Source organism: Nomascus leucogenys, chromosome 12 (assembly GCF_006542625.1).
Source record: "Nomascus leucogenys isolate Asia chromosome 12, Asia_NLE_v1, whole genome shotgun sequence".
Taxonomy (NCBI): Eukaryota; Metazoa; Chordata; class Mammalia; order Primates; family Hylobatidae; genus Nomascus; species Nomascus leucogenys.
Window position 1 is genome coordinate 35,404,297 of NC_044392.1, and position 144,179 is coordinate 35,548,475.

The 144,179-nt window shown below is 45.1% G+C and overlaps 1 protein-coding gene across 3 annotated transcripts; it reads left to right on the forward strand.

Annotated features, from left to right (window-relative positions):
• The first annotated feature begins 8,766 nt into the window (after positions 1-8,766).
• FAM78B (family with sequence similarity 78 member B) lies at positions 8,767-119,659 on the forward strand. 3 transcript variants are annotated; one of them, XR_004032617.1, is made up of 3 exons: positions 8,767-9,774; positions 106,318-107,247; positions 116,415-119,659. XR_004032617.1 is itself a non-coding variant. In XM_003258806.3 (2 exons), the coding sequence occupies exons 1-2, from the start codon at positions 9,512-9,514 to the stop codon at positions 106,838-106,840; spliced, it is 786 nt and encodes a 261-aa protein (XP_003258854.1). In that variant the 5' UTR covers positions 8,767-9,511; the 3' UTR covers positions 106,841-107,778. The 3 variants fall into 3 exon arrangements, 1 of the variants encoding a protein (XP_003258854.1); XR_004032618.1 differs by having other exon boundaries at positions 106,318-107,244; XM_003258806.3 differs by lacking the exon at positions 116,415-119,659 and having other exon boundaries at positions 106,318-107,778.
• Positions 119,660-144,179: the final 24,520 nt, after the last annotated feature.

Below are 144,179 nucleotides of genomic sequence, written 5' to 3' on the forward strand. Positions count from 1 at the left end.
CAATACTTTACAGGAGGGTGATTGAAGGGAAGACCACCAGGGCCTGACCTAGCCCTTTACACATCACAGTTTCTCTGCCCAGCAAGATCTACAAGGACATCAGCTTTCACTTCTTCCATCCCCCTTTCCTTTCTGAAACTATTATTAAATATTTAGTCTGAGATAGGCACCAGGATATAAAAATGAAAAACATATAGTGACAACCCCAAAAGGAGCATATACACTAGCGGAAGACACTGACACATAAACAAGCAGTTGCAGGACATCCTGGCAATTGCTAACGTGGAGGAATATTCACCACAGCAGCCAGGAAAAAGAGCTCACTGTGCATGGGAGGGTATGTATGTGGGGGCCAGGGAGCAGGGAGGCTTCAAGGCTTCACAGAGGAAGTGACTTTTAAAGGGCGGACAGACACTCATCAGATAGAAAGACCTCAAAGAAGAGGAATCAACATATGCAAGGCATTCGTGCATTCAATAAATATTTGTTTAAGTGCCCACTCTATGTTGGGTGCTATACTAAGCTTTTGGGATTGATTAGTGAACAAAAAGGCAAGGACCCCTGCCCTCACAGAGTGTACATGCTTGTGGGATGTAAAAATAAAAAGCACATGGCAAACTGTTTGGGCAACACTAAGAACCTCGATGTGGCTAAATGTGAGTGGAGGGGTGAGAATTTAGGCTGTAGGAAGGGGCCAGATTACAAAGTCTTTTTCACCACACAGGGGAGCAGCAGGTCACAAGGAGCCCTGAATTCTGTAAGGACAAGGGCAGTATCTTGTTCATCTTCATCTGTCCAGCACCTCATTCAATGGCTGACAGATGGCAGCTGCTCAGCAAGTGAATGAATGAATGCATGCATGCATGAATAAGTGAATGAATGGCTTTAGATAAGCTAGTGAACAATAAGAAGTGTGATTTTGAAAGATAATTCAGAGTGTAATATAAAAAAAAGGATTGAGATAAGGAGATCAGCTAGAAGGAATTGCAGTTGTCTAGATCAGTGGTTGCCATTTAGGTTTGTTTTTTATAAATATGTCAGTAGCACAACATTGATAAATAAAACATACATAAAATATAAATTTTAACATAAAATGTTTAAAATAATGGAAAATAGAAATTCTCTTATATCCTTCTTCTCCTCCAGTGTAGACCCTTTGGAGACCAGTGGATCTCCTAGTGAATGAGGATTGAATAGTGGCAATGGCAAGGGAGTTGGAGAGGACAAGGGGTGGCTCTGCCTTCCACACAGCAGCAAGCTGGACAGCCGCCAACCCTTCTGATGAGGAATGCCTGCAGACATGCACCAGCACTGAGCTGCTGCTCTAATATGATGCTGGATAAATCCTCAGACTAAATCCCAGTCTCTGACCCATGCAGAGGGATCACGGTAAAACACACCTTATCCAAGATCAGCCAGTGTTTGGTAGGGAAACCCATGGGTGAAGTAAGAAGAGAGAAAAGAGGAAAAGTGACTAGAAGAAATGTGAATAAGTCCAAAGCAAATCCAGAGAAGGTAATTAGCTTCTGCTGACGGTTTTAGGGACCTGGGTTTCTCTGCAAGTGGTAATCCCACCAAGGGCCTCAAGCTGTGCAACCAATTGACTATTTACCCGCGTCAGTCATGAAACTGAAACAGGAAAAATGGAGGGGCCATAGCCAGGAGGCTCATTTTGGAAACTGACCACTTTGGAAATTCCTATAGGCAGGGATTATGTTTTCTCTATCACATTGTCCATCACATGTAATGGTGACAATGCTCACTACCATTTATTGAGTACCTACCACAGGCCAGGCATTGCACTAGGAGATTTACATTCAGTTCATGCTCATGACAATCTCATAAAAAAGACATTGTGTTCTCCTTATTCCCATTTTATAGACAAAGAACATGAGGCCTAGGGATACGGAAAGTATACAGCTATTACTTGTCCAAGGTGAGATTAGAACTCATGTATGTCTGAGTCCAGTTGCATTAGCTTTTCACTATACCTCCCACTGCCTCATGTAGACATTTGGATCTGCAGGCTCTGGTCCTTCTCTCCCTTTTTGACCTTACCTGTCCCCATCCCTGCACCCCATGTGCTATGCTTGCCATACTAAACTTCCTGCTTCTCCCTAGAACATTACCCCTTCTATCGAGCTTCTTGAACTTGAATGCCAACACTGCTGGTCCCCAAACTACATTTTGAGTAACAAAGATCTAGAGGCTCATTTGAAATGCAGAATCTCAGGCCCCACCTGAGACCTACTGAATCAGAATCTGCATTTTAACAAGATTCCCAGGTGATGTGTACGTGCATAATAATTTGGAAAGCACTGGTCTTAACCTGTAATACCCATTCCCCTACTCCTCACCTCTTACTCATCATCATTTGAGCATACACAAAGTGCCAGGCACTGTGCTTAGAACTGAGGGCACAAAATCAAATTAAATACAACACACAAACCCAAGACATTGATAATGTATTCACGAGACAGACACGTAAATAAATTGTATTTTTAAAAGTGTGAGTGCTATTAATAAGGTAAGAACTACATGTAGTATATTATATGTCTCAGAATCTCTAAGCACCATCATAATAACAGGCACTAAGAAAAGGCTTATTGATATTTCTGGAAGAAAGTAAAGAAGGGAAAGAAAGGGATACAAAGGAAAGGAGGGAGAAACAGAAGAAGGAAGGAAGGAGTTGTACTAAGCTATAATTTCTAAAATGACCACTCAAACAAGATGTGTTCATTAGTGACTTACCCCACAGGGTATCTTCACTTGAACACTTGGATACTTTAACATCAAGATCATTGTAGTTCTCAACTCACTAAACTCTCCTCATCTCACGTGATTCATTTTGACAATGGTATTACTATCCTTTAATCTATTAGCCTCTTGGATTTATCCTTGATTCTTCCTTCTCCTTTGATCTTTCTACAAATCTATTACAAAACCTTGTTATTTTATTCTTTCAGGCATCAGTTACTCAGTGTCTACAGGCATCACTCATGTTCTGAGCAGGACTCTAGGGTGGGAAAGATCACATATAGCTGAAGTGCTCCCAGAAGTTCTTATAGGAGCCAGAGGGTCATTAGGGTGCGGTCGGATGGAGGTCTGAGTCCTAGCCTGGCCACTTGCCAGTTGTGAGCTTGGGGAAGTTCCTTACTCTCTTTTCCACTGTACCTTTATATGTAAAAGAGGATAATGATATAGACTTATGCCAGGAATAAATGAGATACACATGGTTATTATAATTGTCATGGAACAGGGTGGGGCTTGAACATACAGTCAGAGGACATGGCCTAACCAAAACAGAGAATAGGAAACTGCTGAAGGACTGGTGAGTCATCTGCTTGACCTGAGGCCCAGGGTGTGTAGGAAATAGAGGGAAAGAAGGCTAGAAACGCAGGTTGGTTGGGGTCCCATCATGGTGCAGCATTTCAATACCAACCTGAGGGATTTGTGATGAATTTAATAGTAATAAGAAAACACAGAAGGTTTCCATAGTAGAGAAATACATGACCAAAATGTGCTCTGACTTGATATGTTAGATTGAGAGTGGCAAAGATGGAGAGGGAGGAGCCCAAGATGGTTCTGGACTTTAAGAGTAGGAAGACACTGGCACCTTCAGCCAGGAACAGGGTAGTCAGGAAGAGACAATGTCTCACAGAAAGAGAGGTATCAAAACTCATTGCGATGGAGGAGGATACAGCAGTACATCCAAATGAAAACATCTAGCAGGCAGATGGGCCTGCTGACCTTGAGTTCAGGAGAAATGCTGGGCTGGCAAGACAAACTTGGAAGACATCCATGAAAAATACCAGTTAAAACATGGATAAATACCCTGAGGGAGTTCAGGAAGAAGAGAGGAGACCCTTAGGAAGTACGACCCTGGAAAATGAGGAAAGCAAGAGGAGTCACAGAAGCTAAGAGGAGAATCAGGATTTGCACAATCACGGGATTAAAAGTAGTTTTCTTTTAAGAGTGCCAAATCTGACAGATCAGGACAGAGAAAAGGACTTTGAAAGCGGCAGAGACAGGCCGGGCGCGGTGGCTCACGCTTGTAATCCCAGCACTTTGGGAGGCCGAGGCGGGTGGATCACGAGGTCAGGAGATCGAGACCACGGTGAAACCCCGTCTCTATTAAAAATACAAAAAAAATTAGCCGGGCGTGGTGGCGGGCGCCTGTAGTCCCAGCTACTCGGAGAGGCTGAGGCAGGAGAATGGCGTGAGCCCGGGAGGCGGAGCTTGCAGTGAGCCGAGATCGCGCCACTGCACTCCAGCCTGGGCGACAGAGCGAGACTCCGTCTCAAAAAAAAGAAAGCGGCAGAGATAGGCACAGCAGACCTACAACAGAATAGCTGAGGAACCAAGGTATCCTTCTTCATAGTTTCTGTGGCCTAATCTAACGCAAGGCTAGTGGAAAAAGCTTGATAAATATTGACTACTTGAACCACACAATAGCTGCCACATCTTGGGCTGAATGACTTCTGCAAAGTGCCTGAGTCCCTTGCCATATTCCACTCCATGTTGAGTTTCTTAGCCCGTTCTAGAAGAGAAATTAGTAACCCTGGCTCTGAAGTAGTGGTAGGAAGAGTTCACAACCAAGAAGGAGCTGTGTCCTTAATCCTGCAGTCTTGGGCCTGAGGCTAACCTCTTGCCTGTCTTTGGGCCATCTAAGTGAGACAGAAATCCATCTCTGTTTTTAACAGCTCCAGAGGCAATTCCTCAACATCTCTTGGTAGTCTGTTCTATAGTTTCTGAAAACCCTTGCCAAGGTCAACTAGAAAATAGGCCCTTGTGACCCAGAGTTTCTAAAAAGCTCACTCGACAAATTGAGCAATGAGTCAATCAAGAGGAAAAATAAAGTCAGAGATCACCCTGTTTCTGGAAGGACCGAGTCATCTACAGCTAAAGGACTGGATTGTAAAGGGGACACAGAGGCCAGCATCCTGGAGAGTGTACAGCACAGCTCTAACTCGGGGAACTGAGGAGTTCTGTCAGGCCCAAGAACATCAGAAGCTTGAAGTACAAAGGATCATTTGTTCTGTGCCCTGAGAATGAACTCCAATGAAGTTATTCACAAGGAATGATTGTTGTCAAGCTCTTGTCATTGGAGTTTTCCCATTTTCGTGGTGTCTAGAACTGATAACCCTTGAGATCATGTATAGTGCTCGAAGACAAAGGGCATCATTTAACATCAAGGAGCCACATTAAGAAAAGAGTGGGGGGACAAAGGTACAGTGCAGAAAGAATTAGAATAAAAACATGCGCTTGCTGCAGGTATTGAGACAGAGCTTATAGGGAAGCTTATGGGGAATGTCAAGGGTCCATGTCTGTGAATCACGTTAAATTTTATTGGCACTCTACTAAATATGATGTATGGGAAATAATGTTTTATTGGATTTTTAAGAATACTTTTAGTCATTCAAATGTTTATTGAGCAGCACCTAGGTGCCACGCACTGGGCTGGGCAACAGGGCATGATGGTGCATTCTCTTGAGGAGTGAACAGCTTATTGGGAGAGACAAGTGTGAGTGAGGAACTGTGAAATAGTTTTAAAGGTGTTAATAGAAGCAAGGGACTTACCACGAGGAGACAGAAAGAGAAACTTAGAAGAACAGCACAGAGAAACTGTTGCAAATTCTGGGGATTTCATTTGAGCTACAGAGAGCCCTGCATTGGCATTTGCAGATTGAATATGCATGAATGATAAAACCCCCCAGTGAGTAATCCAAAAGGTCCCTGTCATGAGGTAATTTGCTAAGACACAAATTTGAATGGGGCTGCCAGGAGGCCAGAGTGTACTTGCCAGCCACTCAGCTAGTGAATGACCACTCCTAACACTGGCATTTGTGTCCTAGTACCACTTAGCTCTCCTTCCTTTCTCATCGACATCCGCACAATAATTCTCATACTGTGATCAATTTTTTTCTTCACAGAGTCAGGGAAATAGGGTGTTAATAAGGTAAAGATATAAGGTAATGAAGTAAGAAGTTTATTTTAATGGCAAAATTTATTTAAGTAGCTTTAGAAATTACTTTGGCCTCATATTCATAGAACCATTAAGAGTCTAAAAAGATTCTTTACATTTTTCAGCTACACTTTACTGTACTTTATGGTGGAAATCATATGCCATGATGACATTCATGATTTTGGAGACTCACCAAGGTCATGGATGAACCCTCTGAGAATGTCAAGGGTCCGAGTCCATGAATAATGTTACATTTTATTGGCCGTATTAAATATAACAAAATCTTATTTTAAGTTTGAAAAATAAGATATTCTTCCTTATGTAATTTCCCTATATTTTGGGAAAGGCTGCCATTCCCCTTCCTGTTTATGAAGGTTTAACATGTGTCACCAGAAGACAAAGGAGTTATCCACAAAACTGCAGCCTGACAAGCAACTCAAATTAAGAAACATAACTACATTCCCCAATGAAATGCTTTCCTTTTGGTCTATTGCCTGGAACCTAATAACCACTGAAACCCAAACTCTGACCCCACCCTGCCCCTCAAATACCTGCAAGAACCTCGAACTTAACATGACATCACCCACAGTCCCAAGCTGCTTCCCCTTCTATCTCCTTTTTCAGTTACCAAGTAAATGCATTCACCTCCTAAGTGATTCTCAAATGCAAATGCAGCCAGGCCTCTCCAGCCCCACAGCACTGCCCCAAGCTAGCCGAGGGTCAAAGTATCTGTCATCACAATATTCTGAAACTCTGCCTCCTCTATTCTCTATATGGATGCAGAGTAATTTTTCTCAAAATGCATGGCTTGCCTTCATTGGCTTCCACTGAAGTTTAAGATAAGGTCCTATCAAGAGAAAAGGCACTGGGCCCTACTAGAGGGTGAAGGGTAGGAGGAGGCAGAGGATAAAAAAATACCTATTGGGTACTATGCTCATTACCAGGGTGATAAAATAATCTGACCAACAAACCCCTATGACATGCAATTTACCTATATAACAAACCTACACATGTACCTCTGAACCTAAAAGTTAAAAAAATTATTCACCAAACCCAGTGATCAAGGTTAATAACACCAGTAATAAGTCATATTGCTATCATGTACCCCTGACATAATGCAATGAGAAGGCACTTCATCTTCATGGTATTCAACTCCCAAATCCAAAACCCTGGTCTAATCATGAGGAAACATCAGATAAATGCAAATGAGGAATAATTCTACAGAATATCTGACCAGTCCTCTTTAAAAATGTCAAGGTCATGAAAAACAGAGAAAGACTGAGAAGCTGTCACAGATTGAGAAGAATAAGGAGACGTAATGACTAAATGCAACATCATATCTTGGATTAGATTCTAGAGAAAAAAAGACATTAGTGGAAAAACTAGTAAAATAAAAATAAAGTCTGTAGTCTTAATTTTAAAAAGAAAAAAGATATGGTCTATCAACAACCCCCAACTGATTCTTGGACAGTGATTCTGATGCCCATGGTCGACACATAACACTTTGAGAAACGCCTTCACTGTGAGTTGTTTCTCCCCCTCAGTACAGGATGAGTTCTTTCATATCTCTATGCATTTTGCATTTGCCAAATGCTGGTCCTGTGGCTCTCTGGCCACTGAGAGATTGACATGTGGCCAGAGATTTACATGTCTGGCCTTCCACGGCACTGGATACACATCCCCACTAAAGCAGGTGTCACAGTTTACTATAATAACTTGTTAACAGGTTTATTTTCTCCAGCGATCCATGTGCTCTTGTTCAACTTTGAATCCCTAGTACCTAGCACTATGTTTGGCTCCTGCCAGGCAGGCAGTCAGCCTTTGCTGAATGAAAGGACCAGTGATTGAGGTCTGTGGCTACATGGTAAAATGAGAGAGACAAGTCATCAAAGGGAAAAACTGCTTTTTTGTTAACTATAAAGTGAACTAAGGTGTCAGAACAGTTAAAACAAGGATGAAGAGTGCTTTTAGACCTCAATCAATTTTTAAATTACTCGTCACATCTGTTCTAGCTAAAGACTAACTCTAGCACCTCCTGCGGCCTGTTAGTCAGTATTTCACACTTGGGCAGCAGATCCAGCAAATGTTCGATGATCGGAGAAGAAATACTTCGAAAGAAGCTATTGGCTTTGAAAATAAAAATGTAAGAAGATGCCTAGTAAAAGCATCTGCTAAATATTTTTCCTGTTTGGCACATTAGACTGCAGTATCAGACACATGACCGTGGTCATACTGTACACAATGCCCAATGTCTGCCAAAACTCTGGCATATGAGAGACTTAGTGTTGGAGTACGGAGGGATTCTTCCGGTATCCCCACTACACACAGTGGTGGAAAGAAGAGCTTCCAGAACAAACCCAGTCAGGCAAACAGGCAAATACACTGCATTTAGTAACGCTGCTGGAGCCCGCCCTTCGCCCTTCCTGAAGGTAGGATACTAAAAAGGCTCAAGCCTAAATCTAATCCAACAAGCTATATTCTGAATAACGACCAATCTCTGATAAAGCTGTTGCCCTAACCCTTCTGCTGCCCGAAACACTCACTCTACAGCCCCTACTGGGCCACTGGGTTCCCCACTGGACTCTGGACAGCGCCGCGCCCTGCTCGGCCTCACCCACCCGGTGGCGCTTGGGCCCGCCCTATTCCCCCACCCCCACCCCACGGCGCCACCTACCAGGGCCCCGCCCCGCCTCAGCCCCACGTGCGGGGCCCCACCCCGGCGCTAGCGGCCCTTTAAACACCCCCACCCTTACACATTACCCCCCCTACCCGGACGGCAGCCGGATAGGGACAAAACTCATGGCGTACAGCCAGTTTCCTCCGCGGAGCGCGTCCTGTGCTGCCCCAGCCGTTGGGGCTCTCCACCCCGGGCCACAGCCTTCTGGCGCCCCCGGGGCCGGGGCAGCCGGGCCGAGGAGTGTCGGTGTGGTCAGGCTACGGGGCGGGGCCGGCGGGAGCTCCGGTCGCCGCCGCCGCTGCCTCCGCCTGCCTCTCGGGCTGCCCGCTCGCCCGCCGCTGGGTGCGCTGCACGCGGGGGGCAGCCGCGGTGCAGAGGTTCATGCAGCGGCGGCTGCGGCGGCGGCTGCTGCTGCTGCCGCCGCGGAGGCAGACAGACCGGGCGCTACCACCGCCGCCCTCCCCCGGCTCCATGCCGCCGCCGCTGCCGCCTCCTCCTCTCCAGCGAGGGGCGGGGGGCTCCGGCCCGGGGTGGGCACCACTCCTCGCAGCGCCGCTCCCCTCCCTGCCCTCCGCCCGGGCGCTGGAGCCGGCGAGGGCACCCGCCGACTCCTAGGAGTGCACCCTCCGCGCGCCCTGCCGGAGCGAGGGGGCGGGCGTGGGCGGGCGTCGGGGCAGCGGGGACCCCGCGCGGCTGCAAGAGGAGGGGGCTTCCCCAAGGATGCCCGGCGGCTCCCCGCTCCTAGGTGCGAGCTGAGTCTGACCGGGAGCGAGCGGCGCGTCGCCATGCCGGCGTGACGGGCGCCCCAGGCTGCCCGCGCGGGCCCCCGCGCTGCCCCACGCAGCGCCGTGCCGGCACCGTGCTGCAGGATGGGCTGTATCCAAAGCATCACCTGCAAGGCGCGGATCCGGCGCGAGAACATCGTGGTGTACGATGTGTGCGCCACCATCGACCAGTGCCCCACGCGCATCGAGGAGACCTCGCCCATCGTCCTGCGCTACAAGACCCCCTACTTCAAAGCCTCCGCCCGTGTGGTCATGCCCCCCATCCCCCGCCACGAGACCTGGGTGGTAGGCTGGATTCAGGCGTGCAACCAGATGGAGTTCTTCAACACCTACAGCGACCTGGGCATGTAAGCGACCCGCCGCGCGGCACGGGAGCGGACTCTGGGCCCCCAGCTCTGCTTGCCACCTTGACCCCCCTCACCAGCTCCTTCCTACTGCTGTCCCCATCGTCTTTCTAAACCTTCCTCCAGCCTCCTCTCCCACCTCCCTCCTCCCTACGCTTTTGTTTCAGTCACAGGGCGGGTGTAGGGAGGCTCCTTGCGAAGGCATTTTCTCGTGGTTTGCTTCTGACTTCCCAGAAACGCGAGGAGAACGGTGCGGGGCGGGAAGAACGCGACAAGGAGGGTTGGAGAGGCGGAGGTGGGGATGGCTGGCGAATGCCTGGCGAGTTTCAGGGCGCCGTCTGTGCTTTGTGGGGCTCCCCGGGAAGAGTTTGGGGGAAACCATAGAGGAGTGGAGTGGAGTGCCGGGGGCGCATGGGCTGTGTCGCGCGTCCTTTGGAGAAACCGGAGCGGGCTTGGAAGAGCAGGTCCCGGGCATCGGAGCGGGAGTTGGTAGTTCTGTCCTTGCCCTCGCGACTGTTGAATTCGAACCCTTGTCCCCCCGGCCAGGGATCCCGGAGGCGTTTCCGTCTGGAACCACAAGCCGGACATAGTTGCCTCTGTCTCCGCGCCCCCTGGACCAGTTCTGGTGGGGAGCTGGAAGGCACCGGGTGCGTCCCGGCCAAGCAGGGCGGATAGCCTTGTGCGAGCAGCGTTCGGCTGGCGCGGCGCGGGGTGTTTCCTATGCTAAAGGAAAGGATGGGTCTCTTGTCTGCCTAGGGTCCTTACTTGTTAAAACTTTCCTAATTGCGGCACTGGAAGGGATTCCCCTGGCGCCCACCGCCGAATTCTATCGGCGAGCTGGGAGCTCTCCAACTTTCAGCAGCGCCGGTTGGTGCGCGCCGGGCTTGGCTGCTGCGGTGAAGACCAAGAATCGCCGCGGCTCCTCAACCGCCAGGGGCCGCAGGCTACGGGCGGTCGCGTCCAGGACTTTTATATTTACCAAATTTTCATAACTCCGCACCCGCCTCCTTTCAGAACTAGACTCTGAGCAGATGGCAACGACAATAGCTAAAAGGTTAGGGCCTGCCTTCTACCTGCTGTTAAAATGTAGGTCTAGAACACCCTAATTAGCCAGTCTGCAGCCTACAGGGAAACCCTTTTTCTGGAAATTCAACCTCATTTCACTTATTAATCTAAAACTCTAGAGCTCCCAAGGTTCGCCTATTTAATATGGATATGGGGTGGGGGAGTTCCCATTTTAAAAGGTCAAACCATCTTTTTAGCAGCAGTTTGCAGGCTTTTTATTGCACTCTGAGAGCATGTCAGTTAACACTAGTCATAGGCGCTAAAAGAAATTTTGACAGGTCGTTGTTTCCTTTTTTCCTCCCAAAGATTTTGCACTTTTCTCTTTAAGCACAAAAGCTTAATGCTAGAGAAAACTCAATTTCTAGTGAAGAAATGTGAGGCCCAGTTTCCAATATGTCTCAGCACACTATTCTTCTTTCTGGAAGACAGCTAGATATGAGAAATGGGGGATATTTTATTTGGGGTGAATCATGCCATTTAAAAACCGACATACCCGCAAAAGAATGATTGTATGTGAGCACGTGTGTCTCTTAAAACTGCTTTTAAAAATAAATCCATTGTTTCCAGCCAAGTCAGAGAAAGCCACAGGCAGGGCAAGAGCCCTCCCTCTCATTTCCCTGGCCTCGCCCTGATGGCAGTAGGTTGCTGGAGGACAGCAACTGCTCCCAACAGCCTGGGGCCCCTGGTAGAGGAGGCCAGGAGTGACTGTGCAGAAGCAGCCTCACTTTTCCCAAGACTGCACAGCGGAGCTCTCTGTTGCCTCAAATCTCTTATGAATAAATAAAAGCAAATATATAAATACAGAATTATTTCCGTAAAACTTACTTTACCTTAGGAGAAGTCAAGTTGAGATACAAACAGACATGGTAGTTGAACTTCCTGGAATCTATAGGGAAGGTATGTCCTCACTGGAACCAACTGTAATGGATATGAATCAGTGACAGGATTCCTGACCCTTCCCCACTGAATCCTTGCATGTGGGATTTGGAAAGAAGTTTTGTTTTTAAACTGCCGCTTTTGATATTTTAAGATTATTGGTTTTCATGTAGATATAGGAGAGCAAAAATAGACCCCCAATAAATCATAAAGCATATTATTATAGATTTGTGTCCACAGTCTACCTGTTTCTTCATGGTTGTAATAATTGCTATGTGTTTAAGGCCACTTTGGAGCCCAGATTTGAATGAACCAATTTCCACAAGATATTTATGCCCAGAAAATTTTGCTAGTGTAAACTTTTTAATGGGAACTCATATTGCGTTAAAGTTGCTGCAGTCTATTAATTATTATGTCTACTTTAGCCAGTATCTGGATTGTAAAAAATAACATGGAGTGATTTTTCACCCCTGTGCAGTGTTCTGTAACATGAACCTCAATATGGTGAAAGGGTTTGGATTAGAAAACTGCCTTTTCAATATTTTGAAAAGGATTGTGCCAGAGGAAATCCACAACATAAAATGGCAAGAAACTTCTGTTTACAGGATTGAAAGAAAGCCTGAGGTTTTGTGGTTTAAATTGTAAACTTTTCCAAGAAGGGGTAGGCTTCTAAAAGAACATTTGAAATAGTTGATGGCCATGATGGCCAGAGTTTAATTTGAACTTGAACTCATTGCCATGGCACTTTCTCGAATGATTCTATAGAAACCATGCTGGTGAATAGTTGTGGCACGTATTTTTTCTCATTTGGCCCTGGTAAATCTTGCTAGTGCAGCCTCGAACAGACTGCTGCAAGTCATCGTCCCTTGAGGAGGAAGGGCTCCTGACTTTCTCAATCAGCCTGTCAATATACAAACATTTACCAAATGCTTCTGCTGTGCAGGCAGCAGCACCACAGAAAAAGGAATATGCAGGCAGTTTTCACTGCTTCTCATTATAAGACGACACATGCAGAGAAAAGCAGTGCTCTTTGGTGGTGTGGAAGAAATGCCTGAGAGAGAGCTGGAGGGCCAAGCAGGGTGTTCTAGGGGTGAATGGACTCAAGGTGAACTCTGAGGTATGGGTAATATTCAGGTAGGCAAGGAGGAGGGACTAATTCCAAAGGGGAAAACCAGCAAAGATATGGAGGTAGGAAAATAGAAGGTGTTTTAAGGGGGCATAAGTTGGCTAGAGTGGAGTGTTCAAGAAGAAGAACAGTAGGAGATGAGGTTTGAAAGGTAGCTTGGGGTCTGTTGGGTGGGCCCAGAATAACACAGTCTGGAAAAGGAAAAGATTAAAGTCAGATCTTGACCAGACAGAGGATGTCAGGAAGCTCTTCCTATCTTCTTTATACCTGTTGAGTATGCAGAAGCTTTCCAACAGAGGTGGAAGATGTTTATAATGGAACAGTTTTGAATGCTGGAGTACAGTGCTGAAGAGGTTTCCTGAGTAAGATTTGAACAAGGAATGGGGCTCTTGTGCCAGGGTTGAATGAGATGAAGACAAGGTCAGGGAAAACCAGCAATAGCTAAAGGCCCTTCTCATTCTCTTTGAGTCTTCTGGGGCTATAAGGGAACTCGCCATGGTCAGGCTAGGGCTGATAGTATGGAAACCATCTCCTCTGCCAATTTGGAAAACTTTGGCCTGTGTGAAACTTCAGGAAGTCATAGCTTCAAGAGACAGCTCCTGCCTGTCCCTCTACTCCTCCTCCAGAGCCAAGATGATTGAGGATTTGGCTGTACCTACTCACCTCTGTTGCCTGTTCAGTTTAGTCCAAGCTGATTTCTATCCATTCTGAAACTGCTCTTGCTAAGTTCGTCTGTGATTTCCATGTTGCCGAATCCTTCAGACACTTTTGAGAGACTCACCGTTTCAGCAGCATTCCTTGTAGACAGGCTTCTCTGTGTGGAACTACTCCCGTCTTTTAGCTTCTGTGCTATTTTTCTGCTGTTCCTCTAACTCCATCTTACCTCAAAATACAGTTAATGGGACTTTTTTCTTCTGCTTCTCTGCTTTCCCTGGGTATTTTCATCCATCCTAATGGTGAGAGAGAACCTCTATGATATACAGTCACCTCCAGTCCAGATGTGTGTGTGTCTTCACACAGTGATGACATGACACAATGAAAGACATCTCAAGCTTAGGGCATCCAGACCCGAACTCTCTATTCCCACTATAGCTCCCACCCTAAATCTGCACCTTTGCAGTTCTTCATCTTAGTAAACAACACCTCCACTCTTGGAGTTGCTCAAGCGAAACCATCTGTATGTCACCCTAGATATTTCCCCACACATCCAGCCCATCATTAAATCCTACTGATCCCATCTCCAGAATATCTGTGTAATCCAGCCACCACTGTCTGTCTACTGCTACCATCTCAGGACATGTCACCATCAACTGTCACCTGTTCCTGTAGAGACTTTCTAACTGAACCTGTCACCACCATTCTTGTCCCCCTCCAGTCTGCCTCCCACATAGCAGCCAGAGTGATATATTAAAAATGTAGATGTTATAACTTTCTTGCTTAAACCTTTTAATAACTTACCATTGCAATTGGAATAAAATGGGAAAATCTCTTGCATGGGAGGCTGAGGCAGGTGGATCACTTGAGCCCAGGAGTTCAAGACCAGCCTGACCAAGATGGTGAAACTCCATCTCTACTAAAAATTCCAAAAATTAGCTGGGCATGGTGGCGCACGCCTGTAAACCCATTTACTCCGGTGGCTGAGGCACGAGAATCGCTTGAACCTGAGAGGTGGAGGTTGCAGTGAACCAAGATCCGCACACTCCAGCCTGGGTGACAGAGTGAGACTGTTTCAAAAAAAAAAGAAAAGAAAAAAAGAAAATCTCTTGCTGTTCTCTGAATTTCTGTTCTTTTTTTTTAAATTTTATTATTATTATACTTTAAGTTTTAGGGTACATGTGCACGATGTGCACGTTTGTTACATACGTATACATGTGCCATGTTGGTGTGCTGCACCCATTAACTTGTCATTTAGCATTAGGTATATCTCTTAATGCTGTCCCTCCCCCCTTCCCCCACCCCACAACAGTCCCCAGAGTGTGATGTTCCCCTTCCTGTGTCCACGTGTTCTCATTGTTCAATTCCCACCTATGAGTGAGAACATGCGGTGTTTGGTTTTTTGTCCTTGCGATAGTTTACTGAGAATGATGATTTCCAGTTTCATCCACGTCCCTACAAAGGACATGAACTCATCATTTTCTATGGCTGCATAGTATTCCATGTGTATATGTGCCACTTTTCTTAATCCAGTCTATCGTTATTGGACATTTGGGTTGGTTCCAAGTCTTTGCTATTGTGAATAGTGCCACAGTAAACATATGTGTGCATGTGTCTTTATAGCAGCATGATTTATAGTCCTTTGGGTATATACCCAGTAATGGGATGGCTGGGTCAAGTGGTATTTCTAGTTCTAGATCCCTGAGGAATCGCCACACTGACTTCCACAATGGTTGAACTAGTTTACAGTCCCACCAACAGTGTAAAAGTGTTCCTATTTCTCCACATCCTCTCCAGCACCTGTTGTTTCCTGACTTTTTAATGATCACCATTCTAACTGAATGTTAATGGTCGCCATTCTAACTGAATCGCCATTCTAACTGAAACGTTCTTAAGCCATGTCAGCCTTCTTCCAGTCTTTCAAAAGAACCAACTTTATCCCAACTCAGAACGTTTCCATATGCCGCCCTCCATCTGAAATGTGCTTCCTCCCTGCACTGCTCTAGCTACTTCCTGCTCCTCATTCCGGTCTCAGCCGCTATCTCCTCTGAGAGCCTGTCCCTGATCTCACAGCTGAAATTAGGATCCTCCTGTTCTTTTCCTTCAAGATGCCCTGTTCTTATACTGGTTACCATTACTAAGAATATAATTAGTGAGAATGTAATTGTTTACTTAATTTCTGACTTGTCCACTACAGTGTAAATTTCATGAAAGCAGATGTCATGTCCATCTTGTTTATGAACAGTTCATGGCCCATAGCAGATGTTCAAGAAACATTTGATACAAAATAAACGAATGAACTATTTTTCTGACCTCAAATAGTCTATGTCCTCTTCAACAAGTAATGTGTCTTCAAAGTTAGCTTTTCATGTTAAACCTAAGCCAGAACCCACAAAGATCTTGAACCCAAGACACTCCAACAGTTACTTAGCACTAATATATAGTTTAACTCCACTGTGCTTTTGCGTTATTTGTCCTGTGTTACCCCACCAGATGGTTTGTTTCTCAGCACAGGGCTTACTTCTGTCACTTCCTCTGTCTCCCTGAGGTGTTCTGTACACTGGGAGTGGTGTTCAGCAAACACTGAAGCCTTGCTCTGATATCACCTACCTGCTGTAAAGTGGCATTCAGTGTCTACCCAAGGAGACCTTGTTATGGCACTGTTCCACCTGCATCACTAACTCATTAATCCCGGACTTGTGGAGGAGAAGGCTAAAGGCCTTGTCTGGTACAGTTATGTCCCCCAAGCTAGAGCTCCCCTTCTTGTTACCAGTTACATGCTGCTACATATCCAGTGTGGCTTTAAGTGTGGCCCTCATTGGTGACCATAGAGATGGTCACACAGTTGGGCATTTTGCTCTCGAGGACCAGATCAGCCCATCTGTCCAGGGAGCCTGATGAGTCTCCAGGCCACTTGACCAATACCCATTCTCCCCCCACCATTTCCATTTCATTCCAATCAGGAGGCTCACCGTCTGGAAATAACCAGAACTGCTTCTCAGCAGAAACACTAGGGATGCCAATCTAGAGCATCAGCTGGGAAAACAGGATCCAGTTCCTTTATTAAAGTCCTGAGTGCCCTTGGAGGGGAGATGACCCTTTGCCTCTAATCTCCTCCATCTCTGCAAAAGAGGAGCAGCAGAGGATTAACTGGTCTTATCAGGGAAGCATTAAGCTCACTGGAGATAAAGCACAACTCTGGAGTCAAAGGAGGAGTTGGAGAGATAGGGGAGGAAACAAATGATTAGGGGAAAATGTAGAGGGGGAGAAACAAATGGGAAGTTAACAAAATGTGGCTTGTGTAGCCTGGGATATTAATCTGCATTCGAGGGCACTGGATGGGTTGGGGAAAGCAAGGACAGGAGATGGACTGTGAGGGCATCAGACTGCAAGGTATCAGTGACCTTCCACAGGCAGCAGGGGCAAATCCTGTTCTAGGGGCAGGTCTGCAGAGGCATCATGTTCCAGGTTAAGGATGCAGACTGGCAAGTGAAAGGGAAATGCAAAGTCTGGTGTGGGGTGTGCAGTCGCAAATATCCCCTTTCCTTCTAATTTGTACTGCATTCTGATCTCATCTGACCCCTTCATCTGACCCTCTCATCTGACTCCCCTGGTTCCTGGGAACTAGGTACTATTATCATGCTGCTCTTACTGACGAGGAAACTGAGTCTCAGGGGTTCAGGTAACCTGCCTGAGGCCATACGTCAAGTAAGTGGCTGAGCTGAGACTGCAAGCCATGTCTTCTGACCCTGTGTCCTGGCTTTCTATATACTGCCACAGTTTGGCCTGTGAGGGGACAGGTCAGCCCTCCATTCGTATCAGCACTAGAAAAGTTAGTAGTTATGGCCGCTGTTATTGTCATCATGCACCTAGCTCTTTTCCTCAAAGCTTCTTCTAAGGAAGCCTAGGGTTGCCCAAAGGCTCCAAGTAGTTGATAGCATGGCTTTCTTCTTATCCAGCTTCCTTCCCTGGACCACTTTGGTCTACTGATAAGAAAAAGTTGTCACAGATAACAGAGGGGCCACAACTTCTGTTGTGTTAACACCAAACAGGCCACAAAAAGTGGCTGTCATTTATAAGTTGGTTATTGTGGACTCCTTTGAGAAGAGAAATAACAGGAAATTAGCAGTAGCAGAGCATCCTGGTGAATACTTACAAAGAAACAGAGTCCTCGTGGTGCTGAGGGTCCCTGGAAGGGGTTGGTGCCTGCCTGCACACCAACAGCAGAGCTGCCCACAGAGTGGGATATTCCCCCACAGAGGCAGAGTCATCAGGCAAGTTGCCTCTATTCTCACCAATCCAAATCAGTGTGGTATTTAAGGATGGTTCCAGAGTTGTTTTTGTTTTGGGTTTTAGTAAAGAAGGTGTGAGTGTGCCTGTGCCGGGAGAGTTGTCCAGATCGAGGAACATCTGGAGATGCTGTTTGGGAAGGAAAAGGGAAAGAGAAGGGAAATAACACACATGAAAAGTCTACGTGCCCGGCACTGTGCGGGGTGCTTTCCATGCATGGCCTCATTGAAATCTTACCCAGTGAGGGAAGTTATCCTATTGTGAGGTCCAGGGATGCTCAGTAGCTAGCTCAAGGCCTCATGGCCAGCAAGGAGCCTTGCCAGGAGTCTAGCTCATGTGCTCTGACTACTCTGTTTCTTTTTAAAAATTATTTATTTATTTATCTATCCGTCTATCTGAGATAAGGTCTTGCTGTGTTACCCAGGCTGGAGTGCAGTGGCACAATCACAGCTCACTGCAGCCTGGATCCCCTGGGTCCAAGCGATTCTCTGACCTCAGCCTCCCGAGTAATTGGGACCACAGGCATGTACCACCACACCTGACTAGTATTCTGTTTCTAATAGATGATGGCCTTATCTCCCAGGAAGGGAGTTCTCTGAACTTGCTTTGCAAAATAGTGATAATGGACCTAGCTTTATTGGTTTTCTCCGATTTCTGTATTTCCTCACTCCTTTGGAAACAGAGTAAGTTACTCTGAGATCATGTGTGTGAACCTCCTTGCATTCCCCCTGAGAATGGCATTGGTGGTTAGCTGTAAGAGCCATATCTTTGTGAGGGGCCAGGAGTAAAGACAGCAGGGAATAAGCTCCTTTCATGCTGAGGAGCACATTCCTTGGGAGCAGGGGGACGACACCCCCAGTTTTCAGGCTGCAAGCTGGTTGGTTTGGGCTGTAGCTTTTAGCCATGTGCCTACACCTTCAGGCCCTAATGGGCAGCCCTGGGCCCCAGCAGACAGTCACCCAGACTACCCAGGTACTGGATATGGAGATCTGTTCATCTCTCAAACTCTCCAGGCAGTTGCTGTTCGGGTGGATAATTAGGAAGAGAAGGAGAACAAGGATTCCCTTCTGGTGGTGGAAGGGACCCCTGGCTCTGTCATCAGCCCATTGGACATACCTCTGGCTCCCAAGAATTCCTGCATTATTCCTTTTCTCGAGGCCCATGTGGACCCTGCTCCCTCATTAGGTTCTGGGGTACATGCCAGTTGGAACTGTTCACTGTGCCAGTGGAAGATTTAGCTGCTGGTTCGCCAGCACAGGGTTCCAGTCAGAAGATCTGGGTCCCAGTGCCAGCTGCATGACCTTTGGCAGGTCCCTTAACAAACCAGCGTCTAGTTTGCCTGTACATAAATGGACAGTAATAAGATCTCCCCTATCCTAATGCCATAGGGATTAGGAATCAACACTTGTGATTTTTGTTATTACAGAGCATGCTCGTTATTATTGCTAGAGGATGACTGTGGATCAGCCTTAAGGAACAGGGAGGTTGTGGCTGTGGCCCTGCCTCTTCCCTGGACAGAGAAGCATTCAGACTCTGGAGAGGGGTCTCTGGCATGTCAGCTATACAAACCTCCCCTACAAACCCACTCAAAGATAGAGGGGAGGAGAAAGGCTTGCTCTGTACCTCCGGAGCCAGGGCTGTTTTCTGTTCAAACTCAGAGGAAGGCATTGGAGCCCCCCCTCCCCTTGATGTCATGTCACTCAGAAGTCACCCTCCTTGTTCTCCTCTAAGCTGTAGACTTTGGGAAGCCTCCAGGACCCTGGCTGCTCCTAATCCCTAGGCATGATGCCTGCAGCCTAGCCACATCCTTGTGGGGACTTCCTGTCCCATCCCTGAGCCCTTCTTTGGTAACAGTATCACTCAGGCTGGGGGAAGGAGTTACAGTTTGTCCAAGCCAAGGACTTGAGGGTGGGGTGATGCTGGAGCATATGAGCCATGCTGTTCATGCTCAGGAAGGTCGTGCGGTTTCCGGCTTAGGCGGACGGTGAGACCAACACCTGAAATCATTTGTGTCCAAAGCTATTTTTAAGGTACTTTATTCTTCGCAGGTCCCTTTCATGATTTTTGTCTTCTTTATAAGGGGACTTCTCATAATTAACCTCACAATAATCATGAAACATTTAGGGCAACAGTTATTCCTATTTCAGATAAGCAAGCTGAGGCCTAAGGAGATTAAATTATGTGCCCAAGGTCATCCTGGCAAGCACTGGTAGACTCAGGCCTGATGCTCAGGTGTCCCACCTCCTCTCCCAGTGCCCTCCATACTGAGTCCATGCTCAGCCAACCAAGAATGGGAGTCGGGGTTGGGAGAGGTCATCCTCAGAGCCATGTGCATTGGGCACCTCTGGCTCAGCCAGCATGTGGACACTTTTAGGGGCATCATTTATGACATCTGAAGACAAGAGAGGGTAAACAGGACCACCTAAATGTCTTCAACAAGCGCTAAGAGAAATTTTTCAGGCTGTCAGATTAAAACAAAATAAATAAGGCCATTTTGTTATTAAAACAAAATAAAGGATGACACATCAACATCGCAAAGCCTCTGGCTGGCTCCTGCTCCTGGGGCCTGACCTTTCAGAGCTGGCTGGTGGGCCTGTGTCCGGCACAGGCTCTCAGAGGCTGTCAGAGGCCTGGCTAATGGGAAACAGTAAATCGGCATCTGCAGTCAGCACTTTCTGCAGCATCCTGAAGGAGCAGGCAGAGGCTTCTGGGGCATGCATGGCGGCAGGTACAGGCTTTGGCAAGTCCAAGAGCTGCCAGAAACAGGCAAATTAGATGTTGCTTTGCCCTCAGCATGGGGGGTCAGGCTGGGATATGTAGGGGAAGAGAGGTGTGAAGGGAATCAGACATGCCCGTTCTGTGAGAGCGGGATCTTACTTACCTTCTATTCCTCTGCCGAGACCACACACGCTGAGCCTCCATTCTAAAATGGCAGTCCCCACACCTGAGCTGGGCAAATCAATTCAAGAACAGATTTTTTGTTATGACTTAATGATTTGAGAATCTGTTTCAAGCTTCCACGAACCATCTTCACTTTCTTTAGGAAGGATGAGTGATTTGTGCCACAAACTAACCCCCAAACTCCTGTTGAAGTTATTTTCTTGGCTTTCAGAACCAAGGAGCCTGTCTTTTGCTAAGAAACCTGCACACACTGAGTGATGGGCAGCTATGTGCTCATCGTCTGTCTCCCCATGAAACCATGAACAACTTACTCAACTTGATGATAACAACAACTAGTGTGTGCCAGATGCTTTAGATGCGTTGTCTGTGAAGTAGGTAGCACCACTATTTTCCTCATATTAGAGATGAAACGGAGACCCACAGCAGCTGGATAACATGCCCAGCATTACTCAGCTAAGTAGTGCCAGAGCCAGATTTAGAAAGCAGGTCAAACTAATTCCTGTGACTCCTTATGATGTTGTACTGCCTCATAAGGATTGAACGAATCAATGTCCAAATGAATGAATGATCAGGAAGTATTCAGGATATTGCCTGAGTGTTTGCTTTTGTCCTTGCTGAGGAGACTTGGGAAACAAAAGGTTTCAATCAAATTGGAAATGACTAGCCTCCTCGCCTCCCAGCGGCCTGGTTCACTCAGCTGCTCAGGATGTGATAGTAATGAAACCAGGGTCTTGGGATCAGACCCAGGGGACCATCCCAGCACCAGAGGCAGTCCTCTGTCCTTTCAGCTACCTCACAGGTGACTGTTACCAGCTACCAGTCACAGCAGGGTCTTGATTAAAGAGTAGAGAAATGGCCAGAAGAATGCAAGTGGTAGATCAGCAGAATCATCCTTAACTTACAGGGTGTTAGGATGGTGCGGGAAATAATCTAGCTCATTTGCTTCTTTTACAGATGGGGACGCTGAAGCCCAGAAAAGGGCAGTGCCACAACTAGTGAGGGACAGAACCAGGACTCAGACCCAGGTCCATGGGCCTGGATCGCTGGCTAACTCTGTGGGTCAGGGCTAGAGGCACCCGGCACACCTAGTCTTCAAAGCAGCAGTTAGTGGTCACCACCCCCTGTTTTTTCATCACTGCCTGCCCCCGCCCCCCAACCAGGTTTGCTGAGGGTCCAGGTCTTCAGGCAGAGATGGCTACCTGCCCAGGAAAGGAAAGTGCACAGGGTGCAGGAAGAACCTATCCCTTGGCAGCACAGAGAGGAGCTCACATCAGCCCAAGGGATGTCTACACAGTTGCCAGGAGCAGAGAGTCCAGCCTATTTTCAGTGTCTATATGCAGTGATTAGCAAGCAAGAAAGAAGAGGGTCTCCCCAGAGACACTTATCAGAGATGGCAGGAGATGGGAGGGCTTGGCAGCCCAAGGGAAGGGGAAAGTATGGAGAAATTGAGATTTAGCCAGGATTCCCAACAACCCAGAATCCCTTCCTTCCACCCCTCAATACCCCCCTCACCCCAGCCCCGGTGCTGATGGCCCTCCTGGCCCCCTACCCACACCCAGGCAAGGTATCTTCCTAGCCCCTGGCAGCTCTAGAAGAAATAAGATCCAAGTAGCGTCAAAGATGACAGATTGTGAGGGGGCCAGGGGCCCTCCCCTGACAGCAGGGCTCAGCTGGGAGGCCTCTGTGGAGCAGAACAGATGGGAGAAGTCTGAGAGGGATATCCTAGCAGCCTGGAGACCCTGTCTCTGTTGTGGCTTTTAGTTGGTTTCAGTCAATTCTTTTGTCGTCGTTGTTTTGTTTTATTGAGGCATTTCAGCTTAGGGGCATGATCAAATGGTGCTGTGTCTGCTTACCCTAAAGGAGGTGGGGTTGGGGAAGAATGGGAGGGAACAGGTCTAGGCAACACCCCATTTTGCTTTGCCCTTTTTGGGATCTAAGGGGGATATAGAGGGAGGACTGCAGAGGGAGACGAGTATATACCTCCGAGCATCCTGCCATCACTGCCTGGCTGGCTTACTCTAAAGCTGTAGTTTCTGTACCACTCCACACTGCCTGTCATGAGGACTCTGGGAATCCAGGGCGATGTCATGTGGTCCACCTCCCCCTTACATAGGCCTGTTGCAGCCTGGCCCTCCTTCTCTACGCTTGCACTAGGACCTGGCTTCTGCCCTCCCTGGAGGCCTCTGTAGAGGAGGAGGCATCCTCATGTTTCCTGGGCTATGTGGACCCTTCCCTGTTGTCCTGCCTGCCTGGCATGGCCTGTTCCAAGTCCTGTAACTCGCAGGGCTCCTGCCTGTCTGATCAATTGGCCCTGCTGCCTGATTCTCAGTATTTGTTGCCAGGTTCCTGCTTGCCTTTGAACTACTTGTTCATCTTTGTGTCCATCCCAAGTTCTACCGGCTTGGTTTCTGACCCTCTGCTTGTCTTGAGATAGTCACTCTTTCAAGCTGCAGGGCTTTAGCCAGATGCCCTTCCCCAGACCCCTGGATCCCCCCACTTCTCGTTGACTCCCTGACTTGTGCTCCTCCTCTCCCTCTGGAGAGATAAATATGGAAGGAGCCACAGCTGGAAGAGCAAAGCTGTTCTCCACCCTTGGAGCAGAACCATTCACCCTTCTCCTGGGAGCCCATGAATCACTCTGTCTTCCACGTTGCCTCCAAGCCTGGCTGGGCGTCTACTTTCATCTCATGAGTGGGTTTCCAAAAACCATGGATGATCTTTATAAAGAAAATTACTTGTGATCTAAAGGGGCAACTCAGCTAGCGTTCTGGATGTCTGGTGAGGAAGCTGGGAACAGTTAAAACCAGACTACCGGCTGGGCGTGTTCACGCCTGTAATCCCAGCACTTTGGGAGGCCAAGGCAGGCAGATCATGAGGTCAAGAAATCGAGACCATCCTGGCCAACATGGTGAAACCTCGTCTGTACTAAAAATACAAAAATTAGCTGGGCATGGTGGCGCGCACCTGTAGTTCCAGCTACTTGGGAGGCTGAGGCAGGAGAATCTCTTGAACCCAGGAGATGGAGGTTGCAGTGAGCAGAGATCACGCCACTGCACTCCAGCCTGGTGACAGAGCGAGATTCCATCTAAAAAATAATAATAATAAATAAATAAATCCAGAGTACCAAGAACTTCCCCCTGAGCATGTGGGGTTTGGAATCCAGGGAGAGGGCACAGGTTAAAGGCAGATTGATTCAACAAGTGTCCGGGGCCAGTTCATCCACAGCAAGTCTGCAGCAGAGAAGGGAGTATGAAAGAAGCTTAAGAGCATGGTTGTCCTCTGGGAAAGCATCTTAAAGGCCTGGATATCAAGAGTAGATCCTAAAATATGGAAAAGAGAACAATTAATGGGGTGCAGACAGGGCCAAGGGAAGCTATGGTGGGCCTAGTTCCTCACGACAAGACCAGACAAATTCTTGACCTTTGGTCCTGCTGTGTCCTGACAGCATGGAACTGAAAGGCCCGGGCAAGGTTAGCAGCTGCTCCCATCCCTATCCCTGACACCTGAGAACAACAACCACCATGGGCTTCTCTGCTGCAAAGCTCCCTGGGGTAACATCTCCAGTTGGATGGCTGAGCAGATGGCTTTAGCTAGAAGATTCCAGAGGGGAGGAGCTAGGAAAACTGAAGGGCCCTTTACAGCCGTGGTGGACATCCTCCTCCCTGGCCAGTGCCTGGGCTGCTGGGATTCTCAAATGTCTTTGAGAAAATTTGTCTTTTCAGAACCTGTATCTGACAGAGACTCTAGATAATCTGGGTACCTGTGGGGTTGCGTAATCACAATTGAAAAGTCTTTCAGAGATGGGACTGTTGTATAATTAGGCTGAGAGTTGGGCCCGGGGTAAAGTTACTAATGGGCTCATTCCTCCTACCAGGCCCTCAAAGTTGAACAGAAGGGGAGAGGTAGCATTTGTCTACATGATAAAGTTTTCGCAGAAACCCTATCTGTTGACCTTTAACCTTGGGATCTGTACATAGTTACTTTTTCATGAAGCAGCTAATTCTCTTTAGCCAAATGGTTGAACAGTTGAGGAGGTCTGGCACTTGAAGCAGAGACACTTGGGTACAGCCCCTACTGAGGAGTGTTTGTGAACACCTAGAAGCTAAGATGGTTTCTTGTCCACTTACATCCGGCCATGGTTTCTGTGGCTGTATGAATTACTTCAGATTGAGGGATCCTAGGCCAACAATTGGACAAACTCACTGCTGAGCCAAGAAAAGCAGGATGCTTCTGGATCAGAACCCAGGAATGTTTAGGGCTTTATTCTAAGAGGGAGAGTCTTCCTTGGATGCTGGGAGGGTTTTTTTCAAGATTTACCTTCAACATCTGATGCTTCCTGAAATGTCTGGTCATCAGAATTAGAATCTAGAATTATACCCTAGTACTTACGACTTTCCATTAAAAAGAAAATCTTGGGATGTTTTCATGCCGTCTTCAAAAAGCAAAAACATTGAAAAAATGTTCTATCAGAAATGCCCTTGGTTAAACTGAAGCAGAGTAACCAGAGAGAAAGAAGTGGACGAGACAGTCAGATTGTCCTCACTGAGACATTTCAAAAGCACGGGCCAATTTACAGGGTAGCATTGAACTCTTGAGCTATTACAAGTCCACATGCATTTGTTTCCAGTCTCAAGTGTTCAGATTCTCTGATGCCATCCTCTATAACCCAGCACAGAACTGAGGTGAATCTCCCTGCAAACTCCTTGGCAAAAATCAACTTCTATACCAGATTAAAACCCCAGTTCTGGGTCATACCATCCAACTTCTAAACATTTCTGATTTACCTCTGTTATACATTTTATTTTTTTTTTATTTTTTAAATATAGGTAGAGACAAGGTCTCACTGTGTTGCTCAGGCTAATCTCAAACTCCTGGGCTCAAGTAATCCTGCCTCAGCCTCCCAAAGTGCTGGCATTAAAGGCATGAGCCCCTGCACCCAGCCTGCTTCTATGTATACTTTAAAAGAATGTGTATTTCCTGTTGTCCTTAAGATCCCACTTGCTAGTTGTATTGTACAAATGTTCTATATTCTTGGTAATTTTTATGTTTGATCTATCATTTGAGAAGATCTGTTGAAATTTGTGTATGCTAGTGTGGTCATAACTCTTTTTGCAGTTTTTTCACATTTTGCTTTGTACATTTTGAGGCTGTTTACCTCTTGAGTTGTGGGCTTCCTCTTCATTTTTGACCCCTAGGAATTTATTTTTGCAAATTCAACTGTGTATTCAAGAAGAAACTTGGAATGTAGGAGTTTTTCAGGAGATTTAGTCTATTATGATTTACTTACTATATTCTTCTGTTCCTCAATTATAGACAAAAGTAAGCTTTTCATGTTTCCTTTTTCTGGTTTGAATGACTGTCTTTCAAAGCAAGCTGCCTATCTAGGCAAGGCTCTTTGATAAAAAGAACTGAGGTTTCTTTTTACTTAGCACTGTGTTAGGGGTGAAGGGGGAGCCAAGGCACTGGGAGGGTTTGGGTCTAAGGCCAAGGACAAGAGAGTCCAGCACGTTGTCCCACTGCGCACTAGGCACAACCACCTGGGGTATACTGCTGCCTCAACAGACCCAGTTTCTCTGAGATGCATTCCTCAGACATCTCAAATCCCCCTGAGGCACAGCCATCCTCATTGTCCCTATGCAGTATCAGAGTCCGAAGTAGCTAGTTCCAGGTTTCTCTGCACCTGTTCCCTGACCTTACCCCCAAGGCTCACTTTGCACTGGCATTTGGCTTCTGGCAGGCAGGAAGCTTATTGCTTTCTTCTCTTCCAGGTGGCTCTAGGAAGGACCAGCAGAGGGAAGGGAGGTGGGAGAGGAGACCAAGAGGCAAAGCAATGTCATTTGAAAGGTGCAGCCAGCAACCCCCAAGAAGGCACACATGCCTAGTATCACCCTGCACTCAGCAGGCTGACATTCCCCAGAGGTGGGGATGGAGCATGGGGATTCCCTGTGTGGAGGTATTCTACGATATGGAGCTCAAGGTGGCTGGGGCCATATAAACCTTGAATGTAAAGAAAAAGGCTAGGCTTGAACTTTAATGTTTACAAAAATGCTTCCATGTATGTTACTCCTATTGAGCCTCACACTCACTTTTAGAGATGGTATTATTGTTCTCCATGTAATGAGAGAAAACCAAGGCTCTGCATGCTGAACTGGTTCAGCAGGTTTACATGGTTAGGAGGTGGCCACACTTGCCATCCAATTCCAAATTGATTACTCCTTTTAAGTAGCTGATGCTGGAAAAGGGGAAAGTGATAGAACTTCTGAAGCTGAAAAGACCTTGGAGATCCCAGTCTTCTTCCTTGACCTTACAGGTGAGAAGACGTGTAAAAAGAGGTAAAAAGGAATTGCCCAAGCTCATACAAAAAGCTAAGAGATCCTCAAAGGATGGAGTTTATTTAAAATGTCTGTTTTTTATAACAGTTCAATTCAGTGAATGTAATTTTTATGAATGCTTATCGCTTATGTGAGAAACCCACTCTGTAGTGGGATGACAGTCTACAGGAATAATCTAGCTGAATGGACAACTGCATTGGGAGGAAAGGATATGAGCTCCCTTTGTCACCTGATCTTCCTGGCTCAAAGTGACAGCAAAGGTTGTCTCCTCTCTCATTTCCGTTGAGTTCCCATTAGAAGTCTGAGCTGCATCCCAGCTGCCCGCCTGCCATTGGGCAGATCCTTTTCTAATGCAGATTTTCATCATTGATTCATCACCTAATGGGCACAGATGAACATGAGGTGCTAGGCGTTTACACAAATGATATCTCATTTAACACTTACTCACATTACCTCTGTTTCACATATAATGAAACTATGGCTCATGAAAGACCATGTAAGTTGCTCAAACTTTCAGTACCAGAATCAGAATATAACACCAGGTTAGAAGAATTCCAAAGCTGTGCCTCTGCCTACCATCATGCTTATGTAGATGCTTCACCTAAAAGAGAAAAAGGAACCTCAGATTCTGAGCAGGGCTTGGGAAAGCTGGGCACAGCAAATAATTTGAACATATCATGGCAAAACTATTGCAATCACTCTTGCCAAATTACTATACTGAAAGTATTTCAAGATTTATCTTTTAGCCATAAGACACTCCTTAAAACATCTGATTAGAGTTGAATTATTTGTGTTACCAGCTCTCTAGACCCCTCATATCTTACTTTGCATTGATCTGTTTCTACATGGGTTTCTACAAAAAGTGAGAGATTCACTGTTGTTAAAGTTGAAGTGTTAGATTAACAGGAAGAGTGTACCACAGTGGAGAGGAGCATGAGATTCAGAAGCCACCCATCACCAAGAATTAATTTCCTTTAACCCCTCTTTGATTGCAGGCAACATTAAAAAGCACAGACTTCCAGCCAAGGAAGTGGCTCATGCCTGTAATCCCAGCACTTTGGGAGGCTGAAGTGGGAGGATCACTTGAGCCCAGGAGTTCGACCCCAGCCCACGCAACAAAGCACAAGACCCCATCTCTACAAAAAATACAAAAATTAGCCTGGGGTATGGTGGTGTGCAGCTGAAGTCCCAGCCACTGGGGAGGCTGAGGTGGGAGGATTGCTTGAGCCCTGGAGGTCAAGGCTGCAGTGAGCTATGATTGCACTGCTCCACTCCAGCATGGGTGACAGATTGAGATCCTGTCTTAAAAAAAAAGCATGGTCTCTGGAACCCTAGTATGTGAGTTCAAATCCTGCTCGCACCATTTACTAGCTGTGTGATTTCAGGCACATTAACTGTCTGAGCAGGGGGAACGCAGTAGACCCATAAAAACACCTTGACAATACCGTAATTTCCCATCCAGCCTTCCCCAGGCAGACTTGTGCCAGTTCTCTAAAGTATCCTTATGGGTTCTAACTTATTCATCCTTTGGACTCAGTTCCCTAAGAAGGTCTGGCCTGAGCTGGCTGCAGCCATGAGAGGACATCCCTGGGCCTCCTACCCACTGATGCTCATTTAGGCGTTATCATCCTGGTATTGCCTGCTTTCTGTCTCTGAAACCACAGCAGGCCAGTAAGAGAGGCTGTTACCTTCAACAACCCCTAGGACTTTTCTGACTGTGCTCACCACACACACAACCAGCGTTTCCTGTCCTGGTGTTGAGCAAGTTTCCCCTCCCTGTGTCCACTGCTGCACTTACTAAGCTGAACTTTGTTCTTTCCTGACCACCTCTCCTAGGGTAAGGCTCTTTCTGATTATCTCCTTCTAGATCAAGTCTCTCCTGAACTCCAGTCAAGCGAGTACCAGACCCAGAACTCAAAGCTCTGGGATGAGGTTATGAGCTTAGAATGTCTAGGAACCTTACAGCTTTGTGTGTGTGCTTGGTGATGTGAGGATCAGACCTGCAAGGAGAGATTGTAGGTTAGTCTCACAAAGTGGTGAACCAAGCCTGCACATTCAATACGGAGGGAGGTGAATGACCTGAAGCTTGCAAAGAGGAAGCTCAGGATAATTCCTGCCAGCACAAATGAAATGAATGCCGATGCTCAGAAGGCCATTTCTACTATTGTTGAGAGGTTGACTGAGATGTTCCCTAAGACTCATTATCTATGATTTGTCTACTTTTAACATCCCACTTCCCCTCTGCCTTCTGAATTTTAGCATCAGCTTAATGTGCCGCCCTTGACCCACTGTATATTCGCAACTTCTCACCCTCCTTTTTCTGAATGTGGGGAGACTATCATAAGCAGCCTCAGACCCCCCTTGCCCTTGGCCTAGTAGAGCTCTGACCTTGGAGTGCTTTTAGCCCAGTTAGGTTGTAGAAATCTCCTCCTAAAACTGGTAAACAAGAGCAAGTTTCTGTCCATCTTCATTTCCGTAGGACTGCATCATCCTACCTGTCCAGTCAACAGCCCTTATTTATTATCAAGTACCAGCTTTATAGCAAGCACTATACTAGGCATGAGAGGACTATGAAAATCAATCAGTTTGATTCAACATAGAAGAAATGTCTCAGACAGTATCCTAAATAAACATAATGCCTTGTGATCCCAGATGCCGTAAAACCCTGAGTGAAGAAAATAGAAATTGGTCATTGGGTCAGAAGTCTTTTCAACAGAATGGCAGTGGCACTGTGAGACATGAGTCCATTGAACTAATGTTTTAAAGCATCCCCCTAAATTGTCCTCAGGGAAGATTCTGGACCTTTCAAGCAATGTTAATAATAACCATCCTTCATCCTTCATACAGGTAGTAGAAGCTTATGAAGTACTCTCATTCACATTTCTTTTGCTCCTCACAGTAGCTGTGAGAGGAAGCAGAGAAGCCATCATCTCTCCTTCGTAAATGAAAAGAACTAAGACTGAGACTTGAGCGAAGCCTGGCAGAGACACAACAAAAAAGGGGAATTTTAGACCAATAACTTACCCCGTAATATATTTATTGTCCAAAGCCAGAAGAAGGAGACAAAAGACTAAAACAGTATCTTCTGACTCATTATCCAGTATTTGTTTACTTTACCACCCTACTAGCCTTCAGGTTGTGAATTTAGCATCAGTTCAATGTGCAGCCAACCAAGAAAAAGTGTTAGTCACTTTTCATTTGAAAAGCTTGCATGGATGGGCTTCATTTGGTGCCAAAAATGTGTCTGACGAGATTGTCTTTGATAAGTTACAGATCCAAGACTAGATGTTTTGCTGGAATTTTGCTAAGATAATGCATTGTGGCCTGTCTTAGAGTCCTAAAGCAGCTGGAAGAGAATTTTGGAAAACATCTGACTCATCCCTTCCCCTCCTCCATGCAACTGAGAGGCAGGCAAATATCCTGTACCATGCAGGCCCTTCCATCCTCCTCTTTGCCCATCAAAAAGCCCTCTTTCCCTTTGAAAGCATGGGCAAAGTGCTGCTGCCATGATGGCACCTGGTACCAACCTACAGGATGCCCTAATGCACCCTGGGAAGGTAGGCTTCAGGCAGGGAAGTGAGACAGGTGGAAGCACACCCAACATGTAAAATCTTGCTTTGGTACCATGTTTAGGAGGCATCTTTGACTTCCAAAGATAAACTTGATGGAAGCAGCTTTGATAGAAGAGGTGGAAGTCTGAGGCAGGGATGGTGATTCCTGCAGTGCTTGGCCTCCTTAGTTTGTGGATATCAGAAGCTGAGAGGGGTTCAGCTTTTTTGTCCCAGGGCTAACCAGTTGGTACAATCTTCACCATGACTGGAATAGACCTGAACCAAGTTGAAGGCATTTCCCCCATCCTCCCACCTGTCTTCTTTGGTGTGGGTTGAGATTGAAGGAACTGGGGACTGATGTATCCTTTAAAATGATAGTCAAGTCTGATAGGTGGTGTTGAGTCCTCCCAACCCCCACCCCATCTCTGTCTTTTCCAAAGAAACCCCAAACTTCTCCCTTCCATGGACAGGAAATCAGAGGAGTGGGTTGCCTTTTTATGGAAAGATTGATGGGTTCACAGCAAAACCCCTGGGTGAGGTGCCATGGTAAAGAACAGAAAGGGGGGTTCTCCTGTGAAGAAGTGGCAGGTCTCTCCTTCTTTTGTGGGCTCTATACCTTTGATGTGCTTTTCCGCTCTTGCAGCTGAAGATTTTGCCTTGAGGAAAGTTAGTTTACACCTTGTTGCTGGAGAAAATAGCTGAGGTTTGAGAGATAAACAGCCACCCACTCCCTGTCTGTCAAGAGCCAGTACAGTTTAAGATGAATGGGGACCTCACTCTGCCCCCCTTTCCGCCCACCCTGTTACTCTCTGATCCCTCCTGCTCCATCGTGAGGACAACAGCCAACCTCTTTCTCCCCATCCCTGTCTCCTACCTTTGGACAGAGACAGATCAGAGTTGAGCTAATCCTTTCAAAAATATTTAATGTTCATATGCCTTCCTCGCATAGAAGCAGTTTAAGGGTTCCTGTGATTCTGGATTTAAATCTGTCTCTTTCATTTCCTACAAATGTATTGCCATCTGTTGATTTCATTCCTGTGACACCCACATCAAGATCATTCATAAGGAAAATCAGGCCCATTTCTAGACCCCCCCCCCCCCACTCCCCAGCCTTACTCATAGCTCTCCCCAGTCCAAATGCCTAAGCAGGGATCTGTGAAAACGCTAACACACACACAACAGACTGGCAGGAAATTTAGAGTTTGGTGTTCATCCCCTAAATAATTGGAAGTGGGCACCCACCAAGCCCTTCATCCCTGGGAACCCTAGTTATTGGACCCCCATTAATTTGGGCCCAGGAGTTCTCTGGTGCCTTTTGTCAGCTATTTTGGATGCGTCATCGTTACTTACGCCTTAATAAAATCACCCTCCTTTTTTATTGTCATCAGATGTGAGTTAGCAGTTTGTATCTCATCTGTCCTTCAGCTCCTAAGAACATTCTGGAGGAGGGACATTCCCTCCCCATCCTGCCCCCAACCCTCACACACACTGTGGTTCATAGGGTTTGGGTAAGGACTAAAAGAGATGCTTCATGCGAAGTGTTTGGCACAGGGGCCGACATGTGGTCAAGGGCTCAATGCATTGTCAGTGATGGTGTTTTAGTATATGCAGTTCTGTTGTTTAACCTCTTGATCTTTCTCAGATCTCTGCTTGCCTCTCCACCCCACTTCCTTAGAGCAACCCTCACTGCCTCTCACCTTCATTACTGCCATGGCCTCCCATCAGGCCCCTCTTCCTCCTGGCTCCACATGCTTCCCCTCCACCACCTGTCCTCTGCACCACAGCCCGAGTAGGAAACTCAGAATAGAAAGCTGATAATATCACCCTATCCTATTTAAAAGCCTCCTAAGGTTCCCCATTCCCTTCAAGATAAAATTTACACGCCTTAGCAAGTAATGCCAAGCCTCTGTTGGCCTGACCTTTCCTAGATAGGGAACCAGAAACATCTCTGGCCTGTCTTCATCTGCCAGTCTCTCCTTGGCACTAGGGCAGAGCTACACCACATGGCATGTAGCTCCCAGCCGTGATACCTCTAGACCTTTGCATATGCTGTTCCGCAGCCAGGCTTACCCTCTCCCCTCCTAGAAGACACCTGTGCATCTCCCCAGAGCCCTCCCTGGCACCCTTCCCCCAGTCTGAATTAGGCATCTTCCCTGCCACTGTCCCGGCCTCTACTATATATTAATAGTTAATACGTTTGCAAATATTTTATGTTTTAACTCATTTAATCCTCACAACAACCCTATATTGGGTACTGTCATTATTATGGCTACTTAAAGATGAGGAAATTGAGACATAGAGAAATTACCTAATTTGCCCAACATCTCACAGCTCCTAAGAGCTGAGATTTGAACCCAAATGATCTGGCTCCAGAGTCTACACTCATAACCACTGGGCTCTATGGCCTCTTACACTGCTGTAGCATTGACCAAACCATGGCCCTCTCTGGACTGAGCTCCTTGAACCAAGAAACCATGTGCTGCTCATGTTTGCACCCTGTGCCCTGACACAGGGCAAGAGCACAATTCCTTCTTAATTAACCCTTCAACCCATTCATCCTTCGAGGCCTGTTATATTCAGTAGATTTAAGACTAGCCCACCTTTTACAACCCATTACCCGTACATCATTTCATTTAAAAAGTGCCTAGAGGGCCTTTTGTGTGCTACAGTGGTAAGGGTAAGAGACAGAAGACAAGGTTCCACCCTTGAGGAACTTATAATTTGGTTGAAGAGATAAAGATTATACCTAAACCTGAAGTAATGAAAATGATTCCTCAAATCACAAACAAAACCAGTTTCTTTGTTTTGTGGTCGATCCTCAAATAAAAATAGTCTCCCTCTTTTCCCACCTAGACCTCAAGATCCTTGAGGGGAGGAACCCCATTGTGTACCATAGATATGTCAATGCCCAGTGCTCAGTAAGTGCTGGTGCTAATACACCACTGACTCTGTCTGTGGACTTCCGGCTTCTGCTGCTGCCCCATGTCCTAGCCTCAGCTATGAAGTCTTCCCAGGCCTGAGTGGTAGCAGTCACCCAGAAGACTTAGGGCACAGGGAGAGTCTGGGAGAGTCTAGGTTGGAAGTAGATTTTTGGGTGCAGAGTCTCAAGCTGCAATAGACCCTAGTGGTTCAAGACACTAGAACCTCCTTTAAGTGCAGCCTAACCCTCCACTCCCCAATAATGGTTTTCCATTGCATAATGTCCCCTAGTGACCTGCCTGGGTATAGCTCTCCGCAAGGCAGCTGTCCCTTCCATGCAGACTGCCCCAAGTCAGAGCAGGGCTGGTCACCATGCCACTCACCTTCACAGCCCGTCTGATCATTGAGGAGCTGTGCTCAGGGCAAGGACACCTGGGACCTCTCCCAGGTGGCATGCCCTTCCAAGACCAGGAGAGAACACCACAACTTTGCAGGACCAGCATCTGTCAGCCTGCCTCCTCCCTTTGTCCGTATCAATATGATATGGATGAGTACTCATCCAGCATTGGATGATATGGATGAATGGTCATCCATCCCAGAGCACTGTCCCTCCTCCAGTTCCAGGGCACACTCTTAGTCTGTTCTTGGCATGTGCAACTTTACATTTGTCAGTGTCCATGCAAAAGCCAATGCAAGCTGTGATGGACTGTGCATTGGGTAGCCACCAGAGGTAGCTGCCACTTACCTATCAGTCAGCCTTTGACAGGCCTCACATAGGTATGTACCTCCCATCACCTCCAAGCTGGAATACACTTTGCTCATCTGTAAAATGGGTATGAACATGCCTACTTTGCAGAGCTTTTTTGAAGATTCTGCGTTTACTAGTTTAACAACTCTTCAGTACCTATTATGGGCCTAGCTACCAGCACATAATAAATGCTCAGGTACAATAACTTTAAGAAAATCTGTCTTAGACAAAGGAGTTTCAAAACTATGTGAAGAATATACAAAAAGTAGTAGTCCATGCTGTTTTTTCAGTTGTTTAATGATCTCTATGACAAGGATGTTCAGGGAGAGGAATATCTTGCTTGATAACTGGAGTAAAACCCACTTAGATTTCTATGTCCCCAGACCTCTGGTGTGGTCAGTGTTGACACATGCCCTCTCAACCATTTGTCTCACTGTACATGCATCTTGTCTGTGTCTTCCACTAGAGACCATGAGGGCAGAGATCAGACCTATGTACATTGCACATTGCTGTCCCCAGTACCTAGAACAGCACCTTGCCCCAGTAGGCACTTCATACATATTTCCTGGACTCCGGCAGGTGAGCCCTTTGTGAGGGTTCCACCTGCCCACTGGCCTGGCCTTTAATGTCAGGGGAGCATTTCTGATATATTAACGCCCCTCTAATTGTGCTGCATTCATTTATATAGGCAGTGCAGCAGCCTGGCTTTGGTGTTTAAAGACCAGATTGTAGTCAGAGCTCTGCTGTTGGCTGGCTATGAACTCCAAGTAAGTTGCCTGGTTCCTCTGAGCACTAATGGTAATATTACCTGCCTCACAGGGTTGTTTTGAGAGCAGCTTCTACTGCTGCCCCATGCCCCAGAATTATGGAAAACCATTTTGTAAACTTCAAGTCACTTCCTCTCCATAGTACAGATCAATGGTGGACCAGTGATCAGGGAGGATACAAATCATACCCCCAAAAAAGTCTTCTTTGTTGTATTTTACCTCAAGTGTTTTCTTAGGGAACCTCAATAAACCACACTATTTTCTAGTAATCAGCCACTTATCCCACCATTTGCAATAAGGAAAACTGAGGCATGCCTTGATGGCTTATTCAGCATCAGCAGCCTCACAAAAGACAGAAGTCTCCTTTGGATTAGCTTTATCATCTTTCCCTTAAGCAGAGATGATGGTGCCTCTCTCACTGCTCTGGCTCAGTTAAGAAGTCAAGTCTCAGATTTATTGGTCATCCTAACTGTCATTTCCTGGAGTCCCGAAGCCCTGTAATGCTGTTGTCTGGCTTCCCAGATTTATGACCATAGTTTCTAGCCCCTAACAATATCTTGAGTTCGGTTTACATATTCACTTCCACCATCCAATCCAAATCCTCCCAGGCAGCAACCAAGCTAGGGCTGGTTCCTCATCCATTTGTGGGCTCACTTTTTCCTGGCAAGTCAGCCTTCATTCTCCAGGACGCTTCGAAGCCACATGTTGGCAGTGGATTGTGCTATGGGAAAGAGTGAATGTGTAGCCTGCACATTTGAAGACTTGCTGGGGTAGAGAGCAATGCTACTGCTCCTGGAATGTCTAGGCCACTGTTAGAAAGGCCATCTTATTCCTTAGAAGAGTCTAGCCCTGCTGCAGGCTTCAGAAGCATGTGTGCTCTGAGTTCTTTCCTGCTCATTTAAAGCAGTCTCCTGAAAAGTCTGCAGAAACCTGCCTTTACCCTCTCCCTCATCCTGAGTGGCCTTTGTCACATCCTTCCTCCAAGGTTCCTCTGGTGGTAGTAGTAGGGAAGCTGCCACCTGGCTTTGCATGTGGGAAAGCCCAGCCTCTTCCCTCCACCCTCAAAGCAGGACAGCCAAACTTGGATTTTCATGAAGCAACAGCAACAGGGAGACTCTCATGAGGCTGTTCAGCTCTCTGGTTGAAAGACCATACTGTGCTATTTCTGGGGCAGCAGAGACCTGGTTGATCGTGTCCACAGGAAGAACAGCCTTTGGGATTCATTAGTCTGGTTAAGACCAGCCCTGCAGCCTCCTCTGCCAGCTATAGAACCAATATGTGCTAGAGTTGGTTCTGAAGCCAGTCGCAAACCCATCCCAGATGCGTGTGGTCTTGTTGATGTTCAAATGCCACCTCCTCCTCCAGGAAGACTTCCCTGCCTCCCCAAGGCTGCCTTATGGGCTCCTTCTCTGTTCCGTCTCAACTCTGCCCCTCTGTCACTGTGGCCATTTTATAGAATTTTAATTATTGGCTTGGGTGTCTCCACTAGACTATTAAGTATCAAGTGTGTAGAGACTTTTGTTTCAACTCTGTATCCCCAAAATTCAGCATAGTTCATAGCACATACAGTACTCTCGATGCCTATTGAATGAATAAAGAGTCTGCTTGCATGTAAAACTACAGTGGTTTGGTCTTGGAGACACTTGTTTTGGAATTCTTCTACTGATATGGACAGCATCAAGATGATGGGAAATGTATTGGTCTGGGATTTGTTTTGCCTACAAAGTTTCTTATGTTGGCTCATCTCCAACCAGATAAAACTCTTGAGTCTAGGCTTCCCCTTCTAACAAAGCTACTATACCTTTATGGACCTCCATTTTCCTGTCTGTAAAATGAGAGTGTGGGCTAGCTAGAAAAATTTCTGGTGTCCCCCTTGCTGCTTTGTAATTCTGGAGTACGTTCGGAGAACACCCCAACATGACAAAGGGTCTGGAAATTCTTCATAAAATATTCAGGGAGGGAGGCAACTCAGGGAACATGACAGCTGTCTGGAATTATTTGAGGGGTTGTCATGTAGAAGATGAAAAGGATTAGATTATCTTGAAGGGCCCCACAGGTTATAAATAAGACCAATTATTAATTCATTCAACAAATATTTGAGTACCTGCCATGTGCAAGGCACTATTCTCAGAAATAATGATGCAGTAATGAATACAACAGACAAAAATCTTGTTGCCTTTATGGAGTTGACATTCTAGTGAACAGAAACAATTCAAAAACAAACACAATGGAGAGGAGCTTTCTTGGACCCTCAAAACGAGCTGCCTGTGAACTATTGAGCTCTTTGTGTTCAGGAATACGTTTAGTACTTAGAAATCTGCTTCCAGCGGCTGCTTAGACTAAATGACCTTGTTAGTTTTTTTTAGCCCAGCAATCCCATGAATCTAAGGCTAGCGAAGATGTGTGATCTCTCTATTCTAACACCACTAAGCCAAATCATGACCTCCACTCAATGGTAACTGTCACTCTAAAAAGAGAGATAAGGTAGATGCAGCGGGCTGTTCTTATGAAAAGGCACCTAAAAAATAGTACTTTAGAAACGTGCATTGTGGTCGGGGTCTGGGTAGAGGGGTTGCTTTTTCTTGAGATCCCTGTGATATTGAGGATGAAGAAAGAGAAACACAGGAGGTGGGCAACTTCATTGAAGGACCAGAGACAGTGAGTCATGAGGAAGAGAAGGAGGAGACAGAGAGCAGGAGAGTTGGGGATGAAGCCTTTGATGAGGGCAGTGAGGAGGGGCAGAAGTAGGAGAAAGACATGAGGAAACCACCAACTCAAGTCCCAGAAACGCAGCCTCCCTCCCCTCTAGGTCCTACTGCCGTCGTCCTCTTTCCGTAAAGGTGAGAGTCTAGGTGCAGTGTCCCAGGTTCCAAACACAAGTTCATACTCATTGACTAGTGGGACGCCCACTGTGAGAGCAAGAAGGAGGGGTAGAGAGATCTAAGAGGGCAGAAGCCCTGCCCTGCCAGGAGTTTTTGCCTCCAGCCACCCACTCTGTTCTGAGACATACCTGAGACCAGCTGCCTGCAGGGGGACCAGGGTCTGTTTCTGCTGTTAGCCTTGGTTCCCTCCTGCATTCCTGCATGTGAGGATGTAGACAGGAAGCCTGCAGGTATGGAGCAATTGAAGCAGAGTCTAGAGCCCAGACTCCTTACTTTCCATAGTACTACTCTGCATTTTGTAGTGCTGCTTAGGCGTTTCAGTGTTTCCACATCTATTTACTAATAACGTCATGGTACAACAGCAAGAACATGGCCTCAGAACTCAAAGTTCTGGAATTCTAATATTTTATTTGATTGTCAGTATTTCTGTGAGATAGATAAAATAGGAATTATTTCCTCTGATCTGCAGGTGAGGAAACTCAGTCACAGGGAGCACATTTATCCATACTTGTGGAGCTATAGTAAAACTAGTATTAGGACAAGGGTAGCCAACATAGTTAAAAAAAAAAAAAGTACTGGACTTATAGTCAAGAATCCTGGGTTCACATATCAGCTACTGTCCAGCTATGTAACTTAGAATACATCTGTTTTCTGATGCTTAATTTTATTATAAAATAAATAGGTTGGACTAGAAAAAGAAAATATGGCAGATGGTGGACATCTTTAGTCCTTTCAGTCCTTTGCATGCCTGTGGCAGACATGGCTAATTGATCATAGCTCACTGTCCTGCTGAGCCAGAAGCAGCCCAGAGTCCTCAGTACAGGGCTCCTGGGAGCCAGCAACCACTGCTGAAAATCAGGGTTAGCACATAAAAGGAAATTGCTTGCCATTCCTCAACTAGCTCTCCAAGTTTTTTTCCAGTCTAGCATTCTGGGCATAGAAAACTGGTCTCCTCCCTTCCAACCTCGTGCTCTCTTCATCACGTCATCCTGGAACACTCCTTTTCTATAGATCTGTAGGAAAAGTAAAGGACTAAAATAAGATCTAGGTTCAGGCCCCTTCTCTTTCCATTAGGAGCTTAGTATCCTCACAGAATGTAATAACACCTACCTCACATGATAGTTATGAGCCATACAAGTACATTCAGTTAGCAGACATCAGTGCTTGACAACTGTGTGCCAGGCAGTATGCTAACACACAGCAACTTGAGCTCCCCATCAGGCATCTAGACCCTCTTCCCTCTCAGGAACTGAGCAGGAGCCTAGACTATTGACCATCCAGGCAAGCTGTATTGCTGCAACTGCTCTAAATCAGAGTCACCGGCCCAGTTAGGGGCAAGGTAGCCTGGGGCCTCAGGTAGAGGTGGATTTTTTCATCTCATAACGTTACCTTCCAGGAGTTCATTGCTTTTTCTTTTTGGTAGATCTTCCTGTTTCCATTTACTTGTTTATCTGCTCTTTGGTACCGTTGTTTTTTGCCATTACTTATCGATAAACTTATGCTGTTGTAAAGAGGGGAAGAAGAAGGGATCCTGGTTCATAATAACACTGGAGTGAGAGTTGGCAGAGACAGCAGCAGCTGCGAGGGCAGAGAGATAAGGCATCTGGAGATGGCTGCTCTGTTACCTACGTCACTGATCCGTTCACAGGGGCCAGCACACAGCTAGAAGTCAGCTTCCCCACCCCTCACACCCTGTCCCTGCGGGCTCAGGCTTTCCATTACCCAGGCTCTGTGAAGACTAGTGTGTCATCTTTAAAGCACTTGGCACTTCTTGGAAAAAGCCATGCTGTGAATTCAGGCATGGCTAAAAGATTGAACTCTTATTAAATCTCTGACACCCTCCATGCATGAGAATTCTTACAGCCTTGTTCTGTTACATCCTCAGTGTCCTTTGCTAGTTCCCAGCTGGTCCCACAGACAAGCAGATTACTGGCAGGGTTTGTTTAAGACACCGTACTTAGCCCACCTAACATACTCATGAGTGACAAGTCCCCTTTAAAATAACTGTTTGAAAAAAGCTAGCATTGAGGCTTGCAATGTTCCTTCTGCTCCATCTTGAGAATGCAGGAACCCCTGGGGATATTCTAGGTCTTAGGAGACTAGATCTCTTGTTAATATGTCAAAAACCAACTTCTGGAAAATAAGTCTGGTCTGTACTGATTCTAAAATACCTTGGATTGGTTAACCTTTGCACCATCTTTGCAGAACACACCCACAATGTGACTATTCAGAGGAAAAAAAATTCTTTGGGCGTAGACCTCCCCTCTGCAGTTGACAAAGTCATGGTGTTGAGTTAAAAGTGCTATGGCTGCTCCTGTGTTGTTTGGGGCAGGTAGTCCAGAACCCTGAGACCATGGTGGAAACAGCTCCATTTGGAATTCTCTCTAGTTTGGTTCTTTCTCCTTTTCCCCACCTGGCTGCAAAAGAATACTCAGAGGGTGCTGTCTATCTATGTCCTTTCTTTGAATCTTCAAGGAGAATATCTTCACCCAACATGTCTCATGCTACTGGACTGAGTAGAAGAGCAATGGAATCTTATTACTTATTGCTAGTGAAACAGACAAGGAGCAATACAGGATATATGCTTTTGTTATAAATCCTGATGTGGAAGGATTCAGGTAGTGCCATGTGAGTCATCATCAGGATGATGCTTCCTGCTATGCCATCTCCCAGCTTTAGCTTTAGATGCTGGAGTTGGTTAACCATTACCAGTGTACCCTTTGTCCAGAGAGGAATTGTTTTCAGAGTTTTGGACTTTGAAAACAAAAGAATGTGTTTTCAAGATGTCATTGCTGTTATACTTTATAGTTTATACATTCCTGCCCACTGGTCTTGCTTTTTTTCACTTTTTCTTTTGAGGCAGTTATAAGCCGTGTTGATACAGCTGTTTAGAGAAAATTCCTATGGAAGTAGTTCTAACTGGAAGTCATCTAGAGAAAATTAACCTCTGTAGGTGGACTGAACTTTTTCAGGGAACGTGTAGGGACCTCACAATTGACCTAATTAATGTGTTTGCATAGTAACATACCTGCTTTCATTGTACATTTAATTAGCTTCTTTAAAAATAATTCTTCAGGTGAAAGATGTTAATGGCTTCTCATCCTGCCCTGCTGAGCAGAGCCAAAGAGCTTGATAGTTTTAGAACAAATAAAAGGAAGTAGTACTTTACGCTGTAGGTAATAAATGTGTGAAAATCATTACTCCCAGAAACAGTATGTGTTGAAATTATAAATAGATTCTAGACACGAACTTCTAGAGAGCGTCATGGATGACATATATAAATTGAGTTATTAAAGGGACATTAGGGAGCATTTTCTAATCGTTTTAAGTTATCGTTACGAATGGATCCCCCATATTCTCCAATGAGCCTTGTGACACCACAATCAGGAACAGAATGTTAGGTGGATGAATGCTGGTCTGACCTACTGAGGTATTATTAAATTCGTATGCTCCAGTCAAAATTTTTAAGCCAGTTTAACCTCTTTACCTATTTATGCTCCAGTGTTTTTAGGTCAGTTTAACCTTTATACCTTTTATTATTATTATTATTATTACTTTAATGTTCTGGTGTCTTTCAAGTGGCCACTTCTTCAGAACTCTCTCAAATGATTTGGAAAAGCTAGGGGGTACTCAGCCCAACCGTAAGATGGGAAACCTGAGCTGCAGTCCTGCCTCTGCCACTAGTTAGTTGCTTGACTAGGGGCAACACTGCACTTCTGCTTCATTTTTCTGCAAAGAAAGGGAGTTGGATTAAATGCCCTCCAAGGCCTCATGGGCAGCAAAGTACTGTGGATCAGTAAATAAATATTATATGCACACTTATTCAGGGAGTCCCTAGAATATAAGAATAGTGGGGTTGGGGGTGGGGTGGGGGATTGCTTTGCCTTATTTTCCAAAAAGGATAAAGTAGGGCATTTCTCCCCTCTGACAGGAGAAAATGAATGTTGTAGGGACAGTGCAGGGAAACCCCTGACAGCATGGGGAACCCCCCCCAAACTTTCTTTTCTCTGAACCTGAGGAGGTGGATAGTGGGGAGAACATAGGGTGGGAGTTAGGCAGGTCTGGGCTCAGTCACCCACTGACTCAGTCTCCCGTTGGTAAAATGGAGGTAAGTACATGTAACCTTTGGGGTGGTGAGGATGAAATGAGACAAGTGGCATGAAGTTATCTCACTTAGTTCCTCGTATAAAGTAAGGGCTCAATAAATAATAATGTTTAGAGAAAGGAGATGGGAGTTCCAAAACAGGGCAATTACAATGGTAAGCACTTCATAAGTGGCCATCAGAGAAGGAGAAGCCAGTGCAGTTGAAGCAGACAGCCTGAGAAAGGCCATAGCCTGAAGCCCACAGCTGTGCAAAGGCCTGCTCTAATTAATTAGGCATAAGATTAGCACTGGAATACATTTCTAACCACCAAAAATCAGATTCACTATTTCACATTATATTTACGCTTCTTTTTTTTTTAAGATTGCTCAACTTTACAGATTAATATTATTTGAAAGTTGCATGTATTTTAATAAATCATTGAAATTAACAGTTACACATTTGTAGGATTTGCAGAAAGATCCCACATGAAGCAAAGACATCTTGTGTTTTGGTTCATATCGCTGTCACCTGCTGGCAGAATATGCAAATTGCAGGTTTGGTTTTGTCTAAGAAATTCTACCTCTAACGTACATCTGTCTTTAGGAAAATGTAACTCTAAACCTAAAGTTACACAGTAACAAGTATCCTCTCTTCTCCTGAGAATTCCCATAACCAGCTCTTGAGGAAGATCAGAGTGGACCTTGTGAGGAGTTTCCGGTACTACCATGAAGCTGCTAGGTCAGGATATGCAGCTGTGCACAGCTCAGCGCTTATTCCTTCTCCAGGAAGCCAATAGAAAAACACTGGGTTCTAACCGCTAGCAGAAATAATGTGCTCAAAGAGAAAAGCAGGGCCACTCTGCTATTCTCAGAGTCGGCAATCTCCTTGCCCTGCCAAGATCCTACCAGTTTAATGAACAACTCATACCTTTCCTCATTGTTGGAAGCTCCAATTCCTCAACAAAGTCTCAGTGCTGCTGATAACCTTAGACCAGCCCCGGAGATTGTTCTCATATCCCAGAGGGCATAAATATGGCAGTCACACCCCTACAAACTGTTCTTATCATTTTAATCATGGTTCATCTTGAGAAACCAGCAGATACTATGAAGCAGTTTCATCACACTGATAAGCTGGTACTGTAACTCAAGTCACTGTTTATCTAACAATATGGGGCATAAAATAGCAAAGCTGGCCTTTCTGGTACACTTAGCTGATGTAGTATTATCTTTATAGTGGTTTCTTCACAGAAAACAACTAGAGGCAAGTGGCTTTTGAACTTGGTGACTTCATCCTAACATGAAAATTTTTGTCTAATTAGGTGGAATGATTTGGCAAAAGAGAGCAATACTTAGGTGGAGATTCATTCATTGGGAGGATGGAGGGAATCTCCCACTGCTGTACAAGAAGGGAGATGGCCATTCTAACTGGTGTGAGATGGTATCTCACTGTGGTTTTGATTTGCATTTCTCTGATGGCCAGTGATGATGAGCATTTTTTCATGTGTTTTTTGGCTGCATAAATGTCTTCTTTTGAGAAGTGTCTGTTCGTGTCCTTCGCCCACTTTTTGATGGGGTTGTTTGTTTTTTTCTTGTAAATTTGTTTGAGTTCATTGTAGATTCTGGATATTAGCCCTTTGTCAGATGAGTAGGTTGCAAAAATTTTCTCCCATTCTATAGGTTGCCTGTTCACTCTGATGGTAGTTTCTTTTGCTGTGCAGAAGCTCTTTAGTTTAATTAGATCCCATTTAATGGGTGCAGCAAAACAACATGGCACATGGATACATATGTAACAAACCTGCACATTGTGCACATGTACCCTAAAACCTAAAGTATATTAATAAAATAAAATAAAATAAAATAAAAAATTAAAAAAAGAAGGGAGATGGCATATGGTAAAGCCCTTTGTCATAATGGTTGACATTCACAAGCCACTTACTTTGCACACACCTGTGTTTTTTTGCACTTCACAAACATCTCACTTAATCCTCAACAATTACCCAATAAAGGTAAGCAGTAGTATTATCCCCATTTTGCAGATAAAGAAACTGCAAAATAAAAATTACATGACTTGCCCAGGATCACACTGTTAAATTGCAAACTAGATTTTGCTAGTCAAGTCCAGTGTGTCATGTTCTTCACACCGCGAGTGTTAGGGGAGAGGGGAGGTTTGGGACCACTCTTCTAGGTAGCAAAGAGAGGACAGAAAAACCAAAACATATCCTTTCAGCTATTATGTGAACTGCTTAATTCTGGTGTTACACAATAGTAATGATAAGACATCACTAAACATGTCATATTTACTTTATTTTATGATGACAGCTAATATGTTTCCAGTCTTCATAGCCTGTTGCTCTTACTATAGAGATATCTGCTGACAAGTTTATAAAATTGGAGAAAATTGTGCTTAGGCCTTGCCTTTTATATGGCCTTCCTGACATTCAGCCTCAGATTGAAGCAGAAGTCTCTCTCAACTGAAGTCAACAGCTTTCATCAGAGGGAGAGCAATGCATGTACATCACTGTCACTGCAATTTAAGACCTGGGTCTTCTGCCCCCAGCTGACTATTTTCTGCCATGTGAGGGCAGGATTTTTTCAGGTTCCATCTCCCACCCATAGACAGCCCTGCCGCTGGGGTCTTCAGTTCAGGCCCTCCAACTAGTGCATAGCCACGTAACCTTACTTTTTTTTCATAAAACATAGTAAAAATATGTTTACTATTTTCTTCTAAGGGACACTCAGTGTCTTGAACCCCAATGACATGGAACTTTGTGCCATTTTAGATAGTTCTCCCCAGTCTTCTTCATACTGAGCCCAAATCGGTCAAATTTTATTCTTCATGCAGCCCAGTTCTGCCCAGCAGAGCCCCCCAAGATAGGTCTTCTCACAGACACACATAGCCACCTTGCAGACTTCAGGAAGTGCTCGTGCCCACCCCGCCAAGTTCTCCTGTCCACATCAGTCCTCCCCAGCCCTCCAACCCACCACTCTCATGCAGGTGATAGGTTTTAGGACACGGGCCCAAATGCTCAGGAAAAATGGCATCTGTGATCTGTGTCTATTAAGCTCCTCCTCCTCCGTGCCAGTGTGCTACCTCTCTGCTCTCTTGAGTCAAGGAACTCAGTAACCAAGGAAGGGGTGGTGTTAGATTTCCCAGCATGTTATTCCCATCACAAAGATACCTACTGTCCTTGGGCTGCTTCCCAGACTTCACCGCAGCTCTTTGAACCAGGAAAACTAACGCTGCTGTTGCTTGGTCTCAGTAAAGTCACTGTCTGTTGGAGGGTTCAGCTGCCCACTACTGTGAGGTAGTTTGATCTCCTTTAACCCCCTCTGTAACATGGAACAGTGGAGTTGCTTTAACTCTGGAGCAGTTTTGCCTGGTGTACTGGGATGGGCCTTAGCTGCCTGCTGGGCTTCTGACATTGCCTCTCACTGTCTTACATAATTTGGAGACACTATTAAAAAGCACCTAGGGGGCTGGGCACTGTGGCTCACTCCTGTAATCCCAGCACTTTGGGAGGCTGAGGCGGGAAGATCACTTGGGGTCAGGAGTTCCAGACCAGCCTGGCCAACGTGGTGAAACCCCATCTCTACTAAAAATACAAAAATCAGCCGGGTGTGGTGGCACACACCTGTAGTCCCAGCTACTCGGGAGGCTGAGGCAGGAGAATTGCTTAAACCTGGGAAGTGGAGGTTGCAGTGAGCCAAGATTGCATCACTGCACTCTAGCCTGGGCAACAGTTGAACGAGACTCCTGTATTAAAAAAAAAAAAAAAAAAAAAAAAAAAAACACCTGGGGAGATGCAGATACACCAAGTTATTCTACCTCCTGGGCCCACAGCCTTGTGACATGGGCCAAGCTTAGTAATGACAGCATTCTTTGTTGGTTCTGTTTCTTCTCAGTTCTGCCACAGTGTCTGGCTGTGCAGATGTACACACAATGCAGGAGAAAGTGCACAGGTCTGGGAGTCAGGGAACTGGGGCTTAGGCCTGTATCTCCCACTTAAATAGTTGTTCTATCTTGGGCAAGCCACCTCACTTGTTTGTGTGTCAGTTTTTTCAACTTGATTAATAATACTTATTTTAATTAGTAAGTATTCAGGGTTTCTCAATAGCAGTACTATTGACATTTTGTCCTGGTTAGTTCTTTGTTGGAGTGGCAGCAGAGGGCTGTCCTGTGTATTTTAGGATGTTAGCAGCATACCTAGCCTTTACCCACTAAATGCCAGTAGTACCTTCCAACTGTGACAACCAAAAGTGTTCCCAGACATAGCCAGGTGTCCTCTGAAGGGCAGAATTGTCTCCAGTTGAGAACCACTGCATTAACTCATAGGATTAGCAGGATACATTAAATAACTGTGTGAAAATACAAGACATCATGGTTGTCTTCCTCCTCCTCTGGCATTCCAGTCTTCTCTGATTGTCTATACTTACGTAGAAACAGAAAGAAGAAACAGCATATTCTATCCACATCCCTACGTGGTCCAGCAAATGACTTGTTATGTCCATGCTTTCACATCATGCGATTCAGTAGGTTTCTCCTTTTCTAATGGGCTTGATATTTACTGTGTGTGAAGAGCTACAGAGGTGAGTGGCAGTGCCTGTTTTCATGGATGACACATTCTCATGGGAGGAATATTTAGGCACAGAAATGACTAAGACCGGAAAGGCATGCTCTGGTGTCAGAGAGGAAGCACTTCACAGAGGAGGTGATGTTTGGGTTTCAGTAGACAGAGATAGGCTGGTATAGCCTGAAGGGGCTTGAATCAGAGGGAGCAGTGACCCAGGATAGAAAGCACGTAGGATTAGATGAGAAGGTAGCAGGAGATAAGACCTTGTGGTCAGTCTAGGAAGGCTTGGAATGCCAAATGTGTTCATTGTCCCTAGTTTAGCAGTGACATGGCATGGCCATAGCTGTGTTGAAGGGGGTCATGTGGCAATGGATTAGAGTAAGGAGAGGCCAGCACAAGGTGGCTGGGGGACCTGAATAGAGTGATTGTGGTAGGAGAAGGGAGGATGAGGTTAATGGAAGAGAAAGTGCAGGAGAAGAAGCAGCAGGGTCTGTGAAGGTGAAGAAAGGGAAGAGGAGGAGAGGACTACAATTTTGACTCTGGAGCTCAGAGAAAAGGGTTTCCCAGAATAGAACAGGAGAAGACAAGAGGAGGAACCAGGAATCAGGAAGTTCGAGCACTGGAGAAGGGCCAAGGTAAAACACTAAAATTGAGGGTTTCCTAAATTCATCCACATCCATGCCTGAAAAGGTCTCACACACTTCCTGGGAGAAAAGGCACATGAGTGTTTGCTTGATGCCTTGTTCATTGCAGAGATGGGCTTCTTGAATCCATTTATCATTTAAGGACTATTTATGTGGCCCTCAACAAATAACATTAAGAAAAAAAGAAAAGAAAAGCAACTCAGCCTGGGGCTTTCGTTCCTGTGCTGTGCAAAGCACCTTTTTATAAGCAGAAAGAATCAGACTTTGGATTTAACTAAGTTAACAGCAGGAGCAGAATTGCATGCGGAGCACATGCCATATGCTGCTTTTTCCTAATATTCTAACAATACACTGGGATGCTCTAAATCTGTATACACAGGAGTGCACCCACAGCAGGGGCTCTGGGCACTGAATTGGCACAGCTGGGCCTTCTGCCACTGCTCACACACCCAGACAGAGAAGCATAGCCTGGACTTTTGAGGATGTGAGCAGGATCTCCACATTTGTGTTCTCAGGGACAACTCAATCACGTTCGCGTCTTGGCCCCCCAGCAGGTGACCCGACTTTGGTCTGTTTTTCCTCCCATGAACCTTGCTTCACCTCTTCCCATGCTTTGTATTATTTCATTCCAACACTCTATGCAGTTAAGATACTGAGATCCTTAAATGCATCTAAGAAGGGACAATCAAAGTGATGGCTCCCAGGACACCCATCCGTCTTCTACCCTGCATACATATTTAGTCATTAATATTTATCTACTAACCAGCCAAAGAGATGCTCCATGTGTCAGTGGGTCTGTCATAGGGAACCAAGTCATCCTGCCTCACCCACTGTCTCTCACAGACTCAATGCCATGTTCTCTCCCAGTGGGAAAGTGGAAAGAGATGCCCGAAGACCAGACCTCCCTTGGCTCCAGCTTGTGAATGTTAGCAGTGGTATCCAGCTGTGAAATCTTCTCTATTCTCTGACTTATAACCAAAGAACAGTGATTTACGTGGGGATAGCCTTTCATAATTAGGCATTTTCACCAACATTAGCGCATTCAGTTGTCACAGTGAAAACTAGTGCAGATGTTAACTGCCTACTTTATAAGGGACAGAGTGCAGAGAGGGAGGGATGTGATTCAGTGCCAGTGCAAGGACCAGACCCCAGGCATCTGACTGCCAGCCCAGGCTCTGTCCGCCTGCTGACTTCTGCCGTGGCCCTTTGCATCTCTTCTTTCTCTTGCTGCAGGCTTTCTCCAGTCCATTCAGTGCTCATTATGGCCTTCGTGGAGTGAGGAATAAATAAAGGAGGAATGAAATAAATGTGTAAAATTAATGAGGAAAGTATAAAATGAATGAATAAATAAATAAAAGAGAAATAAAAGGAGATGAACTGCAAAGGAGAGAAGTTTAGCTCCTGTAGGTAATAGGGTGTCAGAATTACTTTTGTTGGCTTAGCTCTCCTATTTCTCAGTTTCCACATTTCCTTTACTTCTTATGTTTTAGGCTTTTATTTACTACAAGTTTTCCATTGCTCCTACAATAAAGCTTATACTACTGAGGCCAATTTCATAGGTGGTTTTTATCAAGTAGCAAAATATCTTGTCTGACGTGGTGGCTCTGTATTTTATACTGGCTACTTCTAAAATAATCGTAAGTGCGTGCCAAGTAATTATGTGTGGATCCATTTGCCACCTAATGGACCAGGGCTATCTCAGGTGAGTATGATCTTGGTACCATCCTTAGCCTTTGGGTTAACCTCAGCAGTGGTCTGTGTGCTCTCTGACCTTGGTGTGTTTGTTTCACTGCACCCACCCCCTCCGCCTGCTACAGACACACAGTAGCAGTCAGACACATTTTTGAACTAAATTTGTCTTTCTCTTTTCATCACCAAGCTTTTCTTTACCAACATCTGTTCAAACTGGCAATACATTTTTGGTAGCAACGAATTCCATTTCTACTAGTGCTATTATCAATAACAGCTGTTTACTGAGCACCTAATATGTGTCTAACACTTTAAACAGAGCTGTGAGCACATGCAGTAGGCCCCAATTGGTAGAAAAGGGACTGCAGAGACTCAAGGTTAGAGACTCCTCGAGCACCAGATCCTGAGTCCCCTGGAAGGAAGTTGGACTCTCCATGTAATAGAGACAAAAAGGGAGGTGGTCTTCCACAATCGTAGGTAAACCCTTCTGCCCAAAGTCTGGAGAAAGACTTAATTCCAAGCTCCCTCCTGGACTGGTGGTGACTGGGGTGGAGGCAGCCAATATATATGCTGTCTCTGTCTAGGGCAGAATTGAACTTGGAGATGGATTGTCAGTGATTGCAGCTGCCAAAAGCTGGGGAAGTGGTAGGAAATGAAACAGGAACCGCCAGCACTTGTCAAAGCCCTTGGACATGCATCCATTTCAATCTTCACAACCCTGTAAAGCAGGAGTGATTTTCTCCATTGTTCAGGTGGGGATACTGACATTCAGAAAGGTTAACATTATATGTCACCCAATAAGAGAGAAAGACCCAGCCTCAAAATCTTTTATTCCTTCTACCACAAAAGAATCAGGTGAAATCTCTTGGATTCCTTCCAGATCACAAATATCTGAGTCTTAGGTCCTACTGTGCCTAAGTTGGTTGACAGGGGAAGATATCATGAAACATCTTGGTTTCCATGTGTTAGCATTGGGATGCACACATAAGCTCTGAACTGAGACCACCTGGGTGCATTCCCAGCTCCAATACTTGGTTATGTCACCTTGGACAAGATATATAATATTGCTTTGCCTCAGTTTCCTCATCTATAAAATGGGACTAATATTGGTACTCAATATTGTAGCCTACATAATGCAATAATTATCACATATTATTGTGTATATTACACCCCATATGATGTGGCCCCTCATTGTCTCTCATCCGCATCTCCTCCATCATCACTCCTTCCCAGCCTCACGTGCCCTCTTACCACTCCCTGAGCACCCCAGCATGCTCCCACTTTTAGACCTTTGCCCAGAATGCCCCTCCCCCAGATGGCCGACTCCTTCGCCTCCATCAAATTTTTGCTCAGTTATTGTCTTCTCAATGAGGCCTACCTGGACCATTCCCTGGCACTCCCAGTCTCTTTTACCTGCTCTACTATTTCATCCATACTATTTCTCCCTAACCTACTACGTGGTTTACCTTGTAGTTTACTACTCATTTATTGTGTTTATTACTTGTCCATTTACAAGATCTTTGTTTTCTTCACTGCTGTTTCCCAAGTGTCCAGTATAGATCCTGGCATCTACAGGTACTTAATCATAGCTGTCAAAAGGATCAACACAGACTTGTAAAGATTAAATTAGATAGGACAGTCAGCCCTCTGTATCCATGAGTTCTGCATCCAAGGAGTCAGCCAACCATGGATTTAATATATTCAGAAAATAAAAAAATTAAAAGTAATAGGCTGGGCACAGTGGCTCACACCTGTAATCCCAGCACTTTGGGAGGCTGAGGTGGGCAGATCACCAGGCCAAGAGATCGAAACCACCCTGGCCAACATGGTGAAACCCTGTCTCTACTAAAAATACAAAAATTAGCTGGGCATGGTAGTACATGCCTGTAGTCCCAGCTACTTGGGAGGATGAGGCAGGAGAATCGCTTGAACCTGGGAGGCAGAGGTTGCAGTGAGCCGAGATCGCGCCACTGCACTCCAGCCTGGTGACAGAGCAAGATGCAGTCTCAAAAAAAAAAAAAAAATTAAAAGTAACAATACAATAATAACAGAAATTCAAAATGCAATATAGTGTTGCAATTATTTACATAGCGTTTACATTGTATTCAGTATTATAGGTAATCTAGAGATCATTGAGAGTATACGGGAGGATGTGCATAGGTTATATGCAGATATTGTGCCATTTTATATATGGGACTTGTGCATCTGCAGATTTGGGTATTTGGTATTTGAATTGGTCATAAAACCAATCCACCACAGACAGAGAGGGACAATTGTATTTGTTAATAGTTTAGCTCAATGCCTGACCCATAGGAAGGACTCAGTAAAAGGCTTCTCTCATCATATCTGACTTTGACATTGATAAATTTGCTGTCGGTTTGTAGTTAAGTTTCAGGTCCCACTGGCAGGAAAGATGGACCATGTTTAATGACTGGCCATAATGATTACAGTCCCTCCCTCTTGCCACTAGCTTTCCCAGTGGAGACAAATAGGCCCTCATACTGAGCTCCAAGGCCCATTGAGGCAGGTTATTAGACTCAGCCTCAATATGCAACTGGAGAAACTGAGTCAGGGGGCATCCAATGGCTTATTTAAGGAAAGACAGTGAGTCAGAGACCTGCCTGGCCCTTGGTCCCACAACCGTAGGAAAAAGAAGCTAAACTGAGGGATTAGCTCAATTTAGTTAATGGGTGAAAATCAGCTCTGAGTGAAAATCACTCCAGAACATGCATACCCCAACATAGGCCTTATCAAGTTTTACCTGGAAAAGTACTGCAATTGTGAGAGCTCAATGCTGGCAAGTCTCAGCTGACCACAGGAGAAGCCAAATTTGCTTAAAGAATAGGTCAAGTTGGAGAGAAAAAATGTAGCTGAGTTGGGAAGAGACCTTTCTCAGAGGTGACCTGGTGGGTGTAGGGTACTGACCAGCTTGCTGGGTGTCTGTGTCCCTTCTCCCACACCAGGTCTGCCAGGATGCAGCCAACCTGGGACTGGACTCCAATGACTCCATTCCTTCCACAGCCCTGTATGATCCTGCTCCCAAGAGCCCAAGTGGCCTTTTCTACTTCTCTCTTCCTCCTCCTGCTGCCCAACAGAGGAGATTCCATTCAGTTCTGTCAGACAGTATTTCATGAGGGACTTAGCCAATACCAGCAGTGCAAGGATGGCTGTCACAGTATCTGCCCTGGAGGGCTCACAGCCTAGCCGGGTAGACTGAAGCCTGTTAAATTATTTCTAAAGCAGAACCCAGAGCTACACTTCCTGGGTTTGAACTTGGCTCTGCTACTTATAACTCTGTGATCTCAGGCAAGTGACATAAATTATCTGTGCCTCAGTTTCCTTGCTTCAATAAAGCAAGCTCCACTTGCTAGTAGTAGTACCCACCTCATAGGGTTGTTATGGGAGCAAGTGAATTAAAATATACCAAACGCCTAGAACAGTGCCTGGCATATAGTAAGTGCTACGTGTGTTTGTTTTTGTTATTATCATCATTGTTTAGTGTTATTCTGTAGTAACTACGATAAAGACATACAGGTGTGCTGAGAGCCCAAAAAGAAGCAATCTAGTCTAAGAGCTCTGGGAAGGATTCTGGGGAGAAGCAACTGTGAATTGAATCTGGAAGGATGACTGTGCATTACCCAACCAAAGAAGGTGAAAAGGATGTTCCAGGAAAAGGGTGTTGAAACCCATGAGCCAGACATAGAGGCATAAAGCAGACTGGTGTGTGCTGGAAACTGCAAGGAGATTGGTGTTGCTATGGTGGCAGTCTCGGGGTGGGGCATAGTGAGCGATGAGGCCAAAGCAGGGTCAGATCATGAGGGGCTTTTGTCCTCATCAGTTCAGCACCTTTTCCTGGCTTCCGCAGCCCAGATCCCACTCCTCCTCTTCCCGCTTTGGACTAGGCCTGGGCCTGGGACCCAGGTACCAATCACATTCCCCATTCTACTGGCCATGATAATTATCAAGCGATGGGCATGCGACCCAAGCTGGCCAATCATAATGTTTGCCCAGGATTTCTGCTGGAGCTGAGGTGGAAGAATCCAGCCTGCCCCTCATGGCATGTTGCTGGAGGAGGGTGTTTGTGGGTCCCTAAACGCCTCTTCCTCACCCCGTGGAGAAGGCCCCTGCCCTGACCCCTGGGATCCCAGGAATTGCCCAGTTCTTATGGTTCTTTTCTGCTAGGAACTTTCCCAGTATCCTACCAATAAATCCTTTCGTTCTTTCTTAATCTGAGCTTCTTCAAGTTGATTTCTGATATTTGCAAATGAAAAAGTCCTGACTAGTAGACTAAGGAGCGTGGATTTCATCCTCAGAAGCCATTGAAGAATATTAAATTGGAGTCGTTGTGTGTTTTAGAGATGTCACTCTGACAGCACTGTGGAGGATAAATTAGAGAGGTTGGAGATGAGGACACCAGTGAAGGGCTGTCATCGTTGTCCAGGAGAGAAGTGGCAAGGGCCTGACCTGAGGACGCTGAAGTAGGAGTGGAGAAGAGGGATTGACCTGAGAAACACTGTTATGGGAGCGGCAAGGTGGCCAAGAGCCAACAGAGCCAGAGACTGAGTCAGCTGTGTCTTCACCTGTGAAGCCCAGCCTGGGGCCCCTGAACCAGCTACAGGTGGTCCAGGGTAGGGGGGGCCTGGCCTGGCTTTGAAAGGTCAAGGCCCAGAAGGAGGAAGCTGCCAGAGGCAGCCAGAGACATCTGTTCTCCACTTGCAACCAAAGCCTTTCTGCCACATCACACTGTTACCTTTCCATGTCAGGATCTACCCCCTGCTGCTCTGCTGTCCCTGCCACTGAGGAATTTCTTTTAAATGTATTTATCTAGTTTCCCACCTTTCTTAGAGTGGGCCCTGATCAAAAGCAGGCTCTACCCTCTGCAGTGTTTATACCTTCGTCCTGGAGCTCTCAGCCCGACCACGTTTCCCCCATATAAAAGAGGGGCCTCAGATGGCTGTGAATAATCCACTCCGTGGGATCTTAAAGAGAACCTGAGAACAGAGGCTTCCAGGAGGGAGGAGGAGAAGCTGGAAATGGCCAAAGAAGGGGGGGAAAATAACATTTTTAAAGCATATTTTGTATACCAGAGCATTTACATGTTATTTCATTGAATTCTCACAATAATCCTGTTAGATATTTTCCATCCCCATTTTGCAGCTAAGAAGCCAAGGTTCAGAGAGATCAAATAACATATACAACGCCACACAGCTGCTAAGAGAGAGAATGAGGATTTGAACCCAGATTCAGGGTGATTCACACAATGCCCTTTCCACATTAGGAAAGATTTCTTTAAGCATTTGTGAGTGGGTTGTAGCAAATTTCTATTCTGAGGCCTATTAATATCTGAGATATGAGTTGGCTTATATAATGTTGGATGATAAGCTTTATAAACATGTATAAATATCAAGCTGATGGTGTTTTCCTTGGCATTTGTTACCTGATTTAGATAGAGGTGGCTTAAGCTTTCAAGAGAACTGAGATCTCTTTTCTTTGGCTTGTACTTTCTCCCAATTCAAGGGCAGCTATCATCACTGGCTGCTAGAAACCCCACTCATCTGGGGTGTTTTCCATCTCTCCCGCTTTCAGGCAGGAGAACTTGAACTTGGCTGTGCTACTTATAACTCTCAGTCTCCACTGGGAAAGCTAGTGGCAAGAGGGAGGGACTGCTACTTATAACTCTCTTCTTGTCTGTGCCCTGGGCAAAGCAGCCTTCTCCTGATGATCAGCTGTGGCATCAAACCACCAATGCCCTCAGACTATGCTTATCCCCTCCCCTAGGGATGATTTCATTCCTTATCCTGGCTGAGGCAAGGAAAAAAAGCCATCTCCTGACTCACTTCCAACTTTCCAAAATGGTGCTTCAGCAAACCTACTGGACAGATCTGGGAATTAATCTGTGATTCCACAAAGCAGTCAGAGGTGTGGAGATGTGACAAAGAGTTGTCCCAAATGTTCATGAATATAGGCCATGAGTACAGAGTGGGTACTCCATAGTGCCTGGTTGGGAGTTGCCTTCAAGGCTGAGCTCTGGAAGGCTGCCCTGTAAGCCAGTATGTGCCTCAAAGGCGGGCCCTGCTGTGTGTAGAGGGGATATGATGTAGTCAGTAGGAGTGAGGACCTGCAGCCAGATGACCTGGCTCCATCACTTACGACCTTGGGCAAGTTGCTTACCTGCCCTGTGTCTCAGGCTCCTCATCTGTAGAATGACAGTAGTAATAGTACCTATCTCACAGAGTTGTTAGGATTGAACAAGTTAGCACATGTAAAATGCTTGGGACAGCTAAACCTTGGCACATGGTGCTAATTATTAGAAGCATTATTAGCACATGGGGCTATCAAAGGTCATTACCACTCGGAGCCCCTTGCCCTGGGACCCATGCTTTAGAGGGCCCTGCTCTGGCCCTCTCTTATGTCCCTTTCCACAGGGTATGGAGCTCTGAAGGGCCAAGAACACAGGCCCATACCCCTTCTTCTAGACCATTCTTCAGTGGTAGCCAGGACCCTGGAATTCCCTGCTTAGACAGTCTAGAGCTCCCAGAACCTGTTTGGACACTTTCCCTGGGTCTGCTTCCTCAGGGTGGACTCCACTAGCCTGTGAACCCTCAGGGGTCCAAGAGTGACCGAGGTGAGGGTGTAGACAGAGCCTGGTCTTGAGGACTTCAGTATCCCACCACAGCTACACGCCGGTGGTGGGATGCCGAAGTCCCCAGGACCATATGCATGTGGCCCCTTGTGGACCTTGATGGTATCCACACCGATGTGTGTGCCATCCCTTGCCACCATAGTGCCGCATGTCTTTGATTTATCATTTGTAGGCTTGATTTGTAACTTTTAAATATTTAATCATATGATAGGTGGGTTTTTTAAAAAAATTGCCCGAGGCTCTACAAATTTAAAGAGTGTACCTGGTGATAATAGTCTTGCTGGTAAAGAATGAGATCAAGAAAGGTCACTCTGAGTTGGAGCTCTGGTGACAGCATCTAGAAGTGATAGTATTACTGTATTGACTTATGTTCACACTTCTCCACTTTGGCCAAGTGGATGAAGGGGAAAGTGTTGGAAACTTAGTTATAAAGAACAAGACAAATGGTGTTTGCAGATATGGCCAGGGTTCTGGAGCCTCCTGCCTAGCGCATTTATCCATTGCCCCTGGTTAACTGTGAGTTCACCGTGGATGTCCTCTGCTCACCATGTGCTCCTGCTCTTGGGGACAGCTCTTAGCTCCTCCTGTTTTCATCCACCCACCTCACTTCAGATTCTGCTGGAAGCTTGTGTTTTTGCTATATTCAGCCTCCCTTGCATTGGTCCGCAGGGACCCCTCTTCAGGACCCCTATTATCTAAATGAGCACTGTTGACTGTACATCTTGTATTTCCACACAAATTGGGTTTCTTCTTCTTTCATTTCACTCTTCTGCCTCCGCTCTCCAAGTGATCTTCACCTCAACATGCTCTCGTTTCAACATGATGTACAGCACACTGAATGCACCTGAGCCTTGACCCATGTTCCCTCAGTTGCGGGGCACCCTGCTAAGTAGGAGTGGCATGGTCAGCCTGCAACTGTGATGAAAGCCTCCAGGCTTTGGATATGGTGCAGTGTGATGGAAAGCACACAGGCACACATGTGAGTTTGAATGCCTGGCTCCACCACTAACTTGCTGTGTGTCTTTGGACCAGTTACTTAACTTCTCTTGAGTTGCAGGTGCTATGTGTATAAAATGAGGAAAATAAGCTGACCTTATGGCTGTGTGAGGATTTAAAGAAATGGCATATGTAAAGCCCCCAGCACAGCACCTGGCACAGATAGATTCTCAATAAATGTAAAGACAAGGACTTTATTTATCTTTGATTCTCGGCAGCCCACTCAATGCCTCACACAATCCTTGCTGGGTTTCACCTTTCAGCTGTAAGGAGCTGACTTTATGGGAGGGAGTGGGCCGAATTCAGAGGCACAAAGAACAGTAGATCCACAGGCTGAGCCCCAAACAGAGCTGCCTCTCTTGACGGATCTTCTCTTTCATGCTTAGCTTCCCTCTTGTGGCTGGAAATGTCACCCTTGAAATTCAGGCATGCGTCTGAGCTGGGCAGAAGCTCTGTGGGCCTGGGGAACCATGCACATGTTCAGTGTATTGCCTTGGCAAGGCTTCAGGGAGTCTCGTGTGGCCACTTACGACACGCGTCCTTTATTCTTTTGACCACTTACATTAGAACTGCTGATGCGCTTTAATCTCTTGGATGAATATTCATTCCTATCTGTCCAAGAGAGATGTGTAATAGAAGTGGAAATGCGGAAACTGTAAAGGCTTGTAAATGACAAAGAGGAGGAAAACAGCTCTCTTAGGGAGGCAGCTGGAAGAAGGGTTAAAGTGGGGTCAGCTTTCAACTCATACTCTCCTGGACAAATGTAGAGCATGCTAATGGGCTGATTGATTCTTGTCACTCTGGGAAATCTCCCACACAGAAAGTGGAGGCCCGATCTGGGCCTCAGATTGGCTGTTTGTTCTTTAAATGTGATTGTGAGTAGATAGGGCTTGTTTTGTACCCTGTGCGTCGTCTCCTTTGGAATCTCTCATGTCAAAGAAAGGTAAATATCAGGTACTCGTATGTTTTGGTGTTTGTAGCAGATGCCACTGAATGAATTGAAGACAACTGGATGTGTTAAAATCATTTTAGTCCAACAGAGCTGCTTGGAGTAATTTCCCCGGAAACCCGTGAAAAGGGTTTCAAGTTGAACTCAAGACAGTTGTAAATGTGTCCTTTTGTTGGAAAACCGAAGGTGAATGCTAATGCTGAGAGGGACTTGGGGAGCCAAATGAGTTGTTGTCTTCAAAGCTCTTAGAAGCTCTCTCGGGGCCAGGCGCAGTGGCTCGCGCTTGTAATCCCAGCACTTTGGGAAGCCGAGGCAGGCAGATCACGAGGTCAAGAGATCGAGACCACGGTGAAACCCCGTCTCTACTAAAAATACAAAAAAATTAGCTGGGCGTGGTGGCGGGTGCCTGTAGTCCCAGTTACTCGGAGAGGCTGAGGCAGGAGAATGGCATGAACCCGGGAGGCGGAGCTTGCAGTGAGCCGAGATCACGCCACTGCACTCCAGCCTGGGCGACAGAGCGAGACTCCGTCTCAAAAAAAAAAAAAAAAAGCTCTCTCTGCCTTCCACTCCTCTCTCTCTCTCTCCTACTCCTACTTGGAGTAGCAATTTGGAGCCGATTCTGTAGGATCAGAACTCGGAAGTGTGAGGCCTGTCCTGTGGCCGGCAGTCAGACATAGTGACCCTGGGCCAGTCAGTTCACCTCTGCCCCTCCGGCCTGGTGTCTGCAGAATTACAAAATGGAATGGTGTGAAGAGGTGCACATCAGCAGAGGAGCCGGGGATGGGACACTGGGAGCAGAAGTGGAGAAACAAAGACCTGGGTGTCACGTGTCATGGTTCTTGCCACAACTCAGTCACCACCTAGCTCCCTTGAAGTAAGCCCTTTACTTTGAAGGCCTCAGTTTTCTTATCTGTATAATGGGGGGTTAGATTACATCAAAGGGTCGCAAACATTTTCTCTGAAGGGCCAGAGAAATAAGTATCTTAGGCTTAGTGAGCTGTAAGGTCTCTTTTGCAGCCACTCAGCTCTGCCGTGATAGCCCGAAAACAGTCAAAGAGAATATATAAATGAATGAGCATGGCTGTGTTTGAATAAAACTTCATTTATTAATATAAAAACAAGCAGTAGGCCATAGTTTGTCAAGTGCTGGATTAAATGACACATAAGATTATTTCTAGCAATAAAGCTATATGTTTTATCTTGTGAAGACAAAACCTATTAGTATGTGAAATTATTGGTTCTTTTATTTGCTATGTGATTAACTGAAACTATACATTAGATAGTTATCTTGGTATAGACTTTTTAAAAATCTCATGGAATTTCAGACCCTTAGAGCTTAAAGAGATTTTAGCAATCATAGAGTCTCACTGCGCCCTTCATGCTGAAAGCTCCTCGACAAGTTCCTGACTCCTGGTTATCTGTATTCTGCAAAGAGCCTGTCATCTAAGGAGGCAACCCACTCCATCCACGCTCCCGTCTGTGAGCAGGTTCTTAGTGAAGGCAGAATCTGCTTCCATGTAACTTTCTCCCAGTGGTCCTAGTTATGCCTGCTCCTTCATTCCACGTTTTCTTTCTACCTTAGTCCCCAGGAGTGGAGCTATGGTTCTCTTACAGAGTCCATGAGGTTTGCTTCAAAGGACCACCTCAGTTCTGCCTCCTTCCCTCCAGTCTGAACCTGACTCTGGGCCCAGCACCCCTGCCCCTCCCAATTGCCTCATGTCGGGTTTGCTCACCCTTGCCCAGATTTTTAAGGTGAGCAATTCTGTGGGACTGTCTGTTTGGCTTTCCATTCCAGCTGTGCTCCTGACTCTGTCTTTTAGACCCCACTTGACTCAACCTCTGTGTTCTTCACAGACACCCAGAAGCCCTGCTGTGTCCAGGCCCTAGGTCCCAATTCATCTAGGAAAAAGGTTTAGAATATACCATAACCCTTTAGATATTTAAAGTGCATTCTTTCAGACCAGTGAGACCTCCAGTGCCTTCCACGTACCTATAAAACCCATAGGTCTGCCATTCCTGCCTTGAATAAAACAACTAACTGCCTTCTTGACGGAAAACTATGCTAACAAAGCACATATCCATAGAAAACTAAGTGCCATTAAAACTGTAATGAAATGGGGGCCCTAGAAGCTGCACTTTTCACATGGGAATTAATGGATAGGAGAAATAGCAGCTTCTGCTGACGAGGAAATGTGATATGGGGTGCTAAGACTAAAAAGTGGTTGTCTAAATTAAGAAAGGAAAATGTGCCTCACAACTGATACTCATCCCCTTGCAAAAAAAATAATAATAAAAGAAAAAAAGGAGAGAGAAAAAGTGTGCTATTTGGAGGTCCGTTAGTCTGCTGTTGTATTTACAGCAACAGCAAACTACATGTCCCACAAGATACAAAATGCAAAATAGGTAAGTATCCTACTCAGGGATTGTTGAGTAGTATTCTTGAATTCTACTGGAATTCAACAAGAATTCTACTCGAATTCAACAAGAATTCTACTCAGGGAGATCATGTGTCTCCTTAAACTAAGGGAGAAAACAGCAGAAAGAGACCATAGAGCAACACAGAGTTCTGGGGTGTCTGAAAATTCTAAATTTGAATTTGGTCTTCCAGATATGAGGATATAGTTGTCAAAGTAGGAGAATACCACATATTTTATTTAGCATTTATAGACTTCATTTATTAATTTAAAAGGCAGAAGTCAAGGTCAACATCAAGGGATGTGGTGACTCCCTAGCCAAGACGGATGGCAGGGCGCTGTCATTAGAGACAAAGCGTCATGGGATCCTAGAAGGCTGGAGCTGGAAGGAACCTTAAGATTCACCTGTTCTTAATCCTCCCATTTTACAGATAGTTGTTGAGGCCAAAGGGGTGCTCAAGGTGACAGAGCAGAGCCAACACTTGAACCTAGCCAGTGTTTTCCCATAAGTTGAAAGGGGATTTTTCAGCTGAAGAGGGTAAGATTACTGTAGGACAACTCTGATTGGAAAAAATACACTGGAAGATGAAATACATTAAAACCTTGGGGTTGGTGAAAATAGACTCTTCTTTCTGAAGGGTCCTAGAGAAAAAGAACTTTTTAACTCCAGAGAGGACAGGTGGATCATGCTGCAATCTGGCTTTCATTGTTGGGGGTTGTTTGATTTTAAACCATGACCTTGCCAATCTGCTGATGGAAATTTATTCCCCCAAAGTACCTTCTTGATAGAGAGGGCAGACGCTTCTCTTTCCCTGGCTGAGCGCCTATCACTATGGAGAAATGTTGCCATGGACAGAGCCAAACTTGGCCTATGTGGGAACAGTGTCCCCCTCCTGAATACAGACGAACAGCAATGCAGGGTGACCAAGTACCTGCAGCCTAGTGGCCACCTCTTCTCTGGGGCCTGGAAAGCAGGGGCAGGATCCCATCTCTGGTTCTGGTCAGAGAGAATGAAGAGCCCAGAAGCCAACAGGAGTCTGCACACATGTCTGAGCAATTCCAGTTAACCAGCGGAGAAAATGCCACAAGGATGTTGTCTCCAGCAGCCCCACCAAGAGCCACAGGACACATGAAAGCTGTAGAATGCAACCAGGCCTTGGGCCAAGAAGCCTGGCTTTACAAACTGACCAGCTTTGGTGGGTGCAAGGAGAGGTGCTAGGAGCCTATGCACTTAGCTGTGTGCACTCACACAGTCACAGGTCTGTAGGAAGAGAAAGCATTGTGGTGAGATAGTAGGAGTATTTTACATCTCTCTAGAACATTACAGTCTTGAAAAGACCTTCACACCTTTGACCTTGTTTTCTGTTTAGAGAACAGGTATTGTTATTTCCATTTCTTACACAAGAAAGTTGAAGTTCAGAAAGATCCAAGGATTTGACAGAGATGGGAAATGGGCAAAAGTGGCTCCAGAACACAGCTGACTTCTGGCTTATTTCACAACTGTTCCTTCCAGCTTTGGTGTCATCTCCTCTGGAAGACCTTTCTTGAGCCCTCAGCCCCTCTAAATGCCTTTCAGCACTTACCATGGTGTCCTGGACTCACCTCCTTCTTTGTCAACCTTTGATAGATCATAAGCTGCCCCTGTGAAGGCAGGGATCATGATGTGTTTTTCTCTGCCCTCAGGCCCTAGGACATCCCTGGCACATAGATGCTGCACAATAAGTACCCAGGGTCCTCTCAGCATGGCTTCCAGGGCCCATACGATCTGTCCCGCTGCCGGGCTGCTACCTCTTTGACCTCACCCCTACCTACCTTCCCAAGTGGAGCTCAGATGCACAAAGCACTTTCCCACCCCAGGGCCTTTGCCCTTGCTTGTCCCCTCTGCCTGGAACACTCTGCCTCCAGATATCCATGCATTCTCTCCCTCGCTTCATTTGGGTGTTGCTTAAAATGACAATGTGACAACATTCTCAAAGAGGCCATCTCTGCCTTCTGTCTTAAAAAAGCAGCCCCGGCCAGGTGCGGTGGCTCACGCCTGTAATCCCAGTACTTTGGGAGGCCGAGATGGGTGGATCACAAGGTCAGGAGATCGAGACCATGGTGAAACCCCGTTTCTACTAAAAAAAAAAATACAAAAAATTATCCGGGCGCGGTGGCAGACGCCTGTAGTCCCAGCTACTCTGGAGGCTGAGGCAGGAGAATGGCGTGAACCTGGGAGGCGGAGCTTGCAGTGAGCCGAGATTGCACCATTGCACTCCAGTCTGGGCGACAGAGCAAGACTCTGTCTCAAAAAAAAAAAAAAAAAAAAAAAAAGCAGCCCCGTCTTTCATTACCTTTATCTTGTTTGTGTATCGTCGCTTTCCCCAGCCAGTATGTAAGCTCCCTGAGAGTAGGAGCTTTGTTTCATTCACTGTTGTGAGCCCAGAGCTTGGAGCGGTCTCTGGCACTCAGTAGACTTTTGTCAGATGAACAAACAAACCATGCTGTTTCATGTTCAGGCAGCCAAAGGTGTTTTCTGTCACATCTTGAGAGGTCAGTCATACTACATGCTCCTCCCAAAACTCTCACTCTCACCCTTTTCCCCTCTAAAATTTGAGAATCACCACCTCTATGCTATCAATGGAGAAGGCTAAAGAGAACTTGTTCCAGAAGACCAGACTATCTCCCTGGGAGTCAGGAGGCCCTAGGATACACATGCATCAGATGTAGTCTGACTCTAAGCTGTTTGCCAGGATGACCATGGTTTCTGAGTTTGGGGATGAAAAAGAGAACAACAAAAAAAAATATGCTATATTGTTGTCTCTTTTAAAATAAAGAATCTACATTGTTATTCTCTTCTGGGAAGGTTCCTTGTCTTCTGCTCCCGTGTCCTCTGAGGTAACTAGCACAGGGAGGAATGAGTAAAGGCCACCTCCTCCCTACTCCCACTATCTGTTCTAATGCAGGATGGACCAAGTCTTTTCAAGTCTTGCTGGAAATCTCCTGGCTGGAAACCTTCCCAGACACCCAATTTTCTTGCTTGCAGTGCATTTCTTCTTTTCTCCTTGAAAATTGGTTCTGGAGAATTTGTCTCTATTATAAACCCCATCTTGGCGGGAAGTATAGTATTCAGTATTCACACAGAACTTTCTAAATGCCAGTCTCTCCAAAACGTGGCACATCTATTCCAAACTGGATCAAAATTAATCCTGAAAAATTTAAACCATTTTATGAATGAATGAGTGAACCAGTCGGCTTTGGCACAAGCTCTGTCATTTAATAACTATGACCCAGGGCACCCTCCTTCCCTGAGCCTCAGTTTCCTGACCTCTAAATGGGCATTAGACTATGTTCTGCACAGGTTTGTGTCAAGAATTTAGTTGGATCATACATGTGTTAGCACCTCAAAAATTCGAATGTGCAATAGAAATGTATTTTTATCATCCTGCACCCAAAGGTGTGCCCAGCATAGAGTGTGCACAGAGGAGGCCTTTGGCTGAACAGTGAAAGGATAATTCGTATCTATGTGATTTATTTATTGTCCCATGTCTTGTTTTGTAAAGGATTTGCATGTCTAACAAGTGTCTTCAGGTTGGTGGGCCCTAATGTGGGCAGTGCTGAGGGTTCTGATGGGCTGCTGTTTTTGACCTGTGTTTGATCTTCACTGGTTTTCAGCAGTTTGGACCCTGACACTGCCCCTACGAAGGTGGCATCTTCTCCTGTTCTCTATTCCCCACTGAGGAGAGCTGAATAGAGGCCTGGGGGTCTCAGAGGTACACCCATCTGCACACTGGCCCATCTCCTATGCCTGTTCAGCATCCCTTCTGTCCCAGGAAACACCCTTTCATTGCTGCCCAAGGGCTGCTTAAGGCAAAATACTTAAGTGAGAGTTCAGGGAAAGCCAGCTGGGACACTATGGCAGGACGTGCCTTGCAGAAGGGTGGCAGGTGTGGCTCCAGTCCTTCCAGCCAGCTGGAGGAAGTTTCAGGATTCCTTAACTTCTGGTGCCACATACACATCCCACTAATTTGAGCATCATTTGTTTGCAGATATCCTTGGAGGGTAAATCCTAATGGGCATTCACACCCCAGTGAAAATAAATTTAGTAGTGTGTTTAGTCGCTAATGTTTATAAGGCTTTCACACGTGCTGTCTCATCACACATTTAATTTAATCTTCATAGTTCCGTGAAGTAGCTATTAGCCCTGTTTAACAGATGAGGAAACTGGAGCGGGAGCAGTGAAATAATCTGAACATGCATCTGCAAGGAACAGAGTTGGGACTTCAAACACAACATTATCCCCCTGGAAGGCAAGTCTTTTTCTCCCAGGAAGTCTGTAAGGAGGCAGAACCCTGACTGGGGGATTTGCAGGACCCACCGAAGGAGGGTCCTGGCCAAGGCCAACAAACTTGGTCTAGAGGCCGTGTTGAGAGTCGGTTTGCTCACCTCCTCACCTTGACCAGGACAGGGTCTCAGAGGGTCAAGGATCTGGGGCCATTGAGCATCTTTCAGCTGAGTGACCATCAGACAGCACAGCTGAGCCTCTTTCCCTACAATAAGTTTCTGTATTTTTATTTTTTTAATTAGAAAACAGATTTTTTAAAAGCTCTCATCTAAGCTAATTGAACAATGCACTTTAATTGGATTTCCCAATAATATAGACATGAGTGTATTTCTCAACTCTGGCAATTATTAGTGATATGACTATGGCAAATTATATAACCTCTCTGGGCCTCAGTTTCCACATCTGTAAAATGGGAGTAATGCTAGTATGTACCTCATAGGATTGTTGGGAAGACAAGTTGACTACATAGTATTTACACAGGGCCTGGCATGTAGGAAGTGCTCACAGAATCCTAGGTGGACCATAGCCTTGCTGCCATATCTCCATCCGTTATTGGTTTGAGAGCCGGGGTGTGGATAATGCCTGCCTTATGGAGTGATGGAGCACCAGCATATTCCAGCCACTCCTTGAATAATAGGGCATCCTCAGAAAGGAGCAGCTGGAGTGGAACGTTAGTGTGTATTCCTTTTGTCATCATTAGAATCCAAGAATTAGTATCTTTTTTTCAAGGCCTTCCCCGAGGCCGACCCATGAGAGCACTTGGTCTTGCAGCATTTGGAGGCAGATTCTTTGGGAAGGTGCCCTTTCAAACTCCAGAGACTTCACTCCTAGACTAATTCAGACTGTTGACCTAAAAAACCTGATTAGTACTTTTTAATAAACAGGGTGAATTGAGGTGAAGATCACAAGAAATGAAATCGGCTGGGCTTCATAAAATTCTGCTTTGCTTTGGGCTCACACCTTTATTTTCGTCATCCTTAATGTTTTGTGTCTGTCAATCCAAGGACCAGGGTTGTGAGCACAATTATAATAGAAATATGGTAAATAAGTAAGAAGGCTAATCCCTGGTAAATCTGTTTTGAAGATGGGAATGACTGAGCTGAAAGAGAATTGCAGAGCAGTGGACAGATATACCCCAAGAATTTAGGCAGGGGCAGTGATGCCAGAGAGGCCAGGCTGCTTCTGGAGATAAAACTACAGAATTATAGCCAGGGAAGGCCACAGCACTGAGTCATGTCTTCTGATGTTATAATAAAGAAAATGTGACTTTGAGAGCCTAGATCACGCAACTTAACTGAACTCAACTTATATTCTCTTAGGCAAAATCTCTATGACCTGGATGGAAATTTAGCCAGAGAGCAATAAGAATGGAACAGGCAATGAAGTATAGCCTCTGGATGCTGCTCTATGGCTAGTTTTTTAAATGTTAGAGGAAATTAGATAATAATGCACATTTGCCGCATGCTTATTATGTGCCAAGAACTATGCTGTGAACTTCGATGACCTGCATTCATTGGATCCCCTGAAAAACCCCCCATGCAGAGGGCATCCCAGTCCACTTACCACTTGACAGTTTTCTGTTATAAAGATGTAGACTTTGACCTTGGGGGTTTGACTTTTCCCCCACTTCAGGTGACCAAAAGGAAGTGATATTCCCAGTTACTCGTAACTAAAGCAAAAGACTTTTTATATTTCCAAAATAGACTATAGGCACAGCAAGGACACTGTCTGTGAACCATAGTCAATGTATTACTGCTGTAGACAGCTGCTCCAGCCTCTGTAACAGGTAGTCCTGGACTTATCTGAGATTTCTAACTTGTTCTCTACACTTGTGTATTAGGCCTCTCAACTTGATAACCCAGCTCTGAAAGCAGAGGCCCATTGGTGGGAGTGCAGAGAGCAAATATGAAATTCAATATGACCTTACCCTTCCTATCCCTGCCCATCAGTCCTGGAGAGTTCCTATTTCTGACAACTTCATCCATTTGGAGTGTCCTTGATGCAGAAAGCAGCACTGATCCTTGGACACATCCTAGCCACCTGGACCTCATGGTTGCTTGACCCAGAGGAGATATGAAAGAGAAGGGCCAAGTCTGTGCTAGTATTTCTGGGATGGTCAGGAGACACCTATCTACAGTGGCCCCGTCAGCTTATCTTCACACAGAGACCTTACACCTTCCACCCTCCGAGCTGGGTTATCCGAGATGGTAGTTCATATTGGTCATTTTATTCACCCCAACTCCTGTGTCCTCCTTCATATTTGCCCAGCAGGGACATTTCAGGTTTCTGTCATTTCTATATACATTTATAGGGGCACAGACTTTCCAAAGCTTGATTATATAGTGCCAATATATGCTCACACTTGCAACTTCTTAATTCACAGCCTATCCTAATACCTTTTTATCTCATTATACCTTCTGCCTCACTTCTCACAGGTCTAAATGTGCTCAGTTGCACAGAGCTCTGCCAGATGCTCTGGGAAAGTATCATAAGCTGAGCCTCTAATAGTTGGGGGCATAGGCTCTACTCTCTAAAAGCAGAGACTCCTCAGGTCACCATGTGTGGCTCCATTCAAAGCTGGATACCATCTTAAGTCACTGTTGCCCACCAAGCCACTAGCCAGTGTGCACAGGTGATGCAGTCACTTGTTTCCATGACAGGCAAGCAAGAAAGCAGTGGTGAAGTTAACTCTCAGCTGGCTTTGGGCACTACCACATGGGAGAAAAAGACACTGATTGCTTACCACTTGTGTTGGCCTCAGCCACAGGGAAAAATAATAATAATAATAATGAGTAATGTCCAAAACGGCAGAAGTGAATGCTCACTTGCTATCTCTTACTGCCTGACTCCTCAAAGATGCCCAGCTCTGCAGGGGGAGGATCTGAGGTTGGGATTTCATGATACCCAGGGAATAGCAGGATCAGGGCCAGTGATAAATCCCCATTCTCTTTCTTCTTTTTAATATTTTTTTCCTTAAGTTATTGGGGTGGTATTGGGTTACATGAGTAAGCTCTTAAGTGGTGATTTGTGAGATTTTGGTGCCCCATCACCCGAGCAGTATTCACTGCACCATATTTATAGTCTTCTATCCCTCTCTCCTCTACTTCCCCCCAAGTCCCCAAAGTCCATTGCATCATTCTTATGCCTTTGTGTCCTCATAGCTTAGCTCCCACATACCAGTGAGAACATACGATGTTTGGTTTTCCATTCCTGAGTTACTTTACTTAGAATAACAGTCTCCAATCTCATCCAAGTCACTGCAAATGCTGTTAATTCATTCCTTTTTATGTCTGCATAGTATTCCATCATATATATATTGAGATTATATATATATATATATCACAGTTTCTTTATCCACTCGTTGATTGATGGGCATTTGGGTTGGTTCCACGATTTTGCAATTGTGAATTGTGCTGCTATAAACATGCATGTACAAGTGTATTTTTCAAATAATGACTCTTTGGCTCTGGGTAGATACTCAGTAGTGTGACTGGTGGATCAAATGGTAGTTCTACTTTTAATTCTTTAAGGAATCTCCACACTGTTTTCCATAGCTGGCTGTACTAGTTTACATTCCCAACAGCAGTGTAGAAGTGTTCTCTGTTTACCACATCCGCACCACCATCTACTATTTTTTGATTTTTCAATTATGGCCATTCTTGCAAGAGTGAGGTGATACCGCATTGTGGTTTTGATTTGCATTTCCCTGATCATTAGTGATGTTGAGCATTTTTTCATATGTTTGTTGGCCATTTGTGTATCCTCTTCTGAGAATTTTCTATTCATGTCCTTAGCCCACTTTTTGATTGGATTGTTTGTTTTTTTCTTACTGATTTGTTTGAGTTCATTATAGATTCTGGATATTAGTCCTTTGTCAGATGTATAGGTTGTAAAGATTTTCTCCACTCTGTGGGTTGTCTGTTTACTCTGCTGACTGTTCTTTTTGCTGTGCAAAAGCTCTTTAGTTTAATTAGGTCTCAGCTATTTATCTTTGTTTTTATCGCATTTGCTTTTGGGTTCTTGGTCATGAAATCCTTGCCTAAGCCAATGTCTAGAAGGGTTTTTCCAGTGTTATCTCCTAGAATTTTTATAGTTTTGGGTCTTAGGTTTAGGTCCTTAATTCATCTTGAGTTGATTTTTGTGTAAGGTGAGAAATAAGGATCCAGTTTCATTCTACATGTGGCTAGCCAATTATCTCAGCACCATTTGTTGAAAAGGGTGTCCTTTCCCCCACTGGATGTTTTTATTTGCTTTGTCAAAGATCAGTTGGCTGTAAGTATTTGGGTTTATTTCTGAGTTCTCTGTTCTGTTCCATTGGTCTATGTGCCTATTTTTGTACCAGTACCATGCTGTTTTGGTGACTATAGCCTTATAGTACAGTTTGAAATCAGGTAGTGTGATGCCTCCAGATTTGTTCTTTTTGCTTAGTCTTGCTTTGGCTATGCATGCTCTTTTTTGTTTCCATATGAATTTTAGGATTGTTTTTTCTAGCTCTGTGAAGAATGATGGTGGTATTTTGATGGGAATTGCATTGAATTTGTAGATTGCTTTTGGCAGTATGGTCATTTTCACAATATTGATTCTACCCATCCATAAGCATGGGATGTGTTTCCATTTATTCATGTCGTCTATGATCTCTTTCAGCAGTGTTTTGTAGTTTTCCTCGAGGAGGTCTTTTGACTCCTTGATTAGGTGTATTCCTAAGTATTATATTTATTTTTTATTTATTTATTTATTTTTGTAGCTATTGTAAAAGGGGTTGAGTTCTTGATTTGATTCTTCGCTTGGTTGGTGTTGGTGTATAGAAGAGCTACTGATTTGCGTACATTAATCTTGTATCTGGAAACTTTGCTGAATTCTTTTATCAGTTCTAGGAGCTTTCTGGAGGAGTCCTTCGGGTTTTCAAGGTAAACAATCATATTGTAAGCAAACAGTGACAGTTTGACTTCCTCTTTACCGATTTGGATGCCCTTTATTTCTTTCTCTTGTCTGATTGCTCTGACTAGGACTTCCAGTACTATGTTGAAGAGGAGTGGTGAGGGTGGCCATCCTTGTCTTGTTCCAGTTCTCAGAGGGAATGCTTTCGACCTTTCCCCATTTAGTATTATGTTGGCTGTGGGTTTGTCATAGATGGTTTTTATTTCATTAAGGTATGTCCCTTGTATGCCTATTTTGCTGAGAGTTTTAATCATAAAGTGATGCTGGATTTTGTCAAATGCTTTTTCTGCATCTATTGAAATGATCGTGTGATTTTTGTTTTTAATTATGTTTATGTGGTGTATCACATTTATTGTCTTACATATGTTAAGCCATCCCTGCGTCTGTGGTATGAAACCAACTTGATCATCGTGGATTATCTTTTTGATATGTTGTTGGATTCAGTTAGCAAGTATTTTAGCGTCTATGTTCACCAAGGATATCGGTCTGTAGTTTTCTTTTTTGGTTAAGTCCTTTTCTGGTTTTGGTATTAGAGTGATACTGGCTTCATAGAATGAATTAGGGAAGGTTCCTTCTCTATCTTGTGGAATAGTATGAAAAGGACTGGTACCAATACTTCTTTGAATGTCTGATAGAATTCTTATATTAATTTGTCTGGTCCTGGACTTTTTTTGTTGGTAATTTTTAAATTACCATTTCAATCTGCTTGTTATTGGTCTGTTCAGGGTATCTAATTCTTCCTGATTTAAGCTACGAGGGTTGTATTTTTCAAGAATTTTTCTATCTCTTCTACATTTTCTAGTTTATGTGCACAAAGGTATTCATAATAGCCCTGAATAATCTTTTGTATTTCAGTGGTGTCAGTTGTAATATCTCCTGTTTTGTTTCTTAGTGAGGTTATTTGGATTTTCTCTCTTCTCTTCTTGGTTAATCTTGCCAGTGGTCTATCAATTTTATTTATCTTTTCAAAGAACCAGCTTTTCGTTTCATTTATCTATTGTATTTTTTATTTGTTTCAATTTCATTTAGTTCTGCTCTGATCTTGGTTATTTTCTTTCTTCTGCTGGGTTTGGGTTTGGTTTGTTCTTGTTTCTGTAGTTCCTTGAGGTGTGACCTTAGAGTGTCAGTTTGTGCTCTTTCAGTCTTTTTGATGTAGGCATTTAGGGCTATGAACTTTCCTCTTAGACTGTCTTTGTGGTATCCCAGAGATTTCGGTAGGATGTGTCATTATTGTTCTTCAGTTCAAAGATTTTTTTTTTTAACTTTTGTATTTGTTTTTATTGATGAAAGTTTTTTTGATATAACTTCAACTTTTATTTTAGATTCAGGGGGTACATGTGCAAGTTTGTTACATGGGTATATTGTGTGATGCAGAGGTTTTGGGTATGATCCCATCACCCAGGTGGTGAGCATAATACCCAATTGTTAGTTTTTCAAATCTTGCTTCCCTCCCTCCCTCCCCCTCCAAGTAGTCCCCAGTATCTGATGTTGCCATCTTTTTGTCCATGAGTACCCAGTGTTTAGCTCCCACTTAGCAGTGAGAACGTGCAGTATTTGGTTTTCTGTTCCTGTGTTAATTCACGTAAATGCTCTTAAATTCACTTAAATGGTCACTATATGACAGTGACCTCCAGCTGCATCTGTCTTGCTGCAATGGATATGATTTCATTCTTTTTTGTACTGTATAGTATTCCATGGTATATATTTACTACATTTTCTTTTTTTTTTTTATTTAAGTTTTACGGTACATGTGCACAACGAGCAGGTTTGTTACATATGTATACATGTGCCATGTTGGTGTGCTGCACCCATTAACTCATCATTTACATTAGGTATATCTCCTAATGCTATCCCTCCCGCCACCCCACCTCCACAACAGGCCCCAGTGTGCGATGTTCCCCTTCCTGTGACCAGGTGTTCTCATTGTTCAATTCCCACCTATGAGTGAGAACGTGTGGTGTTTGGTTTTTTGTCCTTGCGATAGATTGCTGAGAATGATGGTTTCCAGCTTCATCCATGTCCCTACAAAGGATATGAACTCATCATTTTTTATGGCTGCATAGTATTCCATGGTGTATATGTGCCACATTTTCTTAATCCAGTCTATCGTTGTTGGACATTTTGCTTGGTTCCAAGTCTTTGCTATTGTGAATAGTCCCGCAGTAAACATACGTGTGCATGTGTCTTTATAGCAGCATTATTTATAATCCTTTGGGTATATAGCCAATAATGGGATGGCTGGGTCAAATGGTATTTCTAGTTCTAGATCCCTGAGGAATTGCCACACTGACTTCCACAATGGTTGAGCTAGTTTACAGTCCCACCAACAGTGTAAAAGTGTTCCTGTTCCTTCACATCCTCTCCAGCACCTGTTGTTTCCTGACTTTTTAATGATAGCCATTCTAACTGGTGTGAGATAGTATCTCATTGTGGCTTTGATTTGCATTTCTCTGATGGCCAGTGATGATGAGCATTTTTTCATGTGTCTGTTGGCTGTATAAATGTCTTCTTTTGAGAAGTGTCTGTTCATCTCCTTCGCCTACTTGTTGATGGGGTTCTTTGTTTTTTTCTTGTAAATTTCTTTGAGTTCTTTGTAGATTCTGGATATTAGCCCTTTGTCAGATGAGTAGATTGCAAAAATTTTCTCCCATTCTGTAGGTTACCTGTTCACTCTGATGGTAGTTTCTTTTGCTGTGCAGAAGCTCTTTAGTTTAATTAGATCCCATTTGTCAATTTAGGCTTTTGTTGCCATTGCTTTTGGTGTTTTAGTCATGAAGTCCTTGCCCATGCCTATATCCTGAATGGTATTGCCTAAGTTTTCTTCTAGGGTTTTTATGACTTTAGGTCTAACATTTAAGTCTTTAATCCATCTTGAATTAATTTTTGTATAAGGCGTAAGGAAGGCATCCAGTTTCAGCTTTCTACATATGGCTAGCCAGTTTTCCCAGCACCATTTATTAAATAGGGAATCCTTTCCTCATTGCTTGCTTTTCTCAGGTTTGTCAGAGATGAAATAGTTGTAGATGTGTGGCATTATTTCTGAGGGCTCTGTTCTGTTCCATTGGTCTATATCTCTGTTTAGGTACCAGTACCATGCTGTTTTGGTTACTGTAGCCTTGTAGTATAGTTTGAAGTCAGGTAGTGTGATGCCTCCAGCTTTGTTCTTTTGGCTTAGGATTGACTTGGCAATGCGGGCTCTTTTTTGGTTCCATATGAACTTTAAAGTAGTTTTTCCAGTTCTGTGAAGAAAGTCATTGGTAGCTCATGGGGATGGCATTAAATCTATAAATTACCTTGGGCAGTATGGCCATTTTCATGATATGGATTCTTCCTACCCATGAGCATGGAACATTCTTCCATTTGTTTGTATCCTCTTTTATTTCATTGAGCAGTGTGGTTTGTAGTTCTCCTTGAAGAGGTCCTTCACATCCCTTGTAAGTTGGATTCCTAGGTATTTTATTCTCTTTGAAGCAATTGTGAATGGGAGTTCACTCATGATTTGGCTCTCTGTTTGTCTGTTATTGGTGTATAAGAATGCTTGTGATTTTTGCACATTGATTTTGTATCCTGAGACTTTGCTGAAGTTGCCTATCAGCTTAAGGAGATTTTGGGCTGAGATGATGGGGTATTTTAGATATACAATCATGTCATCTGCAAACAGGGACAGTTTGACTTCCTCTTTTCCTAATTGAATACCCTTTATTTCCTTCTCCTGCCTGATTGCCCTGGCCAGAACTTCCAACACTGTGTCGAATAGGAGTGGTGAGAGACGGCATCCCTGTCTTGTGCCAGTTTTCAAAGGGAATGCTTCTAGTTTTTGCCCATTCAGTATGATATTGGCTGTGGGTTTGTCATAAATAGCTCTTATTATTTTGAGATACATCCCATCAATACCTAATTTATTGAGAGTTTTCAGCATGAAGGGCTGTTGAATTTTGTCAAATGCCTTTTCTGCATCTATTGAGATAATCATGTGGTTTTTGTCATTGGTTCTGTTTATATGCTGGATTACATTTATTGATTTGCATATGTTGAACCAGCCTTGCATCCCAGGGATGAAGCCCACTTGATCATGGTGAATAAGCTTTTGGATGTGTTGCCAGATTTGGTTTGCCAGTATTTTATTGAGGATTTTTGCATCAGTGTTCGTCAGGGATATTGGTCTACAATTCTCTTTTCTTGTTGTGTCTCTGCCAGGTTTGGTATCAGGATGATGCTGGCCTCATAAAATGAGTTAGGGAGGATTCCCTTGTTTTCTGTTGATTGGAAAAGTTTCAGAAGGAATGGTACCAGCTCCTCCTTGTACCTCTGGTAGAATTTGTCTGTGAATCCATCTGGTCCTGGACTTTTTTTGGTTTCTAAGCTATTAATTATTGCCTCAATTTCAGAGCCTGTTATTGGTCTATTCAGAGATTTAACTTCTTCCTGGTTCAGTCTTGAGAGGGTGTATGTGTACAGGAATTTATCCATTTCTTCCAGATTTTCTAGTTTATTTGCGTAGAGGTGTTTATAGTATTCTGTGATGGTAGTTTGTATTTCTGTGGGATCGGTGGTGATATCCCCTTTATCATTTTTTATTGTGTCTATTTGATTCTTGTCTCTTCTTTATTATTCTTGCTAGCAGTCTATCAATTTTGTTGATCTTTTCAAAAAACCAGCTCCTGGATTCATTGATTTTTTTGAAGGATGTTTTGTGTCGCTGTCTCCTTCAGTTCTGCTCTGATCTTTGTTATTTCTTGCCTTCTGCTAGCTTTTGAATGTGTTTGCCCTTGCTTCTCTAGTTCTTTTAATTGTGATGTTACGGTGTCAATTTTAGATCTTTCCTGCTTTCTCTTGTGGGCATTTAGTGCTATAAATTTCCCTCTACACACTGCTTTAAATGTGTCCTAGAGATTCTGGTACATTGTGTCTTTGTTCTCGTTGGTTTGAAAGAACATCTTTATTTCTGCCTTCATTTCATTATGTACCCAGTAGTCATTCAGGAGCAGGTTGTTCAGTTTCCATGTAGTTGAGCAGTTTAGAGTGAGTTTCTTGATCCTGAGTTCTAGTTTGATTGCACTGTGGTCTAAGAGGCTGTTATAATTTCTGTTTTATATTTGCTGAGGATTGCTTTACTTCCAACTATGTGGTCGATTTTGGAATAGGTGTGGTGTGGTGCTGAAAAGAATGTATATTCTGTTGATGTGGGGTGGAGAGTTCTGTAGATGTCTATTAGGTCCGCTTGGTGCAGAGCTGAGTTCAATTCCTGGATATCCTTGTTAACTTTCTGTCTCATTGATCTGTCTAATGTTGACAGTGGGGTTTTAAAGTCTCCCATTATTATTGTGTGGGAGTCTAAGTCTCTTTGTAGGTTTCTAAGGACTTGCTTTATGAATCTGGGTGCTCCTGTATTGGGTGCATATCTATTCAGGATAGTTAGCTTTTCTTGTTGAATTGATCCCTTTACCATTATGTAATGCCCTTCTTTGTGTCTTTTGATCTTTGTTGGTTTAAAGTCTGTTTTATCAGAGACTACAATTGCAACCCCTGCCTTTTTTTTTTCCATTTGCTTGGTAGATCTTCTTCCATCCCTTTATTTTGAGCCTGTGTGTGTCTCTGCACATGAGATGGGTTTCCTGAATACAGCACACTGATGGGTCTTGACTCTTTATCCAATTTGCCAGTCTGTGTCTTTTAATTGGAGCATTTAGCCCATTTACATTTAAGGTTAATATTGTTATGTGTGAATTTGATCCTGTCATTATGATGTTAGCTGGTTATTTTGCTCATTAGTTGATGCAGTTTCTTCCTAGCCTCGATGGTCTTTACAATTTGGCATGTTTTTGCAGTGGCTGGTACCAGTTGTTCCTTTCCATGTTTAGTGCTTCCTTCAGGAGCTCTTTTAGGGCAGGCCTGATGGTGACAAAATCTCTCAGCATTTGCTTGTCTGTAAAGTATTTTTTTTCTCCTTCAGTTATGAAGCTTAGTTTGGCTGGATATGCAATTCTAGGTTGAAAATTCTTTTCCTTAAGAATGTTGAATTTTGGCCCCAACTCTTTTCTGGCTTGTAGAGTTTCTGCTGAGAGATCAGCTGTTAGTCTGATGGGCTTCCCTCTGTGGGTAACCTGACCTTTTCTCTCTGGCTGCCCTTAACATTTTTTCCTTCATTTCAACTTTGGTGAATCTGACAATTATGTGTCTTGGAGTTGCTCTTCTCGAGGAGTATCTTTGTGGCGTTCTCTGTATTTCCTGAATTTGAATGTTGGCCTGCCTTACTAGATTGGGGAAGGTCTCCTGGATAATATCCTGCAGAGTGTTTTCCAACTTGGTTCCATTCTCCCCATCACTTTCGGGTACACCAGTCAGATGTAGATTTCGTCTTTTCACATAGTCCCATATTTCTTGGAGGCTTTGTTCATTTCTTTTTATTCTTTTTTTCTCTAAACTTCCCTTCTCACTTCATTTCACTCATTTGATCTTCTGTCACTGATACCCTTTCTTCCAGTTGATCGAATCGGCTACTAAAGCTTGTGCATTCGTCACGTAGTTCTCGTGCTATGGTTTTCAGCTCCATCAGGTCCTTTAAGGACTTCTCTGCATTGGTTATTCTAGTTAGCCATTCGTCTAATCTTTTTTCAAGGTTTTTAACTTCTTTGCCATGGGTTCGAACTTCCTCCTTTAGCTCGGAGAAGTTTGATTGTTTGAAGCCTTCTTCTCCCAACTCCTCAAAGTCATTCTCCGTCCTGCTTTGTTCCATTGCTGGTGAGGAGCTGCGTTCCTTTGGTAGAGGAGAGGCGCTCTGATTTTTAGAATTTTCAGTTTTTCTGCTCTGTTTTTTCCCCATCTTTGTGGTTTTATCTACCTTTGGTCTTTGATGATGGTGACGTACAGATGGGGTTTTGGTGTGGATGTCCTTTCTGTTTGTTAGTTTTCCTTCTAACAGTCAGGACCCTCATCTGCAGGTGTGTTAGAGTTTGCCAGAGGCCTACTCCAGACCCTCTATGCCTGGGTATCAGCAGCGGAGGCCGCAGAACAGCAGATATTGGTGAACAGCAAATGTTGCTGCCTAATCGTTCCTCTGAAAGTTTTGTCTCAGAGTGGTACCTGGCCATGTGAGGTGTAAGTCTGCCCCTACTGGGGTGTGCCTCCCAGTTAGGCTACTCGGGGGTCAGGGACCCACTTGAGGAGGCAGTCTGTCCATTCTTAGATCTCAAGCTGCTTGCTGGGAGAACCACTACTGTCTTCCAACCTGTCAGACAGGGACATTTAAGTCTGCAGAGGTTTCTGCTGCCTTTTGTTTGGCTATGCCCTGCCCCCAGAGGTGGAGTCTATAAAGGCAGGCAGGCCTCCTTGAGCTGCGGTGGGCTCCACCCAGTTCGAGCTTTCCAGCTGCTTTGTTTATCTGCTCAAGCCTCAGCAATGGCACGCGCCCCTCCCCCAGCCTCACTGCCACCTTGCAGTTTGATCTCAGACTGCTCTGCTAGCAATCAGCGAGGCTCCGTGGTCATAGGGCCCTCTGAGCCAGGCACGGGATATCATCTCCTGGTGTGCTGTTTGCTAAGACCATTGGAAAAGTTCAGTATTAGGGTGGGAGTGACCCGATTTTCCAGGTGCCATCTGTCACCCCTTTCCTTGGCTAGGAAAGGGAAATCCCTGACCCCTTGCGCTTCCTGGGTGAGGCAATGCCTTGTCCTGCTTCAGCTCATGCTAGGTGCACTACACCCACTGTCCGACAATCCCCAGTGAGATGAACCCGGTACCTCAGTTGGAAATGCAGAAATCATCCGTCTTCTGCATTGCTCACGCTGGGAGCTGTAGACTGGAGCTGTCCCTATTTGGCCATCTTGGAACCGCCTCCTCAAAGAATTTTTAAATTTCCATCTTGATTTTGTTTTTGACTCAGTGCTCATTCAGGACCAGGTTATTTAATTTCCATGTATTTGCATGGTTTTGAAAGTTCCTTTTGGAGTTGATTTCCAGTTTTATTCCACTGTGATCTGAGAGAGTGCTTGATATCATTTCAGTTGTCTTAAATTTATTGAGGCTCGTTTTATGGCCTATCATGTGGTCTGTCTTGGAGAAAGTTCCATACACTGTTGAATAGAATGTGTATTCTGTGGCTGTTGTATATCTGTTAAGTCCATTTGTTCCAAGGTATGGTTTAAATCCATTGTTTCTTTGTTGACTTTCTGTCTTAATGACCTGTCTAGTGCTGTCAATGGAATATTCAAGTCCCTTACTGTTATTGTGTTGTTGTCTGTCTCATTTCTTAGGTCTATTGGTAATTGTTTTATAAATTTGCAAGCTTCGGTGTTAGGTACATATATGTTTAGAATTGTGATATTTTCCTGTTGGACAAGGCCTTTTACCATCATATAATGTCCCTCTTGGTCTGTTTTAACTGCTGTTGCTTTAAAGTTTGTTTTGTCTGATATAAGAACAGCTACCCCTGCTCGCTGCTACCCCATTTGCATGAAATGGCTTTTTCCACCCCTTTACTTTAACTTTACATGAGTCTTTATATGCTAGGTGAGTCTCCTGAAGGCAGCAGATAGTTAGTTGGTGAGTTCTTATCCATTCTGTGGGTTCTGCATCTTTTAAGTGGAGCATTTAGACCATTTATGTTCAATGTTAGTATTGATTTGTGAGGTACCAGTTGCATTCATCATGCTCTTTGTTGCCTGCATACTTCGTTTTTTTGTTTGTTTGTTTTTGCTTTTTAACTTGTATTTTTGTTTTATAGGTCCTGTGTGATGTATGCCTTAAAGAGGTCCTGTTTTGATGTGTTTCCAGAATTTGTTTCAAGATTTAGAGCGTCTTTTAGCAGTTCTTATAGTGGTGGTTTGCTAATGGAGAATTCTCTTATCATTTGTTTGTCTGAAAACAACTGTATCTTTCCTTCATATGTGGTGCTTAGTTTCTCCGGATACAAAATTCTTGGCTGATAATTGTTTTGTTAGAGGAGGCTAAAGATAGGGCCCCAATCCCTTGTAGCTTGTAGGGTTTCTGCTGAGAAATCTGCTGTTAATCCAATAGGTTTTCCTTTATAGGTTACCTGATGCTTCTGTCGCACAGCTCTTAAGATTCTTTCCTTCATCTTAACTTTGGATAACCTGATGACAGTGTGTCTAAGCAAAGATCTTTTTGCGATGTATTTCCCAGGTGTTCTTTGTGCTTCTTGTATTTGGATGTCTAGGTCTTAACTCTAGGAAAACCAGGGAAGTTTTCCTTGATTATTCCTCCAAATATGTTTTCCAAGCTTTCAGAATTCTCTTCTTCCTCAGGAACACCAATTATTCTAAGATTTGGTCATTTAACATAATCCCAGACTTCTTGGAGGCTTTGTTCATATTTTATTCTTTTTTCTTTGTCTTTGTTGGATTGGGTTAATTCAAAGACTTTGTCTTTGAGCTCTGAATTTCTTTTTTCTGCTTGTTCAATTCTGTTGCTGAGACTTTCCAGAGCATTTCACATTTCTGAATGTGTGTCCAAAGTTTCTTGAATTTTTTATTGTTTTTTCTTTAAGCTGTCTATTTCCTTGAATATTTCTCCCTTCACTTTTTGTGTCATATTTTGGATTTCCTTGCACTGGGCTTCACCTTTCTCTGGTCCCTCACTGATTAGCTTAATAACTAACCTTCTGAATTCTTTCTCGGGTAAATCAGGGGTTTCTTCTTGGTTCGGATCAATTGCTGGTGAACTAGTGTGATTTTGGAGGCAGCGGGGTGGGGCTGTTGAAGAGCCTTTTTTTGTCATATTACCAGAGTTGGTTTTATGGTTCCTTCTCATTTGGGTAGTCTTTGTCAAAGGGAAGGTCTAGGGTTGAAGGCCGTTGTTCAGATTCTTTTGTCCCTTGTGTGTTCCCTTGATGTAGTACTCTCCCCCTTTTCCTATGGATGTGGTGTCCTGTTACCCAAACTGCAGTGATTGTTGTCTCTCTTCTGGGTCTAGCCACCCAGCGAGTCTACCTGGCTCCAGGTTGGTACTGGGAGTTGTCTACACAGAGTCCTGTGATGTGGGTCTGTGGGTCTCTCAGCCATGGATACCAATACCTATTCTGTTGGAGGTGGCAGGGGGGTGCAGTGGACTCTGTGAGGGTCCTTGGCTTTGGTGGTTTAATTCTCTATTTTTGTGCTGGTTGGCCTCCTGCCAGGACGTGATGCTTTCCAGAGAGCATCAGCTGTGGTATTATGGGGAGGAACTGGTGGTGGGCAGGACCATGTAACTCCCAAGATTATATGCCCTTGTCTTCTGTTACCAGGGTGTGTAGGGAAGGACCATCAGGTGGGGGTGGGGCTGGGCATGTCTGAGTTCAGACTCTCCTTGAGCTGGTCTTCCTGCAGCTGCTCTGGGGATGGGGGTAAGATTCCCAGGTCACTGGAGTTGTATACCTAGGAGGATTATGGCTCCCTCTGTAGAGTCATATAGGTTGTCAGGCAAGTTGGGGAAAGCCAGCAGTTACAGGCCTTACCCAGCTCCCACGCAACCCGAAGGGCTGGTTTCAGTCCCCAAAGGGCTGGTCTCACTCCCACCATGCTCCCCGCAACAGTCCCCAGATCCTTTCCAGTTGGAGAGCCATACGGGCTTGAAAACCTGCCCCAGGCCATCTGCCTCTCAGCTGCGAAAGAAAAGGGGCTTGGTTCTTCCGCCTGCCTGTGCAGTCTGCACACTGGATTTGCACCCTCCCCCGAGTTCTGGCCAGGAGGCTTCTCGCCCTATTCAAGTTGTTGCAGAGTTAAGCTAGAGAATTCCTTCCCCCTGTGGAGTTTTACCCACTGCTCCTCTCCCATTGGATCCCTGTGGTGCCAGGCAGGAATGGCCTGCTAGGGGACCTAGTGAGCTCCCAGGGCCTTTCTGTTGCTTCCTCTACTCCTGTATTTCTCTCAGCTCTCCAGACTGACTCAGCTCCAGGTAAAGTCGGAAACTTCTCCCACAAACAGACCTTCAGCTTCTCCAGCAGGGGTGTGTGTTCAAGAGAGGAGCGTCTCCCTTTCCTGCTTCTGCAGGTGGGGCACTCACAGTTTTGGGGGGTGGTCTCCTGGGTCGTGCGGGAGCAGTCCGCTTCCTTCAGAGGGTCTGTGGGTCCTCTCAGGATTACTGGTTTGTTCTTGCAGTCAATCTGGACCTACAGCTTACAGTGTGAGCCGCCGCCCACTGCTCTGTCCAGAGCTGCAATCTAGTCTTGCCTCCCGTCCACCATGATCTCTCTCCCCTCGCCCCATTCTTTTTCTTTTGAAGACAACTCTTCATCTTCTCTGGAACATAGGACTCCAGGCTGGTTTCTGGAGTCAAAGGTCAGCCTAGGGTGGGATGCAGGCATAGCTGCCATAGTAAGTACTCAGGGAGGAAGACCAACTGGGTAAGGAGAGAGGACAAGAACATTGAGGCAGGCCTCTCTCACTATGTCAGGACAGTTGGAGATACTCTCGTTCTACCTTACAGATGAGGAAACTGAGGCACAAAGCAGCCAAGTGACTCGCCCTAGGTCACATAGCTAGGACTTTGCAAAACCAGGAATGAGATCTATTATGGAGCAAGTTTTCCTTCTTAACAACAACAACAAAATGCTACCACTGACCGACCATTGAGAGGTTGTGCACATAAAGTGGTTTTTCTTGGAGAAGAGATAGATGTAGAGTGATCTATGCATGGGGCTGTTTGGGTTGGCCAGTGAAGTGAGCTACCCATCCACAGATGTAGGCAGCCCAAGCTCACTGTGCTATGCCAGAGTGGCCAGGCCATGTGCTGACCAGTGACCAGCCTGCCCTCAACAGTAGCTCCTGGGTAATAGTAGAACTCCAAGACCCAAGGGAGAGCTAAAATCCAAACTTATATTCTCCCCAGCAGTCAAAGCAAGTCAAGATGAAAATTTGCTGAGAACAGCAGAGGTTCGTGGGACGACTGGCAATTTGAGTTTCTCAGAGACAGATAATATGTTGATACCAGATGTCATCTTAAGCTAAAAACCTATGGTTACGTTGCTTAGATTATCTTTTTTATTTACTCTAACCCATAATCCAGAAGCCATTCTAGATTGAATGTGAGGCATTGAGCATTCCTGTGAGAACCATAGCTCAGTATTTTTAGGTGCTGCCATTTCCAGCTGGGGAATTACATTTCTGTCTGCAGCTTCCTGCATTTAGCATTTGATTTTCTCTGTTTAATCTGTCACTGATCCTGGGAGCCAGCACCTTACTCCTCTGTGCCACTGGAGTGTTACCCCCCTACTCGCCACCACCCCAACACACACAGAGAACAGTTCCTGAATCGTTCATCTACTCAGGTCCCAGAGACCTACCTGGGTTGGGAGTAGGGGTGGTCTGTATAGCACTTACTGTCTATCACATAAGCAATTCCCTGCCCTTTTCCTCCTGCCCCCTTTTTGGCAGGATGAGGAGAGGGGACTCTGAGGAGGCCTGGGGTTCCTGCGGGCTCACAATGACTGGGGCAGAGGTGGAGGGGCTGGCCATAACGCTCCTATTAAAAACAGTATGAAGTTCCTAATCTCCCTTCCCCTGCCCATGCCCCAGCATTGGCTAGGAAGAGTACACATGCTCCCAAAGGCACCTGAACCTCCGGGCAGCACCAGGCCTATTTGAGCCTCATCAGCATTCCTGTCCTGTTTCCTGGCCCACTGGCTGTACTAACCACTGTACCCTCCCCTCTGCCATCTTTAAACCTGTCCAGACTGTTCAGCACACCTCTGTTCTCACCCATGATAGCTTTGCACTCTTCTGCTGCCACCTGCACTCCAGCTGCTCTTGTGGGGCTGCTGCGTCGAGTATGCCATGCTCAAGGGAAGGGAGCACACAGGGCATGGGCAAGCCCTTTGGGAACAGGGGGAAATGCAGCCACCCTGAGGACTGACCTTCCAAGCCTCTGAGGGTAGGAATGTCAGCAGACGCTTCTGCAAGGATAGTGATGACTCTGCAAGGACTGGTATGGACAGACAGAGTCATCATTAGACCAGGTCTAATGATGAAGGCAGAAGTGTCCTGAGCATCAGACATGTCAGCTCAGCCACCTGCTGATTTGGTCACCTTAGACAAGTCTCTTCAGCTCCCTAAACTTGTTTTCTTATAGACAGAACCAAACTAATAATATCTAGTAGGCAGAAGGGTCATTCTGAAGATGAAACAAAGAAATGTATGTAGCATGCTGTAAACCCTCCAGCATTCAATAGGTGTATAAACCTCAGTAAGTGTTACTAGCACTGTTATTGCTGTCATGACCAAGGAAGTTCTGTCTTGTCCCTCCCGGCATATCTTAACCTCACTTGGCATCCAGATGTCTTCCTTATCTTTTCAGGGCTCCGTCCAGAATATGTGACCATTTTGATTCATGGGAGCATCCATATAGGGTCAGAATATTCACTGCAGAAACATTAAGGCACATTCTGTCTCCACATCTATAGGGCACTCCTGCACTATCAGTCTTCCAAGAAAAGTGCAGACTGTTGGAAGTCAAGGAACATCTGCCCTGACAGATCACAACAGCACAAATTTACAGATTCATCACCACACAGTGCAGCCTGGCCACAGGCAGTTCTAGGTCCATAGTGATTGGGAAATGTCCACTGCAGCTCTCTGTCAAAGAGCAGGTGTCAGCATTGCATGCACACTTCGCAGTGGAGAGCCCCGCCATAGCATGAGACTGAGCCCTACATGGAGCACGGGACACAGATTCTCTTTATAGCTGTCCCAAATCAGAGTGGTAGCCTTCTGCTTCTGTCTCCTCCAGACTGTAGCCTCCTGCTCCATCAGGGCCCACTTGCCTCCAGTCATTCCTGCCACTTCTGTTCCTGCTCCTCGCTTGCCATCATTTTTCCCTTGGCTATAGGCATGGGCATGTTCCTAAGTGCTGTCTGTTCTGATGGCTTCTGCTCTGGGGTTGCATTCGGTGCTTCCTGTTTGGGATCAGCCCTGCATCCCGACGTCCTGCTTCCTTCCCCTGCTGCACCATTGGCTCAATAAAGCAGAGATTCAAGAACACCACACACACACAGTCATTCGCAAGCCCTGTGTGCCCCTCTTCCCTGTCCCCCATGCCCCCCCCTGCTTCTCTCTCCCTGTGCACCATCATTGATCCTGAGCCTATGCAAGTCCCTCTGCAGCAGCCCTATTCTGTATCACCCCAGCCAATCAGGACACATCGAGGTATAATTCAAATCTTTCCTAAGAAAATCAATGCTTGCCTTACCACCAGAGCCCAATCTACAACTGCTAATTTTATTGCTTTCTTTAAAAAAAAAAAAAAAAAAAATAGATTTCCCATGTGACCTGCTTGTCTGCCATTTACAGGCCCTGGAGAAGCCTCGGCTGATCAGGATTCTTTTATTCTGCAAAGAATTGCCCTGAAATACTTTTCTCTCATGAGTTTGTCCTCAGTTAATTTGGCAAGGGTTCAGTCTCTTAGAGCCTTTACATGAGAGAAGGAATAGAAAGATATTTTATGTAAAAGAAGGCAAGCCCCTGGCTTTAAAATGGGGATCCATGGTCATATAGGGCCAAACATGTCAGGGCAGTAATGTTTGTGTTTCTTCTCTTCTGCCTTTGACCCAGGAGAAGAGGAAATAAAAGGAGACAGCCTGTCAGCCTCTTGTTTCCTGGTGGGAGCAATGGGAAGGGAAGGGACTTGGAACCTCTGCTTGGAGATGAGGATTTAAAATCATTTTTATCATTTTCCTGCTGATTACAACCATTGTCCACACCTGGAATGCAGACACGACTTGGCCATGTCTTCTTCCCACCTTTCTGCCGAATGTCTGTTCTGGGCCACTTCTCACAAACTGCATGCCCCACTTTGAGAAGCTGGAGAGATATATATTTGAAAAAACATATAAAATAGGAAAATTTAATAGGTGCTTATTTACATATTACCTAAAGCGTTTTCTATTCCAAACAATGCTTCTCTCAGGGTTCCTTTGAGGAGTAGCTACCCAAGTATATTTTATTATTTTTTAAATATATTCTCAACTAATATTGTTGTTATAAGTGGATTTGTATGAGTGTAGGTTTGGGGCTCAGACCCAGGTTTGATTTCAGCCCGGCCACTTAGCGGCAAGTTAGAATGTCTCTGAGATCCAGTAAGCTTGTCTGATGATGATCATATCCATCTAACCAACATTGTTGGGAGGATTTAATAGGTTACTTATTCCTTCATTCATCAAAAATGTGTATTAGAATGGCATTTCTGAAGGTCTCTTTTACTCTCACTGTATCACACAAAAATAACTAACTAGACAGATGTCATCAAATTTAAAGAGTATGTTTGGGATGGTTGGACCTAAAATGAAAGCTGTGCTGTATACACAAAATTCATATTGGGGAGCCCATGCCCTGGGGTCGCATGGGTCAGGACTGGAGTTCTGGGTGGGCAGAGCCAGCTTGCAGCTGAGGAGCATGGGGTAAAGGGGAATCAGAGTCTGCGTCCTTCATCCTTCATGACAAGATCAGGCTTAAGGAAGCTTGAGGCTTAAAGACCAGTAGGCATAGAATAGGCAGAGAACCAAAACTGAATCCACAGCAAGGGGTCTACAAAAGAGAAGAGGCAGGGCAGGACTAACTAGGGGTGGGAGGAGGTAGAGGAGGTGTTGAGAGCACTGACCACCTGGAGGGGCCCGTTTGAACAAGCCCCTGGTGGGCATGTGGTTGTTAGCAATGCCAGGGAGGGTTGGGGGTGCAGGCTGCACGTAGGGCAGGACAACTCAGCATCCCCCACTGGGAAGGAGGAGGGCTGTGGCTCTGCCATCCAAGGGACACTGCCACACTTTTTATTCTCCACATCAATGCTCACTTCCATTGGCACAGATAATTAACATTGATGGTAGCTCATTAGCTAATTACTTCTGGCTCGTGTTCACTAAGTATACTGCAGGTATTTTGGGCAGATCATCCTCCTGAGAGCTAAGTTCTGGAAAATTCTTCAGAAAGATAGACTTTTGATACATAAGCTTCCCCCACTTTTTGTTTTGCAAAAAAAAAAAAAAAAGATGGCTCAATCATGATAACCACACAGTGTCTAGATTATCCTGCTATCTTGCTTCATTGAGAAGCAGGGGTAGTGTGGTAGAAAACATAACAGAATGTGGATGTAGGTTTAAGACTTCTGTCTCCATCACTTACGAACTGTTGGACTTTGAGAAAATCATGTAACCTTTCTGAGCTCTGGTTTCCTTGTTTTTAAGGTAGAGGACATAATACCTATTTCATAGCATTATTGTGAAGATTAAATGAGATCATTTATGTGGGGATTGTTTTGTGAAATGTAAGGTACTAAGTCCATATCTGGTTATGGTTACTTTCCCATTAATTCAGCCACCAAATCCTTGTGGAGGATCTCTGTGGCCGTGTCAGGTGGCAGGACCAGGAAAGAATTAGGCTTGAGATACCATCTGTATTAGTCTGTCTTCATGCTGCTGATAAAGATACACCTGAGACTGGGCAATTTACAAAAGAAAGAGGTTTATTGTACTTAAGAGTTCCACATGGCTGGAGAGGCTTCACAATCATGGTGGAAGGCAAGGAGCAGCTAATCACGTCTTACATGGATGGCAGCAGGCAAAAAGAGCTTGTGCAGGGGAACTCCCCCTTTTTAAAACCATTAGATCTCATGAGACTTATTCACTATCATGAGAACGGCAAGGGAAAGACCTGCCCCCATGATTCAGTTACCTCCCACTGAGTCTCTCCCACAACATGTAGGAATTCAAGATGAGATTTGGGTGGGGACACAGCCAAACCATATCACCATCCTTCTTGCACCAACCCAACCAGACTTTCATGGGGGAACTGTCAAGTCCACCACCTCCCCTTCAGCCTTGACTTCCCTCCCTCTTGGCCCAACATTGTGTTTAAGAAATACAGAAACAACTAGTTCTACCCTTCCTGCCCGTGCCACACCTTGAGGCCATTGCGCATGCTGCTTCCTCCTCTGCTGCTCATCCTTCAGCGAGGATGCTGCTCAGGAGGAGCCAGTCAGCCTACGTTCAAATCCTGTGTTGCCCTAGGCCAGTTTCTTCACCTCCCCAAACCTCAGTCACACCCCCACCCCAACTTTAAAATGGAAATAAAGTTAGTACCAGCTTCATTGGGTTGTTGTGAGGATTGGTCAGTTGGTGCATGTGAAGTGCCATGAGCAATACCTGCACAGAGTAAGCCCTCAATAAACATTAGCCATCATTATAGTCACCATCATCCACCTCTTCCCAGATGGCCAGATGGCTTTTGCTGCTGCCCCTGATGACATGTCTCTGTCTCCAAATATCCCACATTGTATTGAAGTGATCTGCCTCTAATTCTGTCCCAGAATTAGAGCAGGGACGCTGTTTCATGAGTCTTGTTGTCCCCTGCACCCAGGACAGTACCAAGCACATGGCAGGTGGTGAAGAAATCATTCGAACTGATGTCTCATGAGCCGTATCTCTGAGGTGGCTTTTATTACTGACTCTGATTGGGACTGCATTCCCTTCAGAGGGTTAGTTTTACCCATGAAAGGACTGAGTTAACAGACGGTGACCTTGGAGAGCTCTCATTCCATTGTCCTTGGAGTGGCCTCCTCCTTTGGTTCCTGACACCTACTTCCCCTGTTTTGTTTTTTTCAGCCTAGTCTTCCTGTTGAGTAAGGGGTCAGTTTCAGTGAGCCATTGCTCTGCCTGTCCAGGAGCTGAGAAGGTTCATGTATCAGTGTGTGGACAGATGATTGTGATGACCAGGCTTAGAAAATGTTGTATGTTCATTTGTGTTTACATGCTCAGAAGCCCTAAAAAAGTGTTGCGTGGGGGATTGGACTTTTTATTTCTTGGTTTTCATATGGACATCTTTTGACCTGTACTGGAGTTCAGGGCCAGAAAATAGACACTGGGAAGAAGATTACAGGCCTCTGGGAGGGACAGGAGCAGCACTGTATAACTGACCTGGGTAGGAACCTCAGGACCTCACTTTTATTTTGAAAGAGCTATTTCTGCAAGAGGCAATTATCGGCTTCCTGTTTGGCTTTCGATTCTCCCCGCCTCTGCTGTTCAACTTTATAATTGCTGCCAGGAGGGCGAAGAGCCCCACTGTGGCTCAGGGACAGTGGGAGCTGAGTCTCGGGTGTCTGTGCAGCATTGCCAGCCACAGGGCTCTGTACCACTGAGGGAAAGCTGCTCTTTAACCCCCACTGCGGTTATGTTAACAGAGTTCTCTTTCCCCCAGAGAGAGCTCCCTCCTACTGAGTCCAAGGGATACTGGTGACATCTGGAGGGCACGGCCACCCCATAACACAGGGACATAGGCACCATCGGTACCCACCCCCTCACCCCCCATTCCAGAGCTCTCTCTTACTTTCTTGCCAGTTCCCGGCTCCCAGGGCACTCTGGATGCCCTAACTGCACAAAACTCCATCACAAGGCTGCATCTTCCCCTTCCTAGGAGCCTCAAAACAGGCCATGCTTCATGGCTGCCCCTCTGAAATCTTAAATGCAAACAGCCCACTCTCAGGTCTTCCTCCTGACCCATTCTTTCACTTCCTAGAGCCCTCTGCTTTTTCCCTGCTGCCCACCGTGGTACCTGTCAGGCACATCACTGCCACCACTCCCTTCCCACTCTCCTCCATCCTCTTGCCCCTGGTTGCTACCTGTTTCATGTAGACATTCACTCTTCATACACACTGGTGGAATACCACTATATCCCGGGCTGTGGTGGGTCCTCGTCAGTAGTTGTGATCAGTTAAGGTGTTCCAATCCACACGAAGAGAGACACATTAAATCATAAATAGGTTCACATGTATATAATTACAAATGGTGGTAAGTTCTATGAATCAGGAGAAGATGCAGTTCTATAGCAGAGACCTAGTTTTCGTTCATCGTGGGAGGAGGAGGTGCATGGGTCAGGGGAAGTATCCCAGAGGAAGTGACACTTGGGTTTAGACCTAAGGATTACTCAGTTGCCCAAGGGAGCAGTGGGAAAAAGTACCTTCCAGACAGTGTGTGCCAAGGCTCTGAGGCAGGGAAGAGCCTGGCATGTTGGAGGGCCATAAGGAAAGCTATTGGGAGTGGAAAGCTGTTTGCAGTGGAACACTGAGAGCATGGGGAAGTGTGGTGTGAGATGGAAGCTGGGGAGTCAGAGGCCAGAGGATGCAGGACTGTGTGGAGGACATTAGGGGTTTGGGTGGTATTCTACCAGTACTGGGAAGCCTCTCAAGAGTTGTACACTGGAGGAGCCCACTAGCCCCACACAGCCCAAAGCCAGATTCACCCCGTGTCTGCCCCCTCTGCCCCTCCCCCTGGTTGGCCAAATACTTCGGGTTAGTCCTACATCCCTCCAGAAGTCAGGCAGGTTGGAACAGTCAGGAAGCCCTTCACAGAGGATTGAAGGGTGGGAATGACTTGGCCATAGCTAGATGCCAGTCGGTGAGGCCTGGAAATTGCAGTAAGTGTGACACCTACCGTTCCACATACTTCTCATGTAACCCACATGGCAGCTCTGCGAGAAGGCATTATTTTCCCATTTTACAGCTCAGAAGACTGAGGCCTAGGAGAGCCTTCGTGACAGTCATGCTGCTGAGTGACAGACCAGATAGTGGACCTGGATCTTCCGAATCCAAACCCAGTGCTCTTTCTGCCCCACCCAGCAGGGTCTGCGGATGGGAGAAAACTCCCTTGGGAGGGAGTGAGGAGAACATGGAGCACAGTGGAGTAAGGGGCCATGCAGGGATGACACTGGTGTTCCTTTTGAATCCACAGCAGTTCCCATGCAGCGTTGATGGGCTCCTGAATACAGAAGAGGCGTAAAGCGCCTGATTTCAATTTAACATCTAAAGAGCGTGAGGTTCCAGAGGCCTCTGTTGCATGGCAGTTCCCCTGCTGGCTCTCACATGGATGCCAGAATCATCAGAGCAGAGATGATCCATCCAGGAACAAAAGCCAGTCCCTTGAGTGTTGGAAGGAGATGACCAACAGCTTGAGCAGAATTGGGTCAAAGCATCTGCAGCCTGGGCTTTGCGTTGGGGCAGGCTGACTTCTGAACCACCCTCCCCAGGGTGCAGAAGGTAAAAGCAGCAGACACAAGTACCCTCTGCCATCCCCAGCACCCCAGAATGGTCTCCAGCCTGAGCGGCACTCCTCCCATTCCTCCTTGCACTGCAGTCATTTACTTACGGCTTATGCCTGCTAGTAGCCAGGTCAGAGTCATCTTTGTGTGTCTCCCCGCCCACCCCCTGCCCACATACTGCCTTAGATGCCTACACGTTTCAAACATTACCCATTAAAAGAATTAGCCAATCAATTAAATAATGTAACTTTTAAAAATTGACAACACAACACAGTCGTGTGGATGTCTCCTCTGGGTTTAAGTCCCAGCTCTGCCACTTACAAGCTGGGCAAAGAGAGAGACATTACTTAACTTCTCTCCATCTAAGTTGTTGCATTTGTAACACAGGACTTACAGTGCCCCCTTCACAAGGACTTATGATGACCAAATTAGTTAACCCATACAAAGTACCTAGCATGGTGCCTGAAGTATACTAGGTGCTCTAGACATGGTAGTTTTCCTTCCACAAGTACTTAAATTTGGCCTGTTGAGGTATCTGTTAGGGTGAGAATCCTGCCTCCATGATTTACTCCAGCTGTCATCCTGGGTGTCACTGTGTCTCAGTTTCCTCCGTTGCAAAATGGAGATGGTGGGCTGGGCACGGTGGCTCTTGCTTATCATCTTAGCATTTTGGGGGGCCGAGGCAGGTGGATCACAAGGTCAGGAGTTCGAGACCAGCCTGGACAACATGGTGAAACCCCGTCTCTACTAAAAATACAAAAATTAGCCAGCATGGTGGCAGGCGCCCTGTAATCCCAACTACTTGGGAGGCTGAGGCAGGAGAATCGCTTGAAACCGGAAGGCAGAGGCTACAGTGAGCCGAGATTGTGCCATTGCACTCCAGCCTGGGTGAAAGAGTGAAACTCCGTCTAAAAAAAAAAAAAAAAAAAAAAAATGGAGATGGTAATCATAGTAGCCGCCCAGTAGTGTTGTTGCAGATTAAATGAAAGCAAGTGTGTGTACCACTTTCATCCACAATCGCTGAGACAGACATCTCACCTGGGCCAGACTGCATGTAGCCACACTGGGGGAACATTTAGGCATCCCTAGAAATTTTGCAGTCTCTCTGCTCCTCTAGTTTGATAATACCCATGTGAATTCCTCTGTCCACACGTGTGGACAGTGTGGCCCCACCTCTGCCAACTGCAGACAGGTACCCCTTTTGTGTGCTAAGCTGGCATCTGCCTAGTAAGACATTTCCATGGTCCTGTCACCAGGGTACACACTCAGCTGCCAGCATCCTTATATCTCCTGCCCCAGCTCAGCTGCTGCCGGAAACTCCCCACATCTGCTGCCCTACTCAGCATGCAGTGAAATGTGGCATGCAAAGAACACAAAGTGGAAAGTTAATGAAAACAATAAACTCTGATTTTAAAGTCTGTGCTGCTAGAGCACTCCATCCTCAGCCTCTCCCCTTCTGTTTTCCTGTGTCTGCCTCCCTCTGCCCAGCTTTCATGAACTTGACCCTTCCCCATACACCTTGAGCATTATTTGGTGGAAACTGGGAAGCCCCTTCCATCTTCCCACCCTTACCCTGCCCAGCGCCAGTGAGAGAAATGACTGTCCTGCCCTTCTGCCACTGTGCTTTCTCTGGGGACATTCCTCTGCTCTAGTGTCACCTATGAGGAAATCCTGTGCTGTGGGGATGGTGGGGGAGCGAGAATCAGGTTAGAGGACCTGGGTCAGTACTGGCTGCAAAAGCCTTTGGTTTTGACCAGGAAGAGGGGTCAAAAGTACTGGAGAGCCAGAGGCCAGAGTTAAGTTTGTCCCATCTCTGCCATTTACTTGCTTTGTGACAATGGCGAGTGATTTAGCCTGAGCCTCAGCTCCTTTAGGCAAAAAAAAAAAAAGAATAAAAAGCAACATAGTACCTACTTTGAAGGTTACTATAGCAAGAATTTAGTAGACTGCCTGGAAGCCTTCAGTAAATATTAGCTCCTCTTACCTGTAATAGCAGTATTAATAATACCTGACATTTGAGATTCCTGCCCCCAGCCTATCTTGATCATCTCAACTTTGTCACCACAGCTGTTTTGCTGCATGACTCTCCTGGCCTTGTTCTTGCCCCAGTAAACACATCTCTTTATTTCCTGGTTTCCAGAATTTGGATTTCCTGGTTTCCAGACCACTGAGGCCAAGGAGCCCCCAGCCCAGACTTGGCATTGACTCCCAGGTACCCAGACCCTGTGGGTTATGTTCTTTCTGGTCATGGTCACTTGTCATGGGGTCACTGAGGCCTCTAACCAGGGAGGCAGGAGAAAGGCAAGAATGCTGTCTGATAGAAGGGCTGATAGTGCCCTACACTCCTGCTCACACGCTGTGCCCAGCAGACCTGCCCTGATTCATTCATTCATTCAGCGGATAAGTATCTAGTAACTCCTGATTCATCTTAGAGAAGATTTGACAACCATGTCTTTATCAGTGTCTCCTTGACCTTGAAAATTTGTTCTCCTTAATGATTCCCAAATCAGATGGGAATAAATTGCAGGAAGTGCTGTCTAGGCCAAAAGATATGAAGAGATCTTGAGTTCTGACCCCAGCCTCCGAAGCTAGCACATCAGCTTTAGGTCCAGATGGGAAGAGATGGCACAGTGGCCCTCCTTCCCCTGAGCTGCCCAGGGTCCCCAGCCAACTATGCTCAGTGTTCATTATCTCCATCAGATGCATATGCTGCCATTAGATTCAGCCACAAAAAAACTAGTCGTGTCTTTACAAGTAACAGTTAAAACTGCAGATGTTCTGTGCTAAAACAGTCCATGAGATGCTAAAACAGTCCATGAGATGAGGATGCATTGCCAAACTGTGCCAGTTAACCAAGACAGGGTAAATGGCGGAGGGCCCCAAGAGCTTCTCTTCCAGGGATCCACCAGAAGATTCCATACTAGGAATCTTACTTGACAAATAAGGTAAAAAGAAATAAGTGCACCACACCTTCTCTGTCAATGCCCAGGCACAAAGGGAAAAAAATAAAAAGAAAGGCATTAGGTGTTCACGGTGTTAAGGCCTTTTATAGCCACAGGACCTGCAGGATTGTAGACTCCAGGTACAGGCACCAAGGTAAGCCAGGTTTGGGGCTGGGATCCAGGCCATGTGCAGGCAGGAGTGGTGCCCCACTTCCACCACCTGATGCACCGATGGCAAGCCTGACAAGCAGCAAGTCAGAGACATCCAGCAGGGTTCAAGAGCTGTAGTCCTTCCCTAGCGGCAGGTGTCACAGGAGACTCAATCAGGAGGAGCTAGAACCCTGATAGGAGAGTAGATGTGGACTCAGGTGCAGGGAAGCCACTCTGAATCCCTGGGAGCCTTACAGCCTTACAGTGTGGTGTCCTGTATTCTGGGAGGAGCAGCTCATCCCTTGGGAATAACCACTATATTTCTCTCTTCTGAAACCATAACTCTTCCCTTGCGGCCCTGAAAATCCCACTCGCCATCAGCACAATGACTGAGGTCTTTGGTCAGAGATTGTAGGAGCTGGACATATCCTTATCCATGAGGTTGTTTATTCTACTCTGTTTTGTAGATGAGGAAATTGAAGGTGAAAGGGCTCACATTGGAGCCCAAAAGTCATCCCAGAAAGGGCATCTAGGCTGGTAGCTTCCAGAGCAGATATTTTTAGACTTGAGACCCTCACCAGATGAAATTATAGGCAAAGAGAGAGAGAGAGAGTGTGTGTGTGTGTGTGTGTGTGTGTGTGTGTGTGTGTGTGGTTTGTACATCCTCTGTCTTATCCACAAAGTCTGACGCAATGTTAAGAACAAAGTAGGTGCTCTTTGTGAAAAGAATACTATCTGTGGATGTGCATCTTTCTTGGTGCATGCCATGAATGAGTCATTTCTCTACTTCAGTGTCCTTATTATGTAAATAAAGTGTGGCCATCTACCCTTCTGTTACCTTGTCAGGATGGAAGGGAAATACTCAGTTCTTACTTGCATAAAGGGAGGAAATGAGTCCTACCCTTTGAAGAAGCTCAGGTCCCAGCCAGCCAACATCCTTTTTGAATGAGCAATACCCATAATAATCTCATTTGTGACCTGTTATGTGCCAGGCAGGCATGATATAGATTACTTTTCATAGCGTTCTCATTAAGAAAAAAAAAAAAAAAAGGCTGGGTGCCTGGCTCACGCCTGTAATCCCAGCACTTTGGGAGGCCGAGGCGGATGGATCATGAGGTCAAGAGATCGAGACCATCCTGGCCAACATGGTGAAACCCGTCTCTACTAAAACTACAAAAATCATCTGGGTGTGGTGGCACGCGCATGTAGTCCTAGCTACTCGGGAGGCTGAGGCAGGAGAAGTGCTTGAACCCAAGAGGCAGAGGTTGCAGTGAGCTGAGATCGTGCCACCGCACTCCAGCCTGGGTAACAGAGCGAAACTCCATTTCAAAAAAAAAAAAAGGAAAAACCTACAGGGTAGGTTTTGTTATTATCCCCATTCACATAAGAAATGAAAGCCCAGAGAGGCTTAGTGGTTTGTCCAAGGCCACATGGTAGCAGGTGGTAACATCCAGATTTGCATGCAGGTCTTGGGAGTCCCACCCCACACTCCTCCCCTACCCCTTCTCTCTCTTTCCTCGAAATGCTTCGTATTCATTCTGTGTAATTCTGTGAGGTAACTCATTCCTTTTTATTACAGAATAAAGACAAATTAATTTTTTTTAATGAGAATATTCACAAAATAAAGAGAAAACTCCTATAGTCCCACAACTATAGAAAAGCACTTTTCACATTTTGGTGTATCCACCCAATAATGTCTTTTCTCAGGTTAACTAAGGTTTGCCTATAATAGCAGAATTCCAAAATAAGAAGGAAAAAAACACACATCCACTCCCCATCTCCTCTACTTGCCATTTGTCTGGCTTCAAGGGTTGGAAGTAGAGGATACAGTCTACTGCCATGGGCTGGATTGAATTTGTGTTGCATCCCCATGCCCCTCAATGCCACCACCCAGCCCCTACATCCTCTCCCAGCTTAGCTGGGCTCCTATTTAATGCAAGCTGTCAGATGAAAGGCACTCAGTACCTTGCCAGGAGCCCCAGGGACACTCGTTCCAATGTATCTGCATTCAGTCCCTTCCCATCCCTTCGGCTATCACGTGGGACTCTCCCCTAGACTCCAGAAGAGCCTTCCCCATCTTACTCCCTCTGCTGCTCCCTTGAACTCACCTCACAGCCAGCCCTGCCTGCTCTTCCAGAAACACTTGCTCCATTCATTGCGCTGCTTGAAGGAAGCACCTGTTCTGGGCTCTTCTGGAGGTACTGAAGATGCAGCAAAGCCTGTCCTCAGGATGCATGCAGTCTAGTGGAAAATTGGCATAGACACAAGCAAATCAGCACACTGAAATGCATATGCAATTGGAAGCCACTCTCGGAAGGTGACCTGGAGCTGCAAGTTGAGGATGAAAGGGAGCCAAGGGTGGTGGCTTATGCCCATAATCCCAACACTTTGTGGCAGTTGAAGCAGGAAGATCATTTGAGCTTAGGAGTTCAAGAGCAGCCTGGGAAAGGTAGTGAGACCCCATCTCTATTTTCAGAAAAAGAAAAGGAGTCCAGATGTAAAGAACTGAAAGAAAATCGTCCTGGGCAAAGGGAACAGCAAATCCAAAGGCCCAGCAAGTCCAGTGGGAGGAAGCTCATCTTGTTGAAAAATGTGAAAAGTTGAAGTTGCTGAAGTCTAGAGAGCCAGGAGGGAGGGGGTGAGGATGAATGAGGCTGGAGAACTGGTGGGGCAAATAAGGAAACATGGACATTTGGATGCAGTAGAAAACCATCATAGGATTTTTCAGAGATGAGACATGGCCTAATGTACATTTTATAAAAACCACATTCGTGGCTTGCAGGGGCAGCACAAGCTTGGAAGCAGCGTCCCAGTGAGGAGAGGACCTGCATGGTCCCGGATAGAGGAGAAATGGCTTGGAGCAGGGTGGTGGCCATGGGGTTAGAGAGAAGAGACAAATTCTGGCCATATTGTAGAGGCATAGTGGAGAAACATGTTGGTCTAAGAGCAGTTGAGGATTGGGGCATGGTGAGGGACAGGCAGGTCTCCGTGCTCACCACCTGGAATGCCGCCCGCATCGATTCCCCCTCATCTTTTGGGGTCCCACTGCAGCCCCATTTCCCCTAGGAGGCCTGCTGACCTCTACCTCCAGCTTCCTCTGCTTCCTCTTGGCACCCCCAGAGCCTGGCGTAAGCAGGGCCTTACTCCTGTGGGAAGGCATCTGACCTGTCACCTTGGGTGGGCTGTGACCTCCTTCAGGATGGAGAACAAATGCCACTGGGCCTGACACAAGTCCCAGTGACTGGTAGGGAGCCAAAAGGGCTTGCTGTGTGGCCAGAGGACATGACCCTTGTAAGGGACACAGCCTGGGCCTGCACGGCGCTCTGCAGGCGTTAGAGAACACTGCTTCTCTGTGTGGGATAAGGTGCTTTGCTCCAAGAAACTCAGAATTGGAGTCGGAAGTCAACCATTTTCAGATGTGACCTAGAAAACTGGCCAACGACCCCAGACCTCAGGGCTGTCAAATTGAAAAAAGTCAGCAGAGGACTCTGAGAAACCAGCTGGGGCAACTTAGAGGGCACAAGGTGACCTGACCTCCACGTGGTGAAGGTTAAATACACAGTGAGAAGATGTCTCCAATGCTGGAAGAACTCACTCTAAACACAAGAGTGGTAACAAACATAAAGCCTGTCTCCGCACTGATGACTCTTGAAAAACACTGCAAATGATCTTTTCTGCAATAGGAAAAATGCCTCCCTGTGCGCCAAAAAGAAAAGGATGTGGTCAGAAAGGAAGTGGGTGGAGGGGAAAGTGGGAGGGGAGTATTTACAGGCTGCTTGGAGTCTGATATAAACAGTGCAGAATGAGGAAAATCCTAATTTTAACACTTACTCTGTAATCATGGTTGCAAAGCATCTGAGAATCAGGACCTCTGCCAGAGCCAGGGCTGGAAATTGGTCTCAGGGGCCAGGTGGCTGCCCAGGTGACAGGCGCCTGGCCTGGCTCCCCTCTAGCCCCAGCCCTGTGCCAGGCTCCACCTCCGTGCCTCCTCTCTCTTCACTGTCCCACCATGCACTGTTATTTCCAGCTTCTCCTGTGGAGGGGTTGGGAGGAGAAAGTTGCTGCAAAGTCTGTAATGGCACGGAACATGAGACTCACGTGACTGGGGTCACATTGCTCTCCTTCACGTTAGATGGAGGGAAGCCTCAATGCTCAGGGTGTGATGTTCTCTTTAACTAAACTTTCCACATACCCAAATAGTAGAACCTTAGGTTCCAGCCATGAAGATGAAGACAAAAGGCAGAAGCCTCTTTTCCCCCCCTCTAAGTGCAGTAAAGTTAACGCAGCAGTCAGAATTCCTCTAAAGAGTAGGCTGAACATAGCGGTTAGACCACAGACTCTCAGGACAGTGCCTGGCATTCAGGTTAAGTGTGAGCTATGATTAAGGTGATGTTATCAGAACTATTAATATACTCAGCTTTAGAACCAGAGCCTGTCTTGGAGATCCCCTGCTGTGCCTGCGTAAACACTTTAGTCGATTAATTTTTGGAGACATGGTGGTGGGTAGCTGAGGAGGAACCTGGGTGGCCAAAGAGAAGGCATTATGGGGAGGGAGAGGGGTCGTTTAGCAATTGTTCCAAAAATGTTTGAATATTTTAACAGCTGGCATGGTCATAGCAGTGTGTATCAGCTAATCTCATTCATGACTTTTATTCTTTTTCAGAGCTTTTGGACTCTTAATTTTGTACTAGGGAGGCATCATGAGAAAGTGTGTGTTTAGAATCAGACCTTGGGTTCACAGCTTGATTCTGCCCTTAACTAGCGGAAAGATCTTGAGCAAGTTCCCTACTGCATAATGGCAAATAGAAGGATACCCACCTCATGCAATTGATGTACAAAGTAGATGTGATACTGGTTGTAAGGGTGCTTTGTGCATGTTAAGACTAAACAAGCAGCAGTGAAACCACACATAACAAAAGGAAAATATTCCAGATTGGAACTGTCCTGGGTTCCAGAACTGTGCATCTAGATCTCCCAGCTCTGCCCATCCCTAACATTTGAGGCTTCGGAGTACGAATACAAAGGCCTGGGTGCCATATTTCTCAATATTTATAAGTTATAGGTCAGACTAACAGAGGGCTGAACCAAGTAAGTTCTATCCTCCTACCTAGACAAGTATACCTTTATAAAAACCTGAAGGCTATGTTCAAATTTAGCGTTCTTGGACTCCTCAAAGTTTTGTGCCAGAACCTAGCAGCATAGGAACAAGTGACCCTCAGCCCCTAGCTCCACCCACTTCCCCTCCCACCCCTGGCTCTGTACCACATTGAAAAAGATGTTCCATCACATATATGCATGTGGGCACCCAACACATGGTCCCAAACTCCATGCATACCCCCAACAAACAGCCACCCTGTGGCCCACCCCTTGGGCCCAAAAGTGCATACACAGTGGAGTGGACTGCCCTTGGAAAGACAGGACAGGGAAAAGGCCTGAATAGACTCTGGAGGTATGTTTAGGGACATTTGGGCTGGAAATATTGAGATCCTCGGTACCCAGAGAGTGTTCTCGAAGGAGGGGCACATCCTCTCAGCCCCACAGACTTCTTACCCAGTGTGAAAGAGCATGGCCAGAAGATACCAGAGTGGGTCTCTTAAAAGGGTAAGGCCAACCAGACACAGTGGTTCATGCCTGTAATCCCAGCAACTTGGGGGGAGGAGGCAGGAGGATCCCTGGAGGCCAGAAAGTCAAGACCAACCTGGGTAACATAGCAAGACTCCATCTCTTTTAAAATGTTTTAAAATTAGCTGGGCATGGTGGTGCATGCCTGTAGTCGCAGCTACTCCAGAGGCTGAGGCGGGAGGATCACTTGAGCCCAGGAGTTCAAGGCTGCAGTGAGCTATGATTGTGCCACTGTGCTCTAGCCTGGGTGACAGAGTGAGACCCCATCTCTAAAGAAAAAAAAAAAAAAAAACAAAAAAACATGTAAGGCCAGGCCAGGGCTCCTCTCACCTGGGTCTAAGGGTAGTACTGCCCTAGATTTCAAAGCCTGCCCTAGAAGCTCTCCAGGCTTGAAACCATCAGTCCTCCATGTGTGGTTCCCCCTGACTCCTATGCGACACCGCATCAGGGGACATTAGTTAATCAGTAGAGTCCCTGCACAACTGCCCACTCCCTGCCTCCAAGAATGTTGCTGCCAGCCTCTCCCCAGACTCCCCAATGACTGCAGGGCTTCAGGGGGAGCAAAGTGGGGTTCTTCTCAGAGAAGTTACTCTGCCCCTCAAAGGCAGTGGGAGAATTTGTTGGGTCTGAGTGGAGTCTTGACCTTAACCCGTGGACTGCTTATTTGAATGAAATGCTTAACATGATGTTTGATTGAGATTTGCCTCTTTCTTCTAAAAATGGGATGCAGAAAGCATGAAGGTTGCCATAATCGATGTTTTCATTATTAGGCCCATTGGCAAGTCCATTAGCTGTGAGCTTTGGGTCAGTGGCTGGTTGTCTAAAGCAAAAACACTGTTTACCACAGTGAGGAGAAGGGTTGTAGGAAAAGGAAGGGAATTAGATAATAACTAATATGACAGCCAGGCACAGTGGCTCACGCCTGTAATCCCAGCACTTTGGGAGGCCGAGGCAGGCGGATCACCAGGTCAGGAGATGAGACCATCCTGGCTAATGTGGTGAAACCCCGTCTGTACTAAAAATACAAAAATTAATTGAGTGTGGTGGCACACGCCTGTAGTTCCAGCTACTCGGGAGTCTGAAGCAGAAGAATCGCCTGAACCCAAGAGGCGGAGGTTGCAGTGAGCTAAGATCACACCACTGCACTCCAGCCTGGAAACGGAGTGAGACTCCATCTCAAAACGATATATAGATATATTTTATTATTTATACATATATTTATTATATATAATTATATATATATTTATAATTATATGTATTTATTATATATAATTGTATGTATTTATTATATAATTTATATATAAATATCTATAATCATGTATTTATTATATATAATTTATATATAAATATCTATAATCATGTATTATATATAATTTATATATAAATATCTATAATCATGTATTATATATAATTTATATATAAATATCTATAATCATGTATTTATTATATATAATTTATATATATCTATAATCATGTATTTATTATATATAATTTATATATAAATATCTATAATCATGTATTTATTATATATAATTTATATATATCTATAATCATGTATTTATTATATATGATTTATATATAAATATCTATAATGTATTTATTATATATAATTTATATATAAATATCTATAATCATGTATTTATTATATATAATTTATATATAAATTATATATATAGAGAGAGAGACATTGTGTGTTGTAGTTTACAAAGCATTCGTTCCTACATCATCACTTCATTTGATTTCTGTAATGGTTCTGAGATGTAGGGAGACCTGGAGTTATTTTTCTTCCTGTTTTACACATGAAAGTATTTAGCTGTGCTAAGTACTTCCCATTCATTATCTCATTTAATTCTCACACCAAGTACATCAAGTAAGTACTGTTACTATTTTTATTCCTTATTTCTTAGATGAGGAAACAGGTACAGAAAGTTCACACAACTAGTAAGTAGTAGCACTAGGTTTACAGGCCTAAGCAGTCTGGCTCCAGAATGCTGGTTTCAGCCATGATGCTGGACCACCTCTCTCTACTTCATCTCTTTTCTCCCCTTTGTTGCCAACCTTCTTCTCATTTTTTTTCTTGTGCTTGTTAATTCCCTTGCAGAATGGCTTCCACCAGCATATCTTTACTGCTGTCTTGAGAATTAACAAGTTGAATGGCTTTTTCTCTTCTATGTCTGTGGCTTTTGACACTGCTGACTCCCTGAAATTCTCAACTTTGGAAATTAGTTCTCCTTTTTTGCTGGCTATTCCTTTGCTTTTTATACTCTTCTTTGTCTCTGGCCATGTGACAGGTCTGTCATCCTCAAAGAGCTCACCCAGCACCTGATCCTCTCCGTGCAGATGGTTGCCAAATTTACATCCCTAGCCGTGACTTTCTTCTAAGCTCTGGACCCAACTTTGCAATTAACTCAGACACAGCGTCCACCTATTAGTCAATTCTGCAAATACAGCAGTGTCCAAATTGAAATTCATGGTCTCCCCTTATCTTTCACCTCAGATCAATTTGATATTTATTCAACAAATGATTTTGAACTATTTTCCCAGCACTGTTCTAGGTACTGGAGATATAGCAGTGAATAAAATATATAAAAATCCTTGCCTTCTTAGGGATTATATTTGGAGAGTGGGATGAGGGGAGACAGACCGTTAGCAAAATAAGTAAGGTATAGTGTATTAAAAGGTGCTGTGGAGAAAAAATAAAGCAGAGATGTGGGATGGGGAGCACTGGGGCAGGAGGTTGCAATTTTAAATATGGTTGTTAGGAAAGATTGCAGTGAGAACGTGGTATTTGGGCCAAGAATAAGGGAGGCAAGGAAGCAAGCCTTTCGGATATCCAAAGGAATATTGTTCCAGGTGAAATGAACAGTAAGTGCAAAGGCCCTCAGGTGGGAGTTTATTTGGCATGATCAGTGAACAGCACAGAGGCCAGAATGGGCAAGAGGGAGAGAAAAGGAGATACAATCAGAGAGGAAATAGGGAACTAGATCATGTAGGGCCACATAGCCATTTTAAGTAGCTGAGCTTTTCCTGAGTGCTTTAGGAGGCATGGAAACATTTTGAAGAAGAAAGTGACATGATTTTACAAATATTTAACAAGATCACTGTGGCTGCCATGTTGACAATAGACCAGGGACGCAAAGTTGAGTAATTAGCAAGGAGGCCAGTTAGAAGGCCACTGCAGTAATCTAAGAGAGACAACTCTAGCTTGGACCGGTGTCATGGTGATGGGGGTAGTGGAAAGGAGTTGAAATCTAGATGTATTTTGATTGCATCCACAGGATTTGCTGATAGGTAGCATGTGGAATGTGAGAGAGTGGCCAAGAGTGACTCCAAAGTTTTTGGCAAGTGGGCAGGTGAATATATGGATTTGGAGCTCAAGGGAGCAATCCAGCCTAGAGATACAAATTTGGAAGTTGTCACAGTGCAGATGGTACTTAAAATCATGAGACCAGATGAGATCACCAAGGAAATGCAAATAGATAGAAAAGAGAAGAAGACCAAAGCCTAAGCCTTGGGGCCCTCCAATGTTAAAAGGTTGAAAGATGAGGCAGAACTAGCAAAGGACACCGAGAAAGAAATAATAAGATATAAAGAGAAACAAGATTAGTAAGTATGCATCACGTGCAAGACACCATGCTCCAGACAAAGGATGCAAAGACAAACACAACCCCATCCTCACCATCCTCATGCTCTAATGCAGCAGTCAGGTACTACACCTTGAAATACCATTGCGATTGGTTCAGGGATGGGTGTAAAATGTCAGGGACAGTGAGACCACAACCTTGTTACTTCTGTGAATGATTACACACACACACACACAGTCAGCCATACTTGCCTCTTCTAAGTGACTCTTTTTGTTTATTTCTTCTTTTGCCTCTAACAGGCATTTGGTTACCAAACCTTGGAGAACCTACCTTTGTAATATCTCTTATATGTGACACCTCCTGTCCATTTTCTCAGCCACCAGTCTAGATGAAGCCCTCATTAAAGATCACCTGCAGTGTTGCAGAAGCTCCTAAACATCCTCATTCCCTCCCTTTAACACTCTAATCCAACTTTTTTCATTACTCTTCTTCCTCACAGTTAACTCTCCTGAGCAAAAGTCTCACCACCTCTAGGATGCAGCCCAGGTGCCTCAACCCATTATTGAAGGTGCTCCACAAACCGATACTACCCTGCCCCGCCAGCAGCGTCTTCACTCTTCCCAGTGTTCTCTGTTTCCTGGACACTCCACATCCATCCCGGGTATCACACTTTAGCCTATGACACAGACTCCCACCTGGAATGCCTGTCTCTATTCCAAAGTGTTCATATGCCATTTCCTTCACAAAGCTTTTCCCCTGCTGTAGCCTGCATGGTTGTCCATGTCTCCCAATTGCTGTATCACTTGGAGTCTCTGACACTCATTTTTGTATGTAGGTGTATGATAGCACAAGTAGTCACTAAAATACATCCATATTCACTACTTCATTCAGTTTCATTTAAATATGCCTCCTCTTAAGGATAAGCAACTTTTCGTGCAAGGCATGATACTATTCTAATAATAGATTCTAAACGAATAGATGTTAGATTTTTTTAAAGGTGAGTAAATATATAAAGTATAAAACTGTAATAAAACACTTTGTTGTATACAAGTTCTACCAAGCTCCAGGAATATAGTCATGAAAATAATTCAAATAAAGTACTTATTTTTTTAATAAATAGTTAAGTTTTATGTGCCAGCAATGTGCAAGACACTAGTGATTCAAAAATAAGTCATAATTCTAAGCCTCAAGAAACCTGTAATCTAATGACAAAGACACGTAGATCGTTATAATATAATCTGACACCTGTAGTTGTAGATATATCTATGGGTGCATGGAAGAGAAAGCTTCCTGGAGGAGGTGATACATGTGGTGATTCTCAGAGGATGAGTAGTTCGATACAGTGGAAATTGAATAGGAGGAGGAACAGCATAGGCAGAGGGCACAGCAGTGGAGGTGAGAAACGCATGGTGTGTGGAGATGGGAAGGCCAGATGATGGAGAGCCATGTATGTCCTGTTAAGGAACTTGAATTTTACCCTGTGGGTGATGCCAACGATGTCCATATAGAAAAGCCTTGGAAGGATTTTATGTATAGAAAGAGCATGATCAGATTTGCATGTTTGAACATTTGGACAACCTAAAAGATGGATTTGAGAGAGACCAGAGTTGGATGCAGAGAGACAAATTATGCGCCATTCCAGTAGACGAGGTAAGAGATGCTGAGGGCTTGGATTAAGTGAAGGCAGTAAGAGTTGGGTAGGGAAAAGGAGATAAATTCAGGCATCACTTATGGGGCAAAATTCACAGGATGCTGTGATACAGTCGCTGTGGCAGCCTAGGGGAGGGTGTGGAAAGAGCCAAAGATGGCCCTTACTTCTGACCTTGAAGATTGGGTGAGCAGTGGGCCACCCCTTGCAGCGGAGACAGGGGAAGACAGCTTGGTTTATGGTGGAAATGATGAGTTCAGTTTGAGCCATATGGAGTTGGAAGTGCCTCTGGCATTCCATTCAAAGTAATCCCCTTAAATGGTCATTGAATGACTCAAATAGTGCTACTGTTCTTGGAACTTTGCAGAGACTTCTCAAAAAACCATTACCAAAGACATTTTATCAGCTACATAAACCAGTCATGCATTTTATAGACATAACTCTCTTTTTGGAAAAAAAAAAAAGAGAGAAAGAGAAAGGAAGGGAGCGAGAGACAGAGGGAAGAAGGGAAGGTCACTGCCTTGGGGTGTACATTAGTATCTATTTTCCATAAAGGAAAAATTTGTTATTTTTCACATAGAAAGCAACTCCCTATTCAGTAGACTTAAGTCATAATGAATTTTGGCTGTTTCCAAAATCAAACCATCCCTTAATGATGTAGTCCTAATTCCCTAGGGCTATGGAAGAGAACATGCCTCTGACCTGAGGAATTCCCAAAAGCACAGTTGCAGAAGTAACAACAGTGTAGCCTCCAATGTCACTATTCCCAGTGACTACATGTGGCCAGATGTGTTTGTTCTGATGTGATGATTAAGAAGCCTGTTGTATTTCTCTGTTCCAGAAACTCCTCCAAGAAAAGGGTATTTTCCTTCCCTCCTGAGATAGCCACAAGAGTTTGTCTTTATTGTATTATCTCTGTTTTTGGGTTTTTTGTTTTGTTTTGTTTTGTTTTTTTCAAAAAACTTGGGACCAAACTAAGTTTTATGATTTGTCTTACAAAGCTGACTTGCAGACCCTGGGCCCAAGTCTCTGCTCACACAGCTCTGGGCAGGAAGAAGGGAGGCAAAAATATGAGAACTATAAAGACTCCATAGACAAAGTCACTGAATCTACCAGCAAGATAGCCTGAAAAGGACTATGTTGTAACAGAATAGAAAGTACATCCACTCAAAACCAAATTCCCCAGGGAATATGCCACAGTAAGCCCAGTGTATAGGGTGGGAGAGCAAGAATAGTCTGCCACTGCTGGGAATACCTGCCCTCCAATTCTAAGAAGGAACTCAAAGGCCAGCAGGGACTGGTCACAACCAAAATGAAAAACAAGATTTAGGCAACACAGAAAATAGATGTATTGTGACTGAAGAATTGTCTTAGCCCTTTGCTTGGGGGCATGAAACCGACTCCAGTATGGTTATTTCATGAACCCAATGAGCAGATTGGGTCTCTGCCCAACCTCTGACCCACTCAAAGAACATGTACTCCCTTTTGTACAGTAAGAAATGGCATAGAATTACCTTGGAGCTGCTACCCTCAGCTGCAAAAGCATATGTAGCAAAATGAGCTCTGACTTTCTGCATCGGGTCAATTCCTTACTTAGTGTCTGCCAACCATGATACACTGCAGTCATTCCCAGCAGTTACCAAGGGCATGACGAGAAAAGGCTCTTGCAGCTGTGGGGTCACCTCCTCCCCAGGCAGCCAAGCCCTCCCTTCACTTCAGGCTGGGACTGACTGGCCTAGGAGGTACTGTGTGGGGTCAGTAGGAGGCAGTGGTTAGTGTCTCCATGTCCCCAGTGTGACAGTAAGGGTACTAAGATGTTAATCAGCACTAGCTTGACAATGCAACTCCCTTTAAGACCACTTGCATAAAACCCTGCAGGATCTTCTGTCACTTCATAGGAGGAAGAACTTTATATCAAACAAGACCACTGCCTCTTAGCTGATGAATAAAGCAGTCTCACTTCTTTAATTATTAAATTCTAGTTCATTATTACCAAGCACCATCCCTGGTACCCAGAGTGAAAATATGGAGAATGCATCAATAGACTCTGCTGACTAAACTTCTGCCCTTACTGGGGTCCAGTCCAGTTCTCCATGACTGGTCTTGGAGCTACTAACTCATTAGACAGCCTGAGTCCTCTCCACTCTAGCTCCCTCCATTGCTGTGTAAAGGGTACTTTTGGAGGCAGTATGATACAGTGGCCAAAACCAGGGACTTTGAAGTCAGACAACTCTCAGCTTCACCTCTTGCAATCTTTAGGACCTTTGTCATGTACCTTAACATCTTTAAGCCTTCATCCGCTCGTGTGTAAAATGGAAATAAAAATTTATTTATCTTGTGGAGTATTTTGAATATTGACTGAGATAATGTACTTAGCACAATGGTTGTAATAGAGTAACTCAATAAGTATCAGCAATTATTATTAGCAACAGTCTACAGCAGGGGGTAGAGACATTGTTTCCTCGTCCTCCTGTACGAGGTCAGAGGCAGCCAGGAGGAGTAGGTAGGTGCCAGAATGGCAAGTTTGCCAAACTAAGCTGTGAGGCTTCCAGGCTGGCCTGGAAGGCAATGGGAGAGCAGTGCATTAGAGTGTATGCCAGCCTGTAGAACAACTTTCACATTCAGATGGTTTCCAGAAGATGACCATGATTTCCTCATGTTACGATTTTCTATGCCTAAGTGATGAATTGGCTGATGCCTAGAATATAAACAACCCGCTTTGTTAAGTAGAAATTCTATTACTATGATTTCCTAAGAAATTAATATAACCTTTAACTTTGCCTCCTTTTGCCCTTCTTTCCCCCAGATACTGCCTTCCAAGTACGTCGAATTTCAACCATCATTTCTTCCCAAAAAGCAAACCTTATTCACACTCATATTTCCAAGAAAGTGGTTCTTGTAATGGAATTCCTCTAAACTGCTGATTACCATCATCTAACTAGTTGATGTCTCTTTGTGGTCTCACAACTGCCTCTTTGAGTTTCCTGTTCTCAATTGGGTCAGCCATGGTTGTATTTAACTTGTTTTGGCATGGCTTTGTTCTTTTATTTTGGTTTGTTCTCATTTAATCCTGAAACAGCACAGCATAGAACTTTTTGACCTGAATTCCCCTTGTGAACTTCTCATTTTGCCCAAGTTGACTATGTTAGTAGGCAGTGAGCACCTCTCCAGCTTTTGAAAAATTCATTCATCCTCTTCTTTTCTTGTGCATGTCTTCTGCTTTGCCAGGTCAAGCTGGGAACTGCCTGACTTGAGGGAAGGGAGAGTAAAAGCCATCAGTGACTCAGATGGGGTGAGCTACCCTTGGTACGGGAACACCACAGAAACTGTGACCCTGGTTGGCCCCACCAACAAGATCTCCAGGTTCTCCGTCAGCATGAATGACAACTTCTACCCCAGTGTGACATGGGCAGTGCCTGTGAGCGACAGCAATGTGCCGCTGCTCACAAGAATCAAGAGAGACCAAAGTTTCACGACCTGGCTGGTGGCCATGAACACCACCACAAAGGAGAAGATCATTCTGCAGACCATCAAGTGGAGAATGAGGGTGGACATTGAGGTGGACCCTCTTCAGCTCTTGGGGCAGCGGGCCCGGCTGGTGGGCAGGACTCAGCAGGAGCAGCCCCGGATCCTGAGCCGGATGGAACCCATCCCCCCTAATGCACTAGTGAAACCCAATGCCAATGATGCCCAGGTCCTCATGTGGAGGCCCAAGCGGGGGCCACCTCTGGTTGTGATCCCTCCTAAGTAGAAGCGGACTGGCCTGACTGTGTGTGGATCACACGCCTCTGAGACATGCAGTGAGGGTGCCAGGGGTGGCAGGAGCCAAACTGAGTTTCTGAGCCAAAGCAGACCTCTCGGTTTGCCAGCCTTTGCAGCCACTTTTGAAGAGTAGGGCTGCTCCTTGGGTGGTAGAACCATAATCCTTAGGAAATCCCTTCCTCTTAGGAATAAAGAAATCACTGATTTGACAGACTTGCTGTGATTACCATGCAAGTAGCCATATTTTGGAGCTGACCAGGATGATTCCTTTATCTCAACTATTCACCATTTCTTTCCTGTGAGATGCAGGGGATGGAAACGAAATTAAACAGTGCCTGTGGCAAATGCTGCTTCCCAACCAATTAGAAGTAGGAGTGAAAACATCCACACCAGGTGGTCGTAAGACAGACTCCTGCTGTCTGACTGGAGGGTGCTGGGGAAATGGGTGGTGAAAGAATGGGTGATGGGGAGAGGAAAGAATAAGGTTTTGTGGGCACATTAATACTTCTGCATTTATTAGTTGATAATCAGATCGACACACTCACTGGAATGAATGCTTAGAAAACTAGATAAATACTGATATTTGCTCCTTTCTGAGGGAGAAAGCCTCATTGGAACTGTCCAAGGTGCTGATGTGAACTAACGGAAACACTTCATTAGTTCCATCTACCCACCTCTTTCCAAAAAGATTGCTTATTCAGAGTATTTTTAATCACAGTATTTGGCTTTGTAATTCCTGTATTCTGCAGTAGTTACGATATTTGGGGCCCTGTCCATGTTTTAGTGAAATCCTAACTGTGATTTTGTTTACAGCTGCTTATTCTGTTCCCATGATTAGCCCTAAATTTATATTTAAAAAATTATAAGCCATGAAACCATGTAAGATTTCAAGAACATTTCAGCAAATAAGAACAGCATTTTCATTCTATTTCTTTTGAGTTTCTGAATGATCTGAACACATAGAATGGACACATGTATGCATAGACATACACACGCATGCATGCACACATGAAGGATGCATGTAGCATAATTAGTAGCATATTTGCCACCAGTGCCTACATATCTACCTGTAGCCTTTGTATGTACATACGCTGTATATTTTTATATATATTTATTTTGGCTCTATTTCACAGAAGCTCAAACTTGAACATTTGTGAGAAACTACTTCCTACGGCTTAACTTTAGAGCTCTTTAAAGAAAACCTAAGCTACTCATATTAAGTAAGCCTGTATTGCTAAGATTTAACCAGTAAAGATGAGAGGCCAGGTTTCCTTTAGTCAGGCCAATATAAAACTTCTTTTTGAGGGTTTCCAGTCTTTACAGTGAGGATTTTTGCAGTTCTAGCTTGAATCACCCTTCCTCCCCCACCTCAAAAGAGCTTTTCCCTTTATTCTCAATAATTCAATCATATATATGGTTGTATATATATTTGCTTGTTCACCACCCCCTTCCATGCAAACTAATTATAAAACTTTCACATTGTCATTGTGGATTTAATAAGTAGGCACTGCTAGCTTAATTTCAGAGGGAGAAAGTTGAAGTTCAAGGCAGTTTTACAATCTCATGGTTGGTTCCAAAGAGCTGTCTTCTACTAGAGTTTGTGGATAGAGAATAAAAATCAGGAGGATTTATTACTTTTATTAAAAATTCCATTTAGTCTAATTTATTTCAGATTCTAGTCCCAGGGGATGGTACTTACTTATGTAAGAGTGCTAACAGATCTACTCCAAATTATGTAGTGTTAACCTCACACCCCAACCATCAGCTACTCTGTTATAGATTAGTTATTGATGGCAAGTTATTTATAACAACACATTAATAATACATCAGTGGCTCACAAAGGACCTGGAGACATTCATTTAGAAATAATTCAGCTGTTACCTTTGGAATTCTCTGTCCCTTCCCATGTTTCCTTGTTTTATTTGGGAAAGGCAGCCCCAGAGAGCTCCATGGCTAAAGTACAAAGGAGCTTATTTTCCATGCTGACACCACAGGCAGGACTCTCTCCCCCAGACTGAATTAGACTCCACCCCTATGGGATTCTGCAGAGTGGATACTGATCCTAGAATCTAATCCATATGGCCCCACTTTAAGAAAACCTGATATTTTAAACTCCAAAGTTGTAACAAACAACAGATTAATCAGAATTTACATTACAAAATGCTATACAAGATTTATGTTTGCAAATTCCCCTAGTGCATTAAAGTATGATTTACACAACTATATTTACAAATAACTTTTTCAGAAGCATATCTGTATTTCTGAAGCAAGGTATAGCATACTTAGCTAGACTTGTTTGCCATGAAAAATCACAGTTTTTCAGAGTTTTAAAAGAAATTACCCCCACGGCAGTTTTCTGGGAAGTTGTGTAATGACAAAATGAAAAAAATGGGAAAGTGCTTATGAAAGTTAAAAGCATTGTATACGTTGTGATTATTGTTATTGATACCATCGTGAACTCTACAGTTGGGTCTCTCAGCTTTGAAGTCAGCCTGGCAGAACGCTCTATTGCCCTTTAGCCAATTATTTTCAAGTTACTGTTGTTTTACAAGGAAATGACCCCTTTTCTTCCTGTGATTTGTGGATCATTATCTTTCAGCTTAGTCAGGATATTGCCAAATGAAGGTCTCTTGTACAAGAGAGAATTAACATTGAAATCTCTGTTGAGGTCACCTCTGCCCTCCCATCCAGCCCTCCTTCCCCTCAAAGTGCATGGGCCTGACGCCAGATGCCATCAGTTTAAAGGGGCTCATTTAGTGCCTTGATTAAGTTTTAGTTGGGTGGTCTCAGGGCTTAGACACACACACAACACATGGTTTCTTGGGGAAAAAGCATTTCATCAGGTCTTAAGTTTTCTTAATCAAGTCCTTTGAGATCTTTTAGTCCATGATCTCAAAGGAAATTGAGGCCTCGTTAAATTAGGTCATCTATTCACAATGGTATACCTAGCCAGCCGAAGAGCCAAGAGAAGGCCCCATCTCCCAAATTTCATCTCACAACATGGTCACACTTAGCTAGGACCCACAGCCTCTTGTCTCCAACCAAGACATTATCATCATCCCTAATCTATTCACCCACAAACCAGTGAGTCTAAAACTAGAGACAATTGGATCCGTTCTTTAAAGAACAAGAGAAAATCCCTGTTACTATTATGTAAAAGAAAATTTGAATGTTCCAGATTCCCTTTATCTGTGACAGCTGTTTTGAGGTTGAACCCTTAATCTGGACCCTTCGCTGCTTGCGCTTTACATTCCTGGGTCATTGCTGTAGTTCACATACCTAGCCAACTGAAGAGCCAAGCACATCTCCCAAATCTCATCTCACATGAGATGGGGGCACATGAGAAGGTTGGAGGCTAGTCCCCTACCCAACTCCCATTCCATGGACCTTTTTACAACTCCCTGTTTCCTGGTGCTGGAATGATATCTCATGGGTCAAAAGCATGTACTAAGCAGCAATTCTGATCAGTAAAAGAACTATGATTTATAGAGTATTTTTACAAAAGCCTTCCACATGCATTTTCTCATCCCCAGTCTTATAAGTGTAATACTCATAAGGAGTATTATTATCCCCATTTTCAGATAATAAATTGAGACCAAAGAGGTTAAGTGGCATATCCATGAGTACACAAACAAAATGTCAGGAGCCAGGATTGAAATGGGGCCTTTTGGCTCCAACATCCGTGCCCTTCCACTATCCTGTTCTGCCTCTCCTGTTCATCCCTGCCTAGAGGGCACAAAAGGAAAGGAAGGAAAGGAGAAAGCTAGTCCCTTTCATCTACACTGTCATGTAGTCTCTCCCAATCTATTAAATGGACATACTAAACATACGAGAACAAACACGCTTTCTTATGCAAAGAAACCCTTTGGGAGGTTATCCCAGAATATAATGCCTGACAGGGGCTGCAGTGTGGGTGAGCTAACTGTCACTCAGCAGCTGTTAGCAGAGCACTTGGTAATTGGGGTAGGCAATCTACTCTCCTGGCCTCAGAATCCCTTAAGCACCACAAGGCCAAAAAGGGGAAGGAAAGCATGCATCCTGCAACTGAGGTCCCAGCTGAACAAGGCCCTGCCACCCGCCATCCCTCAACACGGCAGGAGCAGCCTTTGGGGTGTGAGCAGTGGAAACAGTGGCTTTCCAAGCCCTGGTTAGCACATTGAACGTGCTTGTTAGAACTGAGGGCACAATTAAACATTGTAAGAGCCAGCTCCCAACTGAGTTGCAAAGAAAGATGTAAACACACATACACAGAGACCCACCACACTCACATACTCTTCAAACTGAAAAGAAAATTAATCAAAAACCCAATGAATGCCTGAACTCTATAATTAAGCCTAAATGATCCTTAGATAGAAAGGGAGCTGAGTGAGCAAGCTCTGTGCACACAGATATTTTTACCCCAGAGTCTTATTGCCATTAATTTCTTTTGAGATCTTGAGTACATCTGGTTCCAGTTTCCCTGGTAGGACATCTGCCTATGGAAGGCCATCAGAAGAGTTGCCAGTTCAGTGGCCAGAGGACAGTCAAGGTTATTTGGTCATTCCAAACACTCACAGGAAGGTATCTGGGGAGATGAGTGTCATCCCCACCCAGGTCAGCGGTGTACTCGCCCATGACAGAGCCCATCACCAACCTTAGGGTCCTAAAATTCCCTTTATGTATAAGTGCTTTACAGTTTATAAAGAGTTTTTCATTTCCTTTGTGTAGAATGAGAGGCATCTCTGTTCAAGATGGAAAGTCTTAGTATTGGCCTGATCTGTCATCGTTATTAATAGTAACAACACCCATCTGATTAGTATGTTACAGTTTACATAGTACAGACACAAATATTTTGCCATTTTATCCTCAACAATCCTGTAATGTTTTGGCATTATATCACCACTTTATAATGAGGAATTTGAAGCAGAAAGTTCAAGTGACTTGTCCACGGTCACACTAAATTAGTGGTACACTAGGAACTTGAGCCCTCTGCACGCAGATATTTTTACCCCAGACCTTTACTCCATTCTCACAGAACATTCTCTCCCTGGTTAAATGCAGGCACCCTCCTCTGCTTGTCCAGCCACTACTGTTTCTCAGGCAGGGCTGACTAGGAAAGAGTGCCCTAATTGATCTCTGGATGCACTTTAACCAGACAGAATAAGCTCCACTGAGGAGTCAGGGTTCAGGTGGCCCAGGCTGTGCCTTCAAGTGGTTTCTCTCCTATCCCACATTAGAAGAGAGGCCCACTTGGGTGCTCTGAGGTAGGAGGCCAGAACCCAGGACATCAGCATGACTTGAGATCTTGGAGGTCCTGCTGGTAGCTGGACTTGAACAAATCATTTAACTTTTCTAAGCCTTGGTTTCCTTCTCTGTTACCTGAGATACTAATACAGCCCAGCCAACATCACGATCAGAAAGACAAAGTAGGACAATGTCTGAAAATACTGCAAATTGCCTAATGTGCTGCCTCATGTAAGATACCATGACTTGAGTAGAATCACAGGGCCTGAAGCTGATGGCAGGCCCTCTGGCCTCATCTACTTGGAAGCCCAAAACCATCTCAGGAGAACTCACTCTTCCTGCCAAGTGAGGCTTGGCCCCTGCGGAGAGTGGGTCCCATTTCCCCCAGCCACCTAGTTTGTTCAGGGAGGCCTGAACCCTGGTGGTCAAGGAAAGAAAGATTTTTTGCATAGCACTCCAGGAAGCAGCTCTAGAAAGAATGTGTAGCTGGAACTCCAAGCGGCCTTTTGGAAAGGAAAGGAGGCCGGAATGTCAGGTCTAGGCCAGACTTGAAATCCCAGCCCAATTTGCCTAGTTTAAACCTAGAGAAGCCAGCTGGGAACAGCTGCATTTTTCCTGTTATGGGCTCAGACAAGAGATTCAGGGAAAATATATATATATTCAAAGTTTTATGTGGGTCTCTACACAGTTTTTGATGTCCCAGATCTTGGCTGGGACCCCACAGTTTAACAGTGTTATTTCAGATTTGGCCGTGTGGGTGCAAATAAAATGAAGAAACACTTCTTTGTACCCTACAGCCCCCAGGCTGTCTCACCACACTGGAGGTATATATGATGATGGCCTCTCTCTGCACCTGCCCGAGGCAGCCCCATTCCCCATGGCCCCACATGGACGAGCCACACAATTCACCTCAGGGCTGCTTCCCAAGGGCTCCCTGTCCCCATACCCCAAACTGTGCCTCTCCCAGCTGGGCCTGGGAATGGCCCCTAAGAGAACCTAACCAGCTCTTCTCACCAGGACAAATGTGAAGCCAGGCCTCTGGGCAGCAAGCCATGTGGCCAAGCATAGGAGCCCATCCTCTGCCTCCAGGCCCACATTTGTCCTTGGCTAACCCAGAAAACAGGTTGATCCTCAAAACAGCTGAGTGCTGGGTCAGAAATGCCCGGAAGAAGGGAAAACACATTAGAATTACAGCAATGATGGGAGAGGCCAGAGACACAGAGCACGACCCAGCGCCACATGGACCTTACTGGGGACTATGAGGAATACAGCCAGTGCCATGAAGTATTTGGATAGTGAGATCGCTGAGCCTAGGGCCAGCATTACTAGGAACAGAGAGGAAATATAAAGGAGGAGAGATTGTTTGCTTCATGCCAGTCCTGGGACTGGGTGACCCAAGCAGGCACTAGGATCCAGAATATTTTTATTTTATTATTATTTTTTCACAGAGCTGGAGTCTTGCTATATTATCCAGGCTGGTCTCATAAGATCCAGTGTTTAAGAAGGCACTCACTGTCAGGCCATGCACAGGCCTGGGAGTAAGTCCCTTCTTAAATACTGGATCCTGTACCCACCTGCCCCTGTGCAAGTGAGCCTCCTTCAGTGTTTATCCTAGGCACCTGGCTTGCCTCCCCTAGTCCCAGCCCTGCTTCATGCCCACCTCCAACTCACTCCTCTCTTCACAAGAAGATCGAGCAGGGAGGAGGATGTGGTATCCCTCTGAATACTTGTTCTGTCAACAAGTCTGTAGTGAGTGTCTCCTATGTGTCGGGCTAAACAGAGTCCTGCCCTCAGGGAGACAATGCCAACAGGAAGCTTTGGGAGCTGCCCATTTTCCCTCTTGGGCTCACCCATCAGAGGGGAGCCCAGAACCTAGGGAAATGCCTGCTTAGTTCTCTCTGTCCAGTGCATCAGCCAGTGTGCCTGTAAGATGTTGCCTTCCTGGCCCAGGGGCTCCATGAGGATGGGTGAGGTTGACAGGGAAGGACTTCTCTCGAGCACTTTGAGCTCTTTGAAGGAAAGGCACTAGGAAAAACCCACAGCCACGTCAGTACGGGCACAGACACTGGGGATGAAAGAAACAGCTGGTTATCTCTCCATCTGCTCTTGTCCCTTCACCCCGCCCTTCAAACCAATTAGAATATTCCACACAGACGTGATCCAATGAAATGTTAATTGGAAAAATAACAGGAAAGATAATACATGCACTTCAGGCTGAGAACTATTTCATTAAACCGGGCTTTGAAAGCAAGACAGCCAATTAAATTATTTCCCACTTCACTCCCTCACGTGCCAGAAACTATGGAAAGCTATTACTTCTAATTAGGAAAGAAAGAAAGACTCTGCACGTGCATATCAGATGAGCAAGGACTGAGAGGCTACGCCACCCATCTCTTTGCACACGCACACGCACACGCACATGTACACGCATCAGGGAACTAAAGACTCATCTGTCTCACCTAAAAAATTTCCTAAGTCTTCTGAAATAGCAAGAAAGCATCTGTTTCCAGGAGCCACTCACAAAATCAAACAAAGGAAAATGCCTTCTTCAGGCACATTCATCAGAAGGGAAATAGGGCATTTGCTGTGAAAGAATAAGCAGCTTTAAACTCAGTTGGATTCCAAACCTTCTGCAGCTTGACGTGATCCTGTCTTTTTCTCTTCAGTAGAATTAGATCTTTCCAAGCCTGCTTTCTGTATCAAATGCGATGTTCATTGGCACAGGGTGGTCTCATGGACCAGAAGACCTGAGACCCCTGAGGCCTGATTTTGGCTTGATGGTGGTCTGATGCAGGCCATCTTTGGGATCTTCACTTTTCCATCAGTGAAATGGGAAGAAGGCCAATCTCAGTGCCATATTCACCCTCAAAGCTTTTAGCCTTGTGAGAGCACATTTGACGGAGAGCTCTGAGCCTCTGTGCCTTGCCTTAGAGAAAACTGATAGAATCCAAACATGCATTTAAAATATTTTCTGCAGAAAAATTATCCTAACCCAGAGACACCCTTATTGTATAATAAATATAACAGAAATAATATAGTGAAATAATGATGACATAAAGCAGTCATTGTGGTGATGTGATTGGCACACAGGCATCTCTACAGTATGGAGCAGCAGGCAGACTCAGGGTGTCTCAAGGCCTCTGCACACGTGCAGCCACATTGTGCCCCACTCATTCCCCTCTATCCCTGCTGTGTCTGTCATTCTATGTCACACAAGGTATTGAGGGCTGGCAAAGCCTAGCACAGTCAGTGCCTCTTACCAATTCTAACCGATCTCATTATTGCAGGAAGGGGAAGTGGCACCGAAGAGCATGGCAGCTATTCCACAGCACAGGGAATGCAGAGGAACACTTTCTAGAATGGCTTCTAGGCTGTTACGTCCCCAATTATATATGTAATGGCGCATTGTCTTCTAAGCCGTTAAGTCCCCAATTATATATGTAATGGCGTTGTCTACTGACTTCAAACAATTGGAACAAGTCTTTTTTACCATCTACCTAAGAATTTGAAATTTGGTTTTCTCCTAAAATTGAAACCACGCATACAATCTGAAAAGGCAGCATGTTAATTTATAATCATAAAATTTGTGTCATTATAGCAATACATCCCTGTAAGCAAAGAGCATATCAAAAATTCAAAGATACCAAACAGCAGAATGATCAAGAAAAAAAAGAGAAGGATGCCTGATGCTTGGCTTTACCCTAGAGCGACTCTCTTCGTATGTTCAAGACTGCTTTTTTCTAATTTTAAAACTTTAGTTCACCCACTTTGTTATGGCCACAACTATTACATGAGAACTTCAGGTTGAATAACTGAGTAACTTCAGTTTTCTCTAATGTTGTATATTCAAGAAGTAAGTTTTATCTCATGTGATTTGGACTCTGGAATAAAACAGTAAGTTTTAGCTTAGTCATGGTGTGACCCCCTTGCACAGGAATGTTGGGTGAGCTACAGAGCTCTGGTCACTCAGTGATTCTTGCAAGTCCCTTTGTGCTTTGGATGCTAAAAAACAATGCCATTGGGGGTCTCAACTTCCCCCCCATTTCTGAGGATTGCCTGGTGCCTTGCTAATGGGTTACACATATAAATGACCTGTAATCCCTGATATTATTTTAGTTTTTAATCTTTTTAAAATAACCATATGAAAGTTATATTTTCTCTTTATAGAGAAGTGCATATGAAAATAAATACCAAAAATTTTACGTAAAATTTCAGGGTCATCTCCCCTTAAAATCTGTTAATGGAGCCCAAATCATGACCATCTGCTTTTAGGGAATGACATTTCTTTGATCACTGTCTTAATGCCCGCTTTATTTACATGTTTCCATGTCCACATACAGGTCTCCTAGTAGGACAAGGAAAGCCCAGCAAGCACAACCACATGGCAGAGACTGAGAAGGAGGAAGTGAGCAATGGCTGGCGGCTCCAGAAGCTGAATCCCTGGACAGCTGATTTCCCATTAAAACGTGTGCCATCCTGCCTACCTCCTCGCCTTCTTCCCGTCCCATGACCAGTCCCTCCTACCCACCCTCCATGATCCATGTGGCACTTGCCCTGGGCTGACTGGGCTGCCTGCTTGGCCCATGGGGAGCTGTGTTGAAGTGAGAATTGTGCCTGCTGTATCTTTTTGTGTGTGGAAATATGGGGTTCATTCAGATCCCGAGTCCTTTCCCCAACCCTTAAAGTGAAGCCTCCCAGGGATGAAGAGCTGGTCAGCCTGGACTTTAAATACCTAAGGTGGCCCAGCCTTGGTTCCCAAACCCTGCCTTCCCTCCCTATGCTTTTGGGTGGGAAACGGGGGATTTGTATCTTCCTTCCTCCTCCTCCTCCATGTGGGTGGCCTCTCTAGGTTTCTCTGCGTTCTCTGATCGTTGGAGAGCCAGGGCCAAGGCAGTCATCTTGTTCCCCCTTCCACGGCCAGGCTGGGTGCCTTCAGGTGACCGGGGCAGAGTGTAAGTCACCAGGATCAATGGGGTGAGGGGAAAACCACCTTAAGAGGGCAAAAATGGTGTGCATTGGTTTATTTATTGGTTTATTTATTGGCTTGCTTACTGATGTATTTATTTATATTTATTATACAACACAAAATCCATTTCCATTTTTTAAGCATCAGCCCCAGAATTTGTCTTCCTGGGCCCATAGAGCACAGTGAATTATTTCTCTTTTAAGCTTCAGAATAGAGAGGGAAATTTTTCTCTTTATGCCCAAACGCCTCCACCTCAGCCACATTTTCAACCAGATATGGGATTAGAAATCACCAGCTAACAAGGCTGTAAAGTCACACAAATCAGCAGAGGCTTGACTGTCTAGATAGCTCTCAGAATCCAGCCTCCACCCCAACCACCTTGCACCAGTCCTCTCATTCTCCTTTACTCAGGTGGGGATTGAGCAGCCACCTTCAGCCTAACAGTGCAGAACAAAACTTCTCATTCTGCTCTGATGTAGTATTCTAACATCAGATGCACGTTAGAATCATCTGAGGAGCTTAAAAAATATCCATGCCTGGTCCCCTGCCCAAACCAATTATAGCATCTAAGGGTAGATCCTGGGCATCAGAGTTTTTTAAGTTACCCAGATGACTCTAATGTGAAAATAGGGTTGGAAAGTTCTAGTATCACCTCTCCCTTGCCCCTCCCCATCCAGATTCTTTCATCTTTACTTCCCAAACTTTCTCTGGAGTCCTCTTCCCATTCCTCCAGCCCCTTCTCTCTGCACCTTCCCCATCAGCTCAGCCAACCATAGCAGATCCCTGGAGAGGGGGCAGGTCCCATGAGTGGTACTCTGAGGCTGGTTCCTGCATCCAGCCTGGGGGCTGCTCCCAAACAATTTCCAGCTTTTCTAGGAGCAGAAACCTATCCTCTGCAAGATTCTCTGTTCACCTGCACCTTCTCCAGGTTCCCAAACTCCAAAAGTTTAAAGGGCACTTTGGCGACATTTCTGTCTCCGAGCCCCAATCTTGATGGTATGGCCCATGTAAGTCTTATAACCCAAGCCTTGGCCATTTCTGCAGAGCCACCTGAGTTGAATGAGGATCTACTGTTAACAGAGAAAGGGGTCACAATGCTCCCCCAGCAAGTCCTTTTTCCAACAACCAACCTCCTCAGCCATCTAGGATTTGGATGCACAATGCAGCAGCTACTGTGCATTCAAATCCTAGATGGCTGAGAAGAGGCATCTCACCCTTCACATCTACAAGATCTCCACTGCTGGGTATGAGTAAATGTGTGTGTGAGTGCGTGTACATGTACATGTGCACACACTATCTACATACAAACCACCTAGATCTATAGAGATGCCAGACTTCACTTTACATGTGATTACATTTTAGATGAAAACAGTTGAGGGCTTTCGTTATCTTTCACTTGATGGAGTTTCACTGTATTATGTTCATGATGGGCCCCAGTGAATTCCATATCAGGTATATACATAGAATGTATAATATATACAAACTGTTAGACACACTACACACACACACACACACAAACACACACACAAACACACGCACAGAAAGCCTAGGGAAACCTGTGATGTGGGTAAGTTCATTTTGCCATCCCATCTCCTCCATCTAAGTAATTTCCCGGGCCAAGCATTATTTCACACACTCCCCTCAGCTGCCCAGCCATTCCCTCTCCAGCGTCCCATACCATCAAGCCTTCTTTCCCCATCAGTCCAAATGTCCCTGCCCTATGTCCCATCTCTCAGGGTCCTACTCTCTGATAGGTGACAGTTCAGTCAGTGGGTGCTAAAGAGTCGAGTGTTACCCTCCCCAGGTGACATTTACGTTTTAATAGGGGCTACAGATAATGCCTTAATCAGAAAGAGTGGCTGTAGTGGTGGGAATTTCAGGCACAGAAGTGCCAGTAAGGGAGATTCTTTTATATCAGAAGGGCATTTTAGAGCCCCCAAATCATACCTGTCTGTAAGCGCAGCGCTTCATAAGTGCATGAGCACAAGCAAGCACACTTACCTACATTATACCCTCCATAATTTTGAGATACCTCCCTTGCACTGGCCCTATCTTTAAAATGAAAAAAAACAACAACAACAAAAAAACAAAAACAAAAACAAAACAGAGAACTAGCTAAATTAATTTAGATCTCACTGGGAAACGTAGCCTATTTTTTCACCGGCTGCCAGCCATCTGGCCCACCCCACCCTGTTCAATTTCCCTTCTGCTCTTTCTCTTTTCAGCTACGACCGACTGTATCAGTTAATTTACTTGTACGTGTCCTCTCTGCTCTCTCCTTACCCTGCTCCCCTACACCGTGTATTTCCTTCCTTTACCATTTCCTCCTTGGAATTGTGCTGTGTTTCATTGTCCTGGAGGACAGAAGAGCAGGTTAAGGCATGAGCATGTGTGTATCACTTTGAAGAAAGAGAAACCAGGTATTCTGCTACAGTTTGGAGAAAAACCCAACGAAGGAAGAGATGAAAGCTGGCTCTGCAGAGTGCCTTAAAAATGACTTTAATTAGGAAATTCTGAGTTGTCGGCCTTCAAATGTTACATAAACTCAAACAGATGTTGCATTTCACTTCTCTGGGATTAAAAAAAGTTAAATACAGTGTGTATTCAACAACAACAAAATATGTTTTCTCTTTAATTTGGTCCTCAAAGATGCAGTGCCTGGTTTTCTACAAAACCTGGGGATGGCCCCAGGAACAAGCAAGCTCTGGAACATACAGAGGGCAGATGCAGGAATCCTGCCCAGCTAGGAAAGCTCTGGCAGGCTAAGGCACAATGTTGCCATCGAATTTGGTCCGAAAGACAATTCTAAAATGAGAAAAAGCATGGACAACTGTAAGGGGAAGAAAGGGATCTTTACCCTTCTCCCTAGTGACACACTTTGGGCTTAGTCTTTTGGGGCTGCTATAACCAAATATCCTAAGTTGGGTGGCCGATAAACAACAGAAATGTATTTCTCACTGTTGTGGAAGCTGGGAAGCCCACGATCAAGGCTCTGGCAGATTCAATGACTGGGGAGGCCCAGCTTTCTAGTTCATACTTGGCACCTTCCAGCTGTGCCCTCACATGATGCAAAGGATAAATGAGCTTCCTTGGGCCTCTCTTACAAGAGCTCTGACTTCATGACCTAATCACCTCCCAAAAGCCCCACCCCCTAATACTATCACCACGGGGGTTAGGATTTCAACATATGAATTTGTGGGGGATACAAATATTGGAACATAGCACTCTCCTATGATTCGGTGCTGTGAAATTGGGAGAGAGAACATTCTAGAATCAGAGGATAAAGTTTGCCCTTCCATCTCTTTCGTACTACCATTTCTTCCTGGAACACCCTTGACCAGATTCTGCTTTGCTTTTGCTAAATTATTTTACTTTAGCCTAATGTTTGCCACCTAGGATCTGATCAAAACAGGTCATCTTAAAGTTTGAGTTCCTGAGGCAGTTAGGTTTCTGGAATGTTGCCTTCTCTCCCTGAGTGTTGGTATCTGTAAATGGTCAGACTCATCCAGGCAAGAGTGGGAACAGCAGGGTTGGAAGAGAGGTCTTGAGGTGTACTTGGATTCTGAAAACTATGGAGGTTGACAGGACTGAAGACCTAGCCTATCAGAGCCCTCCTCCTGCCCCTCCCCACCACCTGCACTCTGATCTTTCCACGAGATATATGACCCTTCTGTGGGGTCCACAGTTTTAAGAGGGCTGAAAGTCACTAATTCACATTCATTCATTCATTCATATTCTCTCTACACACACACACACACACACACACAGACACCAGTCAAAAGTGGGAGTGCAAGGAGACCCAGATATTGAAATAAAAAGTGGTAAATAGTGGTTATCACTCCTGGAAAAAAAAATTAAGAGCCTCTGTCATGCATGTCGTGGGGTGAGGGAGTATTTTTAAATATACATATGTCTAACCTAACCTAAGACCCCCTCTACCCTCACCAGGTCGCCTGAACAGCACATGCTCAACTCTGGAGCAAGCCGCTTTGCAGACACATTTTAGAAAAGGGATTCCTGCATCTTCTCTATCAGAATGCATGATCTCTGGAAAGAACAATTGGCACTTTTTTTTTAGTTCATTCATATCAAGAAATAAATAAGGAACTGGCAATTGCTGAACACACTGCAGTATGTATGTGTGTGTATACATACAGTCCAAATGTATGAGTGAGGGTTGGTAGAATATAGTGACAGTTGAGGCAAACTGAAAATACAAGTGGTATTTCTTTCTCACTTAAAAAAAACTGTAAGTTCCATGTTAACTTGGAAAAGGGAACAGGGATGTGTCTGACTTTTTGAAAATCAAATTGTCATATATTTAACGAAGTCACTTGGGGGAGCAAAAACAATATTCAAACAAAACTATATATTTATTGTTACCTACATGAAATGGTATCGCCTGCCATGTTACATATATGGTCACATTTCTTTTATTTTTGAAATTAATTACCTGAACCATCTTATGTTTTGTTAACAGAGAGCACAGTAATCCCTCTTTAAGGTTTTCCCAGCCCATCTACTTCCAATTTCTCAAAAACCCTGGGTCCTGAACTCAGTCCCAAGAGATTCAAAACCCCAAGCAGAAGGCGGGCATACTAACCTGTTCCTGCCTTCCCTGCCCACTGCGTAAAGGAAGATGGCAGTTCATTGCAGCCAGGAAGCCCAGGACACAAGTTGTCACCTTGGTATAGCTTCTGGCGTACCATTATTCTCAAAGCAGAATGACGCCAAGGGGCCAGTACTGGAGGCCTGTCCAGAATCATTCTTAAGTTATGCTGAAACAGACTCCCTCACAAATCTCTAAGTTTGTTCATTACACCCAAGTCAACAACCTAAACCGCTGTCCTCCCCAAGTTGGTGACCTGCCAATTTTCTTGGGCTCCCGGCCCAGGTGTGGGACCCCCTTGGAGCTCCCATGGGAATCCCTGTTTCAAACCTTGAGGAAGAGGAGCTGAGCTGTCAATTTCTTACCTTGCAGAAAGTTCCAGCTTCTAATGAACTTTTCCACTCCCACCATGCCCTTCTTCTCCCTGAAACCCTACATTTTCATAGCTAAAGAGCACTGGAGTGATCTGCAGAGCAAAAGGATGTACTATTTCAGCAAGCACTTATTATGTGACTGCCATGTGCCAGACTTTTAGATGCTAGGAACTCCTCAGCAAACCAGACAGACAAAAATCCATCCCTCCTAGAACTTCCATTCTGGTAAGAGGAAAGATAGACTGTAGACATAATAAAGAAATTTTGTATGTTAGGCAGTGAGAAATATTATGGGAGAAGAGAAAAACAGGAACAGACGAGGGGAACCAAGAGGACAGAGTTGTTTCCTTTATGTCTGGGCTATACCGAGAAGCAACTATCAATTATTACATCTAATAAAGATAATTTTTGGCCCCTCCAGGCACCTCCTTTATGCATTAACAGGCATCCTATTCCATTAAAGGCTTCACGTCTATGCTTTATACATTTCAGAGCAGAATCAGGTTTATCGTCTACTATTTTTACCATAATCCATGGAGAGTCCATTTACTGCAGCTTTGAAAAATAAAATGACTTTCTCAAGTTCACACAGCTGTTAAATATTAGAGTGAGGATCCCAATATGGCTCTTTTGACTTCATCGTATGATTTTCTCAATGCACTTGTAAAAAGCACAAAACATGAAGCTGGAACATCTAAAATAGAGACCCAGCATTGCCTCTTACTAGGTATACAAAACCTTGAAATGTTCCCTGCAAACATAAGACTGGATGTGACCGGGTGTGGTGGCTCACACCTGTAATCCCAGCACTTTGGGAGGTCAAGACAGGCGGATCACTTGAGGTCAGGAGTTTGATACCAGCCTGGCCAACATGGTGAAACCCCATCTCTACTAAAAATACAAAAAAATAGCTAGACATAGTGGCATATGCCTGTAATCCCAGCTACTCGGGAGGCTGAGGCAGGATAATCTCTTGAACCCAGGAGGCGGAGGCTGCAGTGAGCCAAGATAGCACCACTGCACTCCAGCCTGGGTGACAGAGTGAGACTCCTCTCAAAAAAAAAAAAAAAAAAAAGACTGGATGTGAAATTACATTATAAATCATAAGGCACAGTAGTACAAATGTGAGGCTTTGGGGCAACTCTGCAGGCTGTCTCAAAACTCCACTCACCTATCATCTGTGTGATTCATTAAGTAAATAAATATAATTAAAAGTTATTTTTATAACACACTGCACACAACTCCCAAAGCGATCCTTACTCAAGTTGGAAAAATTAAAACAGTATATATTTTCTGTCTGTAAACTAATTATCTGATTCAAATGGATTCAAAGCAAGCCCACTTCTAAAGTGTTCTCTAAAAGCATGTGCATAATTACAGTAAGTGTATTGAAGAAGCACCAACACGTGGCCTTTGTGACCAGCCTCTGAGCACTCACTGTACACAGTGCAAGTGTGGAGAAATGGCCAAGCATGTGATGGTTCCCAGGGGTGTAGAGGTGGCTATTGGATTTATTCCTGTTCCAGGCCTCTCCCTCTTTGTTATCCTAGTCATTGGAGAATGCCCACCAGTGAACAGAAAAAAGTGTCACATTGGCCTGCAAGGCAGCTGGTACCGAGTCCATCAGTGTAAGCCAGTAAATAAAATTGAAGTCTGCTTAGCAGATCTTAGGAGGGAGATCTTAGGAGGTACAAACTATAAGAGGAGAGGCATACTCTACTTTCTGAAAAGCTTCTGAAGCTTAGCTGCCCAATCCCTGTGCTTCTACAAAGGGAATGTTCTTGCCCTCAAAAACAAAAAAACAAACAAAAAAAACTACAAAAATAAAAGTGTACCTTCAGAGAGCTGCAAATGTCGCCTTCTCTCTTCTCCCCTGCCACACAGCTACAATCCTGGCTCTGAATCCCAGCTACAATCCTAGCTCTGAACCCATGGTCAGAGTGGGAGACTTTAGAACAAAGAAAGACTGGTAGCTCCTCAGCCATCCACCCAGCCTGGGATATGCAAAACTGTCTTATCCCTGCCTCTGAGGCTCCTCACCAAGATTCCAAGAGAAATTGGATTAAACCACCCCAAAAACAAAGATACCTTGATAAGCCTAGGTTCAAAATGAAAAGAGTGGGGAAGTCTCATTTTCAGGAGGAAAGATAGAGAATGAACAAAGATAGAAATGCGATAACTTCAGGAGTAAATAAAGAGGAGATGAAGGTCGGGCGTGGTGGCTCACGCCCATAATCTCAACGCTGTAGGTGGCTGAGGTGGGAAGATAACCTGAGCCCAGGAGTTTGAGACCAGCCTGGGTAACATATGGAAATCCTACAAAAAAAATTAAAAATTAACCAGGTGTGGTGACACATGCCTCTAATTCTAGCTATTTGGGAGGCTGAAATGGGGGGATTGCTCAAGCCCAGGAGTTTAAGGTTGCAGTGAGCTATGATCTTGCCACTGCACTCCAGCCTGGACAACAGAGCAAGACCCCATCTCTGAAGAAAAAAAAAAAGATATGAGGGTGCTAAAATCATGATGATTATAGTTTCCAAACCAAAAATTTCTGTCCCTAGCCTAATCAAGACATAAAATAGTTTAAGTCAAATCTATCCCCCAAATTCTAGAATGTGTCTTTGTTTCAGCTCAACAGCTAGTCCATGGCAATTTTTCACCCTTGTAAGACTATCTACATTGAAGATGAGGGGAACCAGTTATTTCCCATCACTGAGGACAGAGAAATGGGCTCCAACTGAAGCCCTAGGGACCTTTTGTTAAGATTCTGAGAGGATGAAAAAAAATGGTACCTGGTGGAGAATTTTGGGTTTTTTCTGTTCCTGACATCCCTTTCCCACTCGGAACAGAGGAGTCCATTAAGTCAGTGGCAAACGCAGCAGGGTGAAGAGTTCATCCCTGGGCAATTCTGAGTTGACTCTCCACTTCTGAATTCCAAAATATTAAACTGATGGCAGAAATGATCCCCCAAATCATACTTCTTCCAGAGAGCCCAACCCCTAGAGGAGCAGTGCCCCTCAGTGGGAAGTAGGAGAACTTAGGGCACCCATGACCAGGCTACATTTCAAGGTTATCAAGAGGTGGCCTGAAGTCTGATTCTCTTGAGTGTTTAATGATACACAAATATCTCCTCAATGTCAAATAAATAGCAGCCATGAGGCTGCCATCCACTTGTAGAGCTAAGCAATTTAGTTTAAAGGAAAGGGAACAGGCCTAGCTCCCCAAGAGTTAAGATCCAGTATGTCCCCTGACTTCCAAGCATCTCCCTTTCTCAGATTCAGAGATTCCTAAGCCCTCTCAATTGTATAAAGCCTCATGGCTTACCAAGTTTTGACACATATAGTGGTACTTCACTTCATCCTATCAACAACCCTGTGGGTGTTACTAGCCCTGATTTACATATGAAAAAACAGTCTCATAAATGTCAGTGCTGGGGCTTGAGTTGCAGTTTCCCAGTCTTGTCTATCCAGTGTACTTTGCATGACTCTGATGTGGAAGTTTAAAGCTGAGAAAGAAGCCTGCATATTATGCAGCCATGCCATTTTTCAGAGAAGAACACTGAGGTCCAACACATAAGTCCATTAGCTTAGCCACATAGCTTGTCCTGAGCTCAGCAAAGAGAGACATCCTCTGCCCCTGCTGTTAGCTAGCTGGGGTCTTGCTGACTCAGGGATGGAGAGGCTGCCACCCCAAGGAAAGGCCCTTGAGAGAGGACTGAGGGTGGGGTGAGTTTCAGCCCAAGCTTCTCCCTCCCCTGTCAGGTGGGAGAGAGGCAGGGAATGCTCCAACTTATTCCACTGGGTTTTGTGCCTCCATCTGTTCTGCTTCCAGCAGAGATAAGCCCTCCAGGCAGTGTGAGCCTCCAACATAAGAACCCGCCACACAGCTACAATCCTAGCTCTGAATCCTAGCTACAATCCTAGCTCTGAACCCATTCCAGGGGCATGGAAGGGCTGAGGGGCTTCTGGGGAGTACCAGTAAGTCTCCTATTTCATGTGTAGCCTCAATTCCATGCCAAAAGCTACCACAGAAATGGGAGTGCCCCAGAAAACCACTTCCCTTTAGGATGTGAGACCCCTATGTTTCCCTCTTTCTAAATACCATTGAAGCCCCAGGGAGTATCAGTGATAGTCCACTGATTCACCAATTCATCCACCTACCAGCTCAGTCAAAAACTGGGCCCCTCACCACACGCCTCTCTAGCTGAAGGCTCCTGCTGCCTTGGGAAGTGGGTGCTGAGGTAGCTGTGTCAGAGATCCTTCAGAGTGTCCAGAAGCCCTGCTAAGGTCTGGAAAAGACTGAGGGGCACCTCCCATCCCCAGCCCTGAGGAAACCCCCCTCACCTCGGCCAATTCTAGGAAGGTTGATTTCAAGAGAATTCTAGGCTGATTCACATGATCTATGAAGAAACACATTTTGGAAAAGAGGTCCAATCCCAGACCTAATCCCAGCTGGCCCTGTGTCCTTTTCTTTCCCAGGCTTTCCCCTGACGGTTTGCTACTTACTGTGTTATTCTATCACACAGTCCCATCTCCCCTAAAGATGGAAAAGACACCAGGAGGTCTCAGGATGGATGGGCTAAAGCTCATTGCAAAGTGGTTGTGTGTGTATGCACAGTGAGTCTGAGTGCTGAGTTACTTAGTGACCAGTCATCCTGGGATCTTAGAGGCAGGGAGGCTCCTACAAAAGTCACAGGAAAAATAGCACGAAAGCTGACAGAGGGCTCCAGCTCAGTATTGCCTCCTTCCCTCCTGCATGAAAGATTTTTCTGCTGGTGAGCTCACTCAGGCAGAAACCAGAATCTATGAACAGGGAAATTCCTGTAACTGTTTAGCTTGTTTGTTACCAAGTTACATTAGGAGGCAGGAACTTGGAAAGGGAGGCAGCCCCTCAGAGGTTCAGTATAACAAACATCTACTGTGTTAGGCTGTTGTTGCATTGCCATAAAGAAATCCCTGAGACTAGGTAATCTATAAAGAAAAGAGGTTTAATTGGCTCATAGTTCTGCAGACTGTACAGGAAGCATAGTACTGGCATCTGGTCGGCTTCGGGGGAGGACACAAGGAGCTTTTACTCATGACAGAAAGTGAAGCGGGAGCAGGCATCTTACATGGCAGAGCGGGAGCAAGAAGTGGGGTTTGTGCCACTCTTTACTACAACCAGATCTCGTGAGAACTCAGTCACTGTGGTAGGGACAGCACCAGTACATGAGGGATCCTCCCCCAGGATCAAAACACCTCCCACCATGCCCCACCTCCAACACTGGAGATTACATTTCAACATGAGGTTGGATGGGGACACATTCAAACTATATGATCTACTATACAGGGGATGCAAAGAGGAACACGGCATTGCCTTCCCAGCCCCAAGGCTCTCGAATGACTCTGTGAAGATGCCTGTGACCTAAGTCTGGTAGAGGGACATGAGGCCTCTAGGAAAGAGGAGAGTGGGTCTTAGAGTCGATGGAACAGGGGCTTGAAAACCAAGCTGAGGAATTTCCCAGTAATTTCTCTTGTGGTCCACAACCAAGTAGATGCAAAGAATGGGCCCAATTACCTCTCTTCATTCCCATTATTCAGCCCTCATAAATATTCATTTATTATTTATTCGACAAATATATAGGGCACACCTACATATACACATACACCTATGTAGGGCACACCTACATAACACTTATGTGACAGGCACTGTTCTAGGTGCAGAGGACACAGGAGTGAACAAAGCAAACAAAACCTTCAGGAGCTAGCATTCTAATTGGGAGTTGCGGAGTGATAAAGAATATTAGTACATAAACTATATGTCATGTTAGTGTAAGTGCTGTGAAGGAAAATAAGGCAGGAAATAAGAATGTAGTTTGTTGAGGAGCTTAAAATAGGGTGGTAAGAGAAGGTAGCAGATGAAACACAGACATAGATGAAGAGTCATGCAGATACCTAGAGAAGGCACTTACCAGGAAGAGGAGATGAGCCCTGCAAAGGACCTGAGGCTGGATCGAGCCTGATCTCATCAAGAGCTGTAGAGGCTCAGTGTGGCTGGAGTACAATAGGCCTTATCCTTAAGGTTCAGCTTGCCAGGGGCTCATTTGAGTGCCCTTCTGAGTTTGAATTGACACATCCCACAGGTTTTCTTCAGAAGCGGGGATGTTCTGGCTGGATAGCCAATTTCCCCGTGAAGATACTTCAAACTAGTAGTTCCTAGGTCTTCAATGGAGGTAATGAGTTCAGAACTCTTATTTGAGAAAGGAAGGAGGGAAAATCTCTTATTTGAGAAAGGAAGGAGGGAAAAAATAAGGAAAAGTAATTATAGGACACTCAGAATACTGGAAAGACTATGGATGTGTAGACAGAACTAAGTTCTGTGCACATGCTGTGCTGTTCTCGTCAGGCCTTTGCACAAGCTGTGCCCTCTGTGGATGCCCCTTCCTCCCCTTGCCCCAACTCATGCTGCAGGGCTCAGCCATTCCATCTACTCACACATACCTCTGCACTCATGTAACTGTTCTGCAGTTTGTTTATTGTGAGTTCCTGAGGTCAGGAGCAATACTATATCCCCTGGACTTCAGAAGAGATGTCCATTGAGCAAATGGAAATGAGATTCTAGGATCAAGAGCCTAGAACCTGTGCTGCCAGGGCAATTGTTGCAGTCGCATGGGGGAAGCATCTACACAAGGCAAAACAGTTCCTTTTTGGAGTTACTTTTCCTTCTCATTGGCTCTGTGAGCTGACAGACAAGCCTGGCACAGGGCCCTTGAAACAGTCAGTCAGTCCTGTTCCCCATAGCTTGGGACTTGAAATGCTTGCAGTGGAGCAGCGCCTTCCCAGGGCTGGAATCAACTGGACACAACCAAGCTCCTTGTCTTCATGAGGACCTTGCAGGAGTCATGTGACTGAGCCTCTCCTGGGGAAGGAGGAAAGGGTCCCATCACTGGTACTAAGTCCCCGTAAGATGAACCCAAGCAGGAATCTACATCAGTGGCATTTTTAGGGACCCAGAGGAAATGTTCCTTGGCTTTGGCTGCTTATCTTTTGCCAGAGATTTCAGCTGTGGCCTTTGCTACCCCAAGGGTCCAAAGACTTGCTCTCAAGTGCCCCTGTCACTAAAGGCTGTTTTGCAGGAGCCAATTACCAGGGTAAGTCACACTTGAGTGAGAAAAGGCAGCGGGGCAGGTGCAGTGACAGCCTCCTCAAATGCCCATGGAAGACCACCTTAACATGGCACCTGTCTTTCACACCCCATAACTCACAGCTCCAGCTTCTGCCTCTCAGTATCACACAGAAGCACACCAGCAGCCACTCAAGGTCCAGCAAGGCAGATGTAATTGTCTGGGGCATCAGTGTGTGAGAAAACAAATCTTTTGTAGAACAAATGTGGGAAATGCTCCTTTATTTGTTTCAAATCATGTTTTCTGTAAAACTGGCTCTCAGGCAAGAGAAGCGGCATAAAAAATTTTGGAGGTGGAGATGATTAAAGCACAAGAATGAAATAAAGGAGATTCTGCAATATAGCTCTTCAAACAGGAGGGACTAACCTTATTATCTTTTGAGAGAGGGGGCTTGGGAACTAGGAGGATGGGTAAGAAGGAGATCCATTTTTTATAGATGCCTTTTTCCATATTTGAATTGTTTCTGTGTATGTGTAATAACTTTTCAAAAAGTTTTAACTCATCCTATGACTATATACACCCTTTCCCACGTTTGATATGGGTATTTATACTGTTCATGTGTATTTCCCAGTCAAGAACCAGCAAACACTACACTTACTGAGCTTACTAAGTGCCAACTGCTTCAACCTTCCTCAGTTCATCTTCATGACAACCCTGCAAGGGAATGGAATGACTATAGGTTTTATAGGTGAAGAAACCGAGGCTCACTGACATTAACTCACTCCAGTGCACTAGGTAAGTGGCAGTATTGTACTTAAAATCCAGGCCATCTCACTGCAAAGCCTCTATTAGACCTTGTTTTTGACTTCTGTTTATATCCTGAACCAAGGAGATCTGGATTCGATTAGGGAGAAGGTTCCAGAGAAAGGATGCTCTGTTTATACTGACTGAGAGGCATGAAGATGAAATTGAACCCTCTCCTCCCTCCTCTGGCTTGGAAATAACATTTCCCTTTTCCCCATCTGCCATTTCCCTTCTGGTGTTTTTTCCTCCCGAGTCTCAGCAATACCTAATGCTGCATTGTCTCTCAGACACTGGCCAAGACAGCAATGAGCTCTTCTCACCTGTGAGTGTTAACTGTTTCATAATTCAAGCCTATATCCATGATCCTTCCCCTGTCTCTCTCTCTCACACACACACACACACACACACACACACACACACACACACACACAAGTTCTGCATCAACTTTCAAATCTGTCAAACCAACACTCTTAAACCAGAATGTTGGCCCTGCACTAAGGCCTACAGACTGGAATGAACCATTTGCCCAAGTATAGGTAGGGGCAGAATGAATGAGTTGGAGTCATAGTGAAGCCCTGCATACCCAAGGCCATATTCCTGTGTTCGTGGACCTAATGATACACTCATGGTCTCATCTTAGGAGCCCCAGAAAATGCCACTTCCAGCACAACTATCCCCCAAGAAAACTACTCTCAGTGGGCAATGCCAGGATTTCCTTTTGCTTGAGGCTTTGGTCCTGTTAGAATGCAACTTCCCCCTGGAAGGACAGCCTGATGCCATAGCAAGAGAGCCCCTTTCCCACCTCCACTCAAGCTGCATGCCTGGTTCTGCAGTCTGTATACCACACAACTCTAAGGGTGCCATTTACATTGTAATTATTATTGATTTGTATATTTTGTGACAATTTTATGGCAGATGGCAAAGGTCTAGCACTGGTGTTGCTCACCCCCAACAGGACAGAATCTACTTTATCCTGACCCTTTGCTGCCTTGATTTATACAGGGAATGCAGGTACCATGAACCTTGTCTGCCCCATTCTCTTCTTTCTTCAGGGGTTTCTGAAGAGAATGGGGCAGACGAGGTTCATGGAGCCTACATTTCCTCTATAAGTCATGGGGCTCCTAAGATGAGACCATGAGTGTGTCATTAGGTCTACGAGCACAGGAATATGGCTTTGGGTGTGATGGCTTCAACCCGTGTCCTCTTTCTGCATTGTAACTGGAGCCAAGGTTGAACTCTCTCTAGGAGACCTTGCCTGGGGACTCTAGCCCAGGACTTCTCATTCAGAGTGAGGAGGGATTGGAGAGGGACATGGAAATGTATCAGAATCATGGAGAGGGAGGAGGAGGAAGAGGAGTATTTCAAAATACTCAAAGCTGGGAGTCCTCACTTAAATTTCCCACCGACACTTAGGAGGAGAGGAACCAGGCCCATGCATTTTGAAAAGCTCCCCATAGCCCTCAGCCCCACTTCTATTGGAAAGCGTCTCTCTGGCCTGTGTGGAGGCAGAGTAGACACAGGCCTGAAAGGCTTCAAGGCATGAAAGCATCTCACGCCTGCCTCACCAGAAGGCCCAGAATTCTCCCCCTGCTCACGCCTTTGGGTTAAGGCATCAAATCTAAATGTTATGTTGGAAACAGGGACACTAATGTTAACTGGCTTTTAATCTAATTGTTGTTAACATTCACTCAGCTCTAAGCAGAAGGTTTTGATAGGTGACCTCATTCAGTCTTCATGGCATATGCTATCTTTATCCCCTCCTACAGAAAGGAAGACATAACAATCATTTCTCCCATTGCCCCTACTGTTCCTTCTGATTGGACAGCCCAAATCCCAGCATGGCTCACTTCCTCCCCTTCAAGTCTTTGGTCAAATGTTGCCTTCTCAATGGGACTGGCCCTGACCAGTCTCACTAAAAGTATAATCACCACTCTTCATCCTCAGCACGTTGCTCCACTTTCCCCCATGGCCCCCATCACCTCTAACTTATAGATAATTTGTTTATTGTTATTGTCCTGTATCTCCAGCTCCGTCCCCATCCCAGTAGGGAGTTCTCTAAGAAAATCTTCGTCTGTTTTATTCACTCAGTATTCCAAGCACCTAGAGCAATGCCTGAGGGTGGGTACTCAAAAAATTATAGTTGAATGAATGAGAAAGAGGATAAGCATTTCCTCAGGGTGTTCCAGCTGTGAGCAGAGGAAAAAGGACAGACTGGAGCTCTTATCCACACTATGCCACTATTTTGTTGAGACCTCCCTCCCTCAGTTACAGCAGAGATTTGCTCAAGTAGCCTCAAATAAGGAAGAGTTTACAATAAGAAGCCATATGAATGGGAACCAAAATTAGAACTAGAAACATCTCAGGGACCAAGCTAGCCATGGGGGCTGCCTACGTTTATTTTTTTAAATTATTTTATAGACTTAGAGGGTACAAGTGCAGTTTTGTTACGTGGATATATTATAGAGTGGTGACATCTGGACTTTTAGTGTAGCAATTACCCAAATATTATACATTATTCTCATTAGGTAATTTCTCATCGCTCACTCCACTCCCACCCAACTACCTTTCTGAGTCTTTGATGTCAATTATTCTACACTCTATGTCCATGTGTCTGCATTATTTAGCTTCCACTTATAAGTGAGAACATGTGGTATTTGACTTTTCTGAGTTATTTCAATTAAGATAATAGCCGGGCGCGATGGCTCACACCTGTAATTGCAGCACTTTGGGAGGCCGATGCAGGCAGATCACAAGGTCAAGAGTTCAAGACCAGCCTGACCAACATGGTGAAACCTTGTCTCTACTAAAAATACAAAAATTAGCCGGGCATGGTGGTTCGCGCCTGTAATCACAGCTACTCAGGAGGCTGAGGCAGGAGAACTGCTTAAACTTGGGAGGCAGAGGTTGCAGTGAGCTGAGATCACACCACTGCACCAGCCCGGGTGACAGAGTGAGACTCCGTCCCAAAAAAAAAAAAAAAAAAAAGATAAAATAGCCTCCAGTTCTATCCATGTTGCTGCAAAAGACATGATTTCATTCTTTTTTGTGGCCAAGTAGTATTCCATGGTATATATAATCACACTCTCTTTATTCAGTCATTCATTGACAGACACTTAGGTTGATTCCATGTCTTTGCTATTGTGAACAGTGCTGCGATAAACATATGAGTGCAGGTATCTTTTTGATATAATGAGTTATTTTCCTTTGGATAAGTACTCCATAGTGGGATTGCTGGATCAAATGGTAGTTCTATTTTTAGTTCTTTGAGAAATCTCCATACTGTTTTCTGTAGAGGTTATATTAATTTACATTCCTACCAACAGTGTATGAGTTTATTTTTCTCCACATCTTTGCCATTATCTGTTATTTTTTGACTTTTTCATAATGGCCATTCTGACTGGTGTGAGATGGTAACATTATGGTTTTAATTTGCATTTCTCTGATGATTAGTGATATTAAGCATTTTTTCTTATGCTTGCTAGCCATTTGTATGTTTTCATTTGAAAAATGACTGTTCGTGTCCTTTGCCCGCTTTTCAATGGGATCATTTGCTTTTTCTTGTTGAGTTGTTTGAATTCCTTGTAGATTATGGATATTAGTCCCATGTCAAATGCATCATTTGCAAATATTTCCTCCCATTCTGTAGGTTGTCTGTTCACCCGGTTATTTCTTTTGCTGTGCAGAAGCTCTGGGAACTGCCTACTTTCCCTCTTTCATGGGCCACTTAATATTTCTCTTTCATGGCCTCTCTCTTCTTTTCAAGGGTGTACTCTGTTCTCTCTCCTGCTGAGTGTGTCTGCTCCTTTAGTTTCAATCTGCCCATTGACTACGTGGCCTCTCTGGTCCCTCTCCTTTTGGTCCCTCATGACCTTTCTGCTTCAGCTCCCACTCCTGATTGCCACCTGCTCTTTGTATTTCCCTTTTCATTTGCTGGGAGAAGCCTGTCTGATTGGCTGATGCATGTCAGTGATGGTAGGCTAGCCAATAGTGGCTGCCCTTGGATCAGGCGAACCCCCTCACCACCAGAGAAGTCAGGGAACTGGTGTCTCAGAGCACGAAGCACAGGCAATAAGCAGGGGCTGTAGGTATGACTCAATCAATAACTTGTTCACTAGAACTATTTACTGGATTCTCTCTAACAGAGATGAAGGTCAGGAGGCAAAGGGACATATCAGTTTTGATGGAGAAGGAGGGTTGGTGAGAGGTCTGGGCACTGCATGTGAGGTTTGCAGACTGGGGGCAGCTTCGGGAACTGGGGTACCCGGAAGCTCTGATGGCCAGGAAAATGGGCAAAGCAGGTTCTAAAGAAGAATGGAGGGGGCTGGGCACAGTGGCTCACGCCTGTAATCCTAGCACTTTGGGAGGCCAAGGCAGGTGGATCACTTGAGCTCAGGAGTTTGAGACAAGGCTGGGCAACATGGCAAAACACCATCTCTACACAAAATACAAAAAAAAAAAAAAAAATTAGCCAGGCATGGTGGTGCATGCCTGTAGTCTCAGCTACTTGAGGGGCTGAGGTTGGGGGATGGCTTGAGCCCAGGAGGTCAAGGCTGCAGTGAACCAAAATCATGCCACTATACTGTGGCCTGGGTAACAAAGCGAGACTTTGTCTCGAAAAAAGAAAAAAGAAGAACAGAGGAGTAAAAAAATCTTTGACACCTTTCCAGTTTTACCTTAAGCTAGGCTTGTTCTAATACTCACACTTTGTCTTTCTTTGACCACCTAGATTCTAATGACTTCTTTTTCTCAGCCTAAAACACCAGGTATTCCCAGGTGGCCTCCCATCTGTGTACTAACCACACCTGACTGCTTAGCTTCTGAGATCAGGAGCATCCAGGGAGGTATGGCTGTAGACTGAGCGCCCTGATGACTTTTAAAGAATCCTAGAGGGAGCAAAGATTCCAGGTGTGTTGACAGAATTCAGATGCTAAAGTGAGAAACAGGTGTAAAACAGTCCTCATCTCTCTCCAGAACGCCTCTTCCCTTCCAGGGATCTTTGAAAGACCCTGGATCAAACTATGGAGCAATGCAACTACTATTTGACGCATTCTGGTGCTAAGGGCCTCTTCTCCTTACCTTGAACTGACACCCATTAAGGAAGCCTGGCCCAGGAACAGTGCCTACAAACCTGCAGATAACAGGGGCATTTGACTTGATGGTGGCCTCAGGGCATTGGGATTAAGGTGTTAACTGGAGAGTGTCCCCTGCTTATTCCTGAATGCCCAGTGGGCAAAAAGCTTAACCTGAGAGAGTGAAGATGCCTCTATGTGTCCAGGGACTGTACACCCTGCCTGACCCTCAATTCACCAGGCTAGACAAGCCTTCCCATAAACAACCGAGGGCTGTGGCTAACCCTCCTCCTGCGACATAAATGGTAGCAGAAAAAGCACTGGCTCTAGGTCCCACCAGGTGAATCCCAGTAATGCAAGACCTCCAAACCTCCTCTCTTCTCAGCAGGTCCAAGGGAGCTTTTGACCAACACAGACTCCTTTTGACCACCACAGTCCTCTGGAGGTCCAGGCGATCTCATGCCCCAGCCTGATTGCCTTTAGTGGCTTCTGCCATGCACTTGGGGTCCCTTGGCTCTTCTCATCACCACTAGATTTGGTGTTGTCCCCTTCAGAATCACAGTGATGACCAGAGTTATCAACACTGACATGGCCAAGCTTCTGAAGGGCTGTCTCCATCTGTTACAACTCCCATTGTAGGGTTCCCAGAATGGTGGCTTTGTGCACTTGCTTTCTCTTTCTCTCTCTCTCTCTCTCTGTCTCTCTCTCCCCACTCCCCACTTCCTTGATTCTTATAGTTTCCTTTCTTAACAAACTCAAGACATGACCCAAGATCCTATGTCATAGGCATTTGTAGGGTGCCCACTCCAAAACTATCCAACCCTCCAATAATCACTCAGAGTCCCAGGACAGACCCAAGGCACCTCAGCCCCCTGTTGCCTCAGATGAATTCCCAGTGCATCGAGGTCATCTTCTGGGAAGGTAGGGTCACATCTCAGTCAAGACACCTACATCCAGTGCCTTTGAGTCTTTCATTCTCACTATCCTTTTTTATCCATGGAACTTTTTCATTTTATAAGGTTTATTTTATGTGTTTTTAGTAAAGAAAGGCATGAGGTTGTCCCCTCCTCCTCTCCCACACTCTTTCCTACACCTGTGCAGACCACATTTACTCTAGCCTTCGGGCTTTGCCTATAAACAGGCTCTGGCAGCAGCCTGGGTCTACAGACTCCCTAGGTGGATACAGAGCCACACCTCCCCCTACACCCTCCTTCATTAGGGACTCTCTTTAATAGCTCTTTCTTGTGGTTTCTGCCTTTGTTTCACACAAAAGCCTCTCAGGGCAGGCAGAAGCCTCTGTTTAGATGGGGCCTGTGTCTCTGGGGGCATTGCTCTGCCTATAGGAGATTGTTATTTACAGCTTTTTAATATCTGCTTTCCATTCCTAGCCTCTCAAGAAGCAATAAAATGGGAGATACACTTGCAGCTGCTCTAAAAACTCACCTGGCTTTAAACAAAGGCTTCTGGTGGCTTGGTTCCCACCCTCTTGGTGGGCCCAGGTCGGGGGTTCCCACATCCGTGTAATTATGCTTTCTGTTCCAAAGGAATCTGAGGCCACTCCTTTGAATTGCCTGAAACAAGGTGGTGTATTTATGTGTAAGCAAGCCAGAAAGCCAGGAAGGGCAAACCCACGGACCTTCCAGGTGGGAGGGCCCCAGTGCCTTGAATAAATCCAGGAGCCTTCTGCACTCAGGGCAAGGAATCCATCAATAAAACATCAAAGGCCGGTGCCATTAGAGGAGGCAAAGCGGGATATTTTATTCATGACTGTATTTTGAAGGGGCTTGCTCATGACTCACAAATTATTCATGAGCTTTTTCTATTTTTAAATGTAAATTACAAGGGTGTTTAAAGGGGTGGAAGTCCTACACCCTTCCCTTTGGTACCAATCTGCTATTTTTGGGAAAAACTGCCTCTTTTCAGGTAGTCCTGTCTCATGGCACACAGTCCATTGTTATGACCGAGGGCCTCTCCCGAGCAATTGGAAGGCAGGTTGAGCATCCGCCCCCAGGCCTGCCTTTCTGCTGTTCATTGTACCCACAGCTCCTGGCCAATCAGTACCAGAGACCATCACTGTGACAGGGGTCATAGTGACCCAGAGGTCATCTCCTACGTCACTGATGAAAATACCATCTGTAGACCTGCTTCTGAATCTCCCAGGGCAAATCTGTTCAAGGTGCAGATTCCTGGGCTTCTGTCTGACTTTCCAAACTAGAATTTCTGGGGTGGGGGTCCAAGGATCTTCATTTAAATAGGTTCCCTGAATAATTCTTATACACATTGCAGTTTCAGGAGCACTGAGCTAGTCCCATGGTTTTCAGACTTTAATGTGTGTGTGTGTATCAGCGTTACCTAGACAACTTGCTAAAACACAGATTGCCAGGCTCCACCTGTAGAGTTTCGGATCCAGAAGGTCTAGGGTGGGGTCTGAGAATTGGCATTTCCAACAAGTTCTGAGTCAGTGCTGATGCTGCTGGTCTGGAGACAGCACTTTGAGATATGGAGACTGCACTTTGAGAACTGCTGAACTAGTTTATCACCCTCCTGAAGACTCTTGAGACCCAGGTCCACACATCTGGGTAAGGGATGAGTTCGATGAGAATGCAGGTCTCCCAGCCCCCAGGCCTATAGGCCGCTATTCACCACTACCTCTCATCACATCCAGGAAGCCTTTCTCACTTTTGAGCTTGTTCCCAGGGCCCTCTGACTTGCCAGAATATGGCTGGAGCAGTGACATCTGTTGAATATCATGAAAACTTGAAGAAAAATTTGCAAAGTCCTTCTCTTCAATCCCTAATCCCAGAATGTTGTGCATATATTATAGAGGCACCTGCTTTAGAGGGTCCTACCTGCATTTCTTCATCCAACGTACACCGATAAAGCACTTACTGTGTATCCACCAGGAATGCAAACACACAGAGTTCCTGCCCTCAGAGACCTGGCAGTACAGAGAGACCAGCACAAGCCAATCATCTGAACATGTTGCAGCTCTGGGCAACGATGGTGTCTATGGGAACCCTAAGAGGGCCACGTAAACCAGCCTGGGTTGAGGGCGAAGGATCCCTAAGCAGAGCAGCACTGGAGCTGAGTGTTGAAGGATGTAAGGAGTCAGCTGTCAAAAGGAGTGAGAGGCTAAGCAAAGGAACAAAGTTGAGAAGTAGCACTGGACGGGGCCGGGCCCAGGAGCAGGGGCGGGGCATGGTTGGGTGTGCTGCAGGCCCTCAGTCTGTGGTGGCAACATCGCTGAAATGTCAGAGCAACCCATCCAGTCCCTGTGGAGGGCATGGTGGGAAGTAAGCAGGTGGGATTTGGAAATGAGGCACTTCCTCAGTTTTTGTGAGCTGGGCTAGAAAAGAGAAGAATGTGGAACCACGGGCCTATGACACGCCATGACCTTGACCTTGAGCATCAGCTTTTGGAAGAGCGTTGCTCCAGTAGGGAGGGAGTGAGGACTTGGGTGGCAGACAGGAAGTTAGCAAAGTTTTCTGGAGAGACCCTGCGGCTGGCCTTGAAGAAGCCAGATCCACTGATTGGCCTTCAGGAGAGTCCTGAGACTTGTGTGTGCAAAGGGCTTCTTCTGCCCCTGCCTCCCTGTGTCCAGATTAAACCCATTTTCAGGCCCAGCTTAAACATGTCCTGTCTCAAGAAGACTTTCCTGCTCCCCTATTTAAAAGTAAATTTCCCCTCTTATCTATGAACTCCTATAGCATTTTATCTATGCCTCCGTTATAATATATATAATTTTCTTGTGTGTTTGTCATTTCCTCAACCAGACCAAGGTTCCTGAGGGCAGAAGCTGTTTGTCATTCATTTTTATGTCAGACACATAGCATCTGGCCTAATGCCTAGCACACAGTAGGGGGTCAAAAGATGTTGAATAGATGAAGGAATGAATTAAGTAAATACATGAATTAAATTATTTCCCATCATGGCCTCATTCCCAGGAAGCAGACTAACCACCATGTGGTTGGAATGAATATCCAAGAAGAGCTTACTCTTGATTACTGGGTGTTGCTCATAGACAACCAGCCTTAGTAAGGGATGAGGCCCTTACCAAACCTCCCACAGGCCAAAACCCTGAATGAGTGATGCAAAGCTGTTCAGCCAGAACCCCTAGTACCTAACCAATAGACAAGGGACTGCAGAGTCCCAGATCCATCAGCAGCTGACAGATCACTCCGTACATGCTCTGCAGATAATTAGCTTGTGAGCACTGGGGACTGCAGGCATTTTGGGAAAATAATTACAACAGGTTAAAAGCCCCGTCAAAGCAAAATCAAAATGAAATCAAAGGGACTGCTGAGGTCAGGCAAGGGATGCTCTGGTCTTTGAAATCCCATCAGATTAATTAGAAAAGGAAGGTTGGGGTGAGAAGGGGAAAGGATGAGAGAAGAGGAACAAAATCAAATTCCTGCCCTTATTAGATTGTGGAATTCTGGGTAGGTGCAGACCCAGCCTGCCAGATAACAGCCCATTTCTGTCTCCTCCTACAGTCAGGAGCAGTGGGTGTGCAGGTGCGACTCACGCACATGACCCCTCTTCCTTCACTATACACATACACACACACACACCACACACACACACACACACACACACACACTCCAATCCCTCTCCTCCTCAAAGCTGATCAGGAGGGATGACTTCAAGGGAAGAGCACTGCTGTGGAATTGCTGGGAAAGGAGGACCACTCTAATTATTAACTCATGAAATCAGGCAATTCTCTGTTAAGTGGCGATTGCGAACCCAGGATTGGGCCAGGCTCAGAAGGAGCGGGTAAAAACTATAAGACTCATCCCAGCCATCAGTGATTTATCCCTCATTAGGGGAAGAAAACTAAGGCACATAAAACAGTTGCAGAAACCACATGGCAAGCTGTGAGTCACTGTGAAGCCATGGCGTGCCAAGCAGGTGGGTGCACTGGAGCACCTATCCCTCCCAGTGCACACAATAAGGGGGTACGGTGTGCACTGAGGATTTAGAAACAATAGGGTGACTCAGTGGAGGTCTGCTTTTTCTTATCACCATTTTTACAACTCTTATTATCTGTGATAAAATATTCCTCCTCACAGGAACAGAGGCCCTGCGGCACCCTCTCTCCTCGTATACCTCTCGTGTTAAGATTAAGATTGCCAAAGAAGAGGAAGTTAGCACAGATTAGCATAGTTGGGAAGGCTTCTCAGATGCAGAGGACCAGAGGTTAAGCCTTGACGTGTGGGATGATTTGAATTGTGAGGGGTAAGTGTAAGGATTCCAGTCAAGATTGCACTTCTGTGTCTGCTGCATTGAGGGGCATTTCCCAAGCCAAGGACTCTTGATTGTCATGAGTCAGGGGAGGAGGAGCCTCCTGACTGGCACTCTGGAGCTCCTTGTGGGGCTCTAACGTAGAAGGAAGAAGCACATCTCTTTCAAGCAGGACCTGGTGTGTGCCTGGGGCACATGAGGGAAAACAGGCAAGATACTTGGAAGAGAAGCAGGATGTAGTAGGGAGCCTTGATTGGGTCCCAAGGTACTAAAATGAAATGAGAAAGCACTTTTAAGAAATAGAAAATGGAACAGACAGCAGAGGGTATTGCCTGGAATCCACAGAGCAAGTAGCAAAAACTGAGAAGTCTCTGTCCTGGGGACAGCCTCTCTCTCAAGGCTCAGAAGCTGTGTCACATCTCAGCAGGAGGACCTGAGAGGCAGCTTTGAGTCACTGGAGGGCTGTCAGGAGGAAGAGAAATGAGTCTTGCTGTGTAGCTTCAGAGGCAGAATTAGGCTCTGTGGGTAGAAATTATAGGGAAGCTGGTTTCAATACAACATTAGCCTGATGTTTTTTCACCATTAGAGATGTCTCACAGTAGGGTACACAGTTTGAGAGGTGGTGAGTGCCCGGGCACCGTGCATGCTCAAACAGTAGCTGGACGACCACTCATTGGAGGATTGGAGCATGTTGTAAGGAACATTCTGGCCAGGAGCATGGGTCTCGGGAGTCGCCTGCTGATGCATAATGCTAGTAATAGCTATTCATTTGGAGGAGGGTGTTGCATGACTCAGTCTCCAGGCTTAGCCTTCCCTTTTGCATAAAGAGTTTTGGGGGTCCTGAGATTTTTTTATTTTCCTTTACAGAGGATCAAAGGATGCTATTTTCCTTTAAGAGGATTGAAGGGGACATTCTAGCAGCGAGCATGGATCTCAGATTTCTCTTTAAGTCTGAAATTCTGTAATTCCAAGCCCCATCCTTGACCAAGCTCTTGCATTTATGCTACTCAATGTCTAGACTCACCCAAGCCAATCCTGGGAATATAAATGACAATCTTCAGGGACACGCCCCCCCGTTGGTCCACCACAGCCTAGCCACCCATCACTAGAGGAAGGCCAGAGAACCATGTGCTTTCCTATTTATTAACAGTCAGGGTGAATCATCTAAGGTCAGGAGTTCAAGACCAGCCTGGCCATCATGATGAAACCCTGTCTCTACTAAAAATACAAAAACTAGCTGGGCATGGAAGCACACACCTGTAATCCCAGATACTTGGGAGTCTGAGGCAGGAGAATCACTTGAAGCCAGGAGGCGGAGGTTGCAGTGAGCTGAGATGGCACCATTGCACTCCAGCCCGGGTAACAGAGTGAGACTCCATCTTAAAAAAAAAAAAAAAAAAAAAACAGGGTTAGTAAAAAGAATGCAGCCATGGGAACAGGAGACCTAGGTTCTGCTCTTCAGCCTGTCCTTAACCAGCTCTGGAACCTTGGGCAGATCTTTTCTCTGGCCCTTGCTTGCTTTATTTATCAAATGAAGATGGTTCTGAGTAGTCCTCTCACTCTTGTCAGGTCAAATCAATTCTCTTATTCTCATCATACTTTATTGAGAAAATAAAACCCATCAGATAAGAATTGCCCCACCTTCCCATCTGCCTGCCTCTAAAGCTGCGTACCCTGTCTCCTCCTTTGTTTAGTTGGAAAAATATCTCCACTCCTCTGTAAAGTCAGCTTCTCCACTTGTGCTCTGGACCCGGCATACTCAAGAGTACTTTAATCCTGAATTATCCTCTCACTTTCCTGCATCTACAGCTTCCTCCTCCCTACCAGGTCATTCCATCAGCATACACACATGCCAAAATAGCAACAAAATACATTGTGTGGACCTTATTCATGTTCTGATTTTTTAAAATATTCCTCATAAAACCATTTATAAGACAATCAGGGAAAAGTAAACTCTGACAAAATATTTGATAGCATAAAGAATTTTTTTAATTTTAGGTGCAATAACACTCTTATGTAATTATGTTTTCTAAAATGCTTTTTTCAAAAATAATCCAAGGTACAGGACGAGTAGTGGGGTTATGGATGAAACAATTGTTCATAGGTATTGATAATTGTTGGCATTACAGGATGGGTACATAGGAGTTCATTACACTATTTTCTCTACCTTTGTATATGTTTGAAATTTTCCAGAATAGAAGTTAAAAATAATAAACAAATAAGGGGCCATATTCTCAGCAGGTTTTACACCACATCTTGGTAGGACCCTCCCAGGGTTCTAGATGTTTTAACAAGGAGAATTAGGTTGGCTGTATAGATAGGAGGTCCTATTCCCCAAAAGCCATGTCCAGCAGGCAGAGAAATGGGTGATGTGCCCAGGCTCCCTCCCTGCAGCCCTGAGATTGCAGGATCCCCAGATCCCAGCAGAGGAAGCAGTCAGGTCTTACAGAGAGAGATGTTCAAGCCAGGAGACCTCCATCAGTCTGCCCAGCTCTCAACCCACCGGAGGGCCAAGATAACTCCTATTTATCCAGTGCTTTACCACTTTCTTACAAAACCTCACACATGCCTAATCTCATTTCATCCCCACCATCCCTTTGAGGTTTTTCTCATACTCCTCCATTATGTTAATGAGGAAGTGGAGGCTGAGAATAAAAAAGTGACTTGCCCAAGGTTATTCAGCTGCTAAAAGGCATAGCTTGGACTTGAACCCAAGTCTTTCTCTACAAAAGTTGTATTCTTTTCTTGTCTCCATACTAACTATAAACTCCTTGAGGGTAGAGACTACATTTTTGTTTTCATCTTTGAATCCCAAATGCAATAATCATTCTGGGAACATGATAAGAGCTCAGTAAAAGTCTGCTGGACGAATGGATGGGTATGAGCTGTGCCCCTGTGTTCAGTGTAGATATTTCTTCTCTTGAACAAGTGTTTATCACATTCTGTGTTGCAGGCATAATGTGTATGGCTGCTGTCTGCCCTAGTAGATGGTAAACTAGTGGCCAGGAGGGGCCTTCCATGCCTATGTGGCCTCCAGCAGACCTGGGTAAAATGGTTGGGAAAAAAGGGACAGATTCCTTGGGCATGGTAGTGGTAGGAGTCTCCATAAGAAGACACTTAATATACTTGTTATTCTTCTCTCAATGAAAGATTTTAGTTTTATTGTTATAGGATAGATAGAACCATAATTTTTTACTCACATGCTGATTTCTTAAGCTGTTGGCATATATTACATATCACTTCTCTGACTTTTATAAATTATTTCCTCCCTGTCGTTGAAAAGTCCAACTGGGGTGTTGGCAAACACACGCCTTCTTTGTCTCTCCATAGGCCCCTCTCACTTCAGGGTCCAACACTGGGCAGGCTAGGATCCTTCTCCATGGGATAATGTTAGACTCTCTGGGCCCATCGGTGAGTTGGCAGAGGCTCAATGGGCATCTGAATTCACCAAGAACTCCAAGCACCATGGTCCTGACAAGTGGCAAGACTTAGCACTCTCAGACGCACACTGAACAGAATCGATTGGTTAACAGGAGATGGGGAAGGCTGGGGAAGTGCAGTTTAATTTCCTTCTCTGGTGCCCTGCCAGCTGGATATGACAGCAGCTGCTAATATATTTCAAACAGGCAGTTTCCTGCAACGCTTGCAGTGTAAAAGCTGGGTTTTTGTCAAACCCTGGGAAGCTAAAATGGTGAATTGTGAAAGCCTAGGGCTGGCAGAGTCCAGGTGGGCATGTTCACAGGCCTTGACCCTGGCAGCTCCAGCTGGTAGTGGCTCTTTGCCAGCCCTGGCCTGAGGTCCTCCCACCTGGAGTGAGGTGTCAGAGTGTCTGCCAGGAACAGCATGTCACCGAAGCTACCATGCATTTTGAGTCAGGCCGGAAAATTCCTAGGGATTTCAGGAACGGAAGACATCAGGAGGGCTCAGATACAAATCAGGC

Bases quoted from the DNA above. Each gene is read 5' to 3' on its own strand.
- FAM78B (XM_003258806.3), top strand. From the start codon at position 9,512: ATGGGCTGTATCCAAAGCATCACCTGCAAGGCGCGGATCCGGCGCGAG. The intron at 9,775-106,317 runs GTAAGCGACCCG...CTGCTTTGCCAG, and splicing joins ACCTACAGCGACCTGGGCAT to GTCAAGCTGGGAACTGCCTG.